At 46.9% G+C, this 141,427-nt stretch overlaps 6 protein-coding genes, 2 non-coding genes and 2 pseudogenes across 11 annotated transcripts; 6 read left to right on the top strand and 4 right to left on the bottom strand.

Annotated features, from left to right (window-relative positions):
* Nucleotides 1-41,319: 41,319 nt before the first annotated feature.
* On the bottom strand, nucleotides 41,320-59,740 carry PNLDC1 (PARN like ribonuclease domain containing exonuclease 1). Its single transcript, XM_042940223.1, is given in 20 exon segments — nucleotides 41,320-41,572; nucleotides 42,651-42,720; nucleotides 42,723-42,748; nucleotides 42,878-43,053; nucleotides 43,321-43,420; nucleotides 44,872-44,914; nucleotides 45,114-45,167; nucleotides 45,614-45,678; nucleotides 49,253-49,308; nucleotides 50,660-50,745; nucleotides 52,372-52,441; nucleotides 52,942-53,085; nucleotides 53,246-53,322; nucleotides 54,462-54,562; nucleotides 55,994-56,082; nucleotides 56,473-56,596; nucleotides 57,131-57,170; nucleotides 58,793-58,866; nucleotides 59,167-59,224; nucleotides 59,642-59,740. Coding segments are annotated over 20 exon segments (1,593 nt in total). The 5' UTR covers nucleotides 59,718-59,740; the 3' UTR covers nucleotides 41,320-41,508.
* Nucleotides 59,741-61,105: 1,365 nt separating this feature from the next.
* MRPL18 (mitochondrial ribosomal protein L18) lies at nucleotides 61,106-66,206 on the bottom strand. Of its 2 annotated transcripts, XM_042940222.1 has the most exons (5): nucleotides 65,947-66,206; nucleotides 65,473-65,659; nucleotides 62,147-62,233; nucleotides 61,587-61,588; nucleotides 61,446-61,507 (listed from the first exon to the last, which is right to left on the bottom strand). In XM_042940222.1, exons 1-5 carry the CDS (start codon nucleotides 65,996-65,998, stop codon nucleotides 61,446-61,448), a joined length of 390 nt encoding a protein of 129 aa, XP_042796156.1. In that variant the 5' UTR covers nucleotides 65,999-66,206. The 2 variants fall into 2 exon arrangements, with proteins under 2 accessions (XP_042796155.1, XP_042796156.1); XM_042940221.1 differs by lacking the exon at nucleotides 61,587-61,588 and having other exon boundaries at nucleotides 61,106-61,513; nucleotides 62,002-62,233; nucleotides 65,947-66,199.
* A 509-nt stretch (nucleotides 66,207-66,715) lies between these two features.
* TCP1 (t-complex 1) lies at nucleotides 66,716-78,135 on the top strand. Its single transcript, XM_042940218.1, has 12 exons — nucleotides 66,716-67,184; nucleotides 68,035-68,120; nucleotides 68,320-68,448; nucleotides 69,952-70,049; nucleotides 70,423-70,533; nucleotides 71,085-71,266; nucleotides 71,651-71,777; nucleotides 75,661-75,836; nucleotides 76,204-76,327; nucleotides 76,634-76,826; nucleotides 77,184-77,347; nucleotides 77,831-78,135. Exons 1-12 carry the CDS (start codon nucleotides 67,121-67,123, stop codon nucleotides 78,045-78,047), a joined length of 1,671 nt encoding a protein of 556 aa, XP_042796152.1. The 5' UTR covers nucleotides 66,716-67,120; the 3' UTR covers nucleotides 78,048-78,135.
* On the top strand, nucleotides 70,199-70,338 carry LOC122220866. The gene has a single exon (XR_006203032.1). It is a non-coding gene; the product is annotated as a small nucleolar RNA SNORA29 (small nucleolar RNA).
* On the top strand, nucleotides 76,386-76,517 carry LOC122220862. The gene has a single exon (XR_006203029.1). It is a non-coding gene; the product is annotated as a small nucleolar RNA SNORA20 (small nucleolar RNA).
* On the bottom strand, nucleotides 78,042-94,900 carry ACAT2 (acetyl-CoA acetyltransferase 2). Its single transcript, XM_042940220.1, has 10 exons — nucleotides 94,797-94,900; nucleotides 94,491-94,586; nucleotides 93,745-93,879; nucleotides 90,088-90,269; nucleotides 88,529-88,646; nucleotides 81,445-81,588; nucleotides 80,472-80,594; nucleotides 79,739-79,893; nucleotides 79,059-79,169; nucleotides 78,042-78,440 (listed from the first exon to the last, which is right to left on the bottom strand). Exons 2-10 carry the CDS (start codon nucleotides 94,543-94,545, stop codon nucleotides 78,270-78,272), a joined length of 1,194 nt encoding a protein of 397 aa, XP_042796154.1. The 5' UTR covers nucleotides 94,546-94,586; nucleotides 94,797-94,900; the 3' UTR covers nucleotides 78,042-78,269.
* LOC122220563 lies at nucleotides 86,582-87,547 on the top strand (annotated as a pseudogene).
* A 6,022-nt stretch (nucleotides 94,901-100,922) lies between the features above and the next one.
* Nucleotides 100,923-127,966, bottom strand: LOC122220558 (WT1 associated protein). 3 transcript variants are annotated; one of them, XM_042940216.1, is made up of 8 exons: nucleotides 127,444-127,966; nucleotides 120,092-120,129; nucleotides 117,776-117,831; nucleotides 114,948-115,006; nucleotides 113,149-113,276; nucleotides 109,089-109,267; nucleotides 103,856-104,010; nucleotides 100,923-102,190 (listed from the first exon to the last, which is right to left on the bottom strand). In XM_042940216.1, the coding sequence occupies exons 2-8, from the start codon at nucleotides 120,119-120,121 to the stop codon at nucleotides 101,607-101,609; spliced, it is 1,191 nt and encodes a 396-aa protein (XP_042796150.1). In that variant the 5' UTR covers nucleotides 120,122-120,129; nucleotides 127,444-127,966; the 3' UTR covers nucleotides 100,923-101,606. The 3 variants fall into 3 exon arrangements, with proteins under 3 accessions (XP_042796150.1, XP_042796149.1, XP_042796151.1); XM_042940215.1 differs by lacking the exon at nucleotides 127,444-127,966 and adding an exon at nucleotides 127,115-127,302; XM_042940217.1 differs by lacking the exons at nucleotides 100,923-102,190; nucleotides 103,856-104,010; nucleotides 127,444-127,966 and adding exons at nucleotides 108,069-108,869; nucleotides 127,115-127,301.
* Nucleotides 111,252-111,364, top strand: LOC122220876 (annotated as a pseudogene).
* On the top strand, nucleotides 122,945-127,800 carry LOC122220777 (basic salivary proline-rich protein 1-like). Its single transcript, XM_042940426.1, has 2 exons — nucleotides 122,945-122,957; nucleotides 126,785-127,800. The coding sequence occupies exons 1-2, from the start codon at nucleotides 122,945-122,947 to the stop codon at nucleotides 127,798-127,800; spliced, it is 1,029 nt and encodes a 342-aa protein (XP_042796360.1).
* Nucleotides 127,967-141,427: the final 13,461 nt, after the last annotated feature.

The following is a 141,427-nucleotide window of genomic DNA, read 5'->3' as shown; positions in this document are numbered from 1 at the left end:
AGAGGGAGAAAAGGTCCAAAGACCAGTCCTTGGAGCATTTCAAAGTTTACAGGCTGGGGAGATGAGAACAAAGCAAAAGAAACAAGAAGGATCTGGCAGAGAGGGAAGGGACAGCCGAGGGAGAGTGGTGTCCAGGGAGCAAAGGTGGCTCAACGTGTTTCAACTGTGCTAACACCTGGTCCAAGTTCAGATTACATGAGAATTGGGAATGGACCGCTAGAGCAGAGTCATTGTTGACCTTGAGGAGAGCAGTTTCGGCAGAGTAGAGAAAACGAAAGCCTGGTTAACCAACATGGCTTCCAGAGAGGATGGGAGGGGAGAAAGTGCAGACCGTGAGTATAGACAACCCTCTTGAGGAACCTGAATGTAAATTCAAGCAGAAATGGGGCGGTAACTGGAGAGGGCTGCGGGAGTTCTGGGAGAGTTGATAAGCTAGTAAGAATTTTCCAGGAGGAAAGAAACCATTGATGATTCATGGCTTATGACTGATTCATCAGAACAGAAGAAAAGGCAGGGTTTGCAGCTAGGCGGGCAGGCTGATGGCAGGAGTGTTAGAAGTGGAAGAAGTTCTCTACTGAATGTACAGTGTCTCTTTTTTTCAGCGAAGATAGAAGCCGGATCATCAGCTAAGAGTGAGGAGAGGCAGACAGTTTAAGGAGAGAGGGCAGCACGCAAAATAATTCAGGGAAAGGGGGAAAGGAATAAGGAAATGCACAAAGAGTGAGATTTCAGGCAAAACTTAGAGCCCACCTAGGCTGGTGCTCATGAATTTAAAACTTCAGCATGACATGTGCCTTTCTCCAGCTACAGTTCAGCTGTCCAGGTGGGCACGTGGTGAAGGACGGAAGTCGGATTTAGCCAGGGCTGGGGTTTTACTAGGCTGGTGCAGTGTGGGAAGGAGAGGCATCAATGGGATTACACCACACGGAAGGGAATGGCTACAATGACGGACTATGGTACCTTAACGGGGTTGGGAGAAAGGTGATGTCATGAGAGAGAGGACAGTGACCAGGACATAGGAGCCATCTGATAGATCCCGGTGCTATCAGAGGATTTTGAAGCCCAAGTACTAAAGGTAGGCAACTGGAAAATAGGCTATGGGGGTGGGAGAAAGGGAGGCTTGAGACCAAGGCAGTGCAGTGTGGGGGCTTTCGCTATTGACAAGTGTCGAGCATGACGGTGGGAAGGAACGGCTGAGGGAGAGTGGGGGACAAGGTCATATGAGATGAGGTCAGGACCTGGAGCCAGGGCTTTGGAAGAAATACCTGCCCGAACATTGAAATGACTAGGAAATAATGGAATATGGTTAGGGAAAAGAAAAGAAAAGAAAAGAAAAGAAAAGAAAAGAAAAGAAAAGAAAAGAAAAGAAAAGAAAAGAAAAGAAAAGAAAAGAAAAGAAAAGAAAAGAAAAGGAAAGGAAAGGAAAGGAAAAGAAAGACAAGACTGAGCCAGGGTGCTAAAATCTTCCCAGAATTTGGGAGCACAACCTGGGGGTGTGCAAATGGTCACCACGAGGAGGGTCACAGGTAACATAGTTGAATGGCAGGTGTTTCAGAGCTCGGGATTTTGTTGTTGGGGATGATGTTTTAGAGGCAGAGAAGAAGAAACAGAATAGTCCGGAATAGAAAAAGGTAGAGGGTAAGAAGGGTCTAGATTGGCACCATCCAGTAGACCTATAATGTAAGCCACATGTCTAATTTAAATTTTTCTAGTAGCCACATACAAAAAAATAACAAGAAACAGGTGAAATGAATGTGAATAACCATTTTGTCTGACCCAGTGTGTCCAAAATACTATTTCAACATGTAATCAATATAAAAAATATTAATGAATATTTTACGATCTGGTTTTCACAGTGAGTCTTTAAACCCCCATGTGTGTTTTACTCTTACGGCACATCTCCCATCATACTGGCCGTGTTTCACAGGCTCAACAGCCACGTGTGGCCAGTGGCCACCATACTGGACAGCCCAGGTTGCGAACCATCACAAAACCAAAATACCTTGTACAAGGAAGCCAAATGTGTTCATCTGTTAACAACAAACGTAAACCAAAGACTAGAAAGGTGAAATCAGAACTTTTCTAATTTCTAATTGAATTCTCATCAGCATTCCTAAGAAAATTGATAAGAACATTTTGTTCACTCGGGCTTATATCCTGGAACATGTCACAGACCACAGCATCATTCAGCTTTCTTCAGCTACTCATTATGTGCGGGATTGTTGTCATATACTGCGCATACAAGCCAGTTAGGAAAGGCATTTCGACACATGAGATCGAATTGCATTTTTCTTCCACAGTCAAACCAAAGTAACCAAATTCACTCTCTGGAGACAGATCACCCTCTCTCCATATTTCATCATTTAGGTTTTGGTCACTTTACAAAGTGTTAAGGATGAAGAAATAAGACATGGCCCTCAGTACCGTACTGTAGGGGAGACAGGCAGAACGAAACCTAATTTAATACAGGAAAGGGAATGAAGGAGAACTTGACCACATGCCAGGCAGACGTGCAGCAGGAGGCAGCGTCTTGGGCTTTCCAGGAAGGCTTTCCAGGGCTGGGCCTTGAAGGGTCTGTAAGAGTTTGGTAGCTGAGGGAGGGAAGAAAGGCATTTTAAGAAAAAGGAACAGGGGCGCCTGGGTGGCTCAGTCAGTTGAGTGTCCGACTGATTTCGGCTCAGGTCATGATCTCACAGTTTGTGAGTTTGAGCCCTGCATTGGGCTCCACGCTGACAGTGTGGAGCCTGCTTGGGATTCTCTTTCTCCTTCTCTCTGTGTGCCCCACCCTCAAAAAAATAAATAAATTTTTTAAAAAAAAGAAAGAAAGAAAGAAAGAAAGAAAAGAAAAAGGAACCGATGGACAGAGTCTGGAGGCAGGAGGGCCTAGGATGTTGGGGTGGGGTTTGAGAAGTCTGGAGGACCCTGGGCAGAGGCATGACCTTGCAAGGATATGAATGAATGGACAGCCAGGTTATGATGCTTCTCTAAACATCAGGCTTCTTCTACAGGCTCTGCTTATCCAGCTTGATACTTAAAATTTTCCTGGGATTGCTTATTAAAAATGCAAGTTCTAAGACCCCACTGTTTCAGAAAGTCTGGGGTGGGGCCCTAGAATCTGCAGTTTCATAGCCTAGGGGATTCTGATGTGGGTGGGCCATGGGCCATGGTTTGACACCCTCCGGCATTGGCACTAGGGAGCCATGAAAGGTTTCAGCACAGGGCTGGGATATGTCCTGAGCAGTGTTTTAGAAAGATTACCCTGGTCCTAGTCTAAAGGCTGGATAGAGGGGGAAGATGGATGGGGCAAAGAAGCCAGCAGGGGCTGTTGAGAAGTCCTACAGAGAAATAAGGAGGGGACAGATTCCAGAGACATTTCAGAAAAAAAGCAGTCAGGCCTCAGGGACCATGAAGGGGACAAGAGAAAGAAGGGTCAGTGAACTAAGCGTTCCATCTGATGGGGCTGCGTCTGTGTCTGAGAGCGGGACCGGGTCGTGGGGTGGGGGTGGGGAGGGACAGCGGCCTGAACAGTGTGGGGAACAGAGAGCTCGGGGTGCAGAGCACTACGAACGAAGTGTGGGAAGGGCGTGTCAGGGCAGGTTCCGGGGGTCCGCGTCGCTGTGTGCCCTGCTCCCGAGGGCCTGCATTTTTCAATAAGCAGAACTTCATTAAACAAAAGGTAATAGACACACACGGGAGATCTTTAGAACATTATTTATCACTGTGCTTTTTTGCCTGACTGTGAATTTCAAATGCAGGAACAACCAGAGGCCTGCCCGTCTTCCATTCCCATGACCCTGGCCTGGACCCTCGGGAGGCATCTCCTCACCTCCTGGCCCCCTTGTTCCCTGCGCCAGCCACCCAGTGCTCCCCTCGCCCACTCTGGAATCACGCACTCATTGCCTCCGTGGCCAGACACTGCTCCTTAGAGCAGAGTTAAAGTCGTATCTCCTCCACTAACCTGCGAACTCATGGAAAACAGGGTTTTATCATATTCACGTCTGAATCCCTAGCACTTGCACACGGGAGGCATCCAATGGAAACTTCCTGAATTATTCCAAGAAATAAATCCCATCGCAGTGGTCCTGAGGAAAGCACCCAAGAGAGAAAGCCACAACCTCCAGCCCAGGACATGCCAGTTAATAGGAAGTTCTTCAGTGGTCAAAGTGTAACGTGTTGAATCGCAAAAATCCCGAGGCCGTTATTTATTGTGATGTGATTAGAAAGCTAATAAAAATCCCATAAAAACGAATTCTCAGTAAAAACTAATGGTAGCTCTCCACATGATTTTGTTAGGGTGGGGTTTATTTCATTTTATTTTTTATTTTTGTTAATGTTTATGTATTTTTGAGAGACAGAGAGAGAGACAGAGACAGAGCACGAGCAGGGGAGGGGCAGAGAGAGAGGGAGACACAGAATTCGAAGCAGGCTGCAAGCTCTGAAGGGTCAGCACAGAGCCCGACGCAGGGCTTGAACCCAGGAGCCATGAGATCGTGATCTGAGCTGAAGCTGGACGCTTAACCGACTGAGCCACCCAAGCGCCCCGAGTGGGGTTTATTTTAAAGGACACATTGCTGGGGTGCATGGGTGGCTTAGTCAGTTAAACGTCCGACTTTAGCTCAGGTCATGATCTCATTGCTCGTGGGTTCGAGCCCCGCATCGGGTTCTGGGGTGACAGCTTGGAGCCTGAAACCCACTTTGGAACCCTCTCTCTCTGCCCCTCCCCCGCATGTGTGCGCACTCGTTCTCTCTCTGTCTCTCTCTCTGTCTCTCTCTGTCTCTCAAAATAAATAAACATGAAAAATATTTTTAAACAATAATAAAGGACACATTGCTATCATCGCACTCCTGGTCTTACCAGACCAAACTGAATTTCAGCCCCTCCAGGGCTGACGGCAGGTGGCAAGACGGGCCTTGGATGCAGCTGGTCCAACCTGCTCTCCGCCTACCCCCGCTTCCCCGGGGTTCCTCGGTCATTTGTATCCCGTCCCTCTCTGTTGCTGGCTGGCTAGGACATCGCAGCAGGGCTGGATGAGGAGCGTGGAAGGGTCGTCGCTGACCGACAGAACGAACGGCCTCACTCAGAGTAACACACAGGTGAGTTCTCGGAAAGCAGCGAAGACAAAGATCTGCAGCGCAGGATGCACCCCGAGAGTAACTTGTCTCCGTGTCAACCCAGTGCTAGAGCTGTGTGCTCTGTCCAGACACGCAAATCATTTTTTTGTGTGTACGGCTCGTTTTCAGAGAGAGAGATCGTGTTTGCAGTGGTGCCCGTTACGCGGCAGCGACAGGACGGGGAGGAAGGCAAGCTCATCCCTACAGCCCCCTGTGCCCGGACGTGGTCAGTAACCAGCACCACGTAAGATGGGGGTCAGATGGGACCTCGAGGTGACTGGATGATGGCACCCGTAAGGGTGAGCACTACTGGAGGCATCGAGAAGCACCTTCCTACCCTCTCTTCCCTCTCGCAGAAGATCCCCTACAGAAAAAGCGGTACATTAGAAGGTGTCATTGCCCCCTTTTTACAGGGGAAAAATTAAGGATTAATGAGTAGGCCACGTTCAGAACCACTGTGTCACACAACTCCACGGGGCCCTACCACTCACCCCTCCCCATGTCTGTGCCCCGGGGACCCTGCAGGGCATCAGGGCTGAAAGCTCCTGGGATCCTGATCCCAGAGCTGGCCAGGCCTGGAGCCCAGGGTCCGATCAAGCTGAGCCGGTCTCCCACTTAATGAAGTCTGGGGGGGGGGGGGGAGCGCCTGGGTGGCTCAGTCGGTTAAGCGTCTGACTTCGGCTGAGGTCATGATCTCATGGTTCATGAGTTGGAGCCCCGCGTTGGGCTCTGTGCTGACGGTGTGGAGCCTGCTTGGAATTCTCTCTTTCTCTCTCTGCCCCCCTCCCTCTCTCTCTCAAAATAAATAAACTTAAAAAAAAAAAAAAAAAAAAAGAAGAAGAAGTCTGAAACCCCTGGTCTGACCAAACCCCCTCGTTTTACAGACCCGGAAATGGAAGCCCACCATGGAGACTGTGAGAGGCCATCTAACACCCAGTTGGAGGGAACCCTGTAGCTGGGAGCTCCTGATTCTGACTCCCTACCGCCTCCCCCTCTGCCCTGGGGCTGGACCCTATTTTTAAGACTTTACCTTTTATAGCCCGATCTTGTCTGCCTCCACTCTTTCTACTCAAGGAATTGAAAGCATCAGATTCTCCGATGTGATAGGGGATTGTTTTTCCCCAATGACTTGATTACTTTCCGATTGTGACTTGGCCAGGGTAGGACCTGGTGGCTGTGTGCTCTCTGAGTTCAAATTCCCCTGGGAGCAAAGTAGCCCCACACTCTGGTTGAACTGCCCTGCTGTAGACAAGGGCTTGGCCGCTAATTCATGGTACATTCGGTTTCATCTCAACACAAAATGGGGGTATTCTTTTTTAAGTTTACTTATTTTGAGACAGACAGAGAGAGAGAGAGAGAGGAGAGAACCAGGGGGCAGGGGCAGAGAAAGAGGGACAGAGGATCTGAAGCGGGTTCTGCGCTGACAGCAGAGGGCCCAGTTCAGGGCTTGAACCCATAAGCCCTGAGCTCATGACCTGAGCCCAAGTCAGACACTTAACTGATTGAGCCACCCAGACACCCCTCCCCGCAAAATGGGCATATTTTTAAAAATGTGATTGCCTTTTTCTCTAATTATAAAACAATTTGTTCATTAAATGTATGTGCTCATTGAAGAACATTTGGAAAATTCAGTGGGGGAAAAAACCACATATAAAACTACTCATCAAAATTAATCTGATTTAACATGTTGGGATATTTTCTTTTAGTCTTGCTTCTGTGCCTCACACACGGTCCTTTTTAAAATTGAAATGATGAGGTGTCTGACTTCAGCTCAGCGCATGATCTCACGGTTTGTGGGTTCGAGCCCTGCATGGGGCTCTGTGCTGACAGCTCAGAGCCCGGAGCCTGCTTTGGATTCGCTGTCTCCTCTCTCTCGGTCCCTCCCCTGCTTGTGCTCTTTCTCTCTCTCTCAAAAATGAAGAAACTTTAACAAATAAAAATGAAATGGCATTTTTTATCTGTTTTGGTATCCTGCCTTTTTTTTTTCACTCAATACCATATTGTCACCATGAACCCGAAAAAAAATGACCTGACTAGTCACTATTCGGATGAACCATCATTTATTTGTAAGAATCCTCTAATCCTGGATATACCAGTTGCTTCTTACTTTTCATCATTATTTCTAAAAACAAAGCTCTCTAATGAACTCCCTCAGATGCAAATTTTGCACACATCTTTAATTATTTCCCTAGGACATATTTCTAAAAGCGGAATTGCTGGATGAAAGGGTATAAATATTTTTGAAGACTTTAAAAGCATATTAACAAACTGTCTTTCCAAAAACACCTGAACCAATTACGCGGACGTGAAAAGTATAAAACGCTTTCTTTTTTTCACTGCGTATCTATATACACAAACTTGCTCCCCCCCATCCAACAACATCTCCATTTTTTTTTTTTGATTTGTAAATTTGGTAGGTGATAAAAAAGTAGCTCGTTTTCATTTGCATTTATTTGATTGCTAATGAGTTTGGATATTCTCTCATGGTTAACATTCCCTGTGTCTTCTTTGGCGAAGTATTTTTTCGTGGTTACACGTCTCTTATTGAGTTGTGAGAATTCTTCATAAAGATAACACTTCATCATATTTGTTGTGACAGGTTCTTTTCCCCCAGAAACTGGGGTATTTTATGAAAGATGGAAGGGACGCAGCTTGGAGCCTTATTACACCACTTCCTTGCCGTTACAAGTCTGCTCATACTCTGTTGGTGGCGGGGGGTTGGAGCTTGAAGGCACCGGGGAGATCCTGCCCACCGCCCTTTATTTTACAGGTGACAAAGCTCCCTCGCAAGCATCCTGAGAACCAGAACCAGAGCCTAGATTGCCCAGGCCCACCGGGCACGGTTTCTAGTCCCCACACCTGTTCTTTGTTAACAGTTCACGTATGTGTGAAGTTCACTCACCTGTACATGCACCCAGTAAAACTTTTGGGACCTTTTTAAAAAATATTTATTTACTTTTGAGGGAGAGAGAGACAGCATAAGAGAGAGCAGGGGAGGGGCAGAAAAAGAGGGAGAGAGAGAATCCCAAGCAGGGTCTGTACTGTGGGCACAGAGCCCGATGCAGGGCTCGAACTCATGAGCTATAAGATCATGACCTGAGCCCAAATCAAGATGCTTAACCCACTGAGCCACCTAGGCATCTTTGGGACATTTAATAGCAGCCTCAATGACACCAGAAGCCATCACCACCATCAACTTGATTGTCAGTAATGGTTTTTATTAACAGACTCAGAGGATTAACTTTTATTAAAGGTTATGGGGGGGGGGGGACGCCTGGGTGGCTCAGTCGGTTAAGCGTCCAACTTTGGCTCAGGTCATGATCTCACGGTTCGTGGGTTCGAGCCCCATGTCAGGCTCTGTGCTGACAGCTGGGAGCCTGGAGCCTGCTTCAGATTCTATGTCTCCCTCGCCCTCTGCCCCCCCCCCCACTCACTCTCTGTCCCCCTCTGTCTCAAAAATAAATAAACATTAAAAACAATTAAAAACAGAGCACTGGGTGTTGTATGGAAACCAACTTGACAATAAATTTCATATATTGAAAAAAAATCAAAAACAAAAAAGGTAATTTAGGGGCACCTGGGTGGCTCAGTCAGTGAAGCATCAGACCTCAGCTCCTCTCTCTCTCTGTCCCTCTCTCTCTGCCCTGCCTCCATTTGTGTGTGCTCTCTCCCTGCCTCTCAAAACAAACAAGTAAACAGTTCTTAAAAGGTTATGTAATAAAAGAACAGATTATTTCTTGTTATCGAAGGCTAATAATTGTTACCAAAAGATGAATATGATTTATCAGAGGACAGATTTTTTTTTTATTTACCAAAAATGATAAGTGCTTATTTGTGCCATCTACCCAGGGCCAAACTCACAGCCATAACAACGCAACAGGGATGCACTGTATTCAGTTTCTTCTGATTCCAGTTTTTTCTGTGAAACGGAGTGACCCTGAGTCGTCACCACTATCAGCAAACACTTCTGTTGATGAGGGGCATCACCCTTCACCCTTGTAGGTATTGATACTTGAAGTCAGAAGGGAACGTTCAGGTTATGTCCTTTCATGAGGACAAATAATAAGAATCAGCTGCAGCCGCTCGCCACGTTGTGCTTTGAGAAAAGTCCTCCCCAAGGGAGTCAGATGTGATCGCGCTCACCCTGCCCGCGGCACACACACAGTGTGCTGAGGTCTCTTACCCCATGTCTCTCGCTGTGGTTCCCAAGATGACACCATTGCCTAAACAGACATACTTTCTTCCCTCCGGCTCCCCTCCTGCCTGCCTGCAGCCTCTTCTCTGTGTCCTTTCCTGGATTCCTCCTTACCTGGCCCTTTGGGCCGCTGGGCTCACTTGCTGAGCCTCTCCCGTCATACCCTATAGACTCTCCCTGGGTGGGCTTGTCCAACCCCCTCATTCAGTATGACCACATGCTAGTGGCACCAAACCTCTGGCTCTGACTCGGATGGCTCCCCGGGACATCGGACCCTGCCGCCCACAGCTTGGATGGCTCCCTGGATATCGGACTCTGTTGCCCACAGCTCAGACGGTGCCCCAGGACATCAGACCCTGTTGCCCACAACTTGGATGGCTCCCCAGATATCGGACTCTGTTGCCCACAGCTCAGACAGCTCCCCAGGACATAGACCCTGTCACCCACAGCTCAGACGGCACCCCAGGACATCAGATCTTGTCGCCCACAGCTCGGACGGTGCCCCGGGACATTGGACCCTGTCGCCCACAACTTGGATGGCTCCCCGGATATCAGACTCTGTTGCCCACAGCTCAGACGGCGCCCCAGGACATCAGACCCTGTCGCCCACAACTTAGATGGCTCCCCAAGACATCGGACCCTGTCACCCACAGCTCAGATGGCTCCCCGGATATCGGACTCTGTTGCCCACAGCTCAGACAGCTCCCCAGGACATAGACCCTGTCACCCACAGCTCAGACGGCTCCCCGGCACATCAGATCTTGTCGCCCACAGCTTGGACGGCGCCCCAGGACATTGGACCCTGTCGCCCACAGCTTGGACGGCGCCCCAGGACATTGGACCCTGTCGCCCACAGCTCAGATGGCTCCCCAAGACATCGGACCCTGTCACCCACAGCTCAGATAGCTCCCCGGATATCAGACTCTGTTGCCCACAGCTCAGACAGCTCCCCAGGACATCGGACCCTGTCGCCCACAGCTCTGTACGTCTGCAGCCAGGCCTCTCATGGAGGCACACCCACCCCAGCCGCCCTGAAGCATCGATCAGACCCTGCTCTGGTATTCCTAGTCCTTTAAGCCAAAACACTGGATGGTTTACCCCACGCTGCTCATCTTGTATGTTCCCTGCACCGGTCCCTTTTACATGTTATACGTACTACACTCTGTGTTCTTATAATTAAGTAATCTGGGGAAAAGAAAATGGTGTTATTAAATCATAAGGAAGAGGGGCGCCTGGGTGGCTTGGTCGGTTAAGCGTCCCACTCTTGATCTCGGCTCAGGTCGGGGTCTCATGGTTTGTGAGATGGAGAACTGAGTCGGGCTCTGTGCTGGCAGTGTGGAGCCCGCTTGGGATTCTCTCTCTCCCTCTCTTTCTGCCCCTCCGCCACTCGTGTTCATGCTTGCTCTCAAAATAAATAAACTTTAAAAAAAGGAAGAGAAAACACAGTTACAGTACTGTACGGTGTTTATCGACAAAATCTGCGTGTACGTGAACTCCTGCAGTTCAAACCCATGTTGTCCAAAGGTCTGCATATATACATATTCAAAGGATTCACATCAGCATCTCCGATTTCAATCCAATGCCACTGAGTTAGTTTCGTCTTCTTCCTCGCCATATTTCTAACTCCCTTCTCTGATGGTGAGACACTTGGCCCCCATTATCCCCCATGTATTTATTTATTTGATCCACCCACCTGTAGGTAAATCACCTCTGTGTCTGCCACTGCCCAGCCCCCGTCCCCACACGGCCGCTCCCCCCACTTTGTCGGCTCTTTCACCTCCCGTCAGGCCACCGCTGCCACTGCCCTCTGCCCTGGACACACTCCTCCCCCAGCAGAAGCCCTGACCCTGGTGCCAGTCCCCGCCACCCCCGTGCAGAGGGGTGCACCTCCTTGCCCCCCCCCCATGTCGCCACCCCCCTCACCCTGGCTGGGCCGTCCCGCTATGCTCATAGCTCACCCTCTCAGGCCCCAACACCTCGCACAAGCCACAGCGAGCCAGGCTGATCGCAGTAGAGGGCACCACCTCCCCCTTGCAAAAATCAAAAGAACTACAGGCAATTTGGCGTCTGAGTGCAAAGGAGATGTTTGAAAAGAGAAGTCTGACGGTGTTCAGGTTACCCTGCAGAGACGACTGTCTATTCCCCCTCTGCTGAGGCTGCACTGCCTCAGAGCCCCATTTTCCAAGTGACCGCTAGATCCAGGTCCTACAGAAAGCAGTCTGGCCCCTCTGAGCTTCGGTTGCTTCGCATAATTGGCATTTTCATGTATCTCTGGAAGGCTAGGGTGTAAGGAAACCTAGATATTGAAAAGCACTTTGCCGATAATGAGTCTCGTGGAAATGCCAAATTGAGATAGAGAATCCAGCGAAAACAAGCATGGTGGTTTCCATAGCCGTTTAAGGATGTGGGCTTTGCAGAGCCCGTGTCCCGGGGGGTCTCCTGGAAATTGCTACCTGTGTTTCCCTCCCAACGAAAGTGAGAGGAAGAGATGGGCAGTGGGGTGATAGACGAGCAAGGAGAATCAAAGAAGGCAGAGAGTTGTGGACTTTCTTCAGCTTCATTGGGGCATAAGGCAAAGAGTTTTAAATGCTATGCAATTTGCTCGCCAAAGTTTTCTCTAGAGTCCTAAGAAGCAAACATGCCCTTCCACATTCCCATTCAATGGCCACAGTCCTCCTGTGGTCCTGCATTCCCAGCCTGCTCTTCGAGGAGGGAAGAAAGGGAGGGAGGGAGGGGGGAAGGAGGGAGGGAAGGAAGGAAGGAAGGAAGGAAAGGAGGGAGGGAGGGAGGAAAGAAGAAAGGAAAGAAAGGAAAGAAGGGAGGGAGGGAGGAAGGAAGGAAGGAAAAAAGGACGGAGGAAGGAAGGGAGGGAGGGAGGGAGGAAAGGGAGGGAGGGATTAAGGGAGGAAGGGAGGGAGGAAAGAAAAGGAAAAAGAGAAAAACCAACAAAACCGGGGCTCCACAGGAGGTCATCTGAAACCTTTTTTTGTTCCTCCGCAACCAAAAAGAGAGGCCTGACCCTAGACTGGCCCTCCCGGGTACGCAGCTCCCGAGGAAAGGGCAAATTCTTCCTTCTGTGTGTGTGTGCAGTGAACTGGACAAACAGAAACCTATTTGTGAGACGGAATTTCCATGGCAGGTACGGGATCTGATGGGAATGTGCAGGACAGGGACATCTGTCCTGGTATTAAACGCCTCGTTTCCAGCTTCCTACCACCTGAGCCATCTGCACAGAGAAGCAAAAACTTTTTGCTCCCTTCCCATTGTACGTACAGCAGGAGCCCCTTACAACACCGGTCTCAGGGGAGGGGGTGCGGGGCGGGGGGGTGGTGGGGGTTGGCAGGTCTGCACTATTGGTCTCCAGTGGTTGCCTCTCAACACCCCACAACGCCCAGAACGGCTCCCGCAACAAAGAATTATCTGGTCCAGATGTCGTGGTGCCAGGTTGAGAAAGCTCTGGAGGCAGGCTCGTTAACCACCTTCTCGCTGCTGCTTACAAAGCAATTGAACAACATCCTATACATAGTTTCCCCAAATGCCCCCCACCCCTGCCTGGGAAATAGTGCCAAGATACATCGAAGATGAGACGGAACAGGAGATGGCTTTCAGGGCCGCCTTGCCACCCCTGGATGGCACGTGTGAGTTTCACAAGGAGCAGAAGCAGGTACTAATTCTGGTGACCACTAAGCAAAGGCAAAAAAAAAAAAAAAAAATCAATCCAGCTTTGCCTCTGGCCATGTCCAACTGCTTCCAGCCCGGTGACTTCCCCAGAGGAATCAAATATAGTAACAACCCTTTCAGACCCCGACCCTTCTAGCATTCAGAGCAACACACGAAACGACCTCGAACCCTTCCAAGCCCGCACCGGATTCGCGAATCGACCCCGAGAGCCTCGCCCCCACCACGAGTCAGAAAGAAAACGCCAACACGGAAGTTTCAACCCCGGAGTTGCAAACCAACGTCTGTGGACACTTCACCCAGCGAGGAAGCAAGTTTTCCAAAACAAAGGCAGGAAGGGGGATACAGAGGTGTCTGTCACCACCCACCGAATATCCAACCCCTTGTAAAAACGACCGGCACGCAAAGAGTCCCCGGGGAGGTCGCTTTTCAAAGAGGGGACATCTTAACTCTGGTCGCCGAGGGCAGCTGAGCAGTTAAAACCCGGGGTGCAGACTCACTAGTTCCATTTGCTCAGGGAGGGTCAGAGGTGGCAGCGGGGACGCTGTCCGTTCGCATCCTGGGGCCCTGGGGCCCAGCCTGCGGGGTCTCCGGTCCCCGCAGCTCCCAGGATGGCTTCAGCCTCCCTTCTCTGGAGAAATCAGAGCCGCTCTCCCACTGCTGAAAATATTTGAGATGTGCCAAGCAGATGGTCCCACGCTTATCAGCAGAAGCCGCACTTCAAATGGCATCGTTCAGTGAAGCACTCGAGTGAAAATCTTCACGCCGCTCCAGAGTGGGAACGAGCTGGTGGTGATGTGGGGTGGCTGACCCCCTGGGACCGTGAGGGCCAGCCAGGGCCGAGGGGAAAGGGGACCCGGAGAAACGTCCTGTGGAAGGGCACAATCACGCATGTCGCCGGAACACAGAACCACTTAAGTCCCTGACGGCCGGTCTCTGCAAAGCTCTTTGAGACTCCATTTGCTCGCCTGGGAAATGGAGCCAATTGTATTACCACAAAGAGTTGCAATGAGTAGGTAAGATGTGGATATAGACCTGCACAGTGGGAGACACCCTGTTCAATAAGTAAACATCCGCTCCCTGCCTGCAGCGCATTTCCAGAGTCATAAGCCCGTGCCAGGGTGTGAGCACGACGCAGTGGAGACAGGGAGCCCAGGAGCCCAGCCATGGAGTCCCTGGAGGGACATGGGAGCCCAGACAGCTTCTCCGCCTGGTTCGGAGACTAACCCGTTGTGTGCGTTCTCACCCCTGCGATCAAGTTCCGTTCCCCCTGACCCCTGTTCCCTTTCCAACGGCCCCGGTGTAAAGGCCCAGAGGCCAAGCGGGAAAATTCTGGATAGTCTGACTCGCCAAGCCCTCCCGTGAAGACCCAGCCTCCACTCGTGGCAGTGTCTCTTCCTTGTCAAAAGCATCCCTTCGTGGTTACTGTGTCAGAGTAGTAATGGACCCGTGGGACCCATGAGATCAAAACAGGGCGAGAAGGCGATTTCAGATCCTGCGGGGAAGCAGACTCAGGAGCCCAGATAGGAAGCTTTCCTCCAACTGCTTTCATAAGCAGCAGGACCCGAGTGAGCCGCAGGGCTGGGGCTGGCGGGGGACAGCCCGATCTGTGGTCTGGCCTCCCGGCGGGAAGAAGAAAGGAGGAGACCGGGGGCTTTCCCTCGGGACCTCAAGCCACAGGCAAAATAAGGTGAGGTTCGGGGCACCCATCGGGCGGCAGAGCAAAACCTCAGGTGAGCTGGGTGCCAGGGGAGTCAGAAGTGCACTCGCATTACCTGGTTCCGATGTTCCAAAGGAGGAGAGGGTCGGGGTCCTGGAGGACTTTACGTTTCCCAGAGGCTAATCAGAAACCGGGGTTTCCTAAAGCGAACTGAGAGGCAGAGAAGAAGGAGCAGTCGGTGGGAAGGGGCCGGGCACACGCCAGCAAAGACAGGTAGGAGGGCAATACCGGGCCGCTGAGAGGGCTGCAAAGTCACGGTCGGGGAGGAAAGAGACAGCCGAAGGACAGGAGGGATGAAGGAGAGCGGGGCAGGGGTGGGGGGGGCAGAGTGATCCACTCCGCTCCTCTGTCCCACATTCGCTGCTTCTCAGCAGCTCAGGGAGTGTCCAGATTTTATGCACGTTTCACCCTGTCCCTTTGGGGGCTGTGAAAACCCTGAGCTGAGTGACCAACTGGAAGGAGACTCCAACGTCATTATTATTTAAGTCAACAGAACAGAGGGCCTCACCGGTTTGCTTTTCCCAGCTCCTAGCAGGACACAGGAGTCTACCCATCCTGACAGAGAACAAGTCGCCCAATTTGTAAATTGGCGAGAGTCACCAGGCGAATGAGGAACAAGCCACCGGGACGGTGGAGTGGCCAGGTGGTGCCCAGGTGAGGGCAGAGGATCCAGAGAAGCAGCCGGCGAGGCAGGGGGAGCCCGGCGGAGATGGGGCTCTCTTCCCCCCGCCCCCCCAGACCGAGTGGGCGGGAGGAGGCGCGGATTGTTTTGTGACTAATCGGCACCACTAACAAAAGCAGAAACACCGCAGGTGCAGCCTGGGTTTCATTTGGGGTAGATAATGATTTCTACTTAGAGAAAATACGGCAACTCTCTATAAAAATAAAACTGCTTGCATTTAAGCCACAAATAGGTTGGCTATTTCTGTGCCTGGCTTGTCTTTGTGAGTAATCATCCTCCTCTTGAGAGGTAGGGAGAGTTTGGAGGAGGGAGGTGTAGAGGGAACGGGTAACAGAGCCAGCGGAGCCTGGGGAGACGAAGTCTGCGGTCCCCAATGGCCAGCGTGGAAGGAAGTTCCAGCTTTCACCTCCACGAGGTGAAACAACGTCCCTCTTTCTCCCAACAAACAACAGGGCAACGTGCTGGAGGAGGCCCGGGGATGAGAATTATAGGAGCAAGGATGGTGGAATTTAGCAACCCAGAAGGCCACAGAGTGGGCCCATAAGAGGGAAAGCCCGTAAGTGGTACAACCCATGAGCGGTAGAATCCATAAATAGACCCAAAGTGCATTTGCTCGAGCTCCAAACCCTCTCAATGCCGTGAAGACCCTACCCAGTGCCAAACCCGGGGATACCCGGTGAATTCCACTCACGTCCAAGAATGTGCTCCTCTTCTGGAAGGGACTCTGCCTCGCCCTGGATGTTGAGCTCATGATGATGGGGAGATAGCCACCAAGTGCTCCCCAAAGCCCAGCGCTCCCCTTGGTGTTAGCCAGATGCAAGAGGGAGCCCGGGTAGCTCAGTCAGTAAGCATGTGACTCCCGGTCAGATCTACAGTTCGTGAGTTCGAGTCCCATGTCAGGTGAGCTAGAGCCCTGGATGAGCCCCGCTTCTCTCTCTCTATTTCTCTGCCCCTGGCTCACTTGTGCCTTCTCGAAAGAAAGAAGGAAGGAAAGAAAGAAAGAAAGAAAGAAAGAAAGAAAGAAAGAAAGAAAGAAAGAAAGAACAAGAGGTAGAAAACAAGAGAGCAGGTTCTCTCACACTGAGAGTAGCTGGGGGGTGGGGCTGGTCAGAGTACTCATTTTCACAGGGAGACGACAGACCTCAGAGTCTGGGCTGGAAACAGCAGATCTCAGAGTGGCAGACAACTAATTTTGTACAAAGTGTCTGGGTTCACCATTTGGGAGAAGAGCAACTTCAGAGATGCGAGAGATTGGGACTTGCAAACTTGACTGGAGTGATTCTTTGCGCCATCTGATGGACAGGGTCTCAGAACAGGGCTGGTCCCGCCCTCTGCCCTCCAGTCCTGCAAAGGAGACTTCAGATCTCACTGGCCAGATAAAAACCCAAGATAAAACCCTGAGAACAGAACTCTCCCAGGCTGATCTGAGTCCCATCAGCCTTGGGGAATCTTCTCCAGGCTTCCCCTAGCCCGCCCTGTCTGGGACTGGTTGGGTCTCTCCCAAGTAATGATCTTTACTTTCAGCACACATATCCTAAACATCGAATCTTAAAGAGAAACGGCATGTTTCTCCCCCCATGTCATTTGTTTTCCTTCAGGTGGACAGGCCCACGCGGTGGGGCAGAAACCACAGCAGGTGTGACAACAGGGGGAAGCAAACCCACGAGGAAGTGACAGAAGCCGCCCTCCTGGGTGAACCCTGGGAGGATTAGGCCCAGCTGTGGGGACGCTAGGTCCCCAGGCCTGAGTCCTCTCAGACCTCCCACTGTATTTGGAACGTGCCAGAAAGGAGACTCTCCCCCACCCACCCTCTGCACGAGCTCCTTTGCAGAATGACGAGGAGATGTGAAGGACACAGGATGAGGCTGCCGAGGGGCCACGGGGACACTCATGTGTGACGCTCGTCCGCGTAGACACAAGCATCAGTCAGGTTCCCTAATTGGCACACGTGGAATATCTCCTTGTCCTCCGGATCAGCACCTAATTGGCTGCATAGACATTTTGCCCTCTAGATTCCTTACCTAGATTGCAATCATGTGCTCTCCCTTGTCCAAACATCATAAAAAAAAATCCAGTTGTGAGAAAGAACATTTTTGGAGCATTGCCTTGGGACATGGAGTCTATCCACTCCTCTAGATGTTCTAAATATTACCCTGGGTTTAGCCCTGCATACTTGGCCAGCATTGTTTTGGCCCTTCGTAAAACTGTAATTTCTAAATTATCCTTTGGAGATACTCATCAGCTAGCATTTAGAATCTGTATCAAAGAAAAAAAAGAGAGAGAGACATAAAAAGATCAAAACTGTGTTCATGTAGGAATTGGGTAGCGCCCTTCCCATCAGACCCAGAGTCTCCTTCTGGAGATTTCTGCTACAGGGGTGGCTGAGTTTCTCCTAAGCAGTAGCCAGCTTGTTTAGGTCAATAAAATACCATCAAGTGTGTCATTGGGTTTTTTTTTTTTTTCTTCTTTTCCTGCCAGAAAGCCTGAAGATACACATCTGACCTGCCTTTGCAAGTGGACTACAGGGCTACTTAAAAGAAAAAGGTTTGAAATCACTCATTTAGTCAAAGGTCCATCTGGGCACCATTAAACTTATGTTCATGATCCTTTTTCTGCCTGTGACTGTGGATTTTGACAATGTTTTTTCAAACCGACTCCATCCTGAAGGAGAATTAAACCAGTCAGTCACTTCCATATGACAATTACTTGGGTACTGGGACTCCCACAAGCAGCTAGCTTAAATAGCAATGACCAGAGGGGCGCCTGGGCGGCTCAGTCAGTCGGGCATCCGACTTCGACTCAGGTCATGATCTCACGGTTCGTGAGTTTGAGCCCCGCGTGCTCACAGCCCAGAGCCTGGAGCCTGTTTTGGATTCTGTGTCTCCCTCGCTCTCTGCCCCTCCCCTGCTCCCGCTCCGTCTCTCTCTCTGTCTCTCTGTCTCTCTCTCTCAAAACTGAATAAACATTTAAAAAAATAAAATAAAAAATAAATCGCCGTGACTGGATCCGTGCAGAAAAGAGTTCTCTAAATTCTATGGTAGCACCTATTAAATTGTATTTTTAGAGTTACTTGTTTATGTGTCCGTCTGCCCCACGAAACTTAGCTCCGTGAGGCAGAGGCAATGCCTTCCTCATTTAGTATTAGCTGAGCAGAAGAACAAATGGAATAAGTCAACTATATTTAGAATCGCTATCACAGTTTTAAATAGTGGTTGTTTTATGATTCTGTTATAATTGTTGTAAAAGTGTCTTAGAATGTCTCGAGCATTCGTCTAATTTCCCCAGTGAGGCTGCAAGCCCTTGGGGACGGAACCAGGTCTGTACTTCCTCGGGCGGCCCGTATGGGGCTGAGAGCCCTCGACGGGACCGTTGACAGGTATCGGGCTCCGTGCGACGTGCAGTGAAGGGGGTGGAGCCCAGGTCGATATTTGGCCGGAACCGTCCGTCTCGTTGATTATCACGGCGCCTAGCAAACCCTTCGCCGGAGTCTAAGGCAACACCGCACTGATGGCTCACGTTGGTTTGGGGTATGTGTGGGGTGGGCCATCTACCTGTCACGTTGTAGAGGATGAGGATTTGTGAGCTCTCTTTTGTAAAAACCAGGTGTCTTCCCGTGGCCTAACGTGCACTTACCAGACAGTGGCAGTGGCAGATTACAGAGGTGAAAAGGCAGACCCGCTTCAGTTGTCTGAGAACAATCTGGACAACACCCGAATTCCACACCCTCCACGGGGCTCGTTAGTGGTGCTTCAGTGTCCATACGTTGCCCCAAAGAGGGACACTCAGCATCTGCAGCCGAGAAAATAATAGTTAAATATTTCTGGCATCTGTAGCTACTCTAGAGTTGCCCGGCTGTCCCACGTTGCAAAAACTGTATCAGACAAAAACAAAAATGTCCAGCCCACGGACAGTGTAAATAGACAAAGTAAATAAGATCACCCTTCTTAATTTTGCCCCAACTTTAGTCATTACTCAGGGTAAAGAGGAAAGTGCAGTCAACATCCGGTGGTTCAGACTTGACCCCGGGTGCGTGGCCTCCACGTCCTGGACCTGTGCTTTCGGCGTCGTTCTTTCCTCATCCTGCAGACCCTTCACCATATAAAGGTGAGCCAGAGAAACAAGAGAGGGGTAAGCCCACCACACTCTTACGAGAACGTGCTGGGAAGGGAGGTTGTACTGTGGGCCAAAATGAGATTGAGGGATTTTTAATACGTTCCATTGAATATTCTCTCCCTGCGCTCTGACGACAAGGACACGTTGGATCACCTCTGGTCACTATCCCTGAGTCCGAAGACTCAGGAGCGAAGGGAGGGGTACGGAAGTGGCTCCTAGGTGCTGAGAGGAAAGGCGTGGACAGTGAAGGAAGAGGAAGGTCTCCAAACACAAGGCAAAGATGAGGGACCCCTGAGAAGTGTACTTCCACCTTCAAGGAGAGGTCAGGGGTACCGGGCAAAGACCTACTGATCTGGGTCAAACTCAGCCCAGCCTAGGTTAATGTCGTCACTAATCTGTGTGACATTCAAACCCCTTAAATAGTGCTGCTACCCCGGAATGGTAAAAGGAATAACCTGAAGTGAAAGTTCTAGAAAGTTCTAGGAGCAGAGGTCTTTCCTCACCAACTCTACAGACACAGATCCTCTGATCCTGCGTTCCCCCGCACCTGGGTGTGCAGTCTTGACGAGAGGCCACGCCATTTGACTCATTGCTTCCCCAGTGAGGGTGGGCCCTCCCTAGCAACGGCCTCGTTAGAGACTAAATTTGAGGGGTGTTCTCCCTTAGCGCCTCAAGAAGCCTCGGGCAGGTGACGCCTGACTGCCTGCCGTCACCAGAAGGCGGGTCCTTAAGTGCCGCACTGTGGAAGCTGACTCGCTCATGCTGTTTGTACCACAACCTACCTCAAGGAATAATCCGGTTACACATGCAGGGAAGCCTTGTTCCCCATATCCACCGCTAACCAGACGTTAACACCGTGAGTTCCCGCAGGTAAGGGAGGGGCTCAGGAGACCTCTGACAGAGCAGGGGAAAGGGGAGGAGCAGTGGGGACGAGGAGGCCCATGTAATACCACCGGTGTGTTCACGCTGTCCAGGGTTTCGATCCCACTTCACCTCTGGAGTCCTTGAGCAAGTTTCTTAACCTCCCAAAGCCTCAGCGTCTTCGCCTGTGCAACGGGGACAGCGTCATCCTCCCCCTTGAGGCCGTGTGGGTATGAAACCGGGCGCCGCAAGAAGGTGTCCTGGTAAGTGTTCATGAGTCTTAGCTGTTTAGTTCTCGTTGCTTCTGCTGCTATGGCAGGACGTGTCCACGTGGCTCAGAGAACGTGTCATTGGAAATTCAATCTAAATTTTCAGCACGTCAGCCAGTCGTTTCTAGAATACAAACGGGAAAAACCAGGGCTTGGCAAAGTCTCCTTGACCCATAGGATGCAGTGACAATAGAATGTGAAAGTGTGGTAGGTGGCATGGTGTTGGACTCCTGGGGCTGCTGTAAGGACCACGAACTGGGGGGCTTCCAATGACAGGATGGATTCTCTCACAGTTCTGGAGCTGGGAGTCAAAGATCAGGGTGTGGCTAGGACCATGCTCTGAGTCTCTGGAGATAGAATGTCCTTCCCTGTTTCCTCTCGCCTTCTGGTGGTGGCTGGCGATCCCTGGTGATCTGTGGCAATCCGTGGTGATCCCTGGCGATCCCTAGTGAGCCTCGGCCGTCGCTGGCAATCCGTGGCTTATTAGCGGAGTCACTCCAACTTCTGTCTGCATCACCACATGGCATTGTCCTCCTGCGGCTGTCTTCCTATAAAGACCCCAGTCATGGGGCGCCTGGGTGGCTGTTGGTTAAGCATCCAACTTCGACCTAGGTCATGATCTTGCCATTTCTGAGTTCCAGCCCCACATGGAGTTCCGTGCTGACAGCTCGGAGCCAGGAGCCTGCTTAAGATTCTGTGTCTCCCTCTCTCTCTGCTCCTCCCCCACTTACCCTCTGTCTCTCTCTCTCTCTCAAAAATAAATAAACATTAAAAAAATTTTTAAAAACGCCAGTCATACTGGATTCCATCATCTTAACTGATTACATCTACATCAACCTCATTTCCAAATAAGGTCACATTCTGAGGTACTGGGGCATTAGCACTTCAACATATCTTTGGGGCACACAGCTCAGCCCCAAACAACCCCTACACAGAGTTGAATTTTACTCCCTGCCACATTCTCGGACAATAAAGTGTCCTTCGGCCACCGCTTAGGTAGCTCTGAGGAATCCACACCAGTGTTTGGGAGTACAGGGTGTCCTGTGTGCCGGGAGCAGCCGCCCTCGACCCTCTGGACCATCTGGACCCCCGCCTGGCCCTCTGTTGCTGTGTGTTCAGAGAAAACAAAAGCATTTCAGTGTTAGTGAAAAATCTTCTGTGCACATGGAGGGGTGGTGACTAGGGAGAAAAGTGATTTGTGAAGGAAGGAAGGAAGGAAGGAAGGAAGGAAGGAAGGAAGGAAGGAAGAAAAAAGAAAGAAAGAAAGAAAGAAAGAAAGAAAGAAAGAAAGAAAGAAAGAAAATAGTCCTCCTTTGATGCCATTCTTTTTTTAACATTTTTTTATATTATTTATTTTTGAGAGAGAATGAGAGAGAGAGAGCCCGCAAACAGGGGAGGGGCAGAGAGAGAGAGGGAGACAGAGAATCCAAAGCAGGCTCCAGGCTCTGAGCTGTCAGCACAGAGCCTGACACGGGGCTTGAACCCACGGACCATGAGATCATGACCTGAGCCGAAGTCAGATGCTCAACTGACTAAGCCACCCAGGCGCCTCTGCTGCCATCCTTTTAAACTGTCTGCTTCTATGGAAATAACCTAAATTATCACTGATTGACAAATGGGTAAAGAAAATGTGATATATATATATATGCTACATTTACATATACAGCGCGTTTATATTTATACACACACACACACACACACACACTCGAATATTCATCCATAAAAAAGAAGGAAATCCTGCCATCTGCAACAACACGGATGGACCTTGAGGACATTATGTCGAGTGCGACAAGTCAAACAGAGAAAATCCAATACTACATGATCTCATTTATGTGTGGGGGAAAAAGCCAAACTCCTAGAAACAGAGCGCTGGTGCTGAAGGGTGGACAGAGTGGGGGAAGGGGGCCAAAAGGTATAAACTTCCAGTTCTTAGATATTTAAGTCCTGGGGATGCAAGGCACAGCAAGGTAACCAGAGTTAACAATGCGTTGTATATCGGGAAGTTGCTAGGAGAGTAGACCTTAAAAGCTCTCCCCACGAGAAAAAAATTGTACCTACGTGTGGTGACGGATGTGAACCAGCCCTATCGTGGTGATCGTGTTACGATAGGTACGTATCTCAAATCGTATGCTGTACAGCTAAAACGATTTCAGTTGCATGGCAATTATATCTCAATCAAAAGATACCGGGGAGGGGGGTGTGGGGGGGGATGGGGAACCAGGTGAAGGGATGCACCGGACACCTGTCGTGATGAGCACTGAGTAACGTATAGAGTTGTTGAATCACTGTCTTGTACACCTGAAGCTAATATAACCCTGTACGTTAACTATACTTGAATTCAAAAAATGATGATGTGAGTAGCAGTGGATTTATACATATGTATATGAAAGCAACTACTAAAACAGCTATACAAAACACTATATATAAAATAAAATGTAGTTCTGAACTGTGTTCAAGGAACTCACATGAAGGAACTAGAAAAGAAAAAAATACATATCGAAGAGTACAATGTCTGCTTCTACATCCTGAATGGGGGAGGGGGGTCCTTATACAGGTTTACAAATTCATGGACAGTCATCGACCTGTAGACTTAAAATGTGTTAATTCTTCGTATGCAAATTATATATCCGTAAAAAAAATTTTTTTTTTAACTAACACGAAAACAAAATGTCCTGAGGCCAGAAAGAGTAAGAAGGTAGAAACCTTAGGCATGACATCATTACCCGCGGCGCCTGTTTAGCGGATGGCTGTGTAACATGCCATATATAACACGTCGATATATAAGCTGAGCAGTTAGAGAGGCTCCGTTTTGCCCTCCCTCAAGCCGGGATCAGGGGTTTCCCCCACACGCCTTTATCAGTCCAAAGATGTCCAGGTTTCCCCACTCCGTTCTGGAGGATTGTGGGGCGGGGGGCCCTCCCCTCGACAGGGGGTGGGGGGTAGAGCCGGGCAGAGTTCTGTCCAGATGGGGGGACGAGTGCCTCGCTGCGCTATGGACACCGACCAACCCCGGGGACAGTCAACAGCAAGCAGGGCGGCTCCGGGCTGAGTCTTGCCCAGGCCGCCCCCGCACCCGGCAGCACACGCCCACCACCCCGCGCCTCGCTGGTCCACGTGGCTCCGCTCCTTCTTCCCGGCCTGCCATCACGTACCCAGTCACTGTCGGTGGCGACATCGCCCCGCAAATACGTGCCTGATTCTTTCCAGCTTGGCAAATTGCAGCCTCTCTTTTCTTCCCCCTGTAACTTCATTAGGTTACTGAGCAGCGCAGGCAGGGGTCTGGAGAGGAGCCTTCAAGGTACAGTGGTGAGAAGACGGAATATTGGGAATACTAGAAAATCTTTGTGTCCTGTGCCTAGTTTCCCTCCACAAGAGAGGATCTGGGACTCTGTCCCCAGTCTGTTTCTCCAGAAAGATGTTTTCCTGTGAGCCATCACAAACCAACAAGAGGCTATGTGACCTCATCACTCGTCTCCCTAGTCTGTCTGTCTGTCTGTCTCTCTCTCTCTCTCCCGCACACACACACACAGGTCCACCCCTGTAGCCCTGCCCCTTTCCTGCATGCACTCTGGTTTCCGCTTCTGGAAGCCAGGGTGAGAGCCCCCAAGCACACCTTCTCCCCACCGCAGACCTCTGCCAACCTCTCGACTCTCAAGTTTCCTCAAGCTTTTCCTGGGGTGATGGACACACGGCACCCGCATGAACGAGCACCCACAACCTCACTGCCGCAGCCCCATCCACAATGAGTCCTGAAGTAACAGTTGGCTAGTCAGGCTGCCCGCCCCGACCAGCAGCAACGTGTCGGTCCCAGTGAGCGGGTACATGAGGGGACCGTGGTCAGTCCTCAGCATTTTATTTTGCATCTTCCCACACTGATGCTCTGTCCCCGTTAGACATTAACTCTCCCTCCCTCTCTCTCCTCCGCCCCTGGCAAGCTCTGATCCTTGTCCTATGAGCCTGACTACTCTAAGGACCTCACGTAAGTGGGAGCAGACAGTATTTGCCCTTCTGTGTCCGGCTGGTTTCACTTAGCACGTCTTCAAGGTTCCTCTACATTGTGGCAGGTGTCAGAACTGCCTTCCTCTTCGAACCCAATGATATTCCATCACATGGAATGGGATGTGTATGTAGCACGTTTTGCTTATCCACTTATCTGTCAGTGAAGTCTTGGGTTGTTGGAGGACTTTCCTTTTAAGAGTTGCATTGAAGGGGAGGGCGCCTGGATGGCTCAGTCGGTTAGGCGTCTGACTCTTGATTTTGGCTCCAGGCATGATCTCAGCGTTGGTGGGATCGAGCCCCACGCGGGGCTCTGAGCTGACAGTGCGGAGCCTGCTTGGGATTCTCTTTCTCCCTCTCTCTCTTTCTCTCTGCCCCTCCCCTGCTCACACATTCATGCTCTCTCCCTCTCTCTCAAAATAAATAAATTTTAAAAAGAAGAGCTGCGTTGGGGGGTACCCTTCTCCCCATCGAGGTTTTAGGAACGTTCTCAGAAGCAGTAGTCGGTACACCTAAAAGGTACTTAGCAGGCACGGCTGGCCCTAAACTTCACATGAGCCAAGGACAGTGAGGGTTCTTAACTGCAAACAGAAATAGACTCCAGCTGATCTGAGTAGAAAGGGGATTTAGTACAAGGATATTAGCTAGCTCACAGAATCTCCAGGACAGAAAAATCCAGGCTAAGTTAGGATGCCAAAAACAACTGCCTGATGCTAAAATCGTGCAGCAGAATTAGCTCCATCGGAGCTCCTGCCTCTACCAAGCCACTCCTTCACTCGCATCTCGCCCAGGACCGGGGTACGGTCCTGCCACCCTGGGGGCTCTCGGCCTCCCCAACCACCACCCCGACCAGAGCACAGATTCTCAGGGTCCCTGCTCCCTCTTGTCACCAGCAACTGAGGCCAAGTCAGGACCCGGCAGAGCAGCTGGCTGCACCCAGGACAGACGCCCACAGCCCAGAGAAAGGTGGGCCAGGAGAGTGAGGCCTCGTGACGTGTACTATCCCCCCGTGTGGAAGGAGCCTGGGTTCTGCGTGGCCGAGAGGCCAGATGAGGATCCACATCAAGTTCCAGTAGCCTCTCCAAGGCCACGTCAAGCCTCACCACGGCAGCAGGTGTCCCAAATTATCCAATACCGGATAAGTAGGCCTGCTTACGTGGGGCCCTGTCCTGAGCCCCACACTCTGAAGGTCCCCAGTGGCTCTCTTCCGTCACGTGCCATCCGCCATAGTCTGTGGGCCCCAAGTCGTGCGCCTGGCCTGTGGCACTCCTCCGACAGCTCATGCTCTGGGCGTCATCAGCCAGACAGCGCTCAGCGTTACTGAAAAGTCTAGTGCGCATGCGCAGTGGGGACTGCTCCCGGGGCCTGCACAGCCCTTAACCCTGGGTCCACCCCCCGAGGACGAGCTACACTGCCGGTAGGCACCCCCAAAGTGTGCCGTTTGCAATGAATGTGCCTCCAGGGGTAAGCACGTGTCACACACGTCAGCGAGGCCCTCACTGCCCATGGAGAGCGATGGGGCCAAGTTCAGGAAGAGAGGAGGGCAGGATGAAGGCCAGGGGCCAGCTCCCCCTGCACGGCCACATCCCGGCACATGGCCCCAGAGTGTCCCAGAATTCTAAACCCACCCCTGGCCCTGGCCCTCCAGTTGTTACAAAGGTGTATCTGTCAAGGGAGAAGGACAGAGCACAGATAAGAGTTCAGCAGTGGGGCACGTGTGGACATAACCTAAAATTTACCGTTTTAACCCTTTTTCAGCACCCAGTTCAGCAGCATTCAGGACAGTCCCACCGCCCTTCCTGCCACCACCACCATCCGTCTCCAGAACTTTTTCAACTTCCCAAACAGAAACTGTGTCCCCGAGGAACACTAACGCCCCCACTCCTGCCCCAGCGCCCGTGACCTCGACCCTGCTTTCGGTCTCTGGGAGTTTCCCCACTCTGGGTGCCTCCTGTAAGGAGAAGCACACGGTTTTTGTTCTTGGCCTGGCTTATTTCACTTAGCAGAATGTTTGTTGTCCAGGGTCATGCACGTTGTAGTACGTGTCTGAATTTCCTAAGGGTAGGGGCGCCTGCATGGTTCAGTGGGTTGAGTACACGACTTCAGGTCATGATCTCTCGGTCCGTGAGTTCGAGCCCCGTGTCGGGCTCTGTGCTGACAGCTCAGAGCCTGGAGCCTGCTTCGGATTCTGTGTCTCCCTCTCTCTCTGCCCCTCCCCCACTCACACTGTGTGTGTGTGTGTGTGTGTGTGTGTGTGTGTGTGTGTGTGTCTCAAAAATAAACATTGACAAATTTTTTGAACTTCCTAAGGCTGAATCATATTCGGCGTAGGTAACATCGCATTTGGTTTATCCTTTCTTCAGTCGACAGACACTTGGTTTGTTCCTCCCCTTTCGGCGACGGCGAGCAATACAGCTGGGAACACGCTGGGAGTCCCGCTTGGGGGGTGTATACCAAGGAGTGGGATTGCCCCATCCGGCCCGAGTCCCACGAGTAACTCTTTGAGGAACCACCAAACTCCTTTCCACGGGGGCTGCACCATTTTCCACGCCCACCAGCAATGTGGGAGAGTTCCAATTTCTCCCCATCCCCGCCGACATGTGCTGTGTTTTTGTGCGTTTTTTTGATAATAGACATGCCAGGTGGCATGGAGGGGAGCTCGTTTCGGGACGTCTGGATATCGGGATGTAGGGTCTGTGTGCTCTTAGCTGAGCCTGGAATTGCTAGGGCTGGGCCCGTTCTCACCACAATTATACTGGAGAATGTGTTCGTTTCCTAGAGTTGCCGTGGCAAAGGACCACAAACTGGGTGGCTTAAAACAACAGAAATGTATTCTCCCAGAGCTCCAGAGGACAGAAGGTGCCAGCAGGGCCACGCTTCCTCCGGAGTGTCTGGGACAGGGTCCTCCCCTGCCTCTTCCAGCTTCTGCTGGCTCCTGGTGTCCCTGGATGTCCCCCAACCCCTGCCTCCGTCTCCACAGCCTCCTTCCCCCGGTCCCTGTGTGTGTCCTTTTCTGCCTCTTACAGGGACCCTCTCATTGGACTTAGGGCCCACTTGACTCCAGTATGACCTCAGCTCGACCCTTAATTACTTCTGCCAAGACCTTGTTTGCAAGTGATTTCACATCGTGAGGTTCCGGGTGGAGGTGCAGTTGAAGGGGGCACTGTCCAACCCACAAAGAGGTGACTCTCCTCCCGAGGCTCCATCCCACTAGCAACGTGGGGCCAGCTCTCTGGGTGGTGCCGCAGAGGTGGGGGTCGCTCAGGTCACACAAGACTCACAAGTCAAAAGCGGCCCAGACAAGTTCAATGGGAAGCGAATCGGACGGAAAGGGATTGGCTCTGATTCCAGATACGCAGACACACATCCGCCTTTAATTTCCTAGAAGTGAGCTGATTTGCTCTCAAATTCCTTTTACCTACTTTGTCCTGAAAACAGCCTTAATCTCGGCGCCCCAACCGTACCCGGCTCTTCCGGTTTAACTAGTTTCCTTCGGGTAAGAAGGCAAGAAGATGACTTTCAGTTCGGTCGTTTCAAATCTCAGCTCCATACCGAGCTGTCCCTCCCTGAAGAGCCCTCTCCCTCCCGCCCCCTGCAGAGCAGGGGCAGGTGCTACGTGCAAGGCAGCTAAGGGACCTTGGGGCCTTAGGGGCCGTGTTGAGTCAGGTCGTCGGGGAGGCAAACACCAAGGTGGGTGGCAGCTGGGGACCGCCGGGCAAGAGCAAACGGCAAGAGGGTGACGAGCTGCAGAGCTGCGAGGCCTTGGCGCGTCAGACCCCCATGTGAAGGGGCGGGAAAAAATGGCTGGTGGCCTGCCGGTGGACGAGGAAGTTTCAGCGAGGCCACTGGGGCATCCCTGAGCCCTGGCGGGCTGTAAGTGGAGTCCCCTTTCCCGGCAGCCTGCGTGGGCCTCGCCCTTTGCCACGGCAGCAAGGCCCCAGGGCACCACCACTGCCACCGCCCTCCCCCAGGCTGTCCCCTCCCTTACCCTCTCCTCCAGGCTGTCCCCCAAGCCTCCGGCCTCTGGGCTTCCGCATGCCCACCTGGCCTGGCTCAGGCTTGTCTCCTTGCCCTGTCCCACCGCTGCCCCGGCAGGATGTTCTCAGCCCTGCCAACAAAGCAGGCCGTCCCAGGGCCCCTCCACCCGGGGTCCCAGCCAGGAAGCAGAGCAGACCCCCTCTCCTGCACATCCTCGGACCCTCTGGGCTCTCCACTGCCTGGGTCTGAGCACCCTGTCAAGCGACTCCCATTTGAGCCTTCCTCCCCAGGCCCCAGGCCAGCCCCAGCGTGGACGTCCTGGCCAGCATCAGTCCCTGAACGTCCAGTCTATCTTAAAAGAGACACTCGACGCCTGGTCCTCCAGGCCAGAGCTATGGATATTTACAGTCCCACCAAACAGCCCCCAGGAAGCCGTTCTTTCGACTGTCTACGAAAGCTTTCTTAAACTGGTTTAAGCCCTAGTGTGAGCAATGATGTCTGTCGCAGGCCGAGGAAGAGAGACACGGGTCACAGACTCTCCTGAGAACAAAAATACATCAAAACCTATTTCAAAAAGTAGCATCTCTCCCTCCATTTGGGAAAAAAATGGAGTTTTAAATGACTCCACCTTTAGGCAACAAGAAAAGCCCTTTTAGATTTCTTATTTTTTGGTGCCCTCAAGTGGCGACTTTGGTTTTCCAAACGTGGAAATCATTCTAATGATTTGTATTCTTTTGTTTCCCTGCTTCTGTAAGAAGTTGCATTTTTATCTCTTTTTAAGGGAATTTTACCCAAAAGACCAGGGAAGAAGGGTGCCTGGGCGGCTCAGGCGGTTAGGCATCCGACTTCGATTCAGGTCATGATCTCGCGGTTTGTGAGTTCGAGCCCCGCGTTGGGCTCTCTGCTGGCAGCTCAGAGCCTGGAGCCTGCTTCCGATTCTGTGTCTCCCTCTCTCTCTGCCCCTCCCCTGCTCACACACACACACTCTTTCTCCCTCTCCCTCTCTCTCAAAAATAAAGATTAAAAATATTAACAAAAAAAAAAAAAAAAAAGACCAGGGAAGATCCCCTTACCTTAATTACTAACCAGATTAGTTAAATAGGCTGTTTTAAAAAGTCAGCAAATGAGAGATTCTGAATTTCTAAGGGGCAGCACTCAAAAGGGGTTTTAATGAAGTCCCTTTGTTTTCCACACAAGATAACATCACCCTGTTCAGCTATCACCCCAGTTGCTCACACCCCTCCACCAGTGTTTCCCCTTGAAGTGTTCCAGAGGTACAAGCAGAGATTGGGGGACCGATGGCCTTACGAGGGTGGACAAAGGCGACCCGGCCCAACCAATAGCTCCCCTCCCATGAGGCGACCTGTCTCCCTCTTTTATGCCCCAAGATGATTGACAACGAAGACAGCCAATTACAACAGTGTCTTTCTCCTTCCGGGGGCACTGAGAGGTGGGCTCCTTCTGCATTGCTAACAGAGACACAACAAAAGGGGAAGCACATGAAAGTTATCATGACATAAAGAAAGCTCTAAAGACCAAAGAAAAGCTTATGTTCTGGCTCTGTTTTGTTGTTGCTAGAGTGAGTGGGGGAGGGGCAGAGAGAGAGAGAGAGAGAGGGAGACACAGAATCCGAGGCAGGCTCCAGGCTCTGAGCTGTCAGCACAGAGCCTGACTCGGGAGTTGAACTCCTGAACCGTGAGATCATGACTTGAGCTGAAGTCAGACACTCAACCGACTGAGCCACCCAGCCGCCCCCACCAAGCGTGGATTTTTTTATTTATTTATTTTTAATGCTTATTTATTTTTGAGACAGAGAGAGATAGAGCATGAACAGGGGAGGAGCAGAGAGAGAGGGAGACACAGAATCGGAAGCAGGCTCCAGGCTCTGAACCATCAGCCCAGAGCCCAGACGCGGGGCTCGAACTCACGGACCGTGAGATCGTGACCTGAGCTGAAGTCGGACGCTTAACCGACTGAGCCACCCAGGCGCCCCAGATTTTGAGAGACATTTTACTCAACGTAATTCTGGTTTTGCTTTGACAGACACAGGCATGGTATCGGGATGATTTCCTCAAACACTTTCCAGTAACTTGAGTGTCCCAACAATTGCCACCTGTCTGTGATGCCAAAGCATCGTCTGTCGGCAACATGCCCCTGCCGCCAGGGCCTCCCGTTCCCGCTCAGAGAGAGCAAACAAGAGTCAGGATTAGGTGGACAAATCTGGCAAGGGTTGGTAAGGAGGGAAGGAAGGCCCGTCTCAAGAATGATAGTCAAATGCAAAGAAAAGCCAAAAAGAAAAGTTCAAGGAGAAAGACAGAAAACAAGCCTGTTAACCTTCTTTATGAAAGTATCCGGAGAGAATCAAGGGGAGAAGAAGGGGGGTTTGGGACATTAATCTTTTTGCCCGTTGATTATTTTTAAAAGGATATTCCTGTAGAACAGGCCTAGAGAGGCCATCAGAGAAAACAGTTGACCAGTGGAAAACCCTTTTTGGTTTCTGGATTTTGGTGCCGTTACGTGGCTTTTCTGCTTTTAATAAATGGTTCTAATGATTATACTCATTACCCTCTTCTGTCATCTTTCCCTTGGAGGTAACTGAAATCCCCCCTTCCTGAATTTTGATAACCTTCCTAAAAGTACAGAATTTGTCTAAGAGGTGGCTAATTATCTTGAGGGTAGAGTCACTACAAGTCTTCACCAAAAATATTAGATCTACGTGATATAAATGTATCAACCTACTAGATGTTTCTAATGGCATTCTAAAACTTGATTCTCAGGCAAAAAGCACAAACATTAGAGTGCCCCGTTCCAAGCCAGACCGCGGGTAATTCAGTGTGGAGAGTCACCCGTCTCCTTTCCTTTGTCTCCGGGGGGGGGCCTAGGTCACCTAGTGGCCAATTCACTCCAGAACTCAGAGGTAGTTGCCTCTCCCAAACCATGGGAGAGGAGTAACCATGGCTACCTGGGAGGTGCTTCACAGGGGAAATGGAAGATTCGAGGAAGTTATTACCTGTGTGCAGCCTTCAGGAATGCCTGTGTGTGTGTGTGTTCATTCTACTTGCCTATATTCCACAAAGGATGTGATGTAGCTAAGATGCATAAATTATGCAAAAATGTGGAAATAGATACAAGCCTAAATCAGAAAAGGCACCGGTAGGATGGGCGAGGAAGGTCAAGGGCCCCTGACGTGTGTTCTCTATAGGCTGCCTAGCTCCTCGCTGGGGGCCACAATGCAGTTAGGGAAGACACACGCCCAACCCCTCACCCCCTCTAAACACAATTTCTACATGGATGTTCCCAGTGATACAGTGAGCAAAGACTTTGAAATCAGCCATCAGGTGGTGTTTTTTATGACTCGTCGTTTCAAACGTTGTTGCTGGGATATAATTCACGTACCGTAATATTTACACATTTAAAGCATACAATCCAGTGGGTTTGGGTACATTCACAGAATGGTGTGACCATCACCACCGTCTGGTTTTAGGGCGCTTTTATCATCCCCAAAAGAAAGCCCATCCCCTCAGCTCACACTCCCCCTTCCCCGGCAACATGAACCCACTCTCTCTGAGGTCTCCATGATTTGCCCACTCTGAACATTTCGGGTAAATACAACATATGGTCTCTCGTGACTGACCTCTTTCACTTAGCATGAGGCCTTCAATCCATGTGGTAGCACGGATCAGCCCTTCATCCCTTTTTATTGCCAGATAATATTCTATTGTGTGACATATCTCACGTCTCTTCTAAAGTTAAGCAGAGAGCAGAATTCCAGCGTGGTGGCAGGGGGTAGACACCGAGTCAGAGGCTTCCTGGTAATCCAGCTGGGTCCGTGGAGTTAACAGAACATCTAAGAAATGAAATGCACTGCAAGTGCTTCGAAATGTGTCTGCAGCTTGGGTCGAGGCGGGCACTTGATCGAGACCGATCAGGGAGCAGCCGGAGGGGAACCGCCCGAAAAGGCGGGGGTGGATGGGCAGATCCCGGGCTGGTGACAGACGGACGCGCGGGCTTCGAAACGGACTGGCCAGATGACAGGATGCGGGACCTTCCGTGGGAATTCAGGACCCTAGCTGCGATTCAGACTCGAAACTCAACAGATGACTATTCCAGCTGTGGAGGGAGGTACGTGCTTGCAGGCTGAGATAGAGTTTTACTTAGAAAACCGTTCCAGATCCTCCCCCAGCACGCGAACAAAAAAATGATCGAGCAGCAAACCTGTGCAGCCGAGTGCCCATCTCAGAAGGTTTTGACCTGGAAGGCTTTGAGAGCGAAGTAAGCAAGTGCCCAACACTTTTCCAGAAAAATTCCTAATGTACCCATGAGAAACAACCTACTCACACGGATAGCTTGGGAAGTGAAGTTCTAAGTAAATACTTAGATACACTCATTTACTTGCTCACTGTACTGACTGAACACAGGCCAATTAAATTTGCACAAATTTTCTGCCATCTTGGGGCACCCGGGTGACTCAGTCCGTTAAGCACCTGACTCTTGGTTTTGGCTCAGGTCATGATCTTGTGGGTTGTGGGATTGAGGCCCACATCAAGGCTCTGTCCTGACAGCACAGAGCCCGCTTAGGATTCTCCTTCTTCCTTTCTCTCTGTCCCTTCCCCGTGTACCTCTCTCTCAAAATAAAAAAAAAAAAAAAAAAAAAAAAAAAAAAAAATCACGTTGGTTTCAAGTGAATTTAAAGTCACTCTTCCTGACGGCATTCAACTACCTCCTAATTGCAGTCCTAGTTTATGATAAAATAATATGGGAGGATATTTCTCTTTTTAGCCTGTGACCTTTTTTTCTGACCTAGCAGCCAAAAGCCCTCTTGCCTTTTCATGGTGTAAAAAGAAAAGAAGGCACCCCCTCCCCCACACCCACCGTCTCTCCTCTTGACAACCACATGTGGCACAGGACTGAGGGGCTGTCCATCAGATGCTCCAGGCCTGGAGTCTGATTCATCATGAAACACCGGGGACACCACAGTAAGCGAGACAAAGACCTTGTCCTCACGGAGCTGACGTTCTAGTGGAGAGACAAGCTAAGAAATGAACTGCATGTAAGGTGCTGATTAGTGCTACAAATAAAACCGAAGCACAATAGAGGGATAAGATGGGGGGGGGGAGAGATGAACTAGACATCGTGGGGTGGGGGGCTCCCTGTAGACGTGACCTTGAATGGAAGCCAGGGAGGTGAGGAAGAAACTTTCTAAGAACGTTACTTACAAATTATGCCTAGCAGCAGCACTAGAGTCAGAAGGACTGGAAAGGGCTCCCGCTGGTCTAAGTTGGGGCAACACAGGCATGGATTGTGACGGTGACAAGGTGGGGGAATGAAGCATGTCTGGTCCCTTAGGGTTCAGCGTGAAAAACCTAGCTACTAGAAGCACAATGGGAATAAGGGAGGAACCAAGACTGGAGGACGGATGTCAGAGGATCAGAGAAAGCCACCCGGCACAGTGGCTGGGAGCAGGGGCACAGGCGGGCTGGCCAGCAAAGCCCAGGAAGCCACGGCGCCCAGCCCTGGATGGCGCTACGAAGGGGCACCCACGGAGAGGTCCCGGCTCTGCAGAAACCGCAGTCAAGCTCGTGATGATCGGCTGGGGCTGCGGATGACAGGCAGGAGCACAGGCCGGGATGCTATTTGCATCCAGCACCCAGAGCTGGGGGCCGAGGGGCGAGAAAGGGGAGACAACAGGGAGACAGCCCCGCATGTGCCAGACTTTTCCTGCTACTGTGGTGAGTTCCCCTTCCGCACTGGGCGGAACGGGAGTTTGCAGCAAGGGATTCGGTGGAGGTGTAGACATATAGGAGACATACACCCGAGCCTGCGTGTGCCTGGATTGACAACCGGTGAGGCACCCAGGGAAAGCCCCGTGGAGGCCCTCGGACCGGCTGCCAGACCACAGCTCGTGGAGTTGGTGCGTGGGACTGTGGAGGCGGGGGCTCCCACCACGGCTGGAAGCGTGCATCTTCGGTTTTGTGGACCCGAGCTTCGCAGGTCCCGGGACCCTCTTGGATTCGGTCCTCAGACAGAAGTGACTAAGACTCACATAAAAAGCACTTTGAATGACACTTCATGGTACTTGAAATCTGTCTGCTGCCAGCTCCAGCGCTTTCCCACCCGACCACCTTGATCAAACACGATTATTTTGCCCACTGAGCTTTGTGCCATAGAAGGTCCTGAACCCCTGTCTGGAGGGAGAGGAGGACTCCCCCACGGAGTGTGCGAGCTTCCACCTGCCAGATGGTAAAGCCTCTTGCGCTCCACCCAGAACATCCCAAGAACAGGGACCCCCTTCCAGAAGCATCAGTCATGAGCATCCTCGAGCATCCTGCCTGTAGGTCCGGGCAGGGCTCGCTTCCAGCCAGCCTCCCAAGGCTTTTCCTATCCTCGCCAAACTCAACACTGACGTTGAAATCAAGGAAGTGATCTGTCTCCAAGTGAGGTTTACTCTTATCGCTAAAGGGCTGAGCATTAACCCAGGTGTGATCTCCCGATAAGTTAGTGTACTTCATGTACTAATATGCACATTATAAAATGAAACTTTTGTTTTAACGTTTATTTACTTTTGAGAGAGAGACAGACAGAGAGACAGAGTGTGAGCAGGGAGGGGCAGAGAGAGAGGGAGACACAGAATCCGAAACAGACTCCAGGCTCTGAGCTGTCAGCACAGAGCCCGATGCAGGCTTGAACCCATGAACTGTGAGATCGTGACCCGAGCCAAAGTCGAACACTTAACCAACTGAGCCACCCAGGTGCTCCAAAATGAAATTTTTAGGAGTAAGGAAAACAAACAAGTTTCTCATACTTTCTTTCCAAATGCCAGTGTAGGTCTCGGGTTTTAGCACAAGCTTGACCTACAGGTAAGTAAACGATCAATCCGGGAAGATTTTAAGGGATACTGAAAGAGCCCCACCTGGCCTGTAACTTAACAGCCAAGTGTCTCGGATTCCTTTAGAAATACCTTCGGATGTGACTGCAGGGTGACTCCATGGTGGCATTTAACCAAGGAGTGCGGAAATACTAGAACTTCCTTGTCCGGTGATCTTCCCTGGGTTCGCCAGGGGATCCTCACGGAGCCCGGAAAGGAGCTCTTTCCAAGCTGAGCTTTGGCCCCAGGCCCCAGGGCTGAGCTCCGCGGCAAGAAAGTCCTCCTTAGGGCCTCGACCACTCTGTGGGGATTCAGACACGGTCCCCTTCCTCCAAGGGATGCAGCGGGCACGGTGCGGGGAGGAGAGCACTGCCTGGACTCCAGGCCCCCCACCCTTTCCTGCTGGCACTGCAGTCCCCGGGGGGTGGGACGAAGTGACCGGCAGCCGTTCCCCTGGGTGCCAGTGGAGAAGCCAAGATGATGCCGAGGTCGGTTGTGCCCAGAGCAGAGCTGCTCGGTCTAGTCCCTCGGGGCACTGGCATCTGAGCAACCCAGACCACAGCCTCTCCTGGAGGAACTTCCCTCGCCCACGTGACAACAGCCCCTTGGTTTTCTCCCCCTAGAACCCTCTCTTAAAACCAAAGCATTCCTTGGACAATACACTAACCACATCAGAGAGCCGGCGGGAGGCTCCAGGGTGGGGACGCATGACAACTAGTGAAGGGGCCCAGCTGTGCGGCGGGGGGGGGGGGGGGGGGGGGGGGGGGGGGGGGGGGGGGAGATCTGGTGGCAGAACCCGACCAGCCTGGCCCTCTGCCTGCCCCAGGGGCCTTGGGAGAGACGCACCTTCTTCTGCCTCCCCTGAGCACCTCTTCCCTCGTCACCCATAAATGACAGACACTATCGCAATGAAAACAGCATCTTCTGCTCACAGGCACCAAAGACCCCGCATTCACAGGGTGACCCTGCACCTCCACCTGCTCAGGCCACAGACACGCAACCCCTTGCTCTCAGACCCGGCGCTCAGGGAGTCACAGGGGCTCTGCTGTCAAAAGGCACCTGGCTGCCCACGAGCCCCGCGTGATCCCAACAGCCTCCTAACCGGTTGCCCTCAGCCGCTCAAGGCCTGAGCCCACCCCTTTAAAACCTAAACTGGAATTAAAATACAAGCCTAGGGCCACCTGGGTGGCTCCCTCGGTTAAGCGTCCAACTTCAGCTCAGGTCATGACCTCACTGTTGGTTTGTGGGTTTGAGCCCTGCATCGGGCTCTGTGCTGATGGCTCAGAGCCTGGAGCTGCTTCAGATTCTGTGTCTCCCTCTCTCTCTCTGCCCCTCCCACGCTCACACTCTCAAAAACAAATAAACGTTAAAAAAAATAAAAAAATAGATAAAACCTAAACTGGAATTAAAATACAAACCTTGCAGTTCATGGGTCCGAGCCCCTGCATTGGGTTCTGTGCTGATGGTGTGGAACCCTCTTGGGATTCTGCCTCTCCTTCTCTCTGCCCCTCACCCGCCTGTGCGCACTGTCTAAATAAACTTAAAACCAAAACTTAAAAAATAAAAAAATAAAACCCAAGCCAGTCATGTCCCACCCCCACTTCGAATCCTCCCTGGTTTCAGTCCTCTGATAAAAGCATCAACGGGGCCTGGCCAGATGCTCGCTTCCCTGCCACCCAGCCCTCTGCTCCCACCACACCCACCTGGGCAGCCAGCACTCCCCTGCCCCAGGGCCTTTGCAGCCCTGCCTGGAGACCTCTCCACAGGCATCCTAGGCTTATTCTCCCACCAGGTCTCTGCTCACACAGTACCTCCATGAGCCCCCTGGACACTCTAATGTCACAAACTACCCCGTTCTTTCGTTTTCTCCATTGCTGGCTCTGAGTTACCCTTGACGTGCCCTTTCGGCACCACCTTTCTGTGCTCTTGTAACCCCCCCCCCACCCCACCCTGGGACAGTGCTCCATGCCCAGCAAGTCTCTGTAGTGCTTAGCGAGTCTTCGTGGATGAAAGAATATGCACTCTAAGACTCGTACGGTGTGCACACATAAATGTTTTACAGAGCAAGTCCAAAATGATATTAAGGTAGGGAGAGAATGAGTGCCTGCTTTTTCTTCTGTTCTCTGCAACATGTTTAAATTTTTTTTTTAACGTTTATTCATTTTTTGATGGTGAGAGGCTGAGCACGAGCAGGGGAGGGGCAGAGAGAGAGGGAGACACAGAATCCGAAGCAGGCTCCAGGCTCTGAGCTGTCAGCACAGAGCCCGACGCGGGGCTCAAACTCACAGACTGCGAGATCATGACCTGAGCTGAAGTCAGACGCTCAACCAACTGAGCCACCCAGGCGCCTCCGCACCCCCCCCTTTTTTTTTTTTTTTTTTTTAATGTACAGGGCACCATGAGTTTGAGCCCCGCATTGGGCTCTGTGCTGACAGCTCGGAGACTGGAGCCTGCTTCAGATTCTGTGCCTCCCTCTCTCTCTGCCCCTCCCTGCTCGTGCTCTGTCTCTCAAAAATAAATGTAAAAAATAAAAATTTTTTTTAATTAACCTAAAAATCAAAAAAGCAGGCTGAGCCCAGCTCCCCCTGTGCTCTTTCCCAAATGTTAGGACCATGTATTTCTCTCTAGGAAAAGGGGTGAAGGCAAATGATGAGAGCTCAGGCGGCGGGGTTGGGGTGCATGAAAGCCTGTGTGTGCGAGCTGCCCAGGGCGGACCCCCAGCTGACACTGTGTAGGCACCGTGGTGTTCCAGAGACCCAGTGACGGTGCAGGGCCACCAGCAGAGGCTGTGGGTCACTGCCCGCAAGTTCTGCATCCACCAAAGCCTGCTTCGGCCTCTGCTTCTTCATCGCAAGGTGGGGACACTAACACTTACCTGGTAGGGCTGTGGGTCCTTAGTAACTGCTGCTGGAGGAGGTGGTGGGCAGGGTGAGGGCCCCAAAGACACCCACGTCCTCATCCCTTGTACGGCAAAAGGGACTTAGCGTTTTAATTAGATTGCCCTGGATTTTCAGACAAGTTTACGGAAAAATTACACCAGATGCTTCTTCCTCAAAAAGTATTCCAAAGGGGATCACGAATGACACGAACTTTCACCTCTCAGGGAAAAGCTACTTGAAAGATATAAAGAGAAAGGCTAATTTTAAGCTGATCATTTCAAGAGGATTTCCAGTCATGATCTTTCTCATGTTAAAAATCTCATTGATTAAACTACAAAGAAGATTCAAACATTCTAAGAGCAAGGACTGGAATCAAGTCACTTCTATCTGGATCAGGACCCCGAGGGTCGTAAGGACACCCCTCGGCCGGGGAGATGTGGGGTTCCCGGGCGTCCTTTTCCTCTTGCAGAGGCAGAACGTGTCAATTGTGTGAAATGATGAGACTCCCTATTTTTTTTTTTAAGTTTATTTGAGAAGAAGAGAGTGAGTGGGGGAGGGGCAGAGAGAGAGGGAGCGAGAATCCCAAGCAGGCTCCACAGTGTCAGCACAGAGCCTGACTCGGGGCTTGAACCCATGAACCAGATGGTGACCTGAGCCGAAGTCAGGAGTCAGACGCTTAATGGACTGAGCACCCAGGTGCCCGCAGACTCCGTTTTCAAGGTGCCTCCAGGAGCAGCACCAAAGAACTCAAACTCCACTGCGAGAAGCACGGAGGCTCCAGGCACAGGCAGCACGGGAGAGCCACACGCGGGCCTCGGACCGGAGCAGCCACCCGTGAGGGGGACAGGCCAGGAGCACGGCCACATGGCGCTCGGGGTTCTAACAGGCAGGATGAGCCCGAGCCCCGACGGCACCAGCCCGTCAGCAGAGATCCAGAAGCCAGAGGGGATGCCAGCTGAACGGAGTCTCAGGGGTGAAGGGGAAGAGCCCGGCAGAGGGAAGAGGAGGGTGCTGGACCCGACCTACAGGACAGGAGCAAGCGGGAAGGCCAGAGGCTCAGGGATGCTCGTGTGGAATCCAGGGAAGACTGTGCAGGGGAGGCGGTGGAGAGGGAGACTTTCTGCAGGGTGGGGAGGGGTGGGGGGCGCCAGTCTCTGCTGAAGGGAAAGGAGCCTGAAAGGGGAAGGAGGGCCAGAGCCCCAGGGAGAGGCAGGTGGGGGCAGGGGGAAGAGTAAGGCATCCGGTTTACATTTTGCTTTGGATTTTTTATTTAATGATGGGAGAGAGAACTACAGGAGAAGCTTGGCTATCAAGACCTACACAAAGAGGAGGAGAAAGCAGGGTGAGGCAGCAAAAGCCACCCCCCACCCCCGGCATCCCAGGGCTCTCCCTGCTCTCAGCACTTCTGAGCAGCACGCAGATCAAGAACCCCACGAGGGGGGCGCCTGGGCGGGGGGGCTCAGTCAGTTAAGCCTCCGACTTCGGCTCAGGTCATGATCTCACGGTTTGAGATTCAAGCCCCATGTAGGGCTCTTGCTGGCGGCATGGATTCTCTCCCTCTCTCTGCCCCTCCCCCACTGGCTCTCTCCCTCTCAAAATAAACGAATAAACTTGAAAGAGAGAAAACAAACGAACCCCAGGAGAATCAGGAGCTAGAACCCAAGCAGAGTCACGGACTTGGAGGAACTCGGCCGCCTCCACCCCTCTCCCCACCCGCCGCCCCAGCAGGGACAGCAGACAGTGCCCTCAGCACCAGCAGATGCCCCACCGAAGGTGTGAGAAGCAGGGGAGGGGTAAAGACCCGTGAACAGCTAAGAGGTAAAGTCCTGACAGGCCGCTTTCACTCCCGAACCACAGAAAACAGCTCACAGTGCTCGGACCGCACTCCGACCCCGGAAAGCCAAAACGGTCACTCCGCTCACGGACCTAAGCTTGTTCTCACTCTCGTGTTGAGCACTGAATGCGGAGCCCATCTAAATTAGACTGGGCCCCGAAAGCCCACGTGAGAAAAGGGAGCTCTCCTCAGTGTATACAAAGTGACATCCGATTGGGGAAGGGGGGGCGTCCCCACTAGGATGCTGTGTGGACAAAGGGGTAAAACTTCCCTCCCGCCACCTGAGAGTTCGGTGTCCTTGGCCTGACCATGAGCTGCCCCGAATCTCGAGGGACAGCACCCCATCTGGCGCTCACGTCCCTCAGGACAGGCAGCTCCCGACTGGGCGGCTGCCACCACTAACACTCCCGTTTTATGGAGGAAACAGCGGCACCCCCCCTCCCCGCCCCCATTTAGGAAGGTTCTGCTGAATCATCATAAGTGAAGTTTCAAGATTGCACAAACAGCCAAGTTCTGCTCCCGATGGAGAACAGCTACTCATAAAGCTGAGTACAGCGTGGGCATGGCGGGTGTGGAGCACCACAGAGGAAGCAAAATAACCCGAGTCTCCCTGGCCCCTCAGGGGACACAGCTGTGGGATGGAGAAGTTTTGTTTTTTGTTTAATTTTTCTTTTTTGAGAACAAGTGAGCGAGCAAGCCAGAGAGGGTCAGAGAGACTGGGAGGGAGAGAGAATCCCAAGTAGGCTCTGCACCAGCAATGTGGAGCCCGACTCGGGGCTCGAACTCACGAACTGTGAGCTCACGACCTGAGCCAAAACCAAGAGCTGGACGCTTAACCGACCGGGCCACCCAGGTGCCCCTGGGTAATTCTTGTTTCTGAAGTGAATGTTCAACATTATAAACCATAAAATGTTATCAAAACATCACAGATGCACATGGACACTTAGGCCATTTCCCAGATTTAAATCCCAACCAGCCTATTGGCCAAGAATTTCTCTCCCAGAAATAACGTGGCCCTTTGTTCACCTGGCGTCCAATGCTAGTTGTCTGCACATGAGACCCTCTGGAACATTAGCTTAAGTTCCCAGAGGTGGGAACTTCTCCCATTTACAAAAAGAAAAGTCTGGGCCACGAAAGTTCCACTTCTAAGGATTTCTTTATCGTTGATAATAGTTACACAATTTCACATTTGAAACAAAGTTCCTCATAAGGACCGCACACATCGGTCTGCAGAGAAAGGTACGATTTACACAAAAGCCACAGGAGCCCCATGCAGACGGCTGTCCCGGAGAGGCACGGAGATGGGACAGAGGCTGCAGGCCACGCTCAGGGGTCAGGTCTCCCGAGGACGAGAGCGAGGAGGGCCCAGGTGGCCACCACGCCACAGACCCTGCAAGACAGAGCACGGGTCAGCGGTGCCGGCCGGACGGCCGCGTGTGCGCTGGCAGGTGTGAAAGCCCAGACACACGGGCCCCCCGCTCCGTTGACCCAGACCGTCCTGTCTTCCCCTCACTTCCCCAGCGCGAGCTTCCGCCGTGAGCGCAGAAGGGCTCTGAGACCCACCCGGACCGGTCGTCCTCCTAGCGGTTTACATCAGAGGTTGGCAGGCAGGAAAACATCGCCAAGGGGCCAAACGTCTCGAAGCATGCCGTTTTCTACACATACGGCTCCCAACCGGCAAGCCGAAACCCTTACGACGCAACTCCACCTTTCAGTTACGCGGGCCAAAAAACCCCGATTCAAACTCGACCCCGCTCCGGTCTGCCCGGGACCCCTTGGGCGCCCCCCTCTGCTGCCATGCAGTGCAAGCCCCAAAAGCCGACGGCACGCCCGCCTGGCTCCCCGACTTCCTCCCTGGCCCTCCGTGTCCTCTGCAGTCTGCGTCCCACCTCTGCTGAAAACCTCCTCTGCTGAAAACCTCTGACCACCCGCGGCTTCGCCCACGGCCCTCACCCGCAGCCCTCCACCCCGTCCGGCCCACGTACCTGTGTCCCTTCTCTCCTCGTGGCCCCTCTCGAGGGCCTCCGCCCGCTGCCTGGACACGGTCCTCCCCCGCGCTCTGCCTGGCTCGCTCCCTCACCTCCCTGGAGACTTTAATGGGGTCCCACCTTCTCCTTTAACCGTCCGCCCCTCTCTGGCCCTCCACTCCCACCTCCTGACCGGCTCTTCTTTTTAACAGACGCTTGTCACCTGATCCGTCGCGCAATTCACTTGTCACCTCCCACTGGAGTGTGAGTTCCACGAGGGCAAGATTGAGCTTTGTTCACTGACGAAGGCCTGGAACCTAGGCCAGCACCCAACACAGCGGACGTTTACCAGAGCCCTGTCCGGTCTCACTGACTAACGTTCAGGCCACCATACTCGCCAAGGACCCCTTGACCACACGCTCGCCAGCAAACCGTGCCCCACTCAGCCCCACCTGGCGCCGCGGGCCAGTCCAGAGGGCAGCCTCGGCCCTGGTCACTTACTGCAACAAGCAGTTGATGTCGGGGGAGTGTCTCCAGTACCGATAGAGGGAGATCTGCAGGGTGGGGTGGCCCGGTACTCCCTCAGGATGCTCCGAGCGCTGCCAAAAGAGGGTCTCAGGTCAGGCGTGCAAGTATCAGCCCTGCGTCTCTGAGCAGGCCGCAGGAGGCCGCAAGGAGACAGGGCGGGCTGCGGGGCGGGGGGGCGGGCTGCGAACCCAGGCACCTACTCCTTGAACTTATTGGTCAAGAGCAGGAACTGGCTCCGCGACAGTCGCCGGACATCGAACTTGCAGAGATTCTGAAACTCACGGTACACTTGCTGCTCGCTGACCCCAGGCCACCTCCGGACGCTGAGGAGGAGGATGGGAGGTCGGATACTGGGGTAATCTGGACCAGAAAAGTTCTAGAAGACAGGGAGAAGAAAGGAGGAGATTCTCTGCCATTCCTACTGGCAACCTACCCCAGGGTTTGAAGACCCTGAGAGAGGCTAGGAAGGGCTCTGTCTGGGCTGGGAGGGGAAGGAAGGAACGAGCCCGTCCACGCGGGTTTGGGCAGGAAGACACAGAACAAGCCTAGCAGGGCGGGAGCGCCCCCTTCTGAGAGACCCCCGAACCAGACTGCTCCCCGCACGCGGCTGAGTAGGGGAAGGAGCGAAACAAAAGCTACTCACGATCTTAGGGACCCCGGCTCGGATAAGATTCACCTGGTTCACATAGGGAGCCAGCACATCGAGGTACAGAGGGAAGGACAGCTCAGGCAGGGAGCCAGCTCTACGGGGACAGAGAAAAGCCCGGAGCACTCAGGCGTACCAGCAGTTACACACAGGTCCTCGGCCACAGCTGAGGGTCCGGGGACAACAGGGGAAGGCCCTTCCTCCCTCCAAGTCCACGTGCTTCCCCCAACCGGCCAATCTCACAGAGCTCTCTCCAGGCCCAGGCCAAAGCAGAACTTGCACTTTGGTAAAGATCCCTTGACAAACATTAGCAATGGGCTCAGAGAATTCGTGAGAGGCCGCTGTCCCCAGGTCCACTTTATCATCCCTTGATGGGACCATCACCCTTGATTCCAAAAGGCCGTCCCTCACCCCTCGACCCACCACGCCCTGCCTCTGTCCAGACACCACCAGACCCCTGAGCACAGGTCTGTGAGAAGACACAGGCCTTGGAGCCAGGCAGGCCCAGCAGCCATAGAACTTCTCTAAATCTAGGAGGGCTTTTAGGTCAAGAGGACTCAATCAAACAGAAGGATGTAAGGCACCCGGGTGCCACCTCCGGACGCTAAGGAGGAGGATGGGAGGTCGGACACTGGGGTCATCTGGACCGGAAAAGTTCTAGAAGACAGGGAGAAGAACGGAGGAGATTTTCTGCCATTCGGGCTGTTAGCTGCCTTCACCGTCTGGCACGTGGGTATCTCCCGGGGAGCACGGAGATGCGGTCAGAGCTCAGGGAGGAGCAAGAGGGGGGGAATTCCTATTTAAGTTATAAGCCTCACATCAATAGGTCACAGAGGATTGCTATGCATAACGTCCATTACCAAAACAGACAAAAAGGCAGTACCACGGTTAACAGATTCGTCCAAAGTTATTAGCTTTCACTAGTCCGCAAAGGTTTCCAAGTCGGCCTCAAGGACCCTGTGTTTCAATTCTGATGAGCTCCTCACCTGGCCCAAATCCTACACAACAAACACGGACACCCAGCTGGCGCTACAGAATGTGTATTTCATGTGTGGTGTCACCGCCTACGAGCGGATGCTGGAAGCATCGAGGATGACGTCGCCACGCATTCCAATTTGGGGTTTTAGAAACGCTTTCCTATATGCCCGATTCCAAGTCCCTCCCCTTCTCCCCGGCCTGACTGCGGGGACCCCCAGGAGGGGTCCCTTATGGGCCTGGACACTCAGCCCTCCTACCTCACTGTGACACAGTGATGAGGAACAGGCAGGTAACAAAGCAAGCTTACACCCCGGGAGGCACGGAGGCGGGGGTCAGGAGCCACAGCTGGCCTTACCGCCTCGGCCTCCCGGCACGTGAGTTTTCCCAGTGGGAACACAGGGGCCAGGACCAGCAGGGAAGGCCACCCTGAGGAGGAAGTCTGCTTCCCCGGGCAGGGACTGCGTGTACATAGCGCCCCACACGCTCCCTTTGGGACAGCCGCAGGAGCCGGGCGCCTTAGCTCACACCCAGCGAGCCCCGTTCCCGTAACAGGATGGAAGGAACACTCACCCATGTACTCTCCACAGGAGCAAATGTGCCACTTTCAGAAGAACTGGGGACAAAACGCTAGAGATATAACAGGCATCCAGCCTCGACCAGCTCCCCTTATCAAAACAGGCAAAGCCACGCTTTATTTCTGTGACGTGCAACCCACCTAGAAATGAACGGAGAGCCTCGGGATTGGGGAGGGGGGATCATCCCCAATAAAGCGTGAGCCTCCCCCCACCAAGTATAACGACGGCAACTCTCACCCGAGCCACAGAGGAAAGCATCATACGCAGCCTCGTGGGGGTACTTGGTCTCAGCTGAAGCCGTGTTCCAGAAGCGGGAGAGAATCGGGCAGCCGTCAGAACACGGCCTGGACAAGGAGCCTCCTCTCCGCCCAGCTCCACACCCGTGCTGGCCGCACACGCACCACCACCAACCATCACTCTCCAGAGAGGGGTGTGCCCTTCTTCCCACCCGCATCGACCTTCACCCCGGGTCCCCCACGACAGCAGGAAGCCGAGGCAGAAAGCTGCCCAGCAGGCTAGTCACGTGTCAAAGGGGAGCAGACGTCCCCCAGGAGGTCGTGAAGCCTTCCAGAAGGACTCCTTTTCAGGGTAGGGGGGTCACGTGGAGCATAGACAGGAAAATGATGGAGCACCCACGTAACCCTCCCACACACACCTGCCCATGGGGAGACCAGACCATAGCGCCGCCACCCCAATACTCAGCGGCCTGGGGGTGGCCCCAGCTCACGGGAACATACCGTATTTTTCGCACTTGCTTGCGTGAATAATCACTGGCCCGGAATTTTTGGTAGGATTCAAGTCACTAGTACAGAAGAAAAACAGCATAAAGCATAGTCACAGAGGGGCCCCTGGGTGGCTCAGTCGGTTAAGCGTCCAACTTCGACTGAGGTCATGATCTCACAGCTCGTGGGTTTGAGCCCCGCGTCGGGCTCTGTGCCGACAGCTTAGAGCCTGCTTCAGATTGTGTCTCTCTCACTCTCAAAAATACACGTTAAAAAATAAATTAAAAAAAGAAAAAGCAGTCACTGAAAATAAGCCCTTCTTGGGATCTCCTCACCGTCTTATGCTAATATAACTAAAAGTGTCCCGGGACCGGGGTGCCTTTTTGAAAGAAACAAAAAGGCACAGGTCCAGGAACAGGCGGATGAGGTCTCAGTAAGCAGGCAGCAGCACAGGTGAAGACGGTGACAGAGGCTGCTGCTGGGTCACTAGAGTACTGGCCACACGCTTAGCCTGAGTGAGGAACCTGGATAAAGTTGACACTGGCTCTGCCCAGGGAGCACGCACCTGGTGACCCAAAGGACACATACAGAGCTGGCCCCGCAGCGCCCGAGGCACTAACAGTGCACTGGAGGGTACGGAGGCTGCGGGCAGGAGGGACGGAAGGCTTCCTGGAGGAGGAAGCACTCCGGGAGTCCTGAACCACAGGAACTCGCTTGGCTGAAGCGATGGGGAGGCGTCTGGCATCTCGCGCACAATGAAGGCGCAAAGGCAGTGAGGGAAAGGGAGCAAGGCCTGACCTGTGTGTGTGTGTGTGTGTGTGTGTGTGTGTGTGTGTGGCCGGAGCCCCCGAGGGAAAGGCAGGGGCCAGTGAAAGAGCTCAGCTGTTGGCAGCGGGGGCAGGGGGAGGTGCTTGAGGAGCATCAGAAAGGCAGAGGAGAAACACAGGCCAGTCAAGTTCACATTTTAAAAGATCACTTGAGGGGCACGTGGGTGGCTCAGTTGGTTGAGTGTCCAACTCTGGCTCAGGCCATGATCTTGTGGTTTGTGGGTTCGAGCCCCGCGTCGGGCTCTGTGCTGACAGCTCAGAGCCCGGAGCCTCCTTCGGATTCTGTGTCTCCCTCTCTCTCTCTGCCCGCTCCCCCACCCCCGCCGCCCAGCCTCATGCTGTGTCTGTCAAAAACAAATAAACATTAAAAAAAATTTTTTTTTAAAGATCACTTGAGCAGCAGTGGGAAACGAGGTAGGACAGGCCATGAGGCACCCATGGGGCTACCACCATCCCTGGAATGAAAAATACTCGGGGGCACCTGGATGGCTCAGTTAAGCAGCTGACTTCAGCTCAGGTCATGATCTCACAGTTTGTGAGTTCAACCCTGCATTGGGCTCTGTGCTGACAGCTCAGAGCCTGGAGCCTGCTTCAGATTCTGCGTCTCCCTCTCTCTCTGCCCCTCTTCCGCTTGTGCTCTGTCTCTGTCTCTCAAAAATAAACGTTAAAAAAAATTTTTAAAAAGGAAAATAAAGATTGGGGCAGTGATCCCGGGGATGCAGAGAAGGGCAGACTTGACTACAGACATTCAGGGCAGAAGACAGGCAGAACTCGCCTGACCAGCAGATGTGGCTGGCTTGGTGCCCCCACTCAACGAGAAGACCTTCCCTCCGTTTCCCACCACAGCTTCTGAGAACTGGGTCTGTGCCCAGTGTCTCGGAACACTGGTTTCCTCATCTGTTCAATGAGAGTGGCTGCTCGGTTTAGGACCGTCAGCAGCATGGCCACTGGCGAACAGGTCACAGCCGCGGGCCCAGCGCAAGGCACAGGTCTCGGTCCTTTCTCACCAATGAGCACAGTAAGTCCCACGGCGGCCTGTGCGTCACCTGGAGTCATTTTCTAGGGTCACAGGCCGTGAAACTCAGGCCCAGAGAGATTAAGTAGTTTTCTCAAGGTTGCTCGCAAGCCACTGGGTGGCAAAGCTGGGGTTCAAACCCGAGAGGTCTAGATTCAGAGCCCGTCAGTGACGGACAAAACTCTGGCACGCACACCAGCCCTGAGCACGGCACCAGGTGCCAGAAGGACGTAGAGGAAGCTGCTCCAGCACAGAAGTGGGTCTGGGGGGCAGAGAACAACGCCAGGTTAGACGTGCTTGCGGCCACGTGGGGTAGGAACATCAGGCAGACAGGCGGCTCGCCAGGGGGGTCCTGGAGGTCTGAACGGCAGTCACGGCGGTGGTAGCTTAAGCTAGTGGGGTGGATTCGGTCACCCAGGGACACAGCAGCGAGCAAGAAGGAGGCCGAGGAGCGACCCTGGGAGCGACCCTGGGAGCGACCCTGGGAGCGCGGGGAGGGGTGGAAGAACAAGAGCCCACGGGAGTGAATTAAAAACGAAAACCCTCCACAACTCCACGAGAGGCTACCATCAACGGTGCAGGAAGAGAGGGGCCCGGGGTGCCAGGAACGCACCCGTGAGTCAGCCCATCGGCCGAGACCACGGAGGAGTTTGCACTGGGCAAGCTCACAAGAGCAAGTTCTGTGAAGGAAGAAAACCCGGCCTCGGTGGGCCGAGGCGAAGCAGAGGCCCCTGAAGGTAAGTCGCAAAGATACGAACAAAGACCATGTTGCGAGAAGAGAGTCAAGTGGGGAGCTGTCATTTCTGGGTCGGGCTGATGACGAGGGAAAGGAGAGGGCCAGGAGGAGGGCCCCGAGAGGGAGGCCACCCAACCAGCGGAGGGACAACGGGACTAGAGGCTGGGCAGGTGGGCGGAGGGCAGCCCTTCCCTGCCTGGACCCTGCACACAGTAGGCGCTCACATGTGCTGACTAGCAGGAGATACTGCCACAAAGAGGACAACGCTGCAGAGGTCTGGAGGGGAGGGGACCCTTCCTGCATTTGGGCCCCATTTCTTCCAGGAAATGGGGCCCAGGAGGGCCATCGGAGAAAGGCGACATGAGGCATGAGGACCCAGAGGAGACCGTCACATGCTGAGCCGCAGGGCACCCCTGCGGGCTGTCACAGGACAATCACCAACAGAGGCGTCCTTCCAGAACGGTCCCACCTCCAGCTGCCATTGCTCAGGTTTGCTGCTCCCCCCCCCCACCTCCCCCCAGGACGGAAAGGCACAGCACCCCCACCCTGGTGCCTTCCAGGCATCCGTGTCCCCACCAGCAGGCCCCCAGACCACAGCGGATCAGGGCTGTGAGGGGAAGTGGGAGCCACCGCTCCTGCAGGAAGGTCCGGGGCCATTCACTCAAGTGTTCAGAGCATGCCACCCGCACCACGGCAGGCCGGGGACAAACATCAGGGCACTGAAGGAAAGAAGCCTGCTGTGCTAGAGCTTTTCACTCCAATCAGAAAGACATCAAAAGAAGTTAAACCCTGGCCACGAGAGACCACCATATACTTCAGTGGCTGTAGGCATTTTACCTGCTTCCTGCCCCTCTAGATAGGGTTTATCAACCTCAGCACAGGAGTGTCAGGGGCTGGAGAATTCTTTGCCATTGGGGGCTGTCCTGCGCATCTTGTCTACTCGCCAGACACGACAGCCCTCCCCACCCCCCAACAACCAAAAGGGTGTGTCCTGGGGAGTAAAATCCCCCAACGCCCCATCAAGAACCCCCTGCTCTACAAGCAGCTCCCTCCCCCCCAAAAAACAGCCTCCTTACCTGTTTAGGACTTCATAAACTTCTGAGAGATTCGAAACCCTTGGGAAATTCAGTTCCTAGAATTATGGAACAAATCAGAATAAAACTTGTGCTTTTGTTATCCGCTTGGGGATTACCAATGGCCACTGAAGGATCCTGGAAAATAATTCCTATAAACTCCTCTTTCTATTCAAAGATCAGGGTCTTTATCCCTTGATTAGGGCCCTAGCAGCATCATTGGGTTTTCTAGCAGGTACCCAATAACCTAGGCTAGAAAAACTGCAATAACTCCTACTACCTTCCTGTAAAGGCACGTGTCTAAGGGGTTCTATAAACATATGCCTCCAAGGCACCAGACCACGGCCAAGGACACACATGTGGACACCAGGTGCTCCAAGAACCAGAGAGCCTTGGGCAATGCCAGGTCACCCCGAGCTCCTCTCCGCTTGTGTGGCAAGAACACGTGGGTTCCCTCCGGTCAGCCCACACCCTTCCTGCTTCACCCTTGGACTCTGTCACATGGATATGCACAGCATCACAGACCCGCGGAAGAGCTGGAAACTGGGGAGGGACAAATGATAAACATGGCTCTAAGCAAAGGGGTACCAAGTAACCCAATGCTTTTGTAGCTCCCTTACTGAATAGTTAGGTGACCAGCTTCGGGCTTTAAAATGCTGATCTGATTCCCCTCTCTCTGTTCCTCAGTTTAAGTTCTAAGAAGCATTCAAGCCAGTTGGGTGCCTCCCTTCTCCATGTGCAATTCATACCCTAACTGTGCAACAGAAGTCACCTGGGAGCTTTAGAAACACCACTGCACCCCCAGCCCTCTAAACCATAGGAAGCTGGTGGTGGGGTCCAGATGGCAGGATTTAGCTTCCCAGGTGATGGTATCGTGCCCAGGGTTGAAACCCATGACCTTAAGGCTCAGCAGAGATCGTTAAGAGCCCTCAGAGCCTCCCCCACCCTGTTGAGCAGGCCGCAGATACTTACCACGCATGTATCAAGCTCTAGAACAAACTGCTCCGTGCGGTGCTTTAGATCGGACAAGCTACACACAACTCAGTCAAAACATGGGAACTTGGATGAGGGAAGGAAAAAACTTACAAGCTAAGAAGATAACCCGACGTGAAAATACAAAGGAAGTTGTTACTGGTTGTAAAAAAGGAGAGAAGGATTTGAGGAACAATTTTTAAAAAAGAGACGGAGTGAGGGCACATGGGTGGCTCAGTCAGTTAAGTGTCCGACTTCAGCTCAGGTCATGATTCAAGCCCCATGTCGGGCTCTCTGCTGACAGTGCTGAGCCTATTTGGGATTCTCTCTCTCTCTCCCTCCCTCTCTCTCTGTTCCTCCCCTGCTTGCACTCTCAGGAGCTCAGGCTCTCGGTAAACAAACTTTAACACACTGGGACAAAGCAATCCCGTTCCTTACCTTCCAGATGTCCTTTGTCACATTCTTGGTGTCAATGAGAACAGGAAATAGGCTGTGGATATTCAGCTTAAATTGATCATAGCTTTCTGAAGCAAAACACCAGATAGAAGGGAGTTTGTAGATAAAAATGGGAAGGAAGATTCTCCAACCTAGCTTGTCACCAGTGCTAATCCACAAACAAGGCAAGCAAAACAGAACAAGATGGGAATTAAAAACATCCTTTCTTCTGGTCATTAAGGATTTTAAATCTCAAACCAACCTGCCATCACCTTCTGCGGTGGTGAAAGCCAGATGGTTTTCCATTAAACTCAGGATACGGTCTATTGTCATCACTAGTTAACGTAGTTGTAGTGTGAGCCAATGCACACAGGGAGGAAGAAGTGCTATTGAAAAGCGGGTATGAAATGGTCTGTAAGGGACTGTTTAGAGGAAATTCAAGAAAAAAAAAAAAATCAACTAAAAATTTTAAGTGCCCGATTTAAAAAAAAAAAAAAAAAAAGCTATGAAGCTATTAATTGGTATATTTATCAAAGGACCACCTGTATGGGGTTTAAAGAGATTTATGGCAAAACAAACCAAAGCAAACCCCACTCTCCTCTGCCCACTCCCCAGGCGAGCGCTTTCCATGTTCTTTCTCTGGGTGTTTGTTCCCAGATCTGCAAAGGCGCTGTGCTGCGGGTTTCCCCAGTTTTACGCATCCACCTGTCCACCGCCCGCCGGGTGAGAGGACAGCCCGTCTCATTCCTGGCTCTGCCCCCTGCTCCCCTCTCTGCCCCCAACTCCCCCTCATGTCCCTAACACCCCTCCCCACCCTTCCTGCTCTCACAGGGGCCAGGCCGTGGTCCCCAACCTCTCCTTTCTTACCCAGCTTTTGTCCTCCAGCAGTTTTCTTTTGTTGTCTTAGTTTTTCTGGCCAGTGCGCATTAATTTTACCCCTACTTCTCCCTTGATTCTCTCCATATGCTCAAACTGAGGGGTTTTATCATTTCCGGGGAAGTCTTAAAACCCTCCCACCCTTTTAATCTAGACAACGTACACTATTTCATTTAATCCCCCAATAGTAGGATATCGCCACTATTATCACCCCCTTCTTACAGGCAAGGAAACTCGAAAGCACCTTGCCGGAGCTAACACACGTGAGGAGGGTTGCAGGAGGACAGAAGCAGGGCTCTCGAGTCCAAGCCTTGAACGGCTGCATGACACTATCGCACATGCAATGAGGGCACCAGTCAGGCAAAGTGTGGCACAGCCATAAGACAAGGCCACACAGCCATTGAAATGACATTAGGTTAACGGCATAAATGCTTTGGGCGGGGGGCGGGGGGGGAGCCAAAATCAAACACATAGCGTGATCGAATTTGTGATAAATCCCAGAGGGGAGGAAGAGAAATCCAAGTGTTAGGATTGTAGCGGAGACGGAAGGTAGCTTCCTCTCTCCTCGCATTTCTGATCCCACAAGGTCTCAGGCAATGGTACACGACAGCTGCCATCAAGGCGGGGACGGGATCAAGCCGAATGGAAGTCTTTCTGCCGGAAAGTCACCTGGCTTGCACTGGGGGAAAATAGGAACAGGCACAGATCCGCCAGACCCCCGGAGACCCGCGGGTCCCGGGGAGGGGTACGTGGAGGGGCTATCCTGGGGCAGGACTGGGGCCCAAACCCCGTCTGGACGTGAAGGGAAGACCGGGAGGGGGTGGTGGGCACGCCCGTACCTGGAAGCGGCCGGAAGAACTTCTCGTGGAGATGCAGTAGGTCTGTCATCATGTTGTGGCCCACCAAGGGCTGCTTGGAGGGATGGACAGGCGGCAGAAAGGAGGGTTAAAACCAGACATCCCGGGTCCACACTCTCCCGCGGGGGGGGGGGGGGGGGGGGGGGCAGCTTCAGAACCCTGAGATCCCACCACACGGTAACCCCCCTCACCACCCCCTCCCATGACAAGTGGCCCCTATGCGTAGATGCCAGAAAGAGGACGAGCAGGGCTTGGAGGGATGTGGGGCAGGGTCCACGCCGGGGGCTAAACTGAAGCAATTCCCCCCAAGCAGTTCCGGGTCAGCTAGTCATGACGTGGGGGACGGGAACCTTAGTGTTTTATGCAGACCCTCTGTCCCCGCTTAACCCGTCGCGATTTGGGGAAAGAAGGCTAGATCCAGAAAGCCGGTTATCAACAAGAACGGACCGCTTCTATCTCAAGGCATCTCATTTTTGTTGGCAGCCGCAGCATATTACCATGGTCAGAAATACGAAAGACGGCTGGAGGCCAAGAAGAGAGATTTTTCCCTACCTTCTGGGCTTTCACCAGCATCTGGAAAAACACAGAAAAACCCCTCGCAGAGAGAAGAATCTTCTCCTTCCAACAGCTCTCTCGATCGCAGGAGGTGTTCTCAAGGTACCAGCGATGCTGTTTGCTCACTTTTTTCACTATTATCTGAGACAAAAGTAGAGACAAGTCCTCTGAATCCCGGGTTCCTGGGAACGTAGCCATAATCTCACAGGAGGAGAGCGGGGGAAGATGAGAGAGAGCCTTTCTCAGAGGCCGAGGGAGAAACAGAGCCCCTGAGGCTGCCCACCCCCAGGCGGGAACTCACCCCCTGGTCTCTCAGGACCGTCCAGATGTTGGGGAGGGCCTGCCTCAGCACCAGCTGGATCTCAAAGGCCTGGAAGCCTGCGGCAAGGAGACACACGGCTCGCATGGAACCCCCACAGACGGCGGTTCACCTTCCCCTCGAGAGGAGGAAGGGAGTGGAGAGCTACATGGAACAAACGGAGCGCTTCGGTGTGCCGCGGCCCGGAAGCCCACGGGACGGGACGACACGGCATCCGCATCCGTCCTCGAAGCTGATCTCAGGGCCGCTCTGAAACGGAGGACCCCAAAGGGTCTCCGTGTGGGGGTCACAGCTATTGACGGCCACCACGTTAGCACACTACGCTGAATGTCACAAAGTTCTCTTTCAAAATGATAAACACAGAGGCCCTTGGGTGGCTTAGTCTGTCGACTGTCTGACTTCGGCTCAGGTCATGATCTCGTGATTCACGTCGGGCTCTGTGCTGACGGCACGGAGTCTGCTTTGGATTCTGTCTCCCTCTCTCTGCCCCTCCTCTGCTCACGCTCTCTCAAAAATAAGTATTTTTTGGGGCGCCTGGGTGGCGCAGTCGGTTAAGCGTCCGACTTCAGCCAGGTCACGATCTCGCGGTCCGTGAGTTCAAGCCCCGTGTCGGGCTCTGGGCTGATGGCTCGGAGCCTGGAGCCTGCTTCCGATTCTGTGTCTCCCTCTCTCTCTGCCCCTCCCCCGTTCATGCTCTGTCTCTCTCTCTGTCCCAAAAATAAATAAAATAAAAAACGTTGAAAAAAAAATTTTTTTTAAAAAATGTTTTTTTTTTTTTAATTAAAAAAACCAAACAGGTATGGGGTGCCTGGGTGGCTCAGTCGGTTGAGAGTCCAACTTCGGCTCAGGTCATGATCTTGTGGTTTGTGAGTTCGAGCCCCGCGTGGGGCTCTGTGCTGACAGCTCAGAGCCTGGATGCTGCTTCAGATTCTGTGTCTCCTTCTCTCTCTGCCCCTCCCTGCTTGTGCTGTCTCTCAAAAATAAGCAAATGTAAAAACAAAACAAAACCAAACAAAACAGATCAAAATGCCTCCAGCTTCTGAGTTGAGGTCGGAGCTTGATCTAACCCCAAGGACAACGTGCCTGCTGAGCTGACGCCCAGGATCCACAAGACAGAGGGGGTACGTTTCCCCCGACCCCCACACCTGCCAGTGACCGGCCCCAACACTCCCAGGCTCGGGGAGAGCCTCCTGCCTACCAGCAATACCAGGGAGAGTCATCCAGTCGCCCTCCTCCGCCAGGTCCAGCCACCGTGTCACCTCATCAATCACCACCTTGATCTGGTCTTTATCCAGAGAACTGAAAGCGGGCACACAGAAATGGGAGGTTGGAGAAAACCACGGGAACCACAGAACCTCAAGACAGTGTGAACGTGACCAGGGGTTGAGGGTGCCAGCTTTAACACGGTGATCCGGTCAACAGAATGGACCCCAAAGGGACTATTTTCTGAGCCTTGCTCTGCAACAGAAAGCCAGACGCTTGGCCTATGCTCTCCCATACATTCGCAGGGGCACGCCCCATCCTTTCTGCCTCACTGGGACGCATGCAGGAAGAGGCCTTGGGATCGAGCCAACGCTGAGCACTACAGTCAGGCCCGTCTGCTTAATTCGGCCTTTGGGGCAATAAAGCACCATCTGGTGACATAAGGAAAAGACAGGAACTTTGGTAAGCACATCTTCTCCCATGTTAGGGACACAAGAACATGATGTTATTTTGAGATGAGGAAAGACTCTTCTCCAACATTTGAAAATAACAGAAGGTTAAAAATTCAAATAGTTTTCCTCTTACAAAAAGAGACATTTTTATTGAAAATCCATGAATGAGGATTTCAGAGGGGGGAAGAAAAAAGCCCAAAACTTCTGGGGGCGCCTGGCTGGCTCAGTCAGTGGAACATGCAACTCTTGATATTGAGGTTGTGGTTTCGAGGTCCAGCTTGGGTATAGGGCTTAACAAAAACAAACAAAACCCCCCACCTCCAATAGCACGTAGTTATCTGGACCTAATAATCAGCCAGAACATTCCAGAGCTAAAACTGGTCTAATTTAAGCCCCCTCCCGATAAAGGCAAGACTCTAAAGCTCAAATTGCTGAAGTGACTGGTTGAGCTCCATACAACTGACTACAGGGCCTGTCTGGGGCCCAGGTGACCACGCGATGCTGTCACTGCATCACTCCCGGCCCAGCTCTACGGCATTACGGGGTTTCCAGTAGGACAACTGGCCCTGGGGCCAAAGAAGAGAGGCAGAGACCCCGCCCTCGGGAGCGCTCAGATTCAAGAACACGGGGCAGTAGGTCCAGGCCGAGGCCTATGACCAGCATGGTCAAGGTTACCCGGGATTTACCCCTGAAACCTCCCCAGGATCACACTGAAAGCCAGCACAACGCATCACAGGGAGTCCCGCAGAGCCCCTCCCCGCTGTGGCACCGGAATGGAGTTCCTGCTTCTCCACTGAAGTACTGAGTCAAGAGTCGGTTCTTCCCCACTTCCCTTCACTTTTGAACATAAAAATCATACTTGATGCAGCAAGAGGGCTCCCATCGCAGCGGAAGGAACGGAACCACCGTCACTCTAAGCTGTCGTGTTTGGCTGATTGCATACTGCCGAAGCCACCCCGGTTAAAGGTGACACCGCGAGGTCACTGTGCTCTCGAGCCAGCACACCTACCCACAGGAAACGCGGAAAAACACCAGAAACAGAAACCCACGAAGCACCTGGGGAAACAGGCTTTACCTGCGAACTTTCCAGTTCCCAGTCAGGATGTTGTGTTTGATTTTCTTCTCCTGTTCTTCATTCATATATGGGATCCCGTTTTTGAGAAACTAGACAGGATGAGAACAAGCAGACTAGTGGAGGCATCCTCTGTGCAGCAGGAGATGAAAAAGAAGCCCTCCTTGTCCAGTCTCACGTGCACAGGAAATGAGACGCAGCCCAGCTGGACCAAAGAACCTTTAAAACCTTCCTATCTCTGGGGTGCCTGGGTGGCTCAGTCGGTTAAGCATCTGACTCTTGATTTCGGCTCAGGTCATGATCTCATGGTTCATAGGGTCGAGCCCTGTGTCAGGCTCTGTGCTAACAGTGTGGACCCTGCTTGGGATTTTCTCTCTCCCTCTCTCTCTGTCCCTCTCCCACTTGTGCTATTATAAATAAATAAAGCTTTAAAAAAACAAAAACAAAAAAAAACCTTCCCCTTCCCCGCTCTGCTGCCATACCTTGTTGTAGTCGAAGCCATACTGATTCAGAAACTGGACACTGGAAGCCTGGAAAGAGAACTCCGAATCCAAAACCCCAAACGTCGTGGGGAAGAGAAAGAAGTTACACGAATGGGCTACATACCTATAAAAAAATAAACGTTAAGAAAAAAAAAAAAAAAAAGCCAAAGACATTTTTTTCAGTTCTAGCCCACAGGGCAGGGTTCTAAGCGAATTACTTCTTTCGCTTGAGAAGCACCTAAACGTTGGCCGCTTCTAGTACTGCTGACTGCCCTGGGGCCAAAGGAAAAAGGCAGAGATCCTGCCCTCGGGGAAGGGTCCACCCCCATCCTGAGTCCACCGTTCAGCACGCTTTCTGCCTGCTGGTGTCCAGGAGTCACATCACCCTCATTAGACCTACCCTGAAGGCTCACAGAAACAGGGAGAGGGGCACCGACGTGCCAGGAAAGACCCCCGGAAAAGATGCTGCCCTAAGAGAGACCTGAAGCAGCCAGAACCTGCAGGGGACAGGAGGCCGGAAGGGCACAGAAGGGGAGGAGAACCTGGAACATCCAGGGCCAAAGTGGTTCAGAGCCTGGGGCAGAAGATGGAGGGGAGAGCAGGTGGAGAAGATTAGTGGGCAAGAGCCAGGTGTTTTGCAAAAGGTCTTTATACATACTTGTTTGACTCTCCTTCAATACTGGAAAACACAGACAATCCTACAAGAAGAACAGAGGGAGTGAATACCCAAGCAAAGCTATCAAAAGTTAGCTGCAGAAAGGAAACATTGCAAACGGTACTTTGCACCTAAAGATACTTTGTATGCCTTAGAATAAGATAATCTCTTAAAAAAAAAAAAATTAGAAACAGGAGAGCTCTCAAACTGTAATTCACACTGAAATTACTAAACTATAATTGTGAATGGTTCTTCAAATACAGAAAACTGACATTTTTCTAGTTTTAAAACTAACCGGAGGAAATGCTAAAGAAAACAGATTTATACAGTGAAGGACTTTAAAATGTCTGCATGGCTAAGAAGACCCTATGGTGAAGTAAAGAAGACTTCAAAGTAGGGGAAGACAACAGAAACATATCTACATGCTGTTTCATATACTTTTCAAAGAGGTCTTACCGTTAAGAAAAAAACTGCAACAGAAAAATAGCAAAGGACAAGGAGAGAGAACACACACACATGTTCAGCATAGAAAAAGCAAGGGTAAAATCTGTTTCAAGATCTTTTTTTGTAAATAAAACTTTATTGAAACATACCATGCTCATTTACATATTATCTTTGGCTAACTTCCAGCAACAGAAAGGTAGCTGTAACAGAGACCATATGAACGATCTGCAAAACCTGAAAAATGTATCGCCTACCCCTTTACAAAAAAGGTTAACCCAGCATTTAAAATGTAGATCAGGGGTGCCTGGGTGGCTCAGTCGGTTGAGCACCCGACTTCAGCTCAGGTCATGATCTCGCAGTTCGTGAGTTTGAGCCCCGCATTGGGCTCTGTGCTGACAGCTCGGAGCCTGGAGCCTGTTTCGGATTCTGTGTCTCCCTCTCTCTCTGCCCCTTCCCCGTTCATGCTCTGTGTCTCTCAAAAATGAATAAACATTAAAAAAAAAAATTTTTTTAATGTAGATCAGAACAATTAGATTTTTCCTCTACCAGGTGGGCAAAAAAGTGAAGACTGATCTTACCCAGCACGAGTGAGGAAACCAGGCACGTTCAGTGCTTTAGTAGAAGTCAGTGTAAATTCTGTGGATGGCTGGTAGGAGAGGGATCGTTTGGCCCCCCAAGTTCATACTTTCATGCACATACTAACTCCACAACTCCACTGCTGGTAGTATACCAAGCACATCCATAAACACCAGGACAGTTAACACAACTTGTTTGATTACACACAAAAGGTAAAAAGGCATCATAAGGAGACTGAGTCAATCTGTACATTCACAGCTAGAACACTACGTGACTGTTAAAAAATGAATGGGAATCTGTTTATGCTGATATAGAAAGATGTCTAAGCCCCATTAGTGAAAAAGTCTGCAGAGCGAGACGCTTTATAACAGGATCTTGCTCTTGCAGGTTTTAAGCAAAAACCACACGCATTTTTTCTTGAGAGAGGATACAGATTCTTTAATGTCGATTTACTTAGGCATGGGAACAGTGCAGCTAATTCAGTTTCTGCTTGTTCCCAAATGTCGGGCCCCACAGGCACAACACGGCCAAAACTGAAGCCAGCATCTCTGAAAGGAGTCAAAGCTGTTTTACCAGCAGGAAACCCAAAGGCGATACAAACCCCTCCTTCAGTAACTCTAGCAAACAGCTGAAGAAGAAACTCACCAATCTGACAGATTGTAAATTGCTGAACACTCTGACGGGTCTTTAGATACCACTCCGAGGGCAGGTCGAACAGGCTGCGGAAAAACAGACATCTCCATCCCACAGGGAAGGAAATGGTGTGAAGGCACCCCAGACTCCACTTTGGACCAGCCTCTCTCAACCACAAGCAGCATTTTTCCTTGTTACAACTATTACGTACTCCCAGTGCTCAGTGGACAAAGACCACCCCCACACACACAAAGTGCTGTCCTGCCCCGCCCCCCGTGCCAACAAGGTGTCTGCAGAGAAAGAATGTGCAAGTGGCCAGAACACCAGTCGGAAGGGCAACAGGTGAGCCCCTCCCTAGCTCAGCTGTAAGGCAGCTTTGGCTTTACCTGATCTGCTGGGGCCGGGACTGGTTAGAACGAAGGCCCGTGAACTCTATGTCCAGACCTGCGGGGGAGGCAAAAAACAAAAAAAGACAAGAGTCCGCAGACGCAGACCATTGCCACGGCTCTTCATGTTGTAAGTGTTGCAGGTGAGCGAGCGTACTCGGCTCAGGAGGCCAGGTGGGGTCAAGAAGGCAGAAAGGAGAAAGCCAAAGGACAAGCCAGGCCACTCATCCCATCCGCTCGGCTCCACCTGGACCACAGTGGGGCCAAGGAGTAATCGCTGCCTAACGTCCCACCGCCCAGGCCCCAGAAGGAATGTCCCCGTCCGTCGGAAGGGCCCTCTCTGCGCCTCCCGCGGCCTGCCGAGCGTCCCGGCTGGGCCTCACCTCCCTGCCCCTGTCCCGCCCGCGCCACACCCTGTGCAGGCTCCCGCGGGCCAGAGGGATGCGGCGACAGGGCCCGGAATCCCCGCCCTTACCCACGAAGTCCGCGCCCAGGACGAGCTCCTGTAGCAGAGGGAGGCTCTGCTCGAACTCGTCGGCGCCCACGTCCATGGCCACGCAGCTCCGCCGAGGGCGCCCGGTGCGGCCACGTGCAGCCACGCGCTTCCGCCGCGCCGGCCGCCTTAAAGGGCTCGCACGGGAAGCGGGCGGCCCGGGAGCCTGCGATCGGCCGCGTGCCGCCACCTGCCCGCCCACAGGTGTCCGCCCTTACACCTCGGCCGCGGGCGGGGCTCGCTTAGACCCCGCCTTCCAGCCAAAGCCCCTTTCCCTTGCTCCGCGCCGCAATCTCTGCAGCGACTTTAAGGTGCGGTTTACCGAGACCTAGGGTATTAGGACGGGTGGTGGGAGAAAATGGTGCCTGAAGAAGGGTGAAAACGGGCCGGTAGACAGCACCTGGAGGAACTGCGGTACGTAGGTCAGGACGGCAGCTGTGGCAGGGTGGAGGGACCACCTCTCGTCCGCTTTGAGATCAGCACTTGTTCGCACTTCGCCCGTATTGAGCTGCCCCGTCCCCTCCCCCAACACCCCTTCTTTTTCTTCACTTTGTCTGCATCATCCTTTATAATACCATCTATCAAACTCTCCGCAAAAAGCCTCAATAATTGCCCATTGAACTGCAGAGATGATCTGGGACAATCCTTGCGGGGGTAAAAAAAACATCCACCTATTCCTTGCGGGGGGGGGGGGGGGGGGACCCACGTAGTGTCACTTCCAGGTGAACTCTATTTCTGTCTGTCAATTTCCGAAGCCACTAGTCCATCAGTCTTTACGTCGTCCCTTGAAGGCCTCTCAGAACCAATCATACTTTTAAAAAATGTTGGTGCCTACTTAGCTTTTTTCAGGAACCTATCAAATATTCAGATTGGAAATAGTAATGTTATTTCACTTATGTATGTATAACTGGGATACACATTTAAAAACTGGGAGGAAATGCTCCAGAAGCTACCCTAACTGCTTACATGTTCTTCCTCTTCACATCTGTCTTAAATAGCCGGAAGTAGTTAACCTCTTTTGATTTAATCCATTCCCGTGAGAGAGCTGCCGTGACTCCCACCCGGCACAGCTTCACCACCCATCCAACAAACTCACTTAATGGCATATGATATACACCAGCCCTGCTCCTTTCCACCGCTGCTTCAGTTCCCCACTGTGCTTTCTTCTTTCAAATCTGCTTCTGCAGGTTAGGGTTCAGGAGCCCAACTGAGGGTAGGATTTGCCCCTTTTTTTCACAGCACTAAGGCTATTTATAATAAATTGACTGATACAGGCATTTCCTATTAAAAAAAAAAAAGTCCACACTCTGAGCAGCAACGGCCATCGTTTATTGAGATCACCCTCTGCGCTGGAGGTGGTGACATGCAGTTTGCATAAACCTCGTGTGTGTGCTCTTGCCACAGTGAGCTCAAAGGCAAAAAAAAAAAAAAAATTCATTTAACCAGAAAGTGTTCATAATATGCATTTATTCTTTAGCTTATAAACAATTTGTCTTTCGAAAGTTAATTATCATTGGCAACAGCTTTTCTCAGGTACTTCTGTCCAAGAGAAGGTAAGAATTTAGCCCTTGATGAGCAACAACAAGATACACACACACACACACACACACACACACACACACACACAAGGGGTGAAAGGGACAACCTTCTTAACTGGTAATAACATTCCACTGTTACGTGATTGTATAAAACTTCCAAGCTGGCTGTTCTTCCAGATGCTCTCTTCTGAAGGATGTAACAGCTCACAGCTTTATATCCATACGTTCGAACAATGCTTCTAGTTCATTCATAGATTCTCCGGGGCTCCTGCAGCACCACACCACCTTCTGTCATGGCACTCTGTAGTCGCTTCATCTGGTTTTGAAGATAGGAAAAAAGGAAAAGATTAAGTCAGCACAATAAGCGGGCAATAAACCGTGCTTCCCACTCCTCAAAAGAAAGAGAGGTGAAACAGCCGCCTTGCTCCTTGCTAACTTCCAAGCCTACCCTGGTTTTTCAGAAAGCGATCTTAATGACACGGATAAGAAGAAACCTTAGAGACGTCAAAGACTAATGGCGTCTCATTACACACACGAGATGTTAACGTATGAGGGGGAAGCAGAGCGGTCTACGTTGCGGCTGTACACCGGTCCCCCTGGATGGACTCTGGACAAGCCAGCCTCAGGTTACTTGTACACAGGACAGGGGATACTAATCCCGACCCTCTGGGCCACGATGCAGGTCAGGATACCCACCTCGGCAGCTGCCACGTGGAAAGAACCTAAGACATGCAATTACCGTTACTATGTAAGCACCTGACATCGGGAATCAATACCTTCTAAATAAATACGAAACCAAAATACCGAGTCTGAGGCTGCCTCCCACGGAGTGGGCTGGTACACCATGAAGTGGATTCCCGCCTCTAAGCATCGCTCTGCCAGCACCCGTCCTACACTCTCACAGGCCACCACGTTCGTGGTGCTGTAAAGATGCTTTTTAATGGCCCACTCCCGAGTGGACGCTGAAACCACAACCTGGCCACCGCGATGCTCAACAAGCGCTTCCACGTGATGCTGAGTCCTTATAACTCGCAACCTAAATGAGATGAGAACAGAATAAAATCGTAAAAGAATCCTCAAGATTAAAAAGCCTCAGGTGAATAAACGCCAAATATTTCTCAAGAACACAGTGTTTCATTTACTTCAACGCACTTAACCTGGATTTTACTTGGGAAAGGCGTTTGTCCTCTGCCTTTGTGAGGATAACCTCAACAACTAAACCAAACACTTAACACCTCAAATATCCTAGAGAAACTTGGTATTTCTGAAAAGTGAGAATTATTGACACAGCAGCTACCTCAAAAAAGGATTTAAGGAGGCAGAGCTAAGCTGTGACCCTGCGATGAGTAAGGATATATTTACTCTAAGCCTTTATTTATCAGCTAACACCAAAATAATGATTGATCAAAGATTTAAATGTAAAAAACTGAAATCATAATACTAGAAGGTACACTTTTTTTTACAATCTCGAAGTAAGCCTATTTAAATATGATATCAAACTAGGTCATCCAGTTTTTATAAAGACTGACAAATTTTTCTGCAGTTAAAAAAAAAAACAAAAGCAAACAAACCAAAAGGCAAGCTAGAAACAAAAAACACTTTAAACACATACTATGCAAAGAGGTAATTTCCATGTAAAAAGCCTCCTATAATCAGTAAGAAAATGACCAATAACTTAACAGGCAAAAGATCTGAACAGCCTGTTCACGGAAATAGAAAATATTAATGGCCCTTAGGCCCATGAAAACATGTCCAACCTCACTGATCAAATGCATGGAAAAAACAATTCATTGCAACCCTGTTTGGAAATCACTACGGTAATCAACGATATGGAGCCAGCCAACGAAAGCATCCATGTGGTGGTATTCTATGCAGTCACCAGAACGAAGTAGCACTTTATGACGATGCTGCTGACATTTACTGAGCATCTACTGTGCCAGGCACGGTCCTGTTTCAGGCACAGTTCATGTAGCAAAATAATCTCATAACCATTTCTTTTGATTTTTGTTTTTTTTTTATTTTTATTTTGTTTCTGTTTCAGTCAGAAACTGACCCAAAAAGGTTATGTCACTTTAGCAAGATTACAACTAATGGTAAGCAATGGAGCTGGGATTTCGGTCCAGGAGTCGGGTTCCAGAGCCAATGTTCTTAACCAACACAAAGGAATTCCAAGGTGTACTTTGAAGAGGGCAGGGAGGATTCAGATGAAAAACAGTGTATGTGGTGTGCTAAAAGATTTGTAATTTATTTATTTTTTTTTATTTTAGAGAAAGAGAGCAAGCGGGGGACAGAGAGAGAATCCCAAGTGGGTTCTGCACTCAGTGCAGAGCCTGACACAGGGCTTGATCTCACGACCATGAGATCATGACCTGAGCTGAAATCAAGAGTGGGCCACAGTCTGCTGATCCTTATCCTAAACCATGTGTTCAACAAAGGCAGAGGACTCATCTCTAAGGTCACTTCCTACTATAAAATACCAAAAATCTATGCTGATAATACTGTGAATATGGCTGATAGAAATAAAACAGGTGGGAAAATACATCTCTAATTATTTAAATGATCCAAATATTAAGTAAATAGGTTTGGTGTTTCAAAAGCTTTTTTGACTTAAGATCCAGATTAATTCAAGTTATCTGCCTTCTCCCTTTGACTCCTCCCTATGTACACTAAGTAAAAATGCATCATAACAACTGTAACACTTCATTATCCCTATTCCATCTTTCACTACAAACCCATGAAAACATCTGCCGACCGGGATGACGTCTACTCTATGTTTGCATCTCTTGCCTCTAGCAAAATGCCTATGAAACGCCACAGGCCTAATGATTGTTGAATGAATATATCACACAGATACGATTTCTAACTTTCTGTTACAATTTTATGGAGTCCTTAAGAAACATTCCCTTTAACACATGCTTACTAAGTAAATCAGCAGATAAAATAAAGCAGCACAGTGATAATAATTTCTAGTGGCCTGGCTCTTAGGGGAGACCAAATATATCTGAATCCTAGCTCTGGTGCTCATTATTAACCTTGTCCCTTTATGCCTCAATTCTCTTGCTCCTATAAAATGGAGGACGTTATTGCACCTGCTTCATAAAGTAATTTTAAGGATTAAATGAGAAAACATACATAAAGCAACTAATGTAGTTACTGGAAAATACAAAGCGGTCGATAAACAACCATCTTTATAACAAAGAATAGACTCCTAACTGGGGTGCCTGGGTGGCTCAGTCCGTTGGGCGCCCAACTTCAGCTCAGGTCTTGATCTCATGGTTCATGGGTTCGAGCCTCGCGTCAGGCTCTGTGCTGACAGCTCAAAGCCTGGAGCCTGCTTCAGGTTCTGTGGCTCCCCCTCTCTCTGCCCCTCCCATGCTCATGTTCTGTCTCTCAAAAATAAATAAATGTGGGGCGCCTGGGTGGCTCAGTCGGTTAAGCGGCCGACTTCGGCTCAGGTCGTGATCTCGCGGTCCGTGAGTTCAAGCCCCGCGTCGGGCTCTGTGCTGACAGCTCAGAGCCTGGAGCCTGTTTCAGATTCTGTGTCTCCCTCTCTCTGACCCTCCCCCGTTCATGCTCTGTCTCTCTCTGTCTCAAAAATAAATAAATGTTAAAAATAAATAAATAAATAAATGTTAAAACAAAAAATTAAAAAAAAAAAAGAATAGACTCCTAACTTGTCTTTCTGCTTCTACCCTACCCCCTTCAAAATCTGCTCACCCCAAAGCAACGAGAATGACCTTTAATTCAAACTCAAACTTTAAACCCTCTCACAGTTTCCTACTGTAGTAAAAAGAAATCATAAATTGCTTCCTTCAATTTACAAAGTTAACGATCGGTCTCCTACCTACTCCTCTATTTTCACCTTACACTATCCACTCCTTTGCACAAAGCTCACTAAGCTCCAGGTACACAGGCCTTTTAGTCCTTCCAACACACAAGCCCATTACCACCCTGGCCGTTTCCTCTGCTGGGAATGCTCTTCCTGGCAGACTGACTTCTCCCTATCTTTTAGAAGGAGCCTTAGCAAGCACCCAGCCCGCCCCCCCCCCCCGCCCCGTTCTAACATCATCCTCTTTAAATTTTCTTCCTGACATTTATTTACTGTTTGCCCCCCCACGCTCATCTCCTCCTCTGCTAACGTCTCCTCCACCACCGAACAGCAGATTCCTGCGAAGAGAATCCCCAGAAGTATCTGGCAGGTTAACTGAATTGATGAAACCAACTTGTAGCGCACCCTGCACTGCTGTCAGTCAATTACCTGGCCGATGTTATTACCTGTGCCAGAACTCACGGGAGGGCCACGCTGTCCCCCAACCCCGCTCTTTCCTGGCCACAGCTAAGAGCTCCAGATTGCGCGGGTTCCGGTTGGTGAACTCTGGCGCGACGGCCTCATTTTCCAGAGGATCCACTCCAGGCTTCACCGCTGGCTTGGAACTGGTGGAGAGCGCTGCGACCCCACACCCTAAGAATGGAAACCACCACATGTATCTTTAAAAAGACAACCACGGACAAAACTGGAATGTGATCTAACCTCTGTCCCCATTCACTCCCCGAATCTTCTCTCCCCGGAAGGGGGAGAAAAGGTAAGTCTGGTCACAGAGTCCAGTCATCACAGATCCTGGTTCTTGACTTCCTACTACTGTCATCACAATGCTGTTAGCCTGGGATGTGCTGAATATAAATCACTACTTGCGTGTGCACACTTATTGGGCAGGCCCTGGGAAGTTATCTGAGAGAAGTGGGAATTACCGCGGTTCCTGCACACCGATAGCCACTCCCAGAACCGCGACCGGAGCGCCATCGCTGAGGGATCGCGAGCACAGCCTCGGAAAAGCCTCGCGTCCTTTCCTCATCGAGGTCCCAACCGCTCGCCGGCCGCAGCCATATTAACTCAGGGAAAAGAACTCGGATGCCGGAGGTCACAGACGTCTCGGCCCGGAACTAACAAGCCCCTCCGCCGAGCGGCTGAGAGGGCGGTCCGTCACCTCTGCTCCTCCAATCACCGCCTACGCTGAGATGCACGCGACCCTGGAGCCCGCCTACCACCTCGCTGCAACGCGACTGGGGGCGGAACGCAACGCACTAGGTTAGGAGAGCCTTTAGCGTTGAATCGCGGGCCCGAGGCACCCATAACTTCGCGTTGCCGTATTCGGCTCCCGTAGTCGCAAAGCCTCGGCCGATCGTTGTCGAACCCACACACAGCCCCGCTGAGCAATAGGAGAAACTGGGCAGCGCAAGATGCAGTTTCTCTTCAGAAGCCGTGGTTGTCATTTCCCCGGATGGCCCGTGTAACACTCTTGCCCCGTCCCACCCAGGTTCAGGCCCCGAGCTTAAGCTCGTGAGCTAATGCTGTGACTCGCCGCACGCTCTCCGAGCAAGCTCATACATCTAACGAGAACAAGACCGTTAAGCGAACACACCACACTCCGTAGCGCAGTTTTACCTTGAAGGGCCCGCCCTTTCTAATTACACCCTATCTACAAGCTCCGCCCTGCCATCCACTTTTTCTAGAAGGCACTAGAATGTGCAAATGCGCACGCGCAACCCGTGTCTGGGGGAGGTGGGGGAGAATCGTCAGCCGAGCACCTCCTTCCTCCCCAAGTCCCAGAGCCCGACTTTCGTTCTCCTGCGTTCGCGCCCTTCTCATTCGCTCTCTAAATGGGTGAAAATGCTGAGCCCGCCCTCTCCGGCTCCTCACTTCCGGGTCTTTCGCACTTTTCGCTCCCCTCCCTCCCCTCCTTCCCTTCCCGCCCTGCCCCGCGGCCGGGCCGGGGGAGCGGTGTTCCCAGCAGTCTCCGCGGCCTCGCTCAGGCCCGTTCCACGCCGTAGCCACCACCGCTCTTGTGGACGCCACCGGGCGTAGGGACCCGTACGCTGGTTCCCTGCGGTGAGGGTGAAACTGGACGTGCACGCCGCCGCGAAGATGGAGGGGCCTTTATCCGTGTTCGGAGACCGCAGCACCGGGGAGGCGATCCGCTCCCAGAACGGTAAGGGAGAACAAGGCCCGCCGTGGGCCGGCCTCCCGGCCCCATCCCGGCCCTCCCTAGTAGAGCCGGGGCTGCGGGTCTTGCGCTTTCTTCATCTGTGCCGGTAAAGGGCCCAGTCCGGTCTCTGCGGGGCGGGGCGGCAGCGCCCTCTATATTCCCGTAGGGGAGGATTTCCGGAACACCCAGCACGTTTTGGAGAACTGTCCCCGCTGCGTGTGGTTGGCAGTGGATGCCCAGGCCCGGGAGTTGAGAAGCGCTCCCCAGCCTAGAAAACCAGCCGCCCGCATTGACACGTGCTGGTCACGCCCCACATCCTCTTTGGTCCGGGTGCCCTGCGCCTCGTCTGTTCCGATTCTAACCAGGAGGAGCGTGGCTCTCAATCTTTGGACCTCGTTTTTGGGCTATTGAGCCGAAAACGCTAGCTTTAACTGCTGGTTGTACTGATGAACAAATGGCCACAGTCCAGCAAATGGGCCACTGTACCCCACTGGTTATTATGTGCAGTACATGTCAGGTGCCCGGATGTCCAGATCCGAATCTTATCCACCTATCGCCGGCTGGTTTTTATAGTAAAATTGGTTGACGAAATCTCAGTTGAACGTTAGCATAAGTGATACTGAAAGTGAGGTTATTGTAGCAAACACGAGGGATTAAGACATTAGTTGCTGTTTAGTTGAGAGCGTGGACACTTTTGAAATCAGGGATGTTTGCCGATCTTAACCATTTTAAGTAATTTGGATAGATTGGTAGATTTGGAAAATCCAGAGGCTGTTGGGTGTCACCTTCTTTAGGCTGAAATGGTTGTCATTTGGAGCAGTGGGTTTAAAAAAAATTTTTTTTATTTCTACAGTTATGGCAGCAGCTTCTATTGCCAATATTGTAAAAAGTTCTCTTGGTCCAGTTGGCTTGGATAAAATGTTGGTGGATGATATTGGTGTAAGTACACTTACGTGTTGTGTGTTACTCTAAAGAGAAATGATGGTTCTTAACTATTAATGTGAATTCTCTGTTTTTATCATAATCCTGGTATTGGAAGGTGCAGCAAAGGTGATAATAGGGGTTTGTGTTAATTTAGAGGCTGTCCTGTGTCTGCAAGTGATTGTGTGGTCTCTTTTCTTTCCTGCAAATTTCTTAGGATGTAACCATTACTAATGATGGTGCAACCATCCTGAAGTTACTGGAGGTAGAACATCCGGCAGCTAAAGTTCTTTGTGAGCTGGCTGATCTGCAAGACAAAGAAGTGGGAGATGGAACCACCTCCGTGGTAGGTAGTTGGTTACCTGGTAGGTGGCTAGAGACTAGTTGTTCTCCTAGAATGGACTTTCACAAACTGAAGCTATAAGTGAGTCAAGGGGGAGAAAATTTACTTTGCTTCTGGGATAGACAGAATTCAAAAACCAGTGTGTGTAGTTTGTACAAAGGAGAGAAACTTAAGAGATAATACAGCCCACTCGGTTTAAGTGTAGATTTTCAGGGGCGTCCGGGTAGCTCAGTCAGTTAAGCGTCAGACTCTTGATCTCACGGTTCTTGAGATCCCAGCCCCACATCCCACTCTGTGCTGACAGTATGGAGCCTGCTTGGGATTCTCTCTCCCTCTCTCTGCTCACCCCACTTGCACTTTTCTCTCTTTCTCAAAATAAATAATGTAAAAATAAATGTGGGTTTTCACAAGTTTCCTGAGTTTTTCAGCCACAACAGTGTTTATACATATGCACAAGGGTTTTTTTTTTAATAGTTTCATTAAAAGTTCTTATGTTTTCACCACCTGAAACTTAGAAGTTCCTAAAAAACTTTCTCTTTATAATTACCTAGGGAAGAAATATTACTGGGTTTAAGAAAAAAAGTGTGCATTTTGAATTTCATGGGTTCAAAATGGGAGCGTGAAAAACTTCACGCTTGTATTGTTACTGATCACGCAAATGTGATCAGTAACAATACAAATTTCTGGAAGATCATCAGCACGCTGATGTGGTGTGTTGTGTAGTGTAGAAACAGGATTTAGTGAGGAACAAATAATAATTCACTGTAAAGAGGCAGACCAGTGGTTTGTGGGGAAAATCTTTGTATTTCTAGATTAAACGTTAACTCATGAAAGAATGGGATCTATCTCTTCTGAAATAACGAGAATAGTTTTTGTCTAAATAACTTTACTGTGATTTTAAAAACAAAGTGATAATTTTCCTAGAAGAAGCACAGAATTTTTGGTTTTGTAGTATCTTTAGAAGAATGATTTAAAAAAAATTTTAATGTTTGTTTTTGAGAGAGGTACAGAGACACAGTGTGAGCAAGGGAGGGGTAGAGAGAGGGAGACAAAGAATCTGAAGCAATCTCCAGGTTCCCAGCTGTCAACACAGAGCCCGGTGCAGGACTGAACTCACAAACTGAGATCACGACCTGAGCCGAAGTTGGATGCTCAACCGACTGATTGAGTTACCCCTAGAAGAATGATTTTTAAGATCGACCAAGTAACAGTCTAAAATAATAGACATCATTTGAATAGTCACACTCTTCACTTGGCTTCTGTCGAGCACTTCCTCTTTAAAGGTAACAGATGTGCAGTTCTCTACCATTGTGTGGCCTGGCTCCTATTTGCTTTGGCCATCTGCATGTAAATAAAACACTGTATAGCTCTCTTTTCTCCAGGTTTCCAATAACCAGTTATTCATCATCGTCACTATTTAACACTAGCTGATCGTTGTTGCAGTGTTGTTTTTACATAGGCACGTGTTGTCAGACTCTGTCAGAGCAATGAATCTTTTCTCAACAGGTTATTATTGCAGCAGAACTTCTTAAAAATGCCGATGAACTAGTCAAACAGAAGATTCATCCCACGTCAGTTATTAGTGGCTATCGACTTGCTTGCAAGTAAGATTGCGGTCAGGGAAGATTTTACGTTATCTGATGTTATTTGTAAAAAGTCTGTGTTCTGTAAATGTTATTAATGACTAAATTTATTTTGAAAAAGTCACATTTTAGTAGTGATATTTGAGTAAGAAACAGGGCTAGTATTTTTTTTTCCCATTTGACTACCACATTTTCTCCCAATAATAGATTTTGGTGGCTATGCTTATGGGATAGATAAAAATTGCCGTGATCTGACGAGGGAGGACTTGCTTGTGTCCTCCTCCTGTATGAAATGGCTGAACAAAAAATTGGTCCCCGTGACGTTTTGCCATTGTGAGAAAACAAAGTTTGAGTAGTGAATTTATAAATGTCTTTTCCTACACACTTCAAACAGGGAAGCTGTGCGATACATCAGTGAAAATCTAATTATTAACACAGATGAACTCGGAAGAGATTGCCTGATCAATGCTGCTAAGACATCGATGTCTTCCAAAATCATCGGAATGTATCCTTGTGATGGTTCGATAAAGTTGAGGCTTTTTAAAGAGTAAGATCTTGCTTTTGTGCCGGGTGATACTGTATTGAAGTTGTCTGCTTCCTTCCTTGCTTTCCTAGGGGGAAAGTCAATAGTGTATAATAGTAATAGGAATTGCAGGTAGCAATAAATGGTATTTTAACATTTTGACAGCATAATTAATGTTTTGTTTTTTTGATGAAATGGTTAAAAGGAAGTGCATTTGAATTACCCTGGTTTTGGGGCGCCTGGGTGGCTCAGTCGGTTAAGCGTCCGACTTCGGCTCAGGTCACGATCTCGCGGTATAGGAGTTCGAGCCCGGCAATGGGCTCTGTGCTGACTGCTCAGAGCCTGGAGCCTGTTTCGGATTCTGTGTCTCCCTCTCTCTCTCTGACCCTCCCCCGTTCGTGCTCTGTCTCTCTCTGTCTCAAAAATAAATAAACGTTAAAAAAAAAATTTTTTTTTTTTAAAGAATTACCCTGGTTTTTGTGAGCACCCATTATCCATTCTGTGTCTCTTGTTCTCCTTAACTGTTGGCTTAGAAATGGTGATTTCTTTGCGAATATGGTAGTAGATGCTGTGCTTGCAGTTAAATACACAGACGTGAGGGGCCAGCCTCGCTATCCTGTGAATTCTGTTAATATCCTGAAAGCGCACGGGAGGAGTCAGACGGAGAGTCTGCTCATCAGTGGCTACGCACTCAACTGTGTGGTGGGATCGCAGGGTAAGCCTCAGGGTTTGGTACTAAGGGTCAAAATTTGCCGTCCGTGGGATACATACCGTACCTCCTTAGGGGAGCGCTCCACGACTTGCACTTAACAGTTCTTCAGTAAAGCCCAAGGGCAGAGGAAATTGTAGATCACTTTTTCAGTTTCGCTTGTGTAACTTAGACTCATAAAGCTTGGGAAAAACACGAGTTAAAGACCACATAAAGGCCGTAAAAGTTTGTTTCTATGGTTGGATGTTATAAAATCTAAATTTTTGTCTTCGTAGATAACATAATCCAATATTTCTTGCTATTTTTTACTCAGGCTTTAAGAATACCCGTATTTTATAAAACGTGACGTCGTTACAGTTCACAGTTATTTAACGTTACGTTCAATTGCAGGCATGCCCAAGAGAATAGTGAACGCAAAGATTGCTTGCCTAGACTTCAGCCTACAGAAGACAAAAATGAAGCTTGGTGTACAGGTGGTTATTACAGACCCTGAAAAACTGGACCAGATTAGACAGAGGTATGTTCAGAGATTATTTTTGACCTTTGAAAGCGGTGTCTGGAAATGATACTTTCGTTAGAGCCGGTAGCAAGTAAAAAAGGATCCTAAGGAGTGGTGACATCTCCTAGATAACCGCAAGTAATCAATCAGTTGCCAGGTAGCAGAGGATGGTGATTATGCAGCTGGAGTTTTTAAAATGTGGTGTCTCAGAGGACTAGAAAAGTTAGGATTTAAAAAAGTTGTTTTTAATGTGTATTATTTTTGAGCGGAGGGGAGGGGCAGAGAAAGAGGGAGACACAGATTCCGAAGCAGGCTTTAAGCTCTGAGCTGTCTGCACAGACCCTGATGTGGAGCTTGAACTCACAAACCTGAGCCGAACTCAACAATCTATGAAATCATGGCCTGAGCCAAAGATGGACGCTCAACCGAATGAGCCACCCAGACGCCCCCAAGAATTAGGATTTTTGACCAGAGTCAAACTTGCTGGAAGGCTAGAAAATGTGGTGATCTGGTGTTTTAAGATAGACCCGGGGTGATAGAACTTCAATGAAACCTTGTAGAACGTCGGTTTGAGGAGTGACTAATGTTATAGATCTGCCAAGGAATGTACTTCCTCGAGTAGTAGAGTGTGCACTGTGTGTCCCCTGTACGCCAGGCCCCAGGGGACGCTAACGCTGTTCCTGATTGGTTAACGCGCTCCAGAGCTAGACTCTGACCGCTACCCTGGATTTTGACTGCCTGCTTCCACTGGACTGTATCACTCACTCTTTTTTTTGTTGTTTGTTTTTAACGGTTGGTTGGTTTGTTAAAAAGGAAAAAAACAGTAACTGAACCAAACCTACAGGAAGTCTTTGCCAAAAGTCAGTCATGCTTTTTGCCTTTCAGATCTGCCTATGTATTTTTTTTCTTTCTGTAAAGTGTCCTTTCTTCTACCGGTGGCCGATCAGTCCCTCTAGGGTGACTGTTCTCAAGCTGCATATTCAGTTACTAATTCTGGTTCTTTTTAAAGTTTATTTGGAGGCAGAGTGCGCTAGCGGGGGAAGGGCAGAGAGAGAATCTGCTGACAGCACAGAGCCCCACTTGGGGCTCGATCTCAGGAACCGTGAGATCATGACCTGAGCTGAAATCAAGAGTTGGATGCTGAACCGACCGAGCCACCCAGGCGCCCCTGTGTCTCGTCTCCTTGGCAGCTGTGCCCTCCAGTGGAGGACCGTTTGCTAAGGTCACTCGTCGTCTCTAGTGTAAAATTCAGTAGACGCTTTCAGCTCACTTGACCTTTCTCGAGCTGGTGACTACTTCCTTCTTGAAACACTGGGAGGTGGGAGGCAGCTCGGTGGTGCTGCCCCGTCTTGTGTTTGTATGTGTGGGCAGCCCCGGGGTCTGCTCTGCTGTCCCCAGAGTAAGCCCTCGTCATTCTTGGGACTGCGGGTATTCTTCCCGTGTTGGAGACTTCCAGAATGTGCTGCTCTGAGCTCCAGACACCTGTGAATGCTTCTTCCACATCTCAGTATGTTTAAAACCCAACTTTGGGTGATACCCATAAATCTGCATTTTAGCGATGGGGACCCCTCAGGCAGAAAACTAGGAAATACCTTGGCTCTTTTTGCCTAATGCCTTTCTCCCTTCTAATGTATCACCAAGACCCCTTGATTTCTGTCGTCAAATTAAATCTCAGATTCATCTACTTCCTATTTTCTTGCCCCTGTCGAGGGGCAGCTAAGCCGCTCCTCTGGGTTTCACTCTTGGCCCCTCCCAGGCGATTTTCCATACAGCAGCCACGGTGATCTCGTCATTTCCAAGGCAGAGCCTTTTGTAGGCTTCCCATCGCTCTGGGATAGGTTTTTTCCTGTCTTAGTATTTTTTTCCGCTGTGGTCCAGCCACAACTGGAAGAGTCCGGCAGACTCCCCTGCCGGCCCCTAGTAACGTTCTTCCGTCCGCTTCTACTCTCTGCCTGCTTATTTTTTAGCTCAGAGAACAGCTTGTTGTCTTTCCCTCCGAAGTGTGCTCTGCCATGAGTTCCTGTACTTGCTCTTCCCGCCCGTCAGCACAGTTTCTCTGTTTGTGGGACTTGGGCCAGAAGCTCTGAAGGCAGAGTCTGAAGGATATGCTTGGCTTTGCAGCCGCTGCCCATCCTGCGGCCTGCGGCCCAGAGCATTTGTCACGGTTTATAGACAGCTTTGCCTTGGGGTTTGTCTTTGTCTTACTTTTAAAAAAGCTCTTTGAATGACAAGTGAAATAGTTTTAATAATCTATAACATGTTGGCTTTTTCAAATCTGTGTCCCTTCCCCATAGCTTGCTTGTGATTTCTGTCCTGTGCCCTCCTCCTGGCAGCTTCGCCTGATTAACACGGGGGCTTTGGACGCATCTTTTGAAAACCAGACTCTACTTTCTCGTCCTGCCCCATAACCTGTTAGTTTTTGTTTTACGCCGGGAGTCACTGGCTGAACCTCCCTGTCACCAAGCCGTAAACTGGGACTTCTCTGTTCAGGACATCTGTTCACATCAGATACGCTCCTGTGCCTCCAGTTACTGCTTCCTCGCCTCATTCCTCTATCTTTCCAGTGCAGCGCCCACATTGACATCGGGGCATCCTTTTGAAAACACGGAGAATACTCTTACTTAAAAATGTTAAACTTCGTGGGGTGCCTGGCCGGCTCGGTCAGTAGAGCATGTGACTCTTGATCTCGGGGCTGTGAGTTTAAACCCCACTTTGTGTGTGGAGTCTACTTAAATAAAAATAAATAAATTGGGGTGCTTGGGTAGCACAGTCAGTTGAGCGTCCAACACTTGATTTCAGTTCAGGTCACGATCCCAGGGCTGTGGGATGGAGCTGTGTTGGGCACCACACAGCGTGGAACCTGCTTAAGATTCTCTCCCTCCCTCTGCCCCTCTCCCCCACTCGTGCATACTCTCTAAATTCATTATTAAAAATAAATAAAAATACTAAATTTCTTAACGGGCCCGAGACCCTTTAACATCTAACTCTACAAAACGTTCATTTTCTGTTCCTACTGTTCATTTTTTTTTTTAATTAAAAAAAAAAAAAAAACAAAAATTTTTTTTTTTTTTTTTTAATTTTTTTCTTAACGTTTATTTATTTTTTTGAGACCGAGAGAGACAGAGTATGAACGGGGGAGGGTCAGAGAGAGAGGGAGACACAGAATCCGAAACAGGCTCCAGCCTCCGAGCTGTTGGCACAGCCCGACGCAGGACTCGAACTCACGGACCACGAGATCACGACCTGAGCCAGACTCGGACGCTCAACCGACTGAGCCACCCGGGCGCCCCAAAAGTTTGTTCATTTTGAGAGACAGAGACAGAGCACGAGTGGGGAAGGGGCAGAGAGAGAGGAGACACAGAATCCAAAGCAGGCTCCAGACTCTGAGCTGTCAGCACAGAGCCGGATGTGTACCTTTTTGAACATTCAAACGCGAGATCGTGACCTGAGCCAAAGTCAGATGCTCAACCGACTGAGCCACCCAGGCGCCCCTGTTCCTACTAGTCATTTCTACTCTGGACTCCTCTTGACTCCAGACCTTCGTGCTTTCCTTGCCTCACCTGGCAGGCTGCATGTTGCTTCCCAATCATCTCTGCGTTCCATTGTAGCTAATGCTTTTCCAGGGTATGGTTGACAGTGTTTCCCTGCCAGATCCTTAAAGGCAGGGATGCCATTCCTTGGTTCTCAGGAACTCACATTGGGATGGGGGAGAACTAAGTGGTAATTTTAATTTCTTGGACTTTTCTGTAAGTTGATTAAAATTTTGGTCACAGAAGGGAAAGGATGTTTGATGTAATTTAATCTGCAGTTATATTATGTGAAGTATTTAATGGAAATTGGAACTAGATTAACCACACAGAAGATAACTTTGGGTTATTACCCAAATACTTCATCTCTGTAGAGAATCTGATATCACCAAGGAGCGGATCCAGAAGATCCTGGCAACTGGTGCCAACGTTATTCTAACCACCGGTGGAATTGACGACATGTGTCTCAAGTATTTTGTGGAGACAGGTGCTATGGCAGTTCGAAGAGTTTTAAAAAGGGACCTGAAACGCATCGCTAAAGCTTCTGGAGGTAAGTCCTCTGCTCGCTCCCAGCTGCGGCGCGTCACGTTACCGTATATGAGACTGTGTCTCTTTACGTTGGAATGTTATCACTAAGCAGTTGCAGAAGCAGTGGTTTTTTTTTACATCTTACTCCTTTAATGCCTTAGGCTACAAATATGTCTCATAGAGCCATTTTCCACGTTACTGGAAAAGCTCTTGAACTTACTGAATGTGTTGACCTCAGAAGGTCATGGTTCTGTGTTAGGCTGAAAGGACAGTGGTTTACTGATGCCTGTCTGTACGTTGCTCTTACCATAAGTGTTTCTGAATTTGGGACAGCATATGAAAGCGTTCATGGGAAAAGTGTTTACAGATCTTTGTCATCATCTTCATAGCGACTGTCTTGTCAACCCTGGCCAATTTGGAAGGAGAAGAAACTTTCGAAGCTTCAATGTTGGGACAAGCAGAAGAGGTGGTACAGGAGAGAATTTGTGATGACGAACTGATCTTGATCAAAAAGTAAGAGCTGCTTTCTCAATCGAGCTGCACGGGTTTTATTAGTAAGGGAACGGATCGCCTTCCCATTGATTTGCTGCTCTAGTCTTTCAGTGATCAGAGCAGTTATACGCGTGGGAGAGAACAATAATAGGCCGTGCGCTACCACGAGATGGAGTAACCATTTCATCTCTTCTGCGCGGTCCAGACACTGCCTCTGTGTCTGGGTGAACCACGTGAGCAGGATTTCCAGTCGAGGTGCTTACGGTGGGTTTCTTTGTAGACGTCTATGAAAATATATTAAGGATTTCACTTTACTTTTTTAAATAGCACTAAGGCTCGTACGTCTGCATCAGTTATCTTACGTGGGGCGAATGATTTCATGTGCGATGAGATGGAGCGCTCTTTACACGATGCTCTTTGTGTGGTGAAGAGAGTCTTGGAGTCCAAATCTGTGGTTCCTGGCGGAGGTGCTGTAGAAGCGGCGCTTTCCATATACCTCGAAAACTACGCAACCAGCATGGTGAGAACACGTAGAATTGTGCTTTCTTTTCAAGAAGGGGGGGGAGGGCACCATCTTTGGCTTTTTGTGGATGTACCTTCCCTGATGGGGCGCCTGGGTGGCTTGGTCCGTGGAGCGTCGGCATGTAGATTTCAGCTCAGGTCATGATCTCCCGGCTTGTGGAAACGAGTGCTGCCTCGGGCTCTGTGTTGACTCCCGAAGCCGGCTTGGGGTTCTCTCACTCACTCGCTCTGCCCCTCCCCAGGTAGCGCACGCTTTCTCTTTTAAAATAAGATAAACGTTCAAAAGTACACATACTCTTCTCGGTCCTCTGCTGCCGCCGTGGGTTTTAAGACCCTTCGCTGTCTTTCTTCTCAGGGGTCTCGGGAGCAGCTTGCTATTGCGGAGTTTGCAAGGTCTCTTCTTGTTATTCCTAACACACTGGCCGTGAATGCTGCCCAAGACTCCACAGATCTGGTTGCAAAGTTAAGAGCTTTCCATAATGAGGCTCAAGTCAACCCAGAACGCAAAAATCTAAAATGGTAAGCATACAATTTCCCTTTTTCACGGTCATCTGTGTATCGTGTATGGCACTTTAGCTTTGTTTTAAACTGATAAAAGATGATGACTAGTGATTAGCATTGGTGTATTTCAGTTAGCAGCTCAGAGTCCCAGCCTCTCCCTGCTTCTCTGGACAGTCACTACACCTGCACAAAGGTCCCACAGAGGCCAGGGGATTATTTTTGGGTCATCCGTATCTTCTTGAGGAGCCCCCTGTTTAAGATACTGAATGATGTGGGGAGCCCAGTATCTACCTAAGCTTTTCTATGACTCGGTACTTATTTTGTTACTTACAGTCAACTACTGTAGTTTTAAGGGATCTATCCTGAGGTCCCTACATTTCCCAAGATTAACATTTGAATGGCAAAGCCATTCATCTCTTAAAGAGATGAGATGGGATAGGTGTGCATTATGTAAGAAATCACTTAATGGTTTTTTGTTTTTGTTTTGTTTTGTTTTTGCAGGATTGGTCTTGATTTGGTCAATGGTAAACCCCGAGACAACAAACAAGCAGGAGTATTTGAACCAACCATAGTGAAAGTTAAGAGTTTGAAATTTGCAACAGAAGCTGCAATTACCATTCTTCGAATTGATGATCTTATCAAATTACACCCGGAAAGCAAAGATGATAAGCATGGAGGTTATGAAGATGCCGTTCACTCGGGAGCCCTTGATGACTGATCTCATTTCTCTTTTATTTATAACAATGTTAGATGCAGTTATCTTGTATCTTGAGTATTACACATTAATAAAAATAACAAGCTGTCAAGCCTTGGGTTCTTATGAAAGATGGTTTCCATCCTCACTTTGGTCCTCTGATTTCACATATTACAATTTAGTACCTTGTTAGCTTAAGAAGAGATGAGGTTTCAGTTTAGTTTCGGCAGGATTCATTAAGCAATTTCATCCTCTCTGAACACACATTGCTATTCCCATCCCACCCCCAATGCATAGGGCAGCCACACCACGATGTCCACCCTTTCGCTCCATTGTGTGTAACAGGGTAACAAGGATCCGACAGCCAGATGCTCCAAGAGGGTGGCCCAAGGCTATCGCCCCTCCTTGAATGTTGACCTAAGGGGGGAAAAATATATACCGTTATTCTGTGGACATAGGGTAAAAAGTTTTGTGGGGTTTATTTAGAACATGTGTGAGGTGGGGAGGGGCCAAGAGGGAGAGAGAAACCCAAGCAGGCTGGGTGTGGAGCCTGACTCTGGGCTTGGTCCCACAACCGTGATTTCATGACCTGAGCCCAAATCAAGTCTGCCGCTTAACCTACTGAAACCACCCAGGTGCCCCAGGGCTAAAAATCGTAAATTATCTTTACCCTTTTAACATTACACCAGTAAACTATCCTGTCAAATTCCACTTTCGTTTTTCCTGTTTAGGTATACTGTTTATACCCCTGTGACATCCACCCTACCTCACTAGTTTAGAAGAGTCAATGCTGTGTTGGTGTTAGAAGTAAACTAATACAGAGTCCAGAGTTTTTGCCTCGGGAAGCAATAAAAGAACTCCCCAGCCCCAGCAGGCACTTACCCAGGATCCACCCACAAGTTAGTTATTGGCCGGTTGGCCAATACCAGGGATACTGTGGAACAACTATACGTGGGTTTTGCTCTTTGCAATCTTAAAATTGCATTGGGAGAGTTCACTTGTGAGCTATCCCCACGACTGCTTGCTCGGGTTTACCTTCTCTGGGTTTAATCCAAGTTCTTTAGCTACTGCAACAGACAGGGCTGCAAAGGCTTCATTGATTTCAAATATGTCCACATCCTCCAGTGACCAACCTGCTTTTGCAACCTGAAGGAAAGATGAATGGAATAGAGGTCTGAACACTCAGGTGGAGCCTTCCTTCATTGTAGATACTCAAAAGAATAGACTGATACTGAAGGATCTCTTCTGGGATGTTCCAGCAGGGGCCTAGTGGTACCACATTTTGCCTCGGTGACACCAGTTCCAAAACATGAAGGATCAAACATCCCTTGGAGATTCTAAAGTTAAAGTTTTGAAGCAGTAACGGGTTACACGTAGGTGACGTGATCTAGGGGATTATCGGTTACCCCTAAAAGGCATATGACCCAAATGTTCTCGGCTGCTCTTTGTGGTGGGAAAGTGGACTAGAGGTAGAGCTGCAGGAATATGCTCGCATAAGGCTAGGGAGGAATTCCATTAAAGGGAAAATTAGATCTGATAAGAATAAAAAGGAAAACAAAACCAGGCTCGATCTTGACATTTTGGAGTGGAGAGGATCTGAGCCAAGGTTTACAGAGGACAGAATAACGGAATTACAGGGTGTTGGTCTGGTCCCAAAGAGGTTCGTTCAACCAACAAAGCAAAGGACAGGTGCTAACATTCAGAACTAGACTCACAGCTTGCTTTATTGCCGGAATTGGTCCTGTCCCCATAATGGAAGGCTCCACACCTACTTGTGACCAGGAAACTATCTGTGCTAAAGGTGTAAGCCCTCGACTGTCGGCCTCTGACTTCTTCATAAGAACCACAGCGGCAGCACCATCATTTATTCCTGTAAAATATGAAAGTCTGGAGTTTTGAGATGCTCATTGAGTTACATGCCTGTGTCTACTTTCTGACACGTGAAGACATGTGTTAAATTATTCTTAATACATCTTGGCAAATTCATTGGCTGTAATTCCTATTTACAATGTAATTGGAAATGGTAAGTTTGGTAATATGAATGTGACATAATTGACCACAGAATGTTCTAACTGAGGAAAGCTGGGGGAGGGGAGGTTAAGAAAAGAAATGGAAGAAATAGTCTTCATTTCACGGGAGGTACTGGGAGTTGCTGGTTTTGGAAAAGCACAGAGGTAGTAGATAAATTCTGGGGTTCCCTAATTTGCTTTTTCGCCTGTGTCTAGTGAGGATGTCAGGGAGTCAAATCCATTCTTTCACATATACATTAAGTCAAAAATGTAAACACTTAGTAATGATCAAATACAGAGAAACGACATTTTCCCTTAAAGCAACTAAAGGTTTTAGGATCATTTGTATACAAAAAAATCATTGAAACGAAGAAGGCATTAAGTTGGTGGGGCCTAGCAGAAGATGGCTTTCCCCCAACTGCCCTTTGGCAAATCTGACCTGAAGCATTAGCTGGGGTGACTGTTCCTGTTCCATCTTTGAGAAAGTAAGGCTTCAAGTTACATATGGCTTCTATGTTGGTCCCATGGCGAGGAAACTCATCTGTTTTCACTTCAGTAAGACCTGAACGAGGAAAATCAATTCCCCAAATTACTACAGAGATGGCAGTTGGCGTGCTAGCAATGGTGGAGTCCTGAGACACGATGCATGAAGATTCATACTTGGAAGGAAGGCTTATCAAAAATCCTTTTATTCCAAGAGGAAAGTACACACTAATAAAAAAGCGTATGTTCGACCATTTTATAAGCACTGTCCTCATGAGACATTTTGAGTGTTTTCCATATGCACGGCCCTTTCTGAGGAGGGCAGTTCCTTGTGTGAAAAGTTAGGGTGTGGGCGTAGGACTTGTCTGGTTACAACCGCCTGGACCCGGGAGCGTCAAAGCCATGAGGCTTGGGCATAAGTGACGTCAGTTATGGGGAACGGAACAGTTACCAGTAATAGCCCCTTGACTAGAGCACGCCATAGTAGATAATAGCAAAGTGACCCAAAAAGATCCACCCGCAAGATGTATGATATGTATACAAAAACATACAGGAAATACCGAATGTTCACTTCTGAGGAGAATTAGCCTGTAGGGACAAAAGGTCAGCTGTTGCCTTCTAATAACCATGAGCCAACGCTCCAGTTTCTCACGTGAAACCAGCTGTATCTACAGAACAGTGTGGACACTCTGGCACCGAGAGGCTCCAGTGCTAACACAGCTGCCTATGTTCTTAACCCTTCCACACCCCATAAACATGCCTCCCGCCCCCCGCCCAGCCCCGCCATCTAAGACGTAGCCAAGATCAACCTTTTCTTTGCAACCTGAAAGACACACTTTATAAACATTCCTATATATTATTTTTTGGAGTATTACTCTTACCTATAAATGGCATGCTGCTGTTTAAACCATTATGATCCAGATACTCACCTTTTCTAGAAGACACAAAAACTGGTATAATCTCTTTGTCAAAATAGCCGGCTTTCTGTGCACTCTCTGTCCTGTTCTGGGACAAAACTGCAAACTTGTCCTGATCTTCTCTACTCACTTGCCATTTTTTGGCTACATTTTCAGCTGTGAAAGAAAAAAATAATAGTAAAGCAAAAGAAACATTTTCAGGAACTGGCTCTCGGTAGCTCAAGTTTTTCACACGTAAACAAGCACGGAGCGCCGAGTACAAGCAGACTCACCGATGGGCTGCGACAGTGTTCTGTGGCCATCTTGCCTCACAGTGGCAATGAATTTGGAAATGTTGCAGTAAATCTTAGAAGCCATTTTCTTTGTTTCCGTCCTTCTCTCTTTTCCCTTCTATATAATTTTAAACTTTCAGAAATTTCCTTTATGCCGATTCACCAACTGTTTTATATTTTTTTTGCCCCACTTACTTTATCATTCTCTCTGAACCATTTGAGAAAAATTTATAATCCTGCCTCTTTATCCCTCAATTTTAATTTCCCTGTATATTTCCCCCAAATGGCCATTTTCTTACATCAACACAGTTATCAAGATCAGGAAATTTAACATTGATACAATACTATGATCTAATTCGTGGTCCAGATTCAAGTTTCACCTATTGTCCCAATGATGTCCTCTGTAGCTAAATTTAGATGCTCAGTTCAGGGATCACACACTGTTACACTTAATAGTGAAACAGCTCCTCAGTTTCTTTTTGTTTGAAATAGTTCCTCATACTATCTTCGTGTTTCTTAACCTGCATTTTTTGAAGAGCAGAGGCCAGTTCTTTTATCGAACGTCTCCCAATTTAGGTTTGATGTTTCCTCAAGACTAGATTAAGATTTTGCAGAAAAGCAGGCATACCACGGACATGATGTTCTCAGTGAATCTTATCAGGATGCCTGTGGTATTAGTTCACCTCAGGTGCCGTTAGCTTTCATCACTTGGTTCAAGCCTCTCTACACGGTAAAGTTACTACTTTTCCGTTTATAACTTATCAGTAATTTATGGGAAGTTATTTTGAGGTTGCGAAAAAATACTTCTTCCTCATCAAATTTCACCTGCTACTTTTCGCATTCGTGATTTTCCAACTCCAACCTTCCTTGTGTACATGTTAACTGGTGTTTTCCTTCCCTCCATGTATCATGCTGACATCAGTATGAACTCAAATATTTTTCCTTCATTTAATAAGTTACATAACCCGTAACTACCATTATTTATTCTGATGTTCAAATTGTTCAAGATTCGGGCAGTGGGCGTCCTCTAAGCTGGTTCCTGAGCCCTTCTGACATGTCCCCGTGTGCTCTAAGCACTTCTTCATTTTTTGTTTTTTGGTAGTTTTATGGTTTTACTAACACAAATACAATGTGCACATAAGCTGTGTATTCATTTTCTTTGCTGTGCAGCCTGGCATTGGAACTGGGGACTCTGGTGGCCAATAGGACTGCTCTTTCCACAGTGGCTCTGCGGTTCTTAGAGGAGACACTGTGAGCAGTCTCTGCACAGTAAGATTTGTTGCACATCAAGCAGCACCTCAAGCTCCTTGATCTTGTGGCCTAGGAACATCCAGAAGCCAACGGGCAGCATGTGCTTTGTTTTCTTGTTGCTGCCGTAACCAATTCTGGGCATGAACATTTGGCCCTTGAATCTTCTGAGCACCCCATTGTCATTGCCACTGGGTTTCTACCAGTCGCACTTAATTTTAACATACTAGTTTAACTGGTACCAGATGAACTCCTTGGTCACATTCCTGGGTTTCACCAGAGATCTGAGGGCAGCCATGATGCCAAGTAGGGCGCTGCCACCTCCGCAGACAGCGCCGGAGAAAAACTTTATTTTTTTTTTAGCACTTTTGTCCTACCGTGGACGCTTCTCAAAGGAACCTTGGTTCCTTAGTTCTCCTTAGTGGAGAAGGCATTTACAAATAAAGATCCGGGTGTTAGGACTGCTCACTATTACTGGCATGTCATTGTTCCTGTGCCGGTTCATCAGGAACTTACATACACATACGATTTGCAAATGTATACACACTCATGGTGATACCTTGCATTCTCTGAGTGTAACCTAACACCACCAGCGCACGCTTCGCCCTTTCCCTACGTGGACTCCCTCCTACAATAGTGAGAAGCCTGGCTCCCATTATCCTCAATACAGTCACTCATTTGCTCAAATCTAGAATATACACAAGGTGGTTTCAGAACTTGCTATCCCACACCACTGGGGAGAAAGCAAACCCAATAACTAGAGCTCGATATTTGTTTACAGTTCTTTTTTCTTTGATTAGGTAAAACTTACAGAGAGTGAAATACACAAATCTTAAGTGTAGAGTTCAACGAGTTTTGACAAATGCAGGCAACCATATCTCCTGAATATGTAATATTTCCATCACCCCAGAGAGTTCTCACATGCCTCTTACCCATCTCCCCCTCCTTGAAGCAAGTAATATTCTGATTTCTGTCACCATAAATGCAACTCAGTGTCTGTTCTCAGCATTGTCATATTGTTGAGGTTATTGCTGTTTGTTCCTTCTTACTGCTGAGTGGTTGTCATGCATTCTCCTGTTGATGGATACCTGAACCATTTCTAGGTCTTGGCTCTTATGAATAAAGCTGCTATGAACTTCTTTGTGCAAAGCTTTTAGTGATCGATGTTTTCATGTGTCTTTAGTAAAGAAACTGCCAAATTTTTTCCAAAGTAGTTGTACCACTTTATGGCTGCAATGTATCAGAGTTCTAGTTGCTTCACATCCTTGCCAACATCCAGTCATTTTAATCTTGATCATTCTGGGGGTGTAGAACAGCATCTTATTGTGGTTTTAATTTGCATTCCCTGAAGTAATGATGAATACTTTTTTTGCACTGACTGGCCATTCATCTATCTTCCTTTGTGAAATTTGTGCCTAATCTTTAGCTCATTTTTCTTTCTTTAAATTTTATTTATTTATTTTGAGAGAGAGAGAGAGAGAGAGAGAGAGAGAGAGAGAGAGAAGGGGAGGAGCAGAGAGAGAGAGAGAATCCCAAGCAGGTTCCACACTGTCAGCACAGAGCGCCATGCAGGGATTGAACCCACAAACCATGAGATCATGACCCAAGCTGAAATCAAGAGTTGGAAGCTTAACCGACTGAGCCACCCAGGCGCCCCGTTAGCTCATTTTTCAATTGGTTGTCTTTTTATTATTATTCTAGGAATTCTTATATGTATCATGAATATTTTCTCCTAATTGGTGACTTACTTTCTTAATAGTGCCTTCGGTGATGGTAAGTTTTAATTTTTGAAATCTAATTCATCTAATTTATCTTCTAAGTTTATTGCCTTCTGAGTCTTGTCCTACCCCCAGGTTTACAAGCTATTCTATGTTGACTTCTTTGGTTTTTATCTTTAGATCCGTGATTCATCTCAAATGAGTATCTGTTTACAGTGTGAGGTAGGAGCTGAGGGTCATCTTTTCCCAGTTGCTTGTGGACCCTCTTGTTCCCGCGCCGCTCATTGTAAAGGTTTTCCTCTCCCCATTTCATTACACTGGAACCTTTGTTGAAAATTACCACAAGTCTGGGTCAGAGACAGAATCTTAAGCAGGTTCCGTGCTCAGTGTGGAACCCAACACGGGGCACGATCCCACGACCCTGGGATTGTGACCCGAGCCAAAATCAAGAGTCAGATGCCGAACTAACTGAGCCACTCAAGGGCCCCAATTTCTATATTTTTATCCTTTCTTTTTTGGTAGTTTTACTAGCTTGCCGAAATGCAACTCTTTGTCTTTCTTGGTGTTCGAATTTTGTTTGTCACAAAATTTGGGAAATTTTCATCTATTGTTTCTTCAATAATATTTCTGCCTCCGTTCTCTTTCTTCCAAGATTCCTATTCCGTGCATGTGAGTCCAGTTTACTTTGTTCCACAGATCCCTGAGGCTCTATTCATTCTTTTCTCAATCTTTTTCTCTGTGTTCTTCAGGTTGTATGTATTACTCTATCCTTAAATTCGCTGACCCTCTCTTCCGTCTCCAGTTTTCCATTAGGCTATCCGGTGGGTTTCTCATTTCAGAGTGTGGGCTTCACAGTTCTAATTGTCATCTACTTCTTTGTGCATGTTTTCCCTTCTACTGCTAAGGTTTCCCTTACATGTTCCTCAGTCGTGTTTTCCTTTATGCCCGTAAACCCGGGTAAAACAGCACCTTTAAAATCCTTGTCTGCTGATTCCAGTATCTATTATTGTAGGGATCAGATTCTATTGACCGTTTTTTCTATTGTTATGGGCTAACATTTTCCTATTTCTGTGAATGCCTAGAAATTTCTTATTGCATGCTGGACATTACAGTCGCTATACTGTTGAACATGTGCATTTTATGATCTTTAAGCAAGGGTATTGAGTATCATTCCCATTAACATGCTGGCAGATCATACAGGTCCTTTTGAAGCTTGATTTTTAAGCTTATTAGTTTGGGTCTAGAGTAGTCCTTACTCTGGGGCTAGAGCCCTACCCTAAACTTTGACCTTTCTGAGATGTCAAGGGAGTGTCCAGGGGGTCCAGTAAAGTTTCTGCTCTGGCTGGTCCGAACTCCTGAGTCTCCCAGTTCACAACTCTCTAGCAGCTGTTTCCAGCAGGTGTTGCCCTGCACACATACATCTGAGTATTTGACCAAAGTGTTGAGGAGACCCTTATGGAGACTTCTGGAGCTCCTTTTCTAGCTCCCTTCTCTCTAGTACTCTGCCCCACAAAATCTAGCCATCTCAGCAGCACCAAACTCTGACTTCTGCCTCCCTAGTTCGATGGCCACTATTCCTCCAGGTAGAAAGTCAGGGACAGTGGGGTTTTCCCTTCTTTCAAGAATCTCAGTCTTGTGACAGACTGCAGCCAAAGTAGGAGGTGGCACTGGTGTGGGCATTGGCACCACGGCTGGCTGCAGGGTGGGTGAGTCCCCTGCTCTCGTCTAGGGGAGCCCTAGAGCAGCCCTTCAGGGAGAGGACCCCAGAGGCAGGGCAAGAAACTGCCTTGGGGAGAAAGCAAGGTGCTCCTGGTAACCCACCCCTCCCTCGTCATAGGATCACGCAGGGCAGAAAGAAGGTGCCACGATGCCCTGACAGGAATCTTCAAAAATCCATCTGAACTATTTGGGATGATGCCCAAACTTGGGATCTATCACCTTCCCTGGTCTGTGCTAGCCAAGTTCCCGACGGGGGCACATTGAGAACATTCGGCAGGCCATGCCTCTAAGACATGCCTCAATCTTGATCTACTGTGAAGGCTCGGTGTGGATCTGAGAGCTCCGGATCCTGGTCCATACCAAGTTGGTAGAGCCATTCCAAGCCCAGGTGAACTTCCTTCCTGTACCTTGTCTTTGGGGAACTCAAGCACCAGAGGGAGAGGAACAACATGTTCCTCTACATAAATCTAGAAGGGAGGGTTTCCCCAGGCTGAGGGAGGAAAGAGCTGACAGGCATCAGATGAAGGCTCCATGGGGAAGGCCCCTGGTGCTGCCCTGTGTGGAAGGAATACATCTACCCCTGTTAGAACAAGCCATCAGGGAGTGGTACCAGCAAGGAAGGGACAGCAGCCAGTAGGAAATGGCAGTTCCTGGCAACTGCCCCTACCCCCCACCTACTGCTGGGGCCGACCGCACTGGAAACGCCTGAGCCACTGTGGACAAGATGCAGGACCTTTCCCAGAGTGACAGTATTTATCTAAAGCTGGAGAGAAGGGGGAGGATTTGTTTCCAAACAATTTGGATTGTTCCCAACACCATCCCTGCCAGGAGCTTGCAAGAGGCTGAGGTGTGGAGCAATGGGGGCTGAGCCCCAAGTGGTAATACAGAAGGTTCTGGAAGGTCCTCATGAAAAAAGGCCAAAATTAGGAAGAAAAAAAAAGAATCTCAGTCTTACATGATTGTTGGCTAATATTTGAAAACAGCTGCTTGATATGTTTTGACCAGTTTTCTATTTGTCTATATTAGGAGGTCTAGTCTTTACTAATGCCTACATCATGGCCTGAGACTTTTTCTCTTTTTTTTGTTTTTTTAAGCAAAAGGAATTTATTTTACATAATTCTGGAGAATAGAAGGCCAAGATGAAGATGTCGACAGGTTTGTTTTCCCCTGAGGCCTCTCTCCTTGGCCACCTTCTCGCTGTATCCTCACATGGTCTTTCTTCTATGCTGCCATCGCTAGTATTTCTTCCTCTTCTTATAAGGATGCCAGTTTGACTGGATCAGGGACCACGATAAAGGCCTCATTTTAACTTGATTACTTCTTAAAAGGCCCCAACTCCCAAACACAGTCACATTCTGAGGTCCTGGGGGTTAGGGCTTCAACATAGGAGTTTTGGGAGGTCACAATTCAGCCCGGAACACCTCAGACAAGGCTTGACAGCCTCTGGTGATGTTGACACAGCTGGAATATCACACTTGGAGAAATCCCGGCCTGGACACTATGATAACACCCTGTTAGGGAACACAGCCTCCCGCAGTCTGGCCACACTCTCCAGCCTTCCCCGCTGCCGCCCTCGCTTGCAGTGACAAGATGCCTCAGCTTCTCTCTGCTCCCCACGTCTCCACGCCCCTCCCTCCTTGCCTTTATACACACTGTTCCCTCTGCTTAGAATCTGGCTCTTTCCCCCACTTTCTCACGACTAAAGACAGCAGTTCTGTTGACCTTCCAGTTGCCTGGCCAGTAAACCTGAACCGCAGATGCCTAATGAAAACCAGGTCATATGGTGCAGAGAGTGCGGTGTAAGGTGCCAGGAGTACCTGCTCACCTCTGATCCCACCTCTGCCACGAAACCACTGTCTGGGGCCCTGGTCTGTTCATACGGTGAAATGGGAGGCTGATCAGAGCTCTGAAGTCCCACCCACCTGTAACATCCCGCCATAATCAAGGAGTCACAGAGGAGAGACAGGCTATTTCCTCAGTTGGGCTCACCCGAGTGGAACTATCCCTGCCATCAGTGATACAAAATGATGAGGACATGGTCCCTGACCTTAAAGAGGAAAGCACCTGCAGAGCTGATTATGACATGACCTTTTGGACACCTTTTTACAGTTAGTCTGTCTTCAGCTGTGTCTGCCTTACCCGTAACGCCCATATGGTAGTTGTGAAATGCATCGGTAAGCCCGTCACAGAGTATACTGTCCATCAGTGGCATTTCCCCCATCTTGACTCCTGCCCTCAAATGAACCAAGTGAGGAGCCTGGAAACAAGAAATACAAGTGGATTTAGGATTGGCTGTAACTAGTCCTCTCCTTACGATCCCACTCAAAACTATCCAGTGGCTCCCCAGTCTTCGCCTAGTCCCCCCTGTGATCCTTCTCCCCAGTCGGCCCATCCTCCTCCCCACCCAGGGCCTGAAGACCCCTGGAATCAGCACACAATTCTATCCTACCCACTCTTGAGGAGCTGTTACTCTCCTACCTACCTATTTCCATTTACCACCAAATCTATCCATTCTGTGTCCTGTGTCCTTAAAAACTCCATTTAGCCTTTCCAAAGAGGCAACTAGTTATCTGGGTTTTTTAATTTTTTTTTAATGTTTATTTATTTCTGAGACAGAGAGAGACAGAGCATGAGTGGGGAAGGGGCAGAGAGAGAGGGAGACACAGAATCCAAAGCAGACAACTAGTTATCTGTTAAATGAGGAGCTAATCTAACGGCATAAGTGATCACGCTGTGTGTTACTTATTTTGATACAAGACATAATACCTATAGTCAGAACAATCAGGAGGCCTAATTAATGGGGAGAGCTTTCTGGGTGTGGGTCCTCTTAACTCCTACCAACTCAATAGCAGCTAAAATAGAATGGAAAAACTTGGGAGTCAGAAAATTGATATTTGAATCCTGGCTCTGGGCCTCAGTTTCCTGACCTGTGGATTGGGAATGATACCATCTACCCTATAAGGGCTGTTGTGACTATATGTATAAAAGCTACAAACCTTGTAAAGTACTACACAGATATTAGCATGGTCCCCTCGGAATCACTCTGATCATGTTCACTACCTTCAACTTACCTCCTCCTGGGCTGATTTGGCCCTGTCTAGGGGATCCCCAGGTCAGACCCTGAACTGCCTGTAGGAAGCTGGTGATATACTTTTTCCTTTTCACTCCCATGCCAATTTGAGGGATGGGCCTTGGGGAAAGAAACTCTGCCGAGCAAACCTATTTGAGAAGGGTACCACTCAGTGGTCCTCTTTTCCACATTTGATGTCTCCAAACGGTCAACAAAATTTAGTCCCTTGGTCCCTGGGGTCCTTCTTGTCAAGCACAGGACAATAAGTGCAAACATCTGTTTGTTACGTTTCCATACAATGAGAAAGAAATTTAAGACCAAGGATATCAACCAACTAATGTAACAGGTTAAATTCGGGACACATTTTATGCTTTGGTAACATTTTAGGGAAAAAAAAAAAAAAAATGAATTCTGTTCCAATCACACTGGTTGACAGGATTTTTCTACAACCTGGATTTCTCCCCCAACTTGGAAGAATAATTAACATCCACATAGGGATCAAGGTTGAATCCATTTTTACTTTGTTTACTCTTTGGTCTCAGCTCTGCTATGCATCAGGTTACTCTGCTATGGCAAAATAAGTTTATTAGCGAGCGGTCAGCAAGAGTTGTTTCTTCAGAGGCCTCACCTTGCTCATGCTTTCCATGCCTCCTGCAACCACAATATTAGAGTCTCCTGTCCCTATTGACTGGGCTGCAAGGCATACGGCTTTGAGGCCTGACCCACAGACCATCTGGCAGCTCCACGCTGGAACAGAGTAAGGGATTCCTGCACCCATGCTGGCTTGTCGAACGGGATTCTGCCCACAACCTGGAAGAGGGAACACAGAGACTTCTCAGCAATCACAGAGAAACAAAATGTTTCACTGGGCTCCTGTCACTTCCCAGCCAAGCTGAACCAAGCCACACTCCCAGCCAGACAGAAAAAGGCCTGCATACACTCTATCCTTGCCACAACATAGCTCTTGACTATGAATTAGCTTGTGCTGTTCTATATTTTAGGGATATAAGTTTCCTCTTCCACAAGGAAACGATTAATACCTTAAGAAGGAAACATGCTTCTTGATCTTTCAACAGGGTCTGAATAAGCACACATTCCCTTATTTTTTTAAAAAAAGTTTATTTATTTGAGAGAGACAGAGACAGTGTGAGTGGGGGGTGGGCAGGGGGAGAGAGAGAGAGAGAGAGAGAGAGAGAGAGAGAGAGAGAGAGAGAGAGAGAGAGAGAGAGAGAGAGAGAGAGAGAGAGAGAGAGAGAGAGAGAGAGAGAGAGAGAGAGAGAGAGAGAGAGAGAGAGAGAGAGAGAGAGAGAGAATGAATCCCAAGCAGGCTCTGCACTGTCGGCACAAAGCTGGAGTCAGGGCTCGATCTCACAAACTATGAGATCATGACCTGAGCCGAAATCAAGAGTCGGATGCTTAACCGACTGGGGAGCCACCCAGGTGCCCCAGCACACACTCCCTCATAAACACAGGGCAGAACTTGGGCATCATCCATGTTTCCAACTAGGGCCATGTGCTTCCATGATCATGGCTTCAAGACACCTGGCACAGTAAGAGGGTTTCTTAAAGAGGAAAACCTCTGATAAGAAGTATTTCTTTCTTTGCTTGATATTCATCACACATGGTTAACTGGTTATGTAACAAGACATGTGCAAAATCAGAACTGACAAATACCCTTGCATAATTCAACTGTGGGAACTGTTCCTTCAGGGAACCGAAAGAAATACATCACATACATAAAGTAGCACAGAAGTGAATGGAGTTGAGGGGTGCCTGGGTGGCTCAGTCGGCTAAGCGTCCGACTTCAGCTCAGGTCACGATCTCGCAGTTCGTGGGTTCGAGCCCTGCGTCGGGCTCTGTGCTGACAGCTCAGAACCTGGAGCCTGTTTCAGATTCTGTGTCTCCCTCTCTCTCTGACCCTCCCCCGATCATGCTCTATCTCTCTCTGTCTCAAAAATAAATAAACGTTAAAAAAAAAAAAAATTAAAAAAAAAAAAAAGGAAGGGAATGGAGTTGAAAGTTTCAAATATTCTCAGTACCCAGTGCCTATTACCAAAGGATCAATGTTTGTACAGTGGTCACTCTATTGCAAATTTCAGATAGACCCATACCTAGCACCTTTCCTCAGTGAGTTTATTGGAAAAAACTCACCAATAGCTCATGGACAAAAATTTAGAGATTATATTCATCACAATGCTCTTTCTCTGGGATTAGACTGGTAGCCTTGAAACTAAAAACATATATAGGAAAAATTGTTCAAATGACAGAATCAAAATACCTCTAAATTGAACTCAGCATACTAGTTAATAAAGAAGAAAATATTATTTGAAGCTCCTGCTTTTTAAGCTACAGTGAGTTACAAATGCATTTAAGTAAATGATTCCTTCATAAAGATGTTATGTGTTTATCCATAACCTCCATCTTCAAGGTAAGAAATGAGCGCAGGGCGCCTGGGTGGCTCAGTCGGTTAAGTGTCCAACTTTGGCTCAGGTCATGATCTCACAGTAAGTTTGAGCCCTGTGTCATGCTCTGTGCTGACAGCTCAGAACCTGCAGCCTGCTTTGGATCTTGTGTTTCCCTCTCTCTGCCCCTCCCCGCTCACGTTCTGTCTCTCAAAAATGAATAAAAACGTTAAAAAATGTAAAAAAAAAAAAGGTAAGAAATGAGTGCTAAACATAATTAATAGTCTAGCAGTTAGCAGAACGTGAGCTTCATGAGAATGAGGATTTCTATCTGATATGAACACTGCTTATCCCTAGCTGAAAAAAAATAGTGCCCAGCGCACAGCAGGTGATCAGCTAAACATTTTTATAGGGTTATGGAGGGTGTCTAGGCTTAAGAAGTAGGACAGATGAAGGTTCGAATGCTAGCTCCATCTCCAACTGTGCCTGTGGATAAGTGACTTGACCTTTCAAAATCTCATTCACTCATTTTGAAAATGGAGAGAATACGATTCAACAGACTTACTGACGGGATTAAATAAAGCAATGAAAGCAGTAAGCACAGTGCTTTAAAGGCCCAGCACTCAGCAGGCCCTTGATAAACATCGCTATTCTTTGTATTTTAATTTGCAAAGATACTATAGAAAAGAAGCGTGGAGGGGCGCCTGGGTGGCTCAGTCGGTTAAGCGTCCGACTTCAGCTCAGGTCACGATCTCACGGTCCATGAGTTCGAGCCCCGCGTGGGACTCTGGGCTGATGGCTCAGAGCCTGGAGCCTGCTTCCAATTCTGTGTCTCCCTCTCTCTCTGCCCCTCCCCCGTTCATGCTCTGTCTCTCTCTGTCTCAAAAATAAATAAACGTTAAAAAAAATTTAAAAGAAAAAAAAAAGAAAGAAAAGAAGCGTGGAAGACAGAACAGAGAAACCAACATGGAGTACCGTGTGGCAACTGAATTAAGTCTGAATCGTGGGTCTGGGAAGGAAGGAGGATGTGGGCTGAAGGCTGCCAGTCTGAGAGTGTTACTCACCTATTTTAAAGCCCTTGGAGAGTCAAGGGAAAGTGGTAGGCCCGCAGGGACAATTTCAGAAAGGAGAATTAGGAAGAGGAAATACAAAACTACAAAGTAAGAAACACCAAAAAAAAAAAAGAAAAAAAAAAGAAAAGGGCCAGGTCTCAGACAGGGTAAGGACAAAAGTTGGCTGTTAAGTGAGCATTACCAGTTACCACTAGCGATAATTGGAATTTATGCTACCGAGTGAACATGAATCTAGTTATTAATAAGTAGGAATGGTCAGTGATCACCAGTCCGTAGACAGTGGGAACCAGAAGGGAGACAGGAGCACTCTGGTGACTCACCTATCCCCAGGGAGTGAGACCCCCCAGCGCCCCCACCCGTGCGGAGCAGGAAGTGCAACCTACCTGGCCAGCTTGGAAGGGAGCCTACCGCGGGGCGCAAGGCCCTTACCTCTGCCCTATCCCCAGCAGGTAGCACAGTGCGAGACACAAAGGAGGAAATCACACTTTTGTACTGAATGTGTACATTTCTGGGGACTACGGGGGGCCGTGCATACTCTCGGATGCTGCGTGAGGCTGGCCCTGGGTCTACAGAATGAAAAAGGGGGACGGTGGTCTAGTCTAGGCTCATCCGGACACGCAGATGAAAGTCGAGGAGTGTTAAACTGGAAGGGGCTTTGCCAGAGGGCCGACAGGAAGAATTCCCACAGCGGGAACGCCGTGGGCACATCTCTGCAGTGAAGAACTTCAGCTTCGGGAGCGGGGATGGGAGGATGTGTTGATGGGCTGCTTCCAATAAACCTGACCTCAGCCGGGGTCTCTGAGGAGTTACCTGCTGTCAAAACGTGTCCAAATATGACCTCTGACACCTCTTCGGGAGCCACAGCGGCCCTCTTCAGGACTTCTTTGATGACCGTTGTGCCCAGGTCGTGGACAGGGACGGTGGACAAGGCACCATTGAAGGAGCCTAGGGCAGAAGGGCAGGAGGGGGCGATGAGCAGGGCGTCCAGCGCGGCTCGTGAGGGTACAGAGCGGAGCGTGTGTGACTCTCACCCAGGCGAGACTCGCGCGGAACGCTGCCAGAGCATCGGGAAGCCGCGGACGCGCGGGAAGCCTGCTCTTCCACTTCCCACGCGCTGGCAGATGGGCGCGGCCCACGCTTCCCTAACAAAAGGGGTCGACGGTCCCACGCGCCCAAGGGCTTTGAAATGTCTACAGCGCTAAGCGCGGGACGGCAATTCTCACTCAACCTTCATTCACCGCCGCGACCCTGCTCTGACCACCCGTCAACCCCGCCCCTGTGGCCACAGGGCTGACATGGCTCCTCCTGGAGCTGGCCAATCAGAGGACTCGAGAGAGAGCGCCCACCCTCGCCATCCAATGGGAGAGTCAGGCGGCACGGTGGTTCTACCCGGAGATCCAATCAGAGCACGCGAAGAGGAGTGGGCATCACCTGGCGAGGACGGGGCGGGGCTGCGGGGTGGTCGGCCAGGAAGGGCGAGGTGCAAAGTCCAGGGTGTCCCAGGGTGTCCCAGGGGCCCCGGAGTCCCCGCGGCTTAGCCGCCGCCGGCCACTTACCTATAACGGTCCGCGCCGCCGAGACGATCACCACGGGGTCGGAACCTGCACTCATCCTGCCGCACCACAACCTCTCGTGCTGCTGAGGGCCCGGAGCTTCAGGCGAGTGAGGCAAAGCCTTGCTCGGCCGCTGACAGGCCGCTCCAGGGGGCGGAGCCGCAGGCAGACCCGCCCACCGATCCGCGGGCGCCAATGCGCAGGCGCGACGGCTGGCGCGGGGAGGGCTAGGCCGCTGGGGACCCGGACAGCGGGCGGGACCGCGGGCCCTGGAGCCAGACACGCATCACCACCGCCTCGGACCCTTACCTGAACACCCCAGTGTTGTAGTTTGTCTTGACGTCTTTGATTTGGGGGCGGGAGGCGTGTTTGGCGAGTCAGTGAAAAGTGGGGGTGACAGAAGAGTACCCCACGTTCGCTCAGGAGTCGAATCCCTGTGGCGAGAATGTGGGCGCGAATCCTGCCAGCTGCCGACGTGCGGGCGGTTCTGTTGTGTGCTTTTGCTCTCGTGGCTTCCACAGTTCCTCTCCGAACTAGGCGCCAGTAATTATCACTGGGGGGTTTAACTTGGTTCTCCGTGCAAACCCTTCTCCGTGCTCTCGTGCGGGGTGGAGATCGGCCCCGGCGCCGAATGTGTGAGGAAGTCTGTGTGAGGGGTGTCTTAATGTCCCACACGTCCAAAGGATTTCGTTTCAGTTGACAGGCAGAATTTGAAAATGGGTGCATGTAGCAAGCTGGGTCACTCTTGTGAAATACAAACCCTTTGCCACTTCCCAGCTCCGACTGGGCAAAGCTCAGAATTTTTCAGAGCTGTCTAGGAACCTTAATACCTGGCCCCTCTGGTCACTCTCCAGCCTCTAGTCTGGCGGTTTTCTCCTGGACACACCCCGCAGTCTAGTCTCCCAGAGAGGGGTCTTGCTTTGTCTTCTCTCTAGCACTCAGAGCAGCGCCGGATCCACCCTAGCTACTTAATACTTACCTAATAAGTATTCATGAATTTTCATGATATTGTCCAAAAGCTTTAGCAAATCCCCAAAGGCTGCGTAAGACCCCATAGAGATTAGAGTCAGCCACAAATACGGAGACTCAAACAAATATTTGAATAATAACTGGAGCGCCTGATTGGCTCAGTGGGTGGAGCCTGTAACTCCATAGCAGGGGTGTGAGTGCCGGGGGTCCGGCGCCAGTAGGTCCAGGGGTTCCCGAAGGATGATCGGCGTCTGCGAAAATAACAAATGGACACAGACAACAGCAGTGTGTTCGACTGGCCGCTTTATTGTGGCAAGCGTGGCATTATATGTGTTAGCAATTTCCTCGTAGCGTGCGTCATCTATGTTTCTCGGCTTTACCTAATTCTAAAAATGTTCCTTTGTGTAATCACCCATTAAGGAACCTCATGGTTATTTCTTTGTAACGTTCCCTCCTGCCTTTTGCTTATTGATTAATTTCTTCATACTACTTTCATGATGTAGCTACGTTTATTTATAGTTTATAAAGCGTTTGCTTCGCTATTTTCATGAAAGGTCATCTAGCTCTCAACACCTCAAGTGGAACATTTATAGGGACATGACTTCTTAATTGTTTCTTTGAACCAAACTGAGTTTATCCAAGCTGAATTTCTAGTAGGAAGGTTTTTTTTTTTTGTTTTTGTTTTTGTTTTTTTTTTTAGAAGTTTGAGGAATCAAAGAGAAATAACCTAAATATGGCAGGAAGGAAAGGGGTTTCTAGGGAAGTAGTGCAGCTTGTTGAGAACAAGGGGGCAAGAGGACTTTGTCACAATGTTGTGGAAGGGAAACTGCCGCCAAGCCTGGAGAATCCTGAAGAGTTTTCAAGTAGATGAAATACTTATTAGATCCTGGGAATCTACATTAAGGCCTTGCAAAGGTATGTAAGTGGGCCAAATGAACCAGAGAAGAAAATAGCTGGAGCACAGACCCCACAGGTAAGGTAGGAAAAGCTTGGAGAACACCGTTTCCTTCGGGAGAAATCCTTAGTCTGGAATCATGATGGAATCAGCGGTCCTCCCTAAGAACTCAGCAGCAAATCTAAGATCCTCCTGTCTGAAATGTGTTCCCGGTCCTCAAACATGTGAGTCCAAGAAATGTATGGAGCCTGTCCCTTGGCTTCATACTCTGTTCTATCCCAGTGTCTTCTTACATCTCTGGCCACCCAGTCTCCTTTGTGGACTTACTTTGACTGCCCCTTAATATATTCCCCTGAGGCTATGACTTTGCACTAGCACTCTGGGTAATGCCAGTCACTCCCGTGGCTTCAGTTACTACCATAAGCGGACCATAGTGAAATCTCTGTCTCTAACCTAGTTGTCTCCTGAGCGGATGCCCTCTCCATTAAAATCTCATATAAGCCCATCAAATTGAACAACACATCTAAACCAAACTCATGATAACATCTACCTCTTCCAGCCTTTATTGTTTCTTCTCTATTGAAAATCTCAATTAGCAGTGCACCTATCTTTTGTTAACCCATCTACTGGGGAGGAGCACTCCATGTAGACGGTACTTCTTTCAGGAACCTTTCCTATCTTTCCTAGCATTTGGTGCCCCTTGACATCATCTACCCAACTTATCTTCTTACCAGATGTTAAAACTCCTAGTTTCATCTGTCTCCTGTACTAGACTACATAAGCTTTACAAATCATCTTGTTATATTGCTTTATGCACAGGTCCTAACACATTACAGGCATTCTATATGAGTGAATAGATTCTTTATGTCCCGTGCCTAACACATGTGAATGAATATGAATATATTCTTCTGGATGCAAGGAATGTATCCAGCTGTTTCCCACCTGAAGGCTCTATCAAGAACCAAGTTAAGAGCAAAAATTGAGAGGGTAATTGCTTGCTTCTGTTGAGGCGCCACACAGCACCTGTTTTCAGGGGAGTCCTCATTATAGTTGCGCATCAAGCTCTACTCAGAGCTTTGCATGGACCAGATAGGAACTCAGAATAATGAATAGGCAAAAGGAGAGCAAGAGAATCATTTTAAAAATTGCATCTAGATCAAGGATCATACGCTACCTGGGCTGGTGAGGAATGGGTGGGTAGCCACCATAATCTCCACGTGTGAGCGAGGGGCCACTGCTACAGCAGCGCTCCTCAGCCAGTTTCTCCTGAAGGGGCCTTGGAGCCATTCTTGGTGAAGTTTCACAAAGAGGGTTGCAGGAGTGCAGGCCAGATTTAAGCTAGAGGGCAGAACCCCCAAACCTCCCCTGTAGCAAGCTCCCCAGTTGGTCTGAAGGGGGCAGTGAACCACCACTGCAGATTGGCCACAGCTCATTTGCCGTACACTCTGCAACAGGGGTGACTCAATTCTTTCTCGGCACAACTCCTCCATGGTGGCTCCAGACCAAAGGCGATGACGTTATCCAGGATTGTGAGAAGGGTTCATTATGACCACAGGGATAAATGAACTCCTAAGAAAGTGTCGTCAGAGAAGAGCAGGGGGGTAAAGACTGGTCTAGAGGACAAACTGCTACGAATGAGAAATAAGGAGTATCTGAGAGAAAGAATGCCTTCGCATGATGTTTGCAGAAATGTCCCAGAAACTGGAGTGGTCAGTTTTGTCAACTGCAGCCAAGGCCAAGAGAAGGAAGTGAGCCCTCTGTACCAAGCGCTGTGACATTTCTGTTCTCCCAGCAGCAGTGTCCACGGAAACTTCTGTGAGCAGGTGGCAACTGGTACACTTCCAACAATGCCAGACCTTTGCGAAATGTTTTCGTTCCTCTTGTCCACAAACTGGTATCACCTTCAAAAGACATATTAGCCACTTCTAAAAGACTATTCTTAATGAAACCCTCTTACTTCAGCCAGTGTCTTCAACTACATACTACAAATCTTTATAATTTGTATTTTCACCATCAGTGCATTGCTGGGTCCTGTGGTTGTTGCCTGCTCCTACATACCTGACACAGCAGCCTCTCTGACCGCTGGGGGACCATCATCCTCCGCTCAAGCACAGCTCTTTCTCCCACCCAAGAGGACTAGCAGGATGACACAGCCCCAAGCCCAGGCTTTAGGAATCAGACAAACTTTTGCTCCTAGCTTTGGAGGTGGGTATTGCCCAGGAAGCTTTGATGACAGCGCCCTATGGGGCAGATCTAATACCTACCAATCCTTGGGTGACCACTTAACCCTTTCAAACCCCATTTCTTGTTCTGTAAAATGACCAGTTGCCTCTTCTCATAGGGGTGATGATAAAAATGCAGATTAAAAAAATTACTTGTCAGTTTCTGGCATGTAAGTACTCAAAACAGGTATCAAAAAAACGTTCAGGCACTTTTTGCTATCTTCATAGTACAATTCTCTTCAGAGTGATGCTAAAGTAGAGACATCAAAACTTTACTAACCTTCAGCTTTATCCAAGTTGACTGCACTTACAATTAACCTTCTTTGGCAGTACTCGAGTTTTTGCCAAATGGCGGATTATCCATTACTGGAGGTTGTCTAAAAAACGCTTCAGTACTCCCACTTATCCCACTTAAAGAGAAGGAATACACTTTTAACAGGAAGTAAACACAGGCAGCTTTTCACCTTTACACCCAAGACCTTACCATTTACTGAGAAGGCACCATGTACTTGGCACCACTGTAAGCACTTAACGTGTATTAGCTCGTTTAAAAAAAATTTTTTTTTAATGTTTATTTATTTTTGAGACATTGTGAGAGACAGAGTGCAAGCAGTGGAGAGGCAGACAGAGGGAGACACAGAATCTGAAGCGGGCTCCAGGCTCGGAGCTGTCAGCCCAGAGCCCGACGCAGGGCTCGAACTCACGAACCGTGAGATCATGACCTGAGCCGAAGTTGGACGCTTAACCGACTGAGCCACCCAGGTGCCCCTAGCTCATTTAACTTACAGGCAAAAATTGAGCCACCGAAAGAGAATGCAATTTTCCTGAGTCTTGAAGCAGGTAGTAAGTGGTAAAGCCAGGATTCAAACCCATTAGCTCCAGAGGCCAGGCCATGCTCTGAACTGGATTAAGACTTACCACCTCTCTTATCATAGTCATACCAGCAAATAGAGCATCCAATCCCCAAAATGAAAAATACTGACTTTGCACAATCCCAAGTTCTCTCTGCCTGACACAGATGCATCAGAAACTTGAAAACTGGTAATGACATATAACCGTTCTATATTAAATTTAGTTATAAAATTCTATCACTAGTTGAAAAGTTTATTTCCTATTATACGCCAAGGATTACAGAACCTCAAAGGAAATTCCATTTTTCTTTAAAATGGCAAGGTTAAAAAAGTATCAAAGAAAAACCAAAGTCAAAAGTACTTCATAAATCCAGGGAATATTTAGTATTAAAAAAAATTTTTTTTTTTACATTTATTTTTGAGAGAAAGAGCGTGAACTGGGGAGGGGCAGAGAGAGAAAGAGCCAGGCACAGAATCCGAAGCAGCTCCAGACTCTGAGCTGTCAGCAGAGAGCCTGATGCGGGGCTCGAGCCCACAAGCTGTGAGAGCATGACCTGAAGTCGGACGCTTAACCGAGTGAACCACCCAGGCGCCCCTAGTATTTTAATATACACCAAAATGTCAAATTATCCTGAGTAAATGTATTTAAAATTGTGCAGGATTTGAGACCGCACAAAAGGCTAACCAAAAGTCACAAAGTGTAGTATCTTAAATACACCAACGAAGACAAGATACACCTGTATGCCAGCTGAACGAGCAAAAACACAGGGCTTATATTCAAATAAGCTGTACCTCAGTTTCGGGTGTCCTAATTCCACTTCTGAGGTCCCTTGATTATATTACAAGAAATATCTAAAACAGTATCTTGCTTTCATCGGAAATCACATTTCCTCTCAACCACATATATGTAAAAAACTATAGATTCTAAAACCATTCTATAACACAGACTTTGATATATCAGTAGACATATTATTAGTATCAGTAGCAGTGGCCAGTGTTTTCAAACAAACATCACTGACTACTACACAGATACCCTAGTGACCTGAAATCATCTCACAAAAACAAAGTCTACTTCTCAACTAAAACCTAACACACACTTAAGGAACCGATTTTCTTCTTTATAAAATTTTTCTGTATATGTGAATATTTTATAACAATTATTTTTACAAGTCAGAAAAAACATTTACAGTCCTAAATTCCACGTTTATCTTGCAAAACAATGCATATTATTTTTTTAAAGATTTTATTTAAGTAAAGTCTATACCCAGTTGTGGGGCTCAAACACACAACCCTGAGATCTAGGAGTCACATGCTCCAGCAACTGTCAGCCAAGCACCCCAAAGAATACATTTTTTAAAAATTAAGTGCACAATCAAAATCAATGCATGAACTGAAGTTTCACTTTTGTGGTATGTTGAAGAATTAGGAGAACTTCAGCAATTCAATGAAAATAAATGCTAAAAACACACACGCAAATAAAAAAAACTAATGCAAGCGGTTACAATAAAAATCTTTATTTAGGTTTGGTCAGTACAGGTAAGATATACTGGAGTCACAGAGCAATATGCATTAACAGGATACAACAGTTCATAAAAACTGAGTAACTATGCACACAAATTTCTTAAACATTCAGTCACCTAAAGAGAAAATGCACAGATGTAAGGTGGAAAAAACTGTATCTAACACTGAAACTACTCTAGGACTCCATCAGCAAGTCCAGCTTTTAGTGAAAAACTACTGTACTGGGCAAACTTGGCAGTCATAAACCCACATCTACTCTAACAAGTCTGAATGGTGCATAAGTATAATAACAGCATGAGGAAGAATGCCCGTACACAGCACAGGTTCTAGGATAGACACAGATTTATACAGACATCATTGTGTTATACTTTAGGGAAAGATTTCCATTTACAACTTCACATTAACTCATATAAAAATAACTTGACCCTACACAAAATGTCCTTTTAGCAACATTCAAGGTAATTAACTGTTACAATTTCCAAAGTGGCAGAGGTATTGAAGCAAAGGGGGGGGGGGGGGGGGGGGGCGGGGAGGAAAAGAAAAAAAAAAAACCACACCCACAAAAAAAAAGGCAAATTGTGACAAAAGTATGCGTTAATTTTCCGGACAGTATCCTCTCCCAAATTAAATGACACTGTATAAAAATTTGTTGGAAAAAATATTACAAAACTGAACCCTGTACATTTACACTTGAGTCCAAGCCATTCTGAACGTGGCGGGAACCCGTAGTTCGGTTACCTTTCCCACTCACTGTTTTCTCCTCTTGAGGGTCAGGATTGGAGTCTGTGTCATTTGAGTGGTGTGTGAGAGAGTTTTCACTGCCCGTGGGAGAGTCTACACTTTCATACCCCGCACTGAGTTGATTTACGTAACTACCACCTCCTCTGCCAGTTCTCTCCTCTGAGCTGTTGGAGGCCTTATTCCCATTCCCTGGAGAAGAAGGAAAGTCATCTTCGGCTGTGTCCCCCTCCCTGTGAAATCCAGACCCAGACGTCCTCTGCCGGGAGGAACTGCCATTACTTGGTCCGTTGGCCAGCCGGCTGCAGTCTTTACCTGTGGCCTCCGCCTGTCCTCCAGGCTCGGAAGGTGTAGTCCTGCTGGTACTTGGGGCTGGAGCCTGAGACTGCTGTTGTTGGTACTGAGCCAACTGCTGACGCGTCTCTTTCAGCTGTTGCTGAAGAACTAGAATGGTGCTCTGCATACCCTCGACTTCTTCGTCAAGTTGAATGATGAAGTCATTCAGTTCTGTGCAAAGGAGAGTCAAACCTACTTTAATATCTCTGAAAACAGATTTTAAAATATTGCTTAGCGCCTGCCACAAAGCTAGACAGTCAATAAATGTTTAAGTAAACAAATACAAGTCTAAAAGTCACAAACTATTTCAAGCTTTTGCTTAGAATTTAAAAATAGTCATTCAAGAATGAGTTTGTTTGGGGTGGAAGTAGGGGTGGGGGAGACTTACTTAAAATATCTATAAAGCAACCAAGTTCCAACTGACCCAAGCCATCTAGCCATATACAACTCATTATAGCCCACAAAATCCACTCCACATGGGTTTACCTCTGGGCCCACATGGCCACTCCCCTTACTCCTTATTCTCCTAATCAGTGTCTGTCTCAGCTCCACAGCAGGTTCAGCCCTAGGAAACAGTGGGTCCTCTACTCTAACACTCCAAAGAGGCCTATGCTATAACAAAGGACTGTCCCACATCCAAAAAAAATTAGAGAAAATAACTCTTGAAAACTGATAAAATACACATGTCCATTAAATCCTAAAAAGCCTTGGGAGAGGAAAAAGTCCTTCACTACTATACTGAAATCTATTTTCTATGTTTACGAACAGTAAGAGCTAACAACTATCACTATGAAAAGATACTTTAAAAGATACTACACTGACTACTGATCTTCACAATTAACTGTCAAATATACTAATTCTCAATTTAGTTTTCATTGGTGAGATATTTTAGGTACTATTCATCCTTCCTCAAAGAGAAGAGAAACAGAACAGATGCAGCTACACTTGCCAAAAAAAAAAAAAAAAAAAGTGTGGGGGAGGCGGGCGGAGACAGAGACTGAATTAAGTTTACCTTTAGCAAATTTAAGTATTACATTACATGTTTAGCAGCACCTGGGTGACTCGCTTAAGTGTCTGGCTCTTGATTTCGGCTCAGGTCATGATCTCATCGTCAGTAGACTGAGTCCCACATCAGGCTCAAGTTGGGCGTGGAGACTACTTAAGATTCTTATTCATTCTCTCTCTCCTCTCTGCCCCTCCAGAGCTCATGCTCATTCTTTCTCTTTCCAAAAAAAGTCACATCTTATTCACTAAACAGGACCTTAACAGGTACAATCAATTCTTTATATTTAGACCACTGGAAATAGCCAAATACCTCCAAGATTTACACTTACAGAGAAATTGGTTAAATGGAGATAACCCCCTCTTAAAAACACTGAATTTAAATTTGTCTACATACAGCCTTATGTTTCACCAAATTCCACCCCTCCAAAACCAAAAACTTCTCGAAATTTGCACAATGAACAATTAGGAGGAGGGGGACCGCTAAAATTAAAATGGCTTTGCTACTCAACTAGAAATTTTTAAGTTTATTTAGAGAACAAGTGAGCGGGGGAGGAGCAGAGAGAACTCTAAGCAGTCTCCTTCCTGTCAGCAAGGAGCCCAATGTGGGGCCTGAACTCACAAACCTGGAGATCATGACCTGAGCTGAAACCAAGAGTCGGATGCTTCACCAACAGAGCCAACCAGGTGCCCCAGCTAGAAATGTTTCATTTGTAATTTTATAGAACTACTGGCAGAGATTAGCACATACAGAATCTAATCTATAATATTCATGCCTGGCAAGTTTTTTAAAGCCAGTGCAAATTTAACCAAACTTTTCAAAAATCCCCTTACCATCCTGACTGCTTTTAAGCTCCTCACTATATTTCTTCTGTAAAGCCAACTCTGCTTCAAGTTGTGCAATACGTCCCTGGGACAGCTGCCTTCCAAGTTCTTGATTCTCCTGGATAAGCATTCGACACTTCGCCATTAACTTTTTGCCTGTTTGGCTGCAAAGGAAAGAGCCATCCATCACAAAATGAAGACAAGTTTCTACAACCTTGTTTACTTGCAATTATTACAGCAATAGATGTAACACGTACAGAATGTAACTGTCACAGCAGATGCCTCCCTATAATTACCATCTTCTCTTCTGGAACACGTCCATCTTCTGCATTTCAGTATTTTGCCAATACAGCAGCAAAAATAAACCCTAAACAAAAAGTACCCAAATGGCCACATCTTCTATTACACTAATAATTAATTCTGGTATCTATTTTCATCCCAATTTATCATTTGTAATAGAAACAAACCAGTTAATTAACACACATCTCAGATATATCAGTATTAAAAAAACACTAAGGTACTTAGCTTGGAACAGTAAAGTTCTTGAAAAGGTAAAGGCAGTATCATAAGCAGAGTATATTTATTCTTGCTAAAACAGCATTTGATGAGGATGCCTCTTAATAAGCTGTTCTCACAAGAAGGTTTACTGCAGTAAGTGAGGCATATTCAGTAACTGTTTTTAAGGAGCCGTTTAAAAACCCGTTAAGACTATTTCCATTCACTAATCTTCATTTAACTTCTTTATTATATACTTCTGAGCTATCTTCGACTATAAACATAAATTTAAAAAAATTTAATATTGATATGTGGTTAAGATTTTATTCATGTTTAGTAGGTTATCTTTAGAACAGAAAACTAAGATTGGGATTACTTATCACAAATAACACTGATGTAAATATCTGCCAAAGTAGGGATACCAAACTTTCCACAAATTAGTTACCAAGGCCCAGTGCAACACTCCATAAAGACTACACACACATACACAGCAACTGCAAAAATGCAATCAAATGCCTTAATAACAGTCTTTAATAAAACTTTACAGCTTTTCTTTAGCCTCAATAATAGAAATGATGACTTCTAAAGGCATCTGATTTAAATACATAATTGTGATATTACCTGACACTTGAATAAGGACAGTCTGATATATTTTTTTTTTTTTAACTAAGTAGGCTCTACACCTACACCCAAGTAGGCTTGAACTCACGACCCCATGATCAAGAGTCGCATGCTCCACAGGGATGGTCTGGTATTCTTGTGATGGCGTTAAGTTCAGAAAGACTTAATGGGTTAAAAAAAATGTTTTGCTGACATTTCCTGTCCTTTCCTTCCTTTAGTGGGGCTTTCACTTGCCTGATACATTACTTCACAATGCATCATATCCTGTTATATAAGCCTTCAGACTTTTTAAATGAGAGCATTTTGTGGAGTGCCTGGGTGGCTCAATTGGTTAGGCGGCCGACTTGCGGTTTCAGCTCAGGTCATGCCCTCACGGTTCGGAACTTTGAGCCCCTCGTCGGGCTCTGTGCTGTTAGCACAGGTGCCCACTTCAGATCCTCTGTCCCCTCCCCTCTCTGCACCCTCCTCGTTCTCTCTCCAAAATATTTAAAAAGTAAGTTAAATGAGAGCATTTTGTAAGTGATTCTCATTCTTTGACTCAGCGTTCTAGTGTTTTTATCCATTGTATATACTCTACCCTAATTCAGGGGTAATTTAAGCAAAAGTTCATAAATTAACTTTCTCTGTGGTACAGTGAAACCTGGGTTACTGCTGCTTGGAGCAGCCTCAGGTGAAAGCACTTGCTAAGGGTTTTATTCTCTCTATGGTAACTCTATTAGCTGGTGTTCTTGCTCGTTGCTACTGTAGCTCCAGACTCCCCCTCATCGCCCATCAGTACCCTCCGACTTTGGCTTCCACTGAACAAGAGTTTAGAAATCCAGTGAGGAGTTAAAAGACGGGGCACCACTGTCAGGCAGCGTGCTCCTCCCACGCCCTGCCCGCGCTCCCAAGTTTGTTTTCTTACAAAGTCTATAGCTTCAGTGTTTTCCAACTAACCTGAAAATCCTATGTGAATTTAATAAAGATTAGAAAAAAAAGACTACTGGTAAAACCAATACACTAACTTGTGACCTGACTTAACCTCGTATAAAGTACCACAAATTCTAATAGAAAAAATGCTTCCTTTATGGTCATACCTTTTAATAAATGCCTGTTCTAAGATAATCCTATCACTTCTGAAATTAGTGATTACTGAAACAAGTCTTAAAACACTTTACCATTTTACCATGTCATGTGAGATTTATATTGTGTTCATTACATCCTCCAAAATGGTAAGAGTTCAATTACCAATAACTGTCTTTGGAATAATTTTCTTTAATTACACCCCCCACCCTGCCCCATAACCCATTCCTAAAAGTCAAATAATCCCAAAGAAAATATGAAAGGAAACAGTCTTGAGAGAAAGATTTATAAAAAAGAACAGACACTATACATTGCTTTATGATCACAAGGAAGGGGGCCAGGGTATCTGAGACATGTACACACAATTGCCTAAATGATTAAACGCAAAACAGAACTGTCAAAATAACTGAAATATACCTCTCTTAAATACTCTAAAATATATGCACTGTTACATGTATGAAGTATTTCAACTAAAGAAGATAATTTAGAGAATCTTTCTCTTTCAAAATTAAAACAGAATAGGAAAATGGGGGGGGGGGGGGACCCATAACCCATTCTATTTGAATTACTCCAGACACAGCACTGATTAATAAGCACTGTTTCAAGTTAATGATGTATTTATAGTACCATTTATACCCTATTCTTTACAGAACAAAAATTCACTTACAGGTGATTAAAATAAATTATGATTTATTAATACAATGGAAATATTATGTACCCATTAAAAATGAAGTAATCTAATAAAAGAATGAAAAAACCATGCAAGGGATAAACTGTGTCTGTGTGTTAGGGGGAGGGGGACACCAAGCTGCAATCGTGTATGTACGTTCACATTTGTTTAAAATCAATGTATATAAAATGACTGTATGTGCACAGAAACGATCTTGATGATACCCAAGAAATTTAACAGTGGTTACTGTTCCTGGAGAACACAATGGGGAATGGCAAGGTCACATCCAGAAGGGACTCTCATTTTTTGTCTCCACCTTTCTTCATGCTGTTCCAATTTTATACATGAGCATGTATTATCTTATTAAAAAAATATTTTTAACCCCACAGAGAAAAACCCCCACAGACCTCACAATGACTCTTACCTAAGCAGTAAAGAAGGATGCTAGCTAATAAAATTTGAGTACACGTTAGTAATACATTTTATGAATTATTTCTTGACCTACTAAAAGTACGTAGGCCATTTCTACTGTGATCTTAAATGGCATAAAATATATACAAATGCCAATGCGGCACATTTTTGTTTACTTACCCTCCAACCCCACAAATAGTGAGAATTTTAGAAGCGGATTTTCTTGCCGTAAAATCACACAAACCACTTCTTCAACCCACCCTCTGCCCCACAATCAGTTCCCTAAAGCACAAACATATAAGATACTTACAATTGATTTGAATGGTTAAGAGAGAACTTAAGTCACCCTTGTTAAAACTGCACTTAAGCGTTGGGACAATCTGGAACATTTATCTTCCACTCATCTTAGACTCCATTATCACCAAGTGAAAATTCTCATTGGTGACTTAGAGAATGATCTGACGAAAAAAATTCACCTCCAGGATTGGATGGAAGCATGAAGAAATAATGCCTCATTTATCTAAATGATCAAATGAATTTGCTAGAAATGATCACTATACCTTTTTTTCAATTCACAAAATGTCTCACTTAGGCCAGCCCACAGTTCCAATACATTATTTCCCCCAATCTTCTGGCAGGCACCCTGTGAAGCTGTCCCACATTAATTTCTACTGCAATACCCTGGGACAAGGTGTCAAAAAGTAGCAAGTGTCAAGTCTCCTTGTCTTTTATGATACCAGCTGGAAAAAAGTAGGTCTTTAAAAATGTGACACAGAGCCTTTTCCTTCACTTTGAAGAGCATGGCAACAATTTTTCCAAAATCAATCTGCTCTCCACAGCCCCCCAAAATCAAAATGTTAAAAGTACAACAAAATCATCAGAGTATTCCTTGAACTTAAAAAAAAAAAAAGAAAGAAAAAAGAAAAAAAAAACCAACTACTTCAAGGCACATTTAATTTAATATCAAGAGTGCAATACAAAAGGCCCCAAATACAATGAAGGAAACACATTCCCCCATTAACACCAACGACAATACTCTTTCAACATGTGCCTGTTGAATGGAATGGGGATTTAATTTCACTACTGAAAAAAATAACGCGGTGAGTCTCATCACAGCCAATATCCTTATACAATCTAGTAGTGAAATGAATGTTCATAATGCTTCAAACAGTTTCAACCTGAAGTTTGATACCACACCTTTATGTTTGTACAGTCCTCAATAAGATTATCTACAGCATTAGCAAGAATTCAAAGAACAAACCATTGATTAAACCCACATTGATTTAAGGCTCAATCAAGTAATATAGAGCCCCAAACTAAACGGTTATGAACTACTTGTACTGACATCTATTATTTGATTCTCTCACGACTATTAAGTTGGTTCCTTAGCAAATGAAGCTCTTTAAAGGCAAAATTCACCTCATTTGAGTTTTGACCCAGAAGTTCAACAACAATCACGAAGTCCACAGTCTTATTGGCAAAACTGATATACAGTGTCTCTAAGTCACTATGCTCAAGGTTAAGAGCGATGCATATTCCATTTTTACATTTTACTGGAATTTTACATGTTCAATTCATGATTTTAAATCTCTAGGTTTTCATTCCTCCAAACTGTCTGAAGACACAGTGTGCCACAGACTTAAGACTTCTGTTTCTCCCTCTATTTTCTTCAAACAGAAACATTTCTCAAGTGTCTACATGTTCTAGAAGGGGAATTTTTCGGAGGTGGCCACTTCTTCGGAATAGTCCGACGCCATCAGGCCTCTGAAGCAAGGGGAGGGGGAAGAGAAAAAAGCTGAAACACAAGGTTCATCTGGTAAGTTTTACATTAACCATTACAAGCTGGATAGTGTAAGAATGTGGCTTTTTTTGGCTCAAAAAGTCTGAGTCTTGGTGTGGAAACGAGTACTTGGCTGTCCCACCACAGCTTTCTCGCAGTGGGACTGTCAGGGAAGTCTTGACTGGGGAGTATGATTTGTTTACCTATCAGGCGTAAACTTCCAGGCACTCAGTTCATTTTGGGCTTGTTCCAGTTTGTCTTTAGTCTGTTCCAGTTCACCTTTCATTTTTAGGAAAAACAAGTTGATCGCTGGGTCTACCATTGTTGATCTCAGTTGGGCAACGCTAGGCTGCTGGACTTGCTTGAGGTACTGGATTTGAGTCTGTACAAAGTAAAAGAAACAATTACTACCAAATCAAAGAAAATATACACGAGAAGGTGGCGTAAAACCCCTTTTGTTCACAGAATTTACCAATTTATTAAATCCTTCCTCCTTTAATCTTAACATCCTCTAAAAAAAGTGTAAATTGTAAACAACTATTTAAGGTTACCCATGTAGGAATTAAGGCTACAATTGCATTTCCATATTTGGAACCTTTAAAGAGGCTGTATCTTACTTCGCAACCAAAGGATACAAAAAATCAGTTATATTTACTAAAAATATTGACACCCCTAGAAAATTGCCAAGTTTAAAATATTATCTAAGAGTACAGTAGTTTATTTGTATCTATGGAAATTATTCTATGTATAGGTCTCCTAAAAATATACCAAGTACAAGATTATAACTTAAAATACACATTTGTATTTCCAAATTTAAAAATACACCGTGCTTATATTTATGAGGTGGTATTACAGCTTTATAAATAGCTCAAGTGAAAATGAAGTATATATTCATTTTTTTCCTTCTGAGTAGATATGAATCACAGAATAATATAGGTGGAAGGTGACTGACCAAATCCAAACTGCTCATTTTTGAAATTAAATAAGGCAAATGTCTACAGATACACAGTTCAGTGCCAGAATGGAGACTAGAATCTAGTTCTCAAGCCTCCTGACTCCCAGTCTGGGGCTTTTTCCACCACACCAGAACCCTTCTACTTACATATGAAACCTTCAATTTCGACTTCAGTTGTACTATTACTAGCACACTAACATTACATTTCTAAAATATGAAATACAGTTTATTAGCATTAAATGCATCACTTTCTTCACACCCAAAGTAGTTTTGGTTCAAGATCCTGCTGCACACTAACACTTAAAATAGGATTAAAGTAAACAATTTATAAGCTGCTAATTTCTACCAAAATTTAGCATAAAGTACAAATATGCTATGTGGATTGGAAATATATTTACTATTTCACTGAGCAAACAGAGGTAATTTTTTATTTAGCATAAGGAGATTTCTTAAAGTTACTCATTAAAAAAAAATTTTTTTTTTGAATGTTTATTTTTGAGAGAGAGGGAGAGAGAGAGAGACACAGCACGAGCAGGGGAGGGGCAGAGAGGGAGACACAGAATCTGAAGCAGGCTCCAGGCTGTCAGCACAGAGCCCGACACGGGGCTCAAACTCACGAGCCATAAGATCACGACCTGAGCCGAAGTTGGACGCCCAACCGACTGAGCCACCCAGGCGCCCCAAAAGCTACTCATTTTTTAAAAAGCGTTTTATTTTTGAGAGAGAGAGAGCATGAGTGGGAGAGGGACGGGGGTGGGGGGGAAACACAGAGGATCCAAAGTGGGCTCTGCGCTGCAGCAGCTCGAGCCCTATGCTGGGCTCGATCTCCCGAACTGCGAGATCATGACCTGAGCCAAAGTTGTATGCTCAACCAACTGAGCCACCAGGTGCTCCTTAAAGTCACTCATTTTAAACAAAAAAGTGCAGCTGCTTATTTAACATAAGACCAGTTGTTAAGATAACTGAACAGGAACAAAGCATGTCATACAGCACATATCACCCACTGTTATCCCCAAGAAAACATGCCTCTCCGAGATGGACATAGTTACTATTTAGGTTTACAAAGTGAACTGCCCTCATCTGCCATAGATAATCTTGTCCTTTCCTAATGGTTTTGTTCCTACCACCCTTTCTGCAAAATCTTACTCTGTAACTAACTGAAAATGAGCTGGTTCAGCTGACATGTGAAGGGGAAAACTATTAAAAAAACGTATGACTGGAAATGGTTAGATTCTAGTTGAAATAACCTTAAAAACCTAGGATGAAAAGACAAAAGGGTAAATGAGCATCACCAAAGGCTCTGATCAGGCATGATGTTACCAAAACTGTCTGTGCCATAGCATAGCTGGAGAATAGAAGTGAGTCAACAGTATATACTGTCTAGGCAAGCAGTAACAAGTATGTGACCTAGGTGTTGTATGAAAGGAGCGCTCACTTGACAAGGATGGAAGAGGCCCTCGGGCATGACAACACATATGGTTAAGGCACTGCCACCTATTTCGTGTCATCTAACCATCGTTAAAAAAAGGTACATGAACTAGGATGTCAAGAGTAGGGCTCAAGAAAGAATTCAAGACACACTGGTGCTAGGAGATATTAGCACTGGCACCCTCCAATCACACTCTACCAGCAGTTTGTATCTTGCAGATAAGATTCTTCCATTGCATGTATAAGCATCTGGCACAGTGCCATGCAAACTGACCCAAAACTAGGTAGAATCTAGAATCCTTAGTATCAAAAAAAGGAGAAAAGAATTTAAGAGTTTTGAGATTGGGGTGTTACCTATAAAGAAAGAAAATTAGGGGCGTCTGGGTGGCTGGCTCAGTCAGTTGAGCGCCTGACTTTGGCTCAGGTCATGATCTCACGGTTCGTGGGTTCGAGCCCCACGTTGGGCTCTGTGCTGACAGCTCAGAGCCTGCAGCCTGCTTTGGATTCTATGCCTCCCTCTCCCACTCTCTCTGCTCCTCCCCCCTGACTTGGCTCTGCTCTCTCTCTCTCAAAAATAAACAAGCTTTGGGGCGACTGGGTGGCTCAGTCAGTTAAGCGGCCGACTTCAGCTCAGGTCATGATCTCGCGGTCCGTGAGTTCGAGCCCCGCGTCGGGCTCTGTGCTGACAGCTCAGAGCCTGGAACCTGTTTCAGATTCTGTGTCTCCCTCTCTCTGACCCTCCCCCATTCATGCTCTGTCTCTCTCTGTCTCAAAAATAAATAAATGTTAAAAAAAAAATTAAAAAAAAAATAAACAAGCATTAAAAAAAAAAAAAAAAGAAAAGAAAATTATATTCAAACTATTGGTGAGACTTCTTGAAACCAAGTGTCCAGGTAAAAAATACAGTCAAGAGATAAAAATATAGAAAAGTGAAGGTGTGTGATTACTGAGAAAACAAACTTTACAGGAAGTAAAAGGACTGTGACTGAACCCTGAAAAACATTTTATTAGTGAGAAAACAACTAGGAATAGGACTGTGTCCCATTTATGATCAGAGTCTCCAGTGACCAGAATATTATCTTTTGCATTAGATTTAATAAACAATGTATCAGACCAATGGAGATTACACAAAAGAATTCAAGAAAATTTCAGATTTTCAGGCTGCCTGTCTGGCAGTTGGAAGAACATGCAACTTGATCTCAGGGTCATGAGTTTGAGCCCCACATCGGGTGTAAAGATAGATTACTTTAAATACATAAAATTTTAAGAAATTTCAGATTTTTAAAATTAGTAACAACATGGATAGAGCTACCTCTATTTTACATAACATATATACAAACACTAAATAAAAAGGAATAACTGGGACTACAGAAGACAGCGTAAAATCGAATCTAAATCCAACCAGATCTAAATGATCAAACATGTCAATGGATTTCAGATCTGTGTACAAATGAAAGCTATTAACAATTAAAAGCAGACATGGCAGAGGTTGCTGATACCAGGAAGAAGTTTTTTTATGCACAGAGAGATAAAGAGAGCAGAGGAGAAACAGCTTGCTTAGAAAGGAGCAAATGCTCCTTATACTCTCAGATACCAACCTACTAAAAAACATCTGAATCAATATACTGATTATTGTATCATGGAAAATAACTGAAAACCTTGAACTTCCTGGCCATTGAAAAAAACTTCAAATCCGACAATAGGGTGATCGCCCAAGATTTTACAATTTGCATATTTATAGCATGAAGCTGATCTATCTCAACAAAATGTGCGTTTATACTTACGAGCAAGTATATAAAATTCGCTAACTATGAATACACGTCATAATGCAGACTAAAACCCAATTTCGCCAAAAGACTTAAACCACTTGAAATACTCACAGTACACTCTTGCATCTCTTGCTCCTTGGTAGCCAGTCGCATTACTAGGATGTTTTCCCTGCGGGCAGACTCTTGCTGTTGTTGCTTTAGTTTTTCTTCAGACTCTCTTAACCCAGTTACGTCATTAGCTGATGATTAGAAGAAAAAAAAATCCCCAAACATTAGGACATATAATTTCAAGATCAACCTGACGTACCCAAATAAAGTTCCGACTGCCTCTGTCAAGAATAAAAAAAACAAAGGCAAAAAAATTCATCTAGTCTTTAGTTTCTATCCTAATGTGTTCTTGATCACGAGTGCTCTTTCAGGAGGCAGTGGTGTTAGAGTGGCCCACAGCCACCTCATCCTACATGGGATTACGTTATTCTTGTCCAATCCATCTCCCAGAACATGGGAAGCTTCATTATTTGCATCCGTCTATACTGTAACACACTGACAAAGTCCTGACTATATTGTTTTTAACCTATTCAATGTAAATATGCCAAAAACTGCACGATTATTACTTTAAGCTCTCATAATGCTAATGTGTGTGGATTATAATATAGTCATATAGTAACTGAAATTTCAGGTTATTAAGCTTTCTGGACTTGAAAAACTATATTGTCCCCCTCCGCCCTTTTCAATTTTTGAGAGAGCGAGCGAGCGAAAGCGCGCGCGCGCACACACACACACAGAAGCCGGGCAGGGACAGAGAGGGAAACAGAGAATCCCAAGCAGGCTGTGTTGGGACACTCAACCGAATAAGCCACCCAGGTGTCCCTATATTATATTGACGCTTTTTAAAAAAGTTTATTTACTGTGTGTGTGTGTGTTGTGTGTGTGTGTGGGGGGGGGTACTGAGAGTGCATGTAGGAACAGAGAAGGAGCAGAGAGAGGGAGAATCCCAAGTGGGCTCCATGCTCACAGCACAGATCTCACAAACCATGAGATCACGACCTGAGCTGAAATCAAAAGTTGGACGCTTAACTGATAGAGGCCCCCAGGTGCCCCTGTATCGTTTTTTATGTTCACAAATAGTATGTTATTCTTAACTCAGTGACAAGTGACAAAAACTAAAATGGCTTGAAACTAATAAACTTTGTTGGCATTATTTTTCAGCAGGTTTTGAAAAATCTGTAAATATATCCTATTGTTACACTTGAAGCTCTTACAAGTTTGTTGTGTGTGCTTCTATGTACTTCCTTTCTAAGACTAATAACTCATGTTTCACTTCCAATTCTTCTGTGGAAGCAATGAGGGACACATCAAGGAAAGTTCAAGTAGTTGTTGAGTTTCCCCATCTATGCTCTCAGACACTTGTATGTAATTCTACTAAAACAGTCTCGCTATCATACGATTATTAGATGTCGGTCTTTCCCAAGAACTACACACGAAGGGAATTAAAGAAAAGAGACCACGGCTCATTCACCTATTTTGCAGCAGCAATACAGTGAATGCTTGGACAGAATTCTGGAACGAAATGCTTGAATAAAAATTACAATTGCTGGGGCGCCTGGGTGGCTCAGTCAGCTAAGTGTCCAACTTTGGCTCAGGTCATGATCTCAATGCTCCTGAGTTCAAGCCCCACCCTGGGCTCTAGGTTGAGAGCTCTGACAGCTCAGAGCCCAAAGCCTGCTTCAGATTCTGTGTCTCCCTCTCTCTCTGCTCCTCCCCGACTCGTGCTGTCTCTCTCACAAAAATAAACATTAAACAAAAATTACAGTTGCTTAGTAAAACCAATTATCCTGCAACAAAAATTTTCCTTAACAAAAATCTAAAAGGAGATATTCATGTAATCTTCAGGAAACTTAAAAACTTACAATTAAGATCTGTGTATTTGCCCTCCAAAGCTTGGACGTATGCTTCATATTGTTTCCATCTAGCACAAAAATAAATTCACATATTAGTTGTTACATTGATATTGCTTTTACTAAATTTATAAATTTATAAACTTATAAATTTAAGTAATGCCAAGAATTTCACTACATGATTTTTAACCAGTAATAAAGTTAGTCACTTCATTATTCTTTTTAGGAAGGAAACACGGGACAAAGTGTTCTCTGCTGAGAATATACTAAGTGTGCTCCTCCAGGTCAGTTCATGGGCCTTACAGGACGCTGTCACTGATGCTCAGCACATGCCTGGATTAAGGAAGCGGAGTAAACAACTCGCTACTTTCAGATATGCTGTCCACTTCAAACAAATGGCACCTAAGAAATGTGCCCACTTATAAGGGACTCAAGGTTATCTCAGCTCTTTTCTGAAAATATCACGTGACTCCATTTATTTTTGCCCGTAAAAAAGGGGGGAGAGAATACACTCTCTCTCAGAACTATTCTTTAAAGCGTATCTAATTGGCAGAAACAATCTGCATAAATGCCATACGCTATGAGAGTATGAGGGAACCTTTCTTCCTTGCTATATTCCTCTACCTTCAAAATACAAGCTATGTTAGCTTGGCTATTATTGCTGATAAACAAGGTCCCCAGACTTATGCTTACGCAACAAAAAGTAACCTGCCCCAAATGTCTACTATTCTGCTCTTCTGAAGAGCTATGTTTTCAAGCTGCTCTTCAGTTACAGCTATTCAAAATTTAGTTGACCTCTGACCCATGTGGGGTGGAGTTTAGGGAGGAGAAATCCTGCACGCTCAAAAATCCACGTATAACTCTGGACTTTCCAAAAAGCTTAACTACTAATAGCCTACTGTTGACAAGAAACCTTACACTAGTAACATACACACTTGAATAACACGTATTTTGTGTATGTATTATATACTATATTCTTATAATAAAGCCAGAAAATTTTCCTAGAAAAAGGAAATATTAAGAAAACAAAATACATTTCAAGTATTGTACTGTATAAAATCTGCACGTAAATGGACCCACACAGTTCAAACCTGTGTTGTTCAAGGGTCAACTGTACCCTTGATTTTAGAAAATCTTTCTACAAAACCTCAAAAACTTCTGAAAGCTTTGCTACGAGATATTAACATTACAACACAATGAACAAAAAAAATTCCAGGATACCAAGCAAATTCACCTTTTACTGTTCAGACTACTGTTCAGTCAAAGGCATGCTTATTTTTACGGGCCCTACAACCTAGGACACAAACAGGAGTTTCACTCAATGTTTGGAGATGAATAAACATCTTTTGTGGAAGCCACATTAACAACTATTTTAGAGGAACAGAAAAATATAAAAGCTCAGCCAAAAACATCCTTATCAAGATGACAGAAAAAACACAGAACAGTTAAATAAGCAGAACTTGATTTAAAATCACCAGGAGAATTAATGAGGACAAAAACTCACTTAAAAGTCATATGTGAGAATTCCCTGAAGAAAGAGAAGTTAAACTGACCTCAAGATTATAAACTGCACATGACTTAAAACCTTAAAGGTAACTTAATATAAAAAATTGCTACCATGAGTTTAGTTTTATTAAGATCATAGCACTGATTTCTCCCCCTACAGATGAATCAAGAAAAAGACTGCACACACCAACCAAATATACAGAGACAGTATCAACATGTGAATGGCAGTATTATCATAAACAAGGGACTACCTCAGCAGGAGGATAAGAGTGTTTTAGAATACTAAGGATTTAAATTTCACGTGCAGGAAAATAAATGTATGCAATGGAAAAACTGTCCTCTGCACGAAGAAGATAAAGAGCTTGTCTACAATAGAGTAGCTGAAGGAGGTGGGAAATTATCAGATTCTAGTTAACAATGGAACATGTCATCTGTGCCTGCCCATCTTATAAAACACCTTTCTTCTCTCCCCTACTTCCAGCCAATTAAATTTACTTATTCAAGTAAAAATCACTTGGAAAGTTCTAGAGAAAAAAGTTCAATGACCTTGACAAAGGTGCCCTGAAAAATCTTTGTTCTAAAAACTATCATGTAAAAAACTTACCACACAAAGTAATAAAATGCAAAAAGAACACATTTAAGTTACACAACACAAAACCAGTGTTGATCATATTTTACATTAAAAAAAAAAAACCCTTAATGCTGTTCTTGACAATCTGGTTTCCAAAGACATTTACAGAATAACCATAGAAATTCAGAGCTTAAAGTAACCTTTAAAAATAATTTAATTCAACTCCTTTAACCTGCAGATGAGAAAATGGATATAGTTAAATGAGCTGACCAAAGTCAGTTCTGAGAAAGAGTAACTTTGCCTATCAGCAAATGATATATGTCTTCCATAACTAGACTTGTCATCCTTCAGAACTACAACTTTTTCACATGTTGAACAGAAAAGGAAAAAATAACATCAAAACAAGTCTATATACTTGTTAAACTAAAAGCCTTCTGAAAGCAGGGTTATTCCCCATAGCCAAGTTATACACATGGAGTACAAATGCTTTCAGTTAAAATTCTGACTATCTTCCCTCAAGAAAACCTCAAGTTACCTATTAGTCTAGAAGCTACCCAAGCTAGTACTTTAGTTCTATGAAGTGTTATACTTCCTTCAATGTTTACACAATGAACAGACCATATTATGCTCGACAGTACATTAAAGTGATTTGAGGATGCATTAACGTTAAAAAGAAGTCTAACTTGAAGATAATTACAGGATAGAATCACAGTATGTTCTATAGAAAGTGCTTTATATTTTTGGTTAAAAAAATTTTTTTTACCTTAGAATTAACTCATCTCGTGCCATAACTTTGAAGTCTGTTTCACTCAGTCGAACCTATACAAAGAGATTTAAAACATGAACTGACTGCTCTTCCTAAAACTTTTTTTTCCAAAGTTTATTTTTATTTTCGAGAGAGAGAGAGAGAGCGAGCGCACGCACACATGCCTGAGAAGGGGAAGGGTAGAAAGAGGAAGAGAAGGAATCCCAAGCAGGCTCCATGCTGTGAGCGCAGAGCCCAACACGGGGCTCCATCTCAGGGGCTCCATCTCAGGAACGATGAGATCAGGACCTGAGTCAACATCAAGAGTTGGACGCTTAACCAACTTAGCCACCCAGAAACCCAATTCCTAAAACTTTTAAATACTGAATACTACTAGTTCTTATATTCTTCACATTTTTTTATTTAAACAGGATCGTAACATTTTAATCCCTCATTTCTGTTATTAGGATTACCCTTATTACTAAAATCACACAGCACCCTTCCTAAAAGGAGCTCTGTACTGAGATGAAACATTTCCAGAGCCTGAGACTTAAATGGCTCAATATATATTATGTTTTTTTAAATCTTATTTTATTGAAAAGAAGTTTTTCAAAAGTGAACTACTTATCTTTAATATAAGCATCATTCTTAAGGAAATGCAAATTACAACTCCAATGAGCTATCACTACACATTGATTAGAATGGCTTTAAAGAACAGTAGTAACACCAAATACTGGGTGTCATACATTGCTGGTGAGAAATAAATTTATTTTCATACAGAAATTTGTATATGAATGTTGACAACTTTATTTGTAATAGCCCCCAAACTTCCTTCAACAGGTCAAATTACAATATATCCAAACCCTTGGAATACTGTATTTACCATTAAGAAAGAAACAGTCTATGGATCAACTTGGGACAAACCTCCAGAAAATTTTACTGAGTGGGAAAAAAACATACATACTGCATAATTTCTTTGGTGTAACTTTTGTGAAACAGCAGAATTACTAAAATAGAGAACCGATTAGTGGTTGCCAGGGGTTTGGGATGGAGAGGGAAAGGATGGATGGGGCTATGGAGGAGTAGCAAAATGGAGGCTTATTAGTAATGGTTCGGTTGACTATTTTGGTTGTGGTGATGGTTACACTTAATTACCCATGAAAAAACTGCAGAGCTACACACACACACACACACACACACACACACACACACACACAGAACACACACATAAGCTCTGTGGATTGTGCCAATGCCAAGTTCCTGGTTTTCATATTGTTATACAAGATTCTGATAGTTATGCAAAATTAACCCTGAAGGAGGCTGGGTGAAGAGCACCCAGAACCTTCCTGTACATTTCTTTGCAACTTCCTATGAATCAGTAATTGTTTCAAAATAAAAAGTTAAAAAAAAAAATGAGCACAATATTCCAACTAGCTGAAACTGCTTTGTAAATTGAGAAACATTGTGTGTTTTCTCTATACCAAATGAAGACTATACAGGTGAGACACCTCTCCTACCTTAGTATGAAATTAATGCTTTATTAGTTTCCTTTTTAAGAAACTTGCTTCAAATTGCAACACTAACCAATGTAATAGTACTATCATCAAAAGGAAAAGGGAAAATCACTGTACCAAAATACATTAAAAGTCTAACAAAAAGCACACAATTCTGATTATTAAAACACATTACAATTCTTTATTTCATGAATAATTTAACTTCAAAACTAAAGACGAATTCCCATAATACCACCTTAAGTGTTCACTTAAATTCTCACTGCTTAATTTGTACATACCCTGCTTTCCCACTTGAATTATAAATTACTTTTACGAACAATGTTATTTTGTAATTCTGTGACTGACTAAATTGAATTAAGTTAGGGATATAGGACAAGGAGAAAATAAGACTAGAAAACAAACTTCAGAGGAAAGGCAGGATCTAAGAACTAGCTGTAACCTTTTCTTGAAAAACACAGAAGTGGTTTTACCACACAACCAAAGGGATTTAAAAAGTAGGAAAAAAAAATAAGCAACTTATAAGAACTTGTGAAGGAATCTTTTTTGACACTTATAGTCATGTAGATGGAATTACTTGTAAAATAAAGATTAAGAGTAGACCATGGAGATAAAAGTTTTTTAAAAACTCAAAATATTCTAAAAATACATTCCCTATAAGTTTATGTCTAACACATTATACACCCACAATGCTATTAGTGTTATAAGGCAAAAGAATGAACAATAAGCAAATAAGGACAGTCCCTTTAATTCTATTAAACACCCCCCCCCCCCCCCCCCCACCAAACACAAAGTGCTTAAAAAACTGCTGAAAAAAACACACCTTTTTGGGAAGAGGTTCCTCGTTGGTCATCTTGAATCCTAGGAAAAAGAGGCAGAGAGCAGAGGTTCGATTGATTTTCTCCCAGTTAAGGTAGGAACAAAATATACTGGCTTTTCTAAACCAATTAGGGAAGTTAGTTAATCACTAGGTTATTTATTTAAAAACCTTTTATTTCATAGTTTTTTTTTTAAATGCTTATTTATTTTTGAGAGACAGAAAGAGAGAGAGACAGCACGTGCCTGAGCAGGGGAGGGGTGGAGAGAGAGGGAGACACAGAATCTGAAGCAGGCTCCAGGCTCTCAGCTGTCAGCACAGAACCTGACACGGGACTTGAACTCACAAACCATGAGTTAACCGGCGCCCCTAAAAACCTTTTATTTTTTAAGTTTTAGATTTACAAAAAAGTTACAAAGATATCACAGGGCTCCAGTATAATCCACACCCATCTTCTCCTTTGTTAACATCTTTTGTTACTACTGTCTTTAGGTTTTTTTTTAAGAATTCCTTTGTTAAAAAAACTGATCATTCCTTTTGATGTTCCCATAAAGGATTGACCAGAAATGTAACTCTCAATGCATTCTTACAACTGTCCTATGAGAAAGAGAAACCTTACGGAAGCGATAGCTTTGTACTAAACTCAGATACTGACCTCAGGCAGTATCCCAGACATCTTCCACAAGAATAGGAAGGGTAGTACCAGTTGCTAAATCTTTCCTTTTACAGCATTAGGTTGCTATAGTAAAGTAGAATCTGTCATCATCGTGATAATTCACCACTGTACAATGAATATTTATATACATTATATACTACACCTTAATAAAAATATTCCCAAACTACTTAATTTTATGCCACAGAATTTATGTCAAGTTAGCTTTTTATAAACGTATACAAAATTTACTGAACCCAGTTGCAAAAGACAGGTTATATAGAAGAACTACTCTCAGTAACTTTATTATGTTTATTGAAAACACTTTCTGATACCTCCTATTGTTCAAATAAGGACACAAGCAAATTTAAATTCATCCCTAAGTTTTATTTCCAACAGCACTGTCATGAATCTTCCCCTTATATTTTAAACTTCCTTTATATTTATTTTACTTACCCACACTTATTACAAATCCCAAACTATTAAGCATTCAGCCAAAGGGAAATAAGTTGCAATGATGTAACGCACAGCATGGTACTATAATTAGCAATACTGTACTGCATGTTTGAAAGTTGCTAATAGAATAAATCTTGAAAGTCTTCACAAGGAAAAAAACCTTTCTAACTGTGGTAACAGATGGTAACTAGGCTTACTATAGTGAGCATTTCACAATATATACCAATATCAAACCATTATATTGTACATCTGAAGCTAAAGATACGTCAATTATACCTCAATAAAAAAATTAACCAAAGAATTTATAACTTAAAACTGAATTATTTATTTGAGAGCATGGGCACCCACACACACACACATGGTACTCAAACTCAGTGAGATGTTGACCTGAGCCAAAATCAAGAGTAGGATGTTTAACTGACTGAGCCACCCAGGTGCCCCTAAAACTGAATTTTTAAAAGCTACTTGATTTCTTACTATTTGAGAGTCCTCAAAAGGAGATAATCTTCCAATATCACTTTTTATGTTACATACAATCCCAACTGTGTAAATCAGACATTCTAATCATATGCTGCCATTAAAACCTCATTTTCAGACTAGATAGAGAAATCAGTGTTAAAGAAATCAGTACATTTTAGAAAAAAAAAAACCGTAAGTTGATATTATATATTGCTAGCTTAATTCTTCCTTCTTTAATAATTTTATCATTGGGGGCAGAAGGCAAAAATCTGAGGTTATCTGTTTCTGAACTAAGAAGCTGACCAAGTCGCTGACCAAAACCTATGAAGACATGACCATTATTTCTACGATATAAAATCTGTATATTTTTCTTCTTTGACTATCCTAACGTGATACCAGTGATTCCAATCATCTGGGAAACAAACCTTCACCATGTTTGTCCTCAGAGGTCTACTTGTATGTTCAAAGTGTACTCACTCTACTAGACTGCAACCTACTGGAACCCAGAAACCAAGCCTGGCATTTCCTTAGAATTTCCCATTTGAGCTAAATATAACAGGTAAATGTCAATAAACTAAATAACTTTTAGGGGCGCTTGGGTGGCTTGGTCGGTTAAGCGTCCGACTTCGGCTCAGGTCATGATCTCACGGTCCGTGAGTTCGAGCCCCGCGTCGGGCTCTGTGCTGACAGCTCAGAGCCTGGAGCCTGTTTCAGATTCTGTGTCTCCCTCTCTCTCTGCTCCTCCCCTGTTCATGCTCTGTCTCTCTCTGTCTCAAAAATAAATAAACGTTAAAAAAATTAAAAAAAAAAAAAACAAAAAACAAAACTAAGTAACTTTTAAAAACCGATGAAGGGCACCTGGGTGGGTCAGTTGGTTAGGTGTCTGACTCTTGCTTCCGGCTTAGGTATGATCTCAAGGTTCTGGAGTTCAAGCCCCTTGTTGGGTTCCAAGCTGACAGAGCAGATTCCAATTGGGATTCACTCTCTCTCTCAAAATAAATAAACATTTAAAAAAACCTACGAGACAATTCTGGCCCTCTGAACTTCTAGCCATTTTTAACTAGTATACATGTGCCTCTGCAAGTCACTACTCCTTCTAAAGGCACCCAACTCACTCAAAATAGTGCACTGATCCCTTACTATCCCCTCACATCAGGCTTTATGTTTCTTCATAGTTCTTATCATTAAGCTGATATTTTGCATACTTATCTGTTTCTCCCAATTATAAAATAAGATCCATTAGAATTGTTTTATTCACTGCTGATGGCACAGTACACTGGAGACACTCAAACATGCTGAATGGAAGTATGAACAAATGAATTTGCTTCAATTACCAATGAAATCATAAAAGTGAACTAAATAAGCCAATCTAATTCCCACCCCCCCCCAAAAAAAACCAAGATGACCTACAGTAAAATCTTGAGAATAAATATGGAACCTAATGTAACAGATACTGTGATAACACTGCTATGAGTGACAGTTTCAAAACTGCTAGATTTATCACTGTGGATAGGTAATCCACAGTATTGCTAAATGGGCACCACAGCCACTCAGAATTTTAGTTGTAAAACTTAAGGATTATGGCTGTTATTAAACATAAATTCCAGTTTATAAACTAGTAAATGCTTCTGTAACATGACATTTTCCCCCAGATTGGTTCATTCTTTTAATACGTATTCAGATTATTCCATTAAAATAAAATTAATTAAACACTTAATTAGCAATGAATAAGCTAAACTGTTTTTATTTTTTTTTTAATTTTTTTTTTTTCAACGTTTTTTATTTATTTTTGGGACAGAGAGAGACAGAGCATGAACGGGGGAGGGGCAGAGAGAGAGGGAGACACAGAATCGGAAACAGGCTCCAGGCTCCGAGCCATCAGCCCAGAGCCTGACGCGGGGCTCGAACTCACGGACCGTGAGATCGTGACCTGGCTGAAGTCGGACGCTTAACCGACTGCGCCACCCAGGCGCCCCTAAGCTAAACTGTTTTTAAAGGGCATTTAAAGGACTGGGAAACACATGAAATTCTAATAACCCTGCTTTTATCTAAGAGAGTGACAAACTTTGAAAATAAAAAATAAAAAAAAAAAAACCAGAACTTCTGAGCCCATTTTGCCCAACCCAAAAAGGATTACCACCACCCAAGGCTCAAAACTATTCAGCTACTTCTAAAGATAAACACTAATCTTTAGCATGGTGACCGGCACAAAATAAGCAATTATTAGTTTCCTTCTCCCCATCAAAAAAATAAAAACTTTCAGTCGCTACTTCTTGAAGAAACTGAAAGGAGAATTCACAGGTTGAGGATAACTATCAAGACATGCTCCCGTCTTTGTTTCTAAGCCCCACTGTAGAATGCTTGATCTCCAATTTTTAGAATTCTAAACAGCAAGCTGTTAAAATTTTTAACATTAGTTTATGTTCTCTTTCTTTCTAAAAAGTTTGATGGTGGGCAAATTTTCATTACACACAGCTTAACGGATATCTGTATGCTCTTTATAAAACTAAATATGTAAACTTGTGACATACATCAGAAATAAATGTTTTTGTATAAAGGTTTGCATTTTATGTCGATTCTCAGAGTCACAGGTCATTCCACACGTTATAGGATATGTATGTGGCTTGGGAATTCAAAGCATAAGCATTTTTAAAGAAATCCCTCCCTGATTTATAGCTGTTGAAATGTCACTCTTTCCTTGAGAATCCATAATATGCCACAAGAGTCAAAAGCAAAAAAAAAAAAAAAAAAAAAGGGGGAAAGGCAAATTAGAACATATTTAAATTTAAAAGCATCAATATTTAACTATTTAGTCAAAATAGAACTTGGTTCTCAAATTTGTCTTTCATATTACATGAATGTACTAAGAAAATTATTATTGCCTAAGGCAACTTTTAAATTTCAACTGACAAGCACAATAGCCATCTAAAATCAATTCTAGATTCATAAAGACGATGTTTACTCCAGGTTCTTAGAACCATCTACTTTTGTATCAGAAAAATGAATGACTGAAATATCTAGATTTAAATTCAGAATCTTGGGGGGGTGGGAGGGCGGAAATGAATATAATATTAAGTGCTATGAGTCACATGCTTAATAATCAAAACTTTCCAAAATCAAAGTTAGTCCCCATCTTCTAGATGATGAAAATGATTGGGTCATCTGGTGATTAGCTCTGGTCAAAACAGCTATTAATAAATTGGGGGTTAGGACCCCAAATGCCACACCTCTCAAAAGTTGGTAACTGATTAAGATGGATTATTCTCCCACTCTCCCATCGTCAATAATTATTAGGCTTAACTAATCTAAGAATATAAAAAAAGCAAAATAGGGGGCGCCTCAGTCCGTTGAGCATCAGATCAGGTCATGATCTTACAGTTCGTGAGTTCAAGCCCCGCATCTGCTCTGTGCTGACACCTTAGAGCCTGGGGCCTGCTTCGAGTTCTGTGTCTCCCTCTCTCTCTGCCCCTCCCCCGCTCATGCTCTGTCTCTCTCTCCTTCAAAAATAAATAAAAACATTAAAAAAAATTTTTTTTTAATTATGTAAAGGTTTCAGTTATTCCTATGGATTAATTCAGGGATAACCTCTTAAATTCAGATCTCAGAACCACCATGTACTCTAAATGCCTTAACAATGAGAAACATTTAATGATGGAGAGTTCAGTTTTGGTTGGCTAGGTGCCTAGCATCCCAGATCCCAGTACTTCCCTGGCTCTTAGCATTATGACCCGAAGTTATGCAACTCTGTTCTCTCTTAGGCGAACACCAGCCAACACAATTTAAGAAAGCATGTACCTCACTGAACCTAATCATAACTAAACTCAAGAAACTAATAATCTGACAGCATACAACACTGGGTCTGTGGTAGGTAAAAAGGGTACTAATTAGGAACTGGAAAACCACCTTTTCCTGATTCTTATCAGTCATGGATCTTGAGCAAGTCACTTAACTCTGGGCTGCAGTCTCCAAATCAGCAAAAAAAGGATACCAATTTTGCCTGCCTCACATAGTGTTGGAAATCTCAACATCCAAGTGCCATAAAAATGCTACACAAATGATTTTTTAAACAAAATATCAACATTAAAAGTTTAATATGCATTAAAAACAATTAAACCAAAACGCAACAACTACATTGTCAAGACCGGAGAATATTTATAGCTCGGAGTTCTAATCTGATGGACCAGGTTAATATCCAATGGAATATACTATTATGGGAATACTGAAAAGTTTTTCTGATAATCTGAGTTTCAGAAAACAAGTAAAAAAAATAAACATAATTTAAAAAACAAGCATAAAACCAAACATCTGGATATTGTTTTGCTAATTAGTGGCAAAATCTTCTTTCAAGAGCGAGGTAACATACAGTTATATGAAAGTGCTAAGACCATATCAGGCAAAGGTTATTTTCTAGCAGATTCTATACTATATACATACAAGCACATACGTACATACAAGAACACAAAGGACTGTGAAAGCTGTAACGTACTGTACAAATTATTACAGCTCTCGTCCACATCGTAGAGCGACCACGGATTTTCTGTATCGCATATACCAACTCATTTCTAACACAAAAAATATTTTGAGCAAGTAGGACTCAAAATTGAATCAGGAAAACTAGACACTACTAAGTTCTATAAATTACATAAGCTAAGTAACACATCAACAGTGCCGGGGACACATTTTTATTATTACTTTCGTCCTTTGGGACTTAGAAATTTAGGGAGGTTGCTTAAGGTCCGCCAGTGAGAAATGACAATCCTGATTACCTGGCTATAGCTACCTGTTTAAGACAAGGTAAGCTCTGAAAGAACTCCCGAAAGGCACGCACCCGAACCCTCCAAATTTAACTTCATCCTTTATCACATGCCACCTGGTGGACTGCAATTTCTTTCGCCGACTAGCCTCATCGGATGCTACTGAACGACAGGAGTAAACAGCAGCCTTGGAAAGACCCAAGGTGAGACCCCGAAATTTCACGAAAACCTCTAATTCAATAAAGGATTTTTTCTTTACTCAGAATGCATGCAATCATTCAAAAATGGAAGTCTACAGGAGGACGCAGCTGCAGCAATAACCTACTGCGCGACGTGAAATTTGGTGCACGGCTTTCCTTCCCTTCACGAACTCGTTAGTGCCGCCAACCCTCGGGATCCCGCGGAGAGGTGGGAGGGGGCGACACCGAGGCGGGGACACGACGCACACCGAGGGGGCGGCCTCCCGGTATCGCCGGCCCGCGGGAGCGCCTGCCTCGCCCCCGGGACGGAGGCCGAAGGCAAAATGGCCTCGGGGCGGCGGAAGTGTCCCCGCAGGCGAGAAGAAAGCGCAGCTAACGGGAGGCCGGCGGGCCCGGGAGCCCCGAGTCGCCCTCCGGGCTCTGCCCACCCCTTACCCGGGTCGGCCGCGCCTCAGCCCTCGGGACCCGGAGGTCCTCGCGGCCGCTCCCGCCGGCGGCCCGCACCTACCTCTCCAGACGGAGGCCGCGCCGGCGCCGCCCAGTCACATAGGCCAAGGCCGCGCTGCCCGCTCACCGCCCAGGCGGCCAGACCGCGCTACCGCCGGCCCCCGCGCTCCTCCTCCCGCCGCAGCCCCGGCGCTCCCCTTTATTTGCGGGTCTCGCTGCCACAAAATGGCGCTGAGGGAGGACGCGAGGCCCCGACGCCCCACCCCCTTCCCGCTCCTCCCGCCGCCCCGCCCCGCCCCGCCCCGCCCCGCCCACCGCCCGGCCCTCAAGCGCCGCAGCCGTAGCCCGCCCTCATCGCCGCCCGGTCCTGTCAGCGTCCGGCTCACTCACCGAGTCGCCTCCCGGACGCGGCCGCAGCCCCCGGCCCGTCCCCAAGCCCCGCCACGGGGAGGAAAGACGAAGGGACGGCACCCGCCCAGGCGCTACGGGGGGGGTGCTGCGCCTCGGTGGCACGCCCCACAGCCTCCGGAACGCGGCAAATCCAGCAGGGGCCGGGGGAGAAGAGGGCCGCAGGGAGGGGTGGGAGGCGAGGTCGGAGGTCAGCCGCGGGGCATCACGGGAAGGGCGGCGGGGGTCGCGATTGGCGGCGCGGGGCGAACGCGCTGGCCGGCCACCTGCGGCTGCAGCGCCGCCTCTGGCGGAGGAATCTGGGCCAGGCGGCGCGTGATTGGTTGCTGTATGGTGTAGAGTCCATCGGTGATGCTTCCGCGCGCTGGCGGGCCAGGTGCTACCTCGGGAACGAGGCCGTGGGTGGGTCGGTTTAGGCTTGACTAAGCCGTGATGTTGGAGGCCTCAGAAACCAGCGTTCTGTCTTCTGTCGTGAAGCGCAGCCTCCTGGCCTCTTGGTCCGTCTCCACCTTGACATCTCGTGGCGAAACCGAGGAGCTATTGTCTAGGAGAAGGGGGTTGTGCCTGTGTCAGCAGCTCTAGGGGCACCTTGCAAACTCAGAAACTAAGGGAAGGCGAACCCTGTGAGTTTCTAACGAACCAGATAAGTTTTGTAATTTGAACACACTCCCTTACGCAAGACTTTGTCACCCGGACCATTGCATAAGAACGACAGGGTTACCTGCTAAACGTGAAACAATCTCTTACACGTCCTACAAGGGGTCAGAAATTCTTTTGATTGATCTGCCTCTTATCCGGCTTTACCAGAACTGTTTATCCCTAAAGGAGGTGTCCTGAAATGAGGGGATTTATAAGGATAAGATTAAAGTGTACTCCAGATGGTCAAAGGGATCATGGCATATTCCCAGATCAGTATAGAGGAAATATTTGCAACTCACAGGAAATCTTAAAGACTGAAAAAGACCACAGTCCGAAGAGAATTTTTGGGCAAGAACTTGAACAGACAATTCACAGCAAAGAATATCGGTGGTCCTTAAACATAAAAGGCTGTTTGTCCTCACAATGGAAACGCACGTTGAAATCACAAGGCTCTGGAGAAACAGTGGTCATAAATTTTTTGGTGGCAATGGGAAAATCATTGAAGCCCTATGGAGTACCAAAATTATACTGCATCCATTCTTACATCTTGCAATTCTGCTTCTAACCCTAACCTTATTCTGAGAATACACCTCCACAAATAGAAACAACATGTAGGCAAGGTGATTCGTTGCAGCATCATTTGTCATAACAAGAGTTTCGAAATAACCCAGATGTCCATTAATGGGGAACTGTTTGGACAAGATACAACCATACAGTGGAATACAATGCAGCCATAAAAAAAAAAAAGAATGAGTTGCTTTGGAATGAGCTTGTTTGGAAATTTGGAAGGGTATCCAAGAAACAAAAACAGTTACCTACAGAGGTTTTGAATTAAAAAAAAAAAAACTTTTTTAATGTTTATTTATTTTTGACACAGAGAGTGAGCAGGGGAGGGGCAGGGGGAGAGGGAGACAAAGAATTCGAAACAGGCTCCAGGCTCTGAGCTGTCAGCACAGAGCCTGATGCGGGGCTCGAACCCATGAAGTGTGAGATTATGGCCCGATCCCAAGTCGGATGATCAACTGACTGAGCCACCCAGGCGCCCCTGGTTTTGAATTTTTAAAGTTTTATATAGATGAGGTGCCTGGGTGGCTCATTGGGTTAGGTATAATCCAACTCTTGATTTCAGCTCAGGTCATGGTCTCTTGGTTCCTGAGATGGAGCCCCATGTAGGGCTCTGCACTGACAGTGTGGAGCCTGCTTGGGATTCTGTCTCCTCTCTCTGCCCCTCCCCTGCTTGCACGTGTGGTTTCTCTCTCTCTCAAAATAAATAAACTTAAAAAAATAAAACCACACACTTTAAAAAAAAAAAGTTTTATATAGCCAAAAAGTAAGTAAAAAAGGAAAGAGGGTAAACCCAAAGTTGAAAACAAATTGAAACAAACTTAACTTTAAATCAAGTTGGTAACATAACTATTGTTACCCAGAGAAATGAATTATTCCCTCAGGGCTTTTGAACATAGTACTCCGACAATATCTGTGGTGGGAGATGGTCTAAGAATGAAAAAGAACGGCAAAGAAATCTTAAGCTTCTCTCAGTGGTTTATAATTAATGGTAATACTGTTGCTGTGGTTTTGAAACTACATATTGTAGGGTGAGACAAGTAGTAATGTATAGAACTTCAAGAGAAAATGAGGTACAACCATAAGATCAAGAAAATTCAGAAAAAAAAAACCCTATAATTTAAATTGGAAGTATCACTTTGAGCACATTGTTTTAAAAATAAATTTCCTAGTTCTGTGCACCAAAATGGCCTAGAAGCAGTAGGGGGACAAACTGTCCCCAGGGATTTCCCAGGATGTGGATTTTCAGTGTCAAAACTGGCACCATCAGAGGCAAAGGGATGGTTAGTCACCTTCAGTAACAATGAGCACTCTTGCCCCCTGCATGGTAGTTTCTAAATTCCATTTCTCTCTAAATAGATACAAAGCTCTTTGGAGAACTGGCCGATTCCAGTTCTGGAGCAAAGAAAGTACAGGATGAATTAGACACTTGGTGCCTGAATGCAAAGGAAGTGCTTAGGCTAATGAAGATCTGTCACCAGAACTTAGGAGAATAGGCAAAACTAATCTACAGTGATAGAGGTCAAATCCATGCTTGGCTAGGAGAGGGAAGGAGCATAAATTGACTGGAAAGGAGAATGGGGACTTTGGGGGGTTATGAAAATATTGTACAATTACAAAGTGCTTACCCAGGTGCATGTGTATATGTGTGTGTGCCTGCATATGTGTGTCAACATTCATCAACTGCAGCACTAAAATGGGTACACTTAATGTCACTTTTACCTCATATAAAGTATACATATTTGTTACATACATACACTTCATATAAGTTAACCCTCATATGTATGTCTGTTATACCTCATTAAAGCGTGGAAATAAATGAAGACCAGCCAAGTGAGAAAAGCAGAGGCTATTTATTCAGAGCTTGCTATAAGAGAGGCACTGTTACTTGCATTTTTCCCAGTAATTTTTCTTAATGTTTATTTATTTTTGGGAGAGACAGAGTATGAGCAGGGAGGGGGGGCGCGCGCACACACACACACACACGCACACGCACACACACAGAATCCAAAGCGGGCTCCAGGCTCCGAGCTGTCAGCACAGAGCCCGATGCAGGCTCACTAACCGTGAGATCCTGACCTGAGCCAAAGCCAGATGCTCAATGGACTGAGCCACCCAGGCGCCCTCCCCCTGCCCCGCCCTGCCCCGCCCCATCACTTGCACTGCACTTGGCAGACACTTAAAGGCAGGCAAAAGAGCGGGAAGGCTTCACAGTGGAAAAAAAGGAATGGCTTCAGGTGGCCCTGTTGGGGGCTGTTGGCATGGAGAAGCTGAAGCAGAAGCAGGGCATCCTATGCGATTGGCTGGGGTGCATAGTTGGCTTTCTCTGATTGATTCTTAAAAATTTTTTTTCTTATGTTTTATGTTTGAGGGAGAGGCAGAGAGCGAGTAGGGGAGGGGCAGAGAGACGGAGACAGAATCCAAGGCGGAGACAGAATCCAAGGCGGGCTCCAGGCTCTGAGCTGTCAGCACAGAGCCTGACGTGGGGCTCAAACTCACAAATGGTGAGATTGTGACCTGAGCCGAAGTCGGACACTTAACCAACTGAGCCACCCAGACGCCCCTTCTCTGGTTAATTCTAAGTTGGAAGTGGAGACAAAAATTAGGGAAGCTGTGAGTTTTTAATCAAGCCCTGGCCATTTTGAGCTGATTGTTATAGAAGGTGTTGTTCAGCTGCTTGAATTACTACTTGCGATAGTAATCTGGCTTCCTCCAAGTTCACCTTACAGGAAGCTGGCTTCCTTGCTCATTGTTGCAGATAAGGAGGTTGATTTCCTGGGCAGGTTGCTGCCAGCTGTGGGTCACAATTCTATTTTTATATATGGTCTGGCCGTGTCCGTTTGTATATCCAGTTTTCAAAAATAAATTTTAAAAAGACACAGGAGCCAGCTTGAAGGATCTCCCACAGGCCACATTTGGGGTAACTTTACCATCAAAAAGAAAATGGCAACAATTAATTGTAAATACTCAATAGATAAAAATCTATGACTGCAGCTATACTTGATGAGAGAGGGGGTGGAGGACTATTTTTCATCATTGGAAATGATTATTATGTCAAGTTACTCTGAAAATTACTTATTAAAGGGAAAATAGTATTTCTCTCTCTCTCTTTTCTTTTAAAAGGAGAATTATGGTTCACTCCTGATTAATGAGGAAAAACTCTTCTTTATAATAGGGTGCTAGTAAATAAGTGTAGAATAAATAATATCACTAGCAAATGACTATTATGAAAATCCTAAAGAAATAATTAATTCAGGCAAGAATAGTCAATGGGCTTTAAAACCATTTGATGACACATTGCTGGGAACTGGGAGCATACATTTGGCACCAAAATATTGTTCCTCAGATTATTCACCTAATGATAAAGAGAATACACTTGTATAGTGGAGTCATCTGGTGGTCATGTCACCATCTGAACAAATGAACAAATTTAGAATCTGTAATAGTGGGACAACTTCCAATTTACAGAAAATACAGGAAAAAGACTAGTGGTAGCAAATCTAATGGCACTAGCAAAATTATTCCCCCCAAAACTTTATGAAACTATAAGTAGTAAATATTTACTGAGCCCCTGAGTGAGGTCTAGCACAGTCCTCAGTATCTATATCCACTCAACTTTAAGCTACAATTTCTTTTGTTTTAGTTTTTTTAATGTTTATTTTTGAGAGAGAGTGCGAGTGGGAGAGGGGCAAGGAAGGAGACACACAATCTGAAGCAGGCTCCGGGCTCTGAACTGTCAGCACAGAGCCTGTCGCGGGGCTTGAACTCATGAACTGTGAGATCATGACCTGAGCCGAAGTCAGACGCTTAACCAACTGAGCCACCCAGGCACCCCTGGGTGCCTACAATTTCAAAATAATTAGCAAAGTGTGATGAAAGTTACTTACATTTTACTGTTTTAAATACCACACACTGTTAAGTTAGACTGATGTGAAGTAAATTGGCCATTTCTTTCCCATCAGCTTACTGGGTAGCCCATAACCTATATTCCTACTGCTTTGATTTAGGAACGACCTAATAAAATAATAATAGGGAAAAAAAGAGGAAGTGGAAAAAAGAAAAAAGCATTTGCAGTAAGTCTGGCCTTTATCATAGGCACAGAAGAAATCCAAGGAGCTTGGTGGTGGGCAGAATCAGTGGTTAAAGAAGTTGGCAGTGATTCATGGATGCTCTTCTGAGCTCAGAAATGGTCTGACCCTGACCCTGAGCATGTCAAATCCTTCCATGTGTCAGTACTTTTGCTTGGTCCATTCTTTCTGTGTGCCTTCCTCTTTACACTCTTCCTTACCCAGTTATCTCCTATTACTCATTAGCGATTAGCTTTAGCAACATTATTTATTTAGTCTATTCTTTGTCAATCATAGAGATTTGTGGTTTCACAGATATGGGAGTGAAACAAAGCTGTCTACACCAGTTTTCTCTTTTTAAGCTAGTGGATTTTACAGTGACTTTCTTACAAAATTTTTCTTTGAGTAGTGATGCAATATACCAACCCAATATATCTGATCTTTCAGGTTCGGTTAACATTTACATTTTTTAATCATAAAGCTAATGATGTTTAGTGTTCAGTTTCTTTGCAGACCACAAAGAACTCTACTGGCACTCTTTTTAAAAAATATTTATTTTTTTAAAAGTAGGCTCCACACCCAACATGGGGCTCCAACTCACGACCTCAAGATCAAGAGTCTGTACTGACTGAGCCAGCCAGGTGCCCCTCCACTTGGCACTCTTTAAAAAAGTTTTAAAAAATAAATAATTATATTTGTATCATAATTTTTTATCAGTACTACTTTTAAAATGCCATTTCACGGTATCTATCTCTTTGAACATAATACTGAACAATTTTCCGGGCTTTGTTTCTTTGTATTATTTTGAATCCATGAAACATTGATTAAATGCTCTCCACGTTGTACTAAGTACAGGGTCTACAAAGGAAATCTTATCCCCCAAATAGTGGCTATACAGTGGGGTTTCAATTATTCCGAATCCTTGGTGGGGGCAGGGAACAGAGATGATAGAGGAGTGGGGAACTCAGAATTGCTTGTTCTTGGAAACAGGCTTTACTAGTTACTGGGAAATCTCTTTATTAAAAATAAAATAAAATAAAATACGGGCAGACCTCAGAGATAATTTCCCTACCATGATCTCTGTAATTTTTTTCCTTGTCACCCTTTTAGTGAAAATAACAGAGCTTTCTGAAAAGGAGTCAGTGTGCCCGCATGACTAAGCATCACTGTACTCCTTCCAATTTCCACCAGGGTGCCATGGCACACACTGCTGGGAGCCATGTTCCTCTTCTTGGCACTTTATGGTTTCCTGATGCTGTTTGAGTCATAATATCTTCAGCCCAGGGGATGAATTACGGCTGGTATGAGCCAATGTTTCTTAACAGGAGTGCTATTGATATTTTGGGTAGGATGACTCTTTTTTGAGTGTAAAAGTGTTTGGGACACCTGGGTGGCTCAGTCATTTAAGTGTCCGACTCTTGCTTTCAGCTCAGGTCATGATCTCACGGTACGTGAGTTCGAGCCCTGCATTGGGCTCTGTGCTGACAGCAGGGAGCCTGCTTGGGATTCTCTCTATCCCTCTTTGTCCCTCTGTGCCCCCCCCCTCTTAAAATGAATAAATAAACATTATAAAAAGTGTGCTGTGTATCTTAGGACATTCAGCATCCCAAGACCAACCCACTAAATGCCAATAGTATCTCTCTATTTGTGTGATGACTGAAAGTTCCCCTTCTATATTTCCAACCCTCCCCCCCCCCCCCCCCCCGTATGTGCAGGAATCTCCTGATGAGAGCCTTGGTCAATTGCGGGTATTGGGATCTTTACCAAATCATGACACTCTGTTTTCTTGCAGGCAGAATTGGCCAGTTGACCACTTCTGGCCAGGAGCAGAGGAAATCCCCCCCCCACCCCTGCCCCGCCCCGCGGGGGCTTCTGAGAAAGATTTTCCTTCCCTATAAGGGAGATGCACATGAGGAGAAAGTGCTTTTTGCCCTCCCTTCCTCTTAGCAGTCTGGGAGAGACTGTGATGTTTGCACCTATAGAAACAGTCTCATGATCAGGAAGTACCAAATGGGAAAACAGAAGCCAGCCTGCTGAGAATACAGAGTAGGGAGTAAAAAGTCCCTGGATCCTGGGTGACATTGTCAAGCTTCCAGATGAATCCAGGGACTGCCAAATGTTGGGCTTTTTATGAAGTAAAATAGAAATGTCGTTATATTTTAAGCCCTGTCCATCAGGGTTCCTGTTAACCCATCACCAAACACATTCTGACTCACTCAGTTAGGGAAAAAGAATATTTACACAATAAGCATGTTAAAGAAAATGGAAAGATACCAAGTAAGCCAGGTTTTTTTTTGAGGGAGGAGGGGGTGGAAATAGAATAAAATCTCTCACCTGCAGAGTGTTGAATACTTAAAGTCTCAATACATGAATTGTGTTTCCTTAACTGAACCCATGCATCGAATAATTGTACTTCCTGTACCATTTTGCTTTATTGTTGTTTTTACATAAAGTTACAATTATGGCCCTCTTTGCTTAGTGGTGTGATAAAGCAGAAATTTACATACCATTATTTACTTCCAGAAACCCAAACTTTGTAAGACACAGACCTAGGTACATTCAAAATGTAGAATATGTATGGAGAATCCTATTTTTCAGAACTTTTCAAAAATACTATTCTATTTTTCCTTTGCCGCTTCCCAACCAATGGGTGGGTACAACAGTTAAGTTCTGTTGGGTGAAACACTCAATGAAACCTCTAGTTTTTAAAAAAGACAGCCTTTTGTTCCCCACAGACCACTAGCTTGGGAGACCGTCCATCCAAAAACCATGTGCCCGACTCACTCCTGACAACTGGAACCTGTACTTCTGCCAGAAAAGAGCAATTGTTCCGGACACCATGCTGACCTGACCACCTGTTACAGATGTCTGTCAGGAGCAACATTAAACTTATTTTCATTGCTCTTTCCTGCCTTTATTAACCTCTTAAGTACTTTTCTCTATCCCACTCATCTGTGCCCACTGCTACTGCCCACATCCAGCTCTTTATACTTTCTCATGGAAAACAGCTTCCTAGTTGGTCCCCTGCCACCCATCAAAACCGTCTTCCACACAGCAACTCTGGGCGATTTCCACTTTGCGGGGAAAGGAGCAGACATACCATCCTGTGTTCCCTTCACTAAGCACATCAAAAGAAATTCTGGATGTTACCTATGAGAGAAACAAGCACGAGAAGGCACACTGACTTCAGGACCCGAGGACAACAGGAAGGTACATTCCCTGGGCTTGCTTTTTGCCGTCATAAACATCAGAAGCAGGCAATCTGGAAACAGAAACAGGCACAGACAACACATGCTCCCTGCCCCCCCTCCGCCCAAGAAAAGCCTGCTCCCTATCACCAAAGGACCAAGAAAGAAAGAGCAGCTCAACAAGACAGAAAATCTTAAGACAGTAACCACTGTCTCCAGCCAAGTCCTCCACCCATGCCAGCGAAGGCTACACATCAAAACGTCGTCCTTGTCGCTGAGGCAGGATGTGGTTAACTGGGGAGACACTGGGGGCAGGAGTTTCTCACAACCTGGGCACTGTGAATCAGTTGTTACACCTTTTCAACAAATTGCAAAACAGGAAGTGCTTTATAGTACGCTGGGAAAGAGCACCACCTAGTGATGAAATCAAAGCAAACAATCTAAATGCTGTGCTCCCAAACCCTTGGTCAAAGCCAAATCAATGTGGACTCTCAGAAGATGACTCCCAGGCCCAGCCTGGGGAAAGAGAGGGTGGCGTACAGTCAGGAAAAGGGGTTGATGAAGTCCAAATGGAATGCGCTAGAATGTTCCAGATCAAAGCTGCGCTCATCCCTCTTGAGGAGGGAAAATTCTGTGTGAGATGTATCACACAGTGGGGGACTCAGGGATAACTGAGGCCCTGGGTTTCTGGAGAGGAAAAAGAATATGGAGAAAGTTATGGAGAGAAAGAGAGAAGGAACATGATGGTTAACACTTCGCTGAATGCTTTACATACATTGTTTCATTAGTTCTCACAAACTGACATCTAGGGAAGTAAGGTCTTGTATTAGTCTCATTTGGCAGGTGGGACATCGGAGACACAGAGAGGTTAAGTAACACTGATGAGAAGAGGTCAAGCTTCAGCTTGTACAAAGTTGAAGCTGATCTCAGAGTCTACTCTCTTAAAACATACACAACAGGCTTCCTTTAGGAACGTATACAAAAATAGAAACCTTTAGCAGAATAAAGATACAACTATAGCAGAGAATGTAACTTAAAGTATGTTTAATCTCCTCAGCCTGATATTATGGTAAAAGTAATGTCCCCTCTTTGGGACACCCTTATTTTATGCCTGTAGACCCTTGAGCTGAACAGAAGGAGTCCCACTCTCAGCAAGGGAAAGCTTAGGCACCCTGGAGGGGGATTTTGTTCTTGCTTAATACATGCTTAATCTAGCCAAATGATCCAGTAAGTTCCAGTAATGCTTCTGCCCAGACAGAGGAACAGCCGAATGACAATGAGGGCAGATTTGGGCAGGAGGCAATCTAAAAGGGGCTGCAGTAGCCACATACTCTTTCTGAATAAGGAAAACCCGGCTATCCAAGGTCATGTCCAGAAGGCATGGGAAACTTAGATGTGTTTAGGTAAACAGATGTTTTCAGAGGTCCATTCTCTGAGCAGGGCTCCACCTTGAAGGAGTCCCAGAGGTGGATGATGATGCAGGACAGAAGAGGAGCCTTGGGGCAGAGGTGCTAATTATAATCCAAGTAGGAGCCCAGGCAGATGCCCAGATGCAGAGAAGGGGATTCAGCCCCTAGAAGGGACTGGCAGGGGCCAGGAATTGTTCGTGGGCCTCAGACATTGAAAACAGGGAATGAGTAAGATACGCAGGATAAATCACAGCAGAAAATCGTACTTGTTTTTTTGTATAGGAATCTGACTAGAAGACATTACAAAGATAATAAATATTTAATAAGTTTTTAAAGGATAAACCGTGGTGTAGCTTTGACCTAGGTATTTTTCCAAAATCCACTATGTATGAGAGTTCAGCCTTGGCCTTTGGAAAGCTGGAGTCAAGTGCTCACTTTGTTGTCATTTGGGCCATCCCTGGCCTTGTGCTACCCAAGTGATTGTGCAATAGCTTAAGTTATGTCATATTCAACTGGGGTGACAATGTCGGTCATATGATCAAGGTGCACTGTTCAGATTATTTTCTCTTTTTTTACTGTTTATCTATTTTTGAGAGAGAAAAAGAGGAAGAGCATGAGTGGAGGAAGGGCAGAGAGAGAGAGAGGGAGAGACAGAGAATCCCAAGCAGGCTCCACACTGTCAGCACAGAGCCCGATGTGGGGCTTGAACATATGGACCATGAGATCATGACCTGAGCCGAAGTCAGACGCTTAACTGAATGAGCCACCTAGGCCCCCTCAGATTAGTTTCAATAATCATCAGATGTAGCACGGCACGAACATCTTAGGTTCTGTGTTCACTGAAATTCTCTCAGTTAGTTTTATCAATGTATATTCATTATGCAAAACCTTTTTAAACAGCTAAATACATCTCTCTTCTGTTTAATATCAATTAAATTCTTATAAACATTTATTGACTCAAAATAATATAAGGGTCTTCCTAAAGTTATCTATATAATATTTAACATTCTCATTAACTTCAACCTATCTTCAAATGTATTCAGCTTAAAAATTTTTTTTATCATGTTTATTTATTTTAGAGAGAGACAGACAGAGTGCAAGTGGAGGAGGCGCAGAGAGAGAGAGAGGGAGACACAGAATCTGAAGCAGGCTCCAGGCTCTGAGCTGTCAACAAGGGATTTGACCCTTGCAATAATAAATCCACATATATGCTTCAACTGATCATGAGAGTTCTTATGAGGTGCAGCAGTGACCTCAGCAGTAATGACATGCTAAGAAATTGTTATGATATCAGGTATTTAAAAGTAAGTTAAATAAAAGGGCCTAAAAATACACTTACTGGGATGTGCGCTGAGTAATGCATAGAAAAAAAAATAAAATTGGGATGCCTGGGTAGCTCAGTTGGTTGAGCACCCGACTCTTGATTTTGGCTCAGGTCATGGTCTCATGGTCGCTGGGTCGAGCTCCGCATCTGGCGCCTCGCTGAGCATGGTGCCTGCTTGGGATTCTCTCTCTCTCTCTCTCTCTCTCTCTCTCTCTGTCTCTCTCTCCTTCTGCCCCTCCCTTCCTTGTGCTTGCACTCTTTCTCTCTTTCAAAAAAATGAAATGAAAAAATGATAAAAAGTTGTTTCATTTCTAATTTAAAAAATGAAAAAAAAACTACTAGTAAATGTTTTAGAGAATCATTTCATTTGTTTCAGATAAAACTTCAGATCAGTTCTTGAGTTTCAAAAGTCCATTCTGAGAGGATGCTATATTTGTCTTTGATCAACAATTGGTCGAAACCTATTAGGCATTCAGCAAAAGTGTGCATTTATTGCATGCCTAAATTGTTTAGAAAGTGACTGATAGAATTATGTCATCACATTTCTTGGTCTCCTGTGAATATTAATTTACATCTTAACACTTATTACAATGACCAGGTATAGGACTCTTCAGTGTGTGTGTATGTGTGTGCGCGCGTGTGTGTGACCCCATTCACCAGGCCTATTTCCTCTTCTGCCTGGTCACAGAAGCGACCTATGTGGCCTCACTTGTCTTGTGGTCAGATGTGGCCACATGGCTGAGTTCCACATAACGATGTGTGGGCAGGGGGCTGTCTGGCATGTCCAGGCCGGGCCCAGGCCGGCGGTCAGCTGGTGGAGGGAAGGTGGGGAACACGCACACTGGGCTGTGACAGAAACCCTGGAGAAGTGGGAGTTCACCTGTCAGAGCAGCTAGTGTTACTCGCAACTATTACTCTTCTAAAGGAATTTCAAGAAACATTTGAAAACAGCTCCGGATGCCCTAAAGTGTGTCAAAGAACCTAAGTGGTAACTTTCCATTCTACTTTTTTTTTTTAATGTTTATTTATTTTTGAGAGAGAGCGAGACAGAGCACGAGCAGAAAAGGAGCAGAGAGAGGGAGACACAGAACTCAAAGCAGGTTCCAGGCTTTGAGCTGTCAGCACAGAGCCTGACGCAGAGCTCAAACTCACAGAGTGTGAGATCATGACCTGAGCCGAAGTCAGGCGCTTAACTGACTGAGCCACCCAGGTGCCCCTCCATACTACTTTCTAAATTTAAAGTCACATGTGGGCTGATTAGACGTGGGCACCCCTGGACAAGGTGGTGGTGTGGGCACAGACTGCCTCTAGAATCCCCACTGAAATGACCCATGGAACAGTCATGGGGACAAAAAATCCACACTGCTGCTAGAAATATGAAGAAGTGCTACCCAAAAACCAGAAATCCGGGAGAATTTCTTGTAGACACAGACTTGATGTGTCGCTGTCACATTGGGTAGCAATGACTTGTGGCATGTGATTAGACAGTGAGTCCCCTTTGTCATCCACTGTGTCATTACATTGGCCTGCTGAGCTCAGTTTTTTCTTTGCCCCGGACCAAAATGCTGGTCCCATGACCTTTTTTTTTTTTCTTTCATTTATTTATTTGGGGGGGGGGCGGGGCAGAGAATCCCAAGCAGGCTCCTCACTGTCTCCGCAGAGCCTGATGTGGGGCTCAAACTCGGGAATCATGAGATCATGACTTGAGCTGAAATCAGGAGTTGGACGCTTAACTGACTGAGCCACCCAGACACCATCCTTTTTTTTAATTGTAAGTAATATAAGTCATATAATCACTTTAAGTTGGAACACAGGCTCAGTCTTAAATGCCCAGTCCTATGTATAAACCTCTGACAGGGACCAAAAGCTAAGAGCTCCCTTAGTGCAGGCCTAAAGCAAGCCAGCAGTCCGCAGTGGGAGGAGGAGGGGGAAACTGATTGGCTCTTCCAGTCTCAGGCCTTATTCTCTGGCTCCTCTTCTCTTAGCTTGTTAACCCTGGTTTCTGACTTCCCAGGGACTGAGCTGCAGAAGAGAGGAGGTGTGGGGGTTACTGTTCATGCTGGTGGTGTGTGTGTGTGTGGGGGGGAGGGCCTGTGGGGGGTCTTCTTTGACTATTACTGTCTTGCCTGGAAGTTGTTGGACACTGTCTCTTGTGGTTTTGGGAGATCGTCTGTCACTGATAGTTTCTCACCCAGACCTCAGTCAAGAAGCAGAAAGACAGCATCGTGTTCCAGGGAAGCTTAAGAAAAGAAAACCAAATCTCTGTTTTATGCTGAACCCCAACGAAAACTAGGCCAACGGAAAGTCAAATTTTATTTATTTATTTAATTCAAATTTTTAGAGAGAGAGATGGAGACAATGGGTACAGGGGTGGGGGAGAGAGGTGGGGGGGGGAGAGAGAGAGAGAGAGAGAGACAATCTCAAGCAGGCCCCCTGCCCAGTGTGGAGCCCAATGCAGGGCTCAGTCCTGGGATTGACCCTGGGATTGTGACCCAAAGCAAAACCAGGAATCTGACACTCAACCAACTGAGCCACCCAGGCTCCCAGAAAGTCAAATTTTAATAAAAATAGACATTGTGTCCAAATACCAGTCATTTAAACACAACTTCCAAAGTGTTTACACAGAGATGTTTGCTTTTCATTTAGCACTAAGAGACAACAGTTGGGGCCAGAATGAAATGTCGCATACTTACCTTAAACAACGCATTTTAACTTAAAATGTGCCAATGTATATCCATTCAAAACTTTTCAGATGAAAAGCCAGAAAATGATTGG

This window comes from Panthera leo, chromosome B2 (genome assembly GCF_018350215.1).
Source record: "Panthera leo isolate Ple1 chromosome B2, P.leo_Ple1_pat1.1, whole genome shotgun sequence".
NCBI lineage: Eukaryota > Metazoa > Chordata > Mammalia > Carnivora > Felidae > Panthera > Panthera leo.
Note: the sequence above shows the minus strand (reverse complement) of the source record. Positions and strands in the feature narration are given on the sequence as shown.

Coding starts and splice junctions, on each gene's coding strand:
- LOC122220558 (XM_042940216.1), bottom strand. CDS start 120,121: ATGACCAACGAGGAACCTCTTCCCAAAAAG. Junction 115,007..117,775: donor CGAGATGAGTTAATTCTAAG/GTAAAAAAAATT, acceptor TTTTTGTGCTAG/ATGGAAACAATATGAAGCAT. Junction 113,277..114,947: donor CAAATACACAGATCTTAATT/GTAAGTTTTTAA, acceptor TCTAATCATCAG/CTAATGACGTAACTGGGTTA.
- TCP1 (XM_042940218.1), top strand. CDS start 67,121: ATGGAGGGGCCTTTATCCGTGTTCGGAGACCGCAGCACCGGGGAGGCG. Junction 68,121..68,319: donor TGTTGGTGGATGATATTGGT/GTAAGTACACTT, acceptor CAAATTTCTTAG/GATGTAACCATTACTAATGA. Junction 77,348..77,830: donor GAACGCAAAAATCTAAAATG/GTAAGCATACAA, acceptor TTGTTTTTGCAG/GATTGGTCTTGATTTGGTCA.
- ACAT2 (XM_042940220.1), bottom strand. CDS start 94,545: ATGAGTGCAGGTTCCGACCCCGTGGTGATCGTCTCGGCGGCGCGGACC. Junction 93,880..94,490: donor GGCGGCGCGGACCGTTATAG/GTAAGTGGCCGG, acceptor CTTCTGCCCTAG/GCTCCTTCAATGGTGCCTTG. Junction 78,441..79,058: donor TTGGATTAAACCCAGAGAAG/GTAAACCCGAGC, acceptor TTCCCCCCTTAG/GTCAACATTCAAGGAGGGGC.
- MRPL18 (XM_042940221.1), bottom strand. CDS start 65,998: ATGGCGCTCCGGTCGCGGTTCTGGGAGTGGCTATCGGTGTGCAGGAAC. Junction 62,234..65,472: donor TCCCGTGAGTTCTGGCACAG/GTAATAACATCG, acceptor CATCTCATTTAG/GTTGCGAGTTATAAGGACTC. Junction 61,514..62,001: donor GGGAGGCAGCCTCAGACTCG/GTATTTTGGTTT, acceptor CTTCAAAACCAG/ATGAAGCGACTACAGAGTGC.